Source organism: Panthera onca, chromosome D1, assembly GCF_046562875.1.
Source record: "Panthera onca isolate mPanOnc1 chromosome D1, mPanOnc1 haplotype 2, whole genome shotgun sequence".
In the NCBI taxonomy this organism is placed as follows: domain Eukaryota; kingdom Metazoa; phylum Chordata; class Mammalia; order Carnivora; family Felidae; genus Panthera; species Panthera onca.
In genome coordinates this window covers 24,804,402-24,948,580 of record NC_138348.1, presented here as the reverse complement: position 1 = coordinate 24,948,580, position 144,179 = coordinate 24,804,402, and the positions used below count along the sequence as shown (strand labels likewise).

General features: G+C 39.7%; 1 pseudogene; it reads right to left on the bottom strand.

The window, feature by feature from the left end:
* Window positions 1-100,030: 100,030 nt before the first annotated feature.
* LOC132662472 (peptidyl-prolyl cis-trans isomerase A pseudogene) lies at window positions 100,031-100,508 on the bottom strand (annotated as a pseudogene).
* Between the last annotated feature and the right edge of the window lie 43,671 nt (window positions 100,509-144,179).

Below are 144,179 nucleotides of genomic sequence, written 5' to 3'. Positions count from 1 at the left end.
AATTGGAAATTATTGTTGATATTATAAAACAACAACATCAGTCTTTATCTTTTTTTCACAGCTGTTTTAACAGCATCTAGAACACAGCTTAGCATGTAGTAGGTGCCCTAATAAATATTCATTGATTACAAGAATGAGCTGCTTATTACTGTGAACCTTTGGTGTTATCTTGTGTAGGGGCTTTACATACATTATCTCATTAATTCTTCCAAGAACTCCAAAAGACAGGCATTATCCTACCCACTTGAGAGATCATGAAAAGGGGACCCATGAAGCTTCAAGAAACTGCCCAAGTTCTCACAACCAACAATGGGCAGAACCACGATTCAGACTCGGTTCGGACTAACTCTGAAGCCTGTGTTCATTCTACAGTAGTGGCCCATTTGTAGCATTTTAACTCCCTGATAATCTCCAAATGACAGTTTAGCTGACTTCCTCTTGGTGTTTCAGATCTGTACCATTTTTGTACCAGAGGTGGTAGCAGGGAGAAGCTTTGGGGAGAAGGAACTAGGAGATAATAATAATCCTCATTGTAAAGGTCCCGTCGTAAAATGAAGAGATTAAAAAAAGAAAGGTGAATCATACATAGAGATAACAAAGATTTAATTCTGCTAAACAACTATAAAATATCCTCAGTGTTACTCTCTTGCAAGGAATAACTCAGATTCTCCCAGAAAAAAAATGAATTCCATATTTCTTCTGCATATAAGAAGAGGCCAAGCAGGCAATTGTTGATGTTCCTTATGAGCAAGCTAACAGCTTTGATACCCTCCCCTTTTTATCTCCTCTCCTATTATCCATGAGTCGGATCAGAACCAGAGCACTGGGGATATCTTTTTATTTTTTTTTCCTTTTACGATACTGTTGTTATTACATAGTTTATGGTTCCCCTTGTATCTGCCACGCAAGCTGGCATAATTCAGCCGCTGCATCACTTTTATTAATGTAAGGCCTTTCAAATTTGCTGTGAGTTCTCTAATGATTTGTCCACAATGGAACGCTTTTGAAAGAAAAGAAATTAATTTAAAAAGTTTTACTTTTTAAAAATGTGGCAACTATAAAAATTTCAGTTCCACATGTGGCTACGTTATATTTCTATTGGACATCACTGGCCTGGACCCTGCCTAAATCAGCAGCATTCTTGGACCTACCACCTGCAATAGACCACACACTGTTTCCTAAAGATGCAAAAGCCCTGGATTTTTTCTGCTTCTGTGCCTTTATTCATTTATTCATTTCATCTGCCCAGGTTGTGTGTCTTACCCACACACTGAAATCCCACCTCTCTTTAAGGCTTAGCTCAAATATGATCACCTTTGGGAATATTAAACATTTAAAAAAAATGTTTATTTATTTTTGAGAGACAGAGCAGGAGCGGGGGAGGAGCAGAGAGAGAAGGAGACACAGAATCTGAAGCAGGCTCCAGGTTCTGAGCTGTCAGCACAGCTGTGAGATCACAACCTGAGCTGAAGTCGGTCAGGTGCCCCGGGAATATTTTTTAATACCCCATCTTCAGGCTTTCTATGGTGCTTTGATGACAGTTCCACTTTGGAACCTCTATTTTATTTATTTATGTATTTATTTGTTTATTTACTTTTTTTTTGAGTTTATTTTGAGAGAGACAGAGATAGCGTGTGTGGGGGAGGGGTAGAAAGAGAGGGAGACACAGAATGTGAAGCAGGCTGTGGACTCTGAGCTGTCAGTGGAGAGCCCCACACAGGATTCAAACTCACCAACCGTGAGATCATGACCTGAGCCAAAGTCGGACGCTTAACTGACCGAGCCACCCAGACACACCATTGGAACCTCACTTTTAGGGCTAATGACCCCCTGGCATCCATGCTGATGCTGGTGTATTTGTTGTCCACACCAGACATTACTAATCTATCATAGCAACTCCTGCAGAATGTGTTCTTTGTATAAGAGTCCTCAGTACAGCAGTCTGGACAGCAACTACCACAGGATCAGAGTAGAGACATGGTTTGAAATGTTGAAGTGCATTAGTAGGCTGGATGCTCCAGAGGTCTAATATTAATTGTATGGAGTTTTCCTGTTCAAGCAGGATTCTCAGGGAGGGATCCAACATCATTACTCTCAAGAGAGAATATCTGGGAGGGATCATATATTTGCATAATATCTTTTCTTTTGATATTCTGTGTAACTGTTTTACAATAGCTTGCCATTTTCTGCATCTTTCCACAAGCCTGCCGATAATGTAAAATTTAGGCAGCCTGACTCCTTCCAAGCAGATTGGTTGCTGAGGAGTCTGTGAAGGACTGTTTTGGGATGTCCTGAGCAATGGAGGGTGTCTCATGATGACATGGGACTCAGGTAACCCAAACACAGGAGACCTCTCTTTTTTCACTTTGTTATGAGGGGTGTCGAAGCGATGGGGAGGTCTAGAGTCATGAAGAGACTACAGACAACAGAAGAGTGTTATGAAATCCCCTTTTTACAACAGGTTTGGGTATTACTTACTTCTTCCTAGGAGTGTTATGTGGTTAACACAATTTTCTAACTTTTTTGAGCTAACCATTGACTGTTACCCTTCTGGGACTTTAAGGTACAGTAGCTGCTGGGTGTCACTACCAGAATTTTGACTAATTCTTATTTATGCTAATCTCTTCTACAATATAGGAAACCTCATGGGGGCAGAGACTGTATATGTTGGCAATTGTAGGTGTTTTATTTATTTTTTTTTAAATTTTTTTAACGTTTATTTATTTTTGAGACAGAGGGAGACAGAGCATGAATGGGGGAGGGTCAGAGAGAGACAGACACAGAATCTGAAACAGGCTCCAGGCTCTGAGCTGTCAGCACAGAGCCCGACGCGGGGCTTGAACTCACGGACCGTAAGATCATGACCTGAGCCGAAGTCGGCCGCCCAACCGACTGAGCCACCCAGGTGCACCTGTAGGTGTTTTATTTTGTTCTTTTGTCTGTGTGTGGGAGAGGGAGAGAGAGGGAAGGAGAAGGAGGAGGTGGAGGAGGAGGAGAAGGAGAGGGAGGGAGATTTCAGATTAGTGACTGATAAAGACAAAGAAATGCTAGGTGCTGTGGCTCAATACCACCACCAAGAACCTCAATCCAGATGACAACATTATACAATTTGGTTTCAAGAAATGTAAAATCTAGTTGGTGCAGGGCGGCAAGCACAAGACAAATTACCAAAGAATTAAATAACAGGGTGATATAACAACAGAATGGATGTACTAGGAAGCAGTTGTGTTGCCAAACACATTACACAGACACTAAGTGTGGTGGTTCATCAGAGAGTTCTCTGAAGCTTAGCCAGTATTTGCCAGGTGGCTGGGCCCTGGATGAGAGGATACAGCACTGGGAAAGTGAAATAGAGCTGTATCATAAGGGGGTCTGGACACTGATTTTCTTAAGACAGATGCCCCATTGTTGTGCAGTGTCCCTTGTTGGGGGAAAATGGTGTACCTAGCCAGGCGGCTTAGGTGTGGCAAGGTCTGGACACAACTCAGTCACGTTTTCCCAATCACAAAGAGAAACAGAGTTATCAAACACCAGAGCGGCTGATCCTTGAACAGAAGTTCTGACTGATGGATATGCTGACCGCAGGCAGCCTCATTGCCGTTTTGTGACTCACTTTGTGTTTTCCTCCCACTGAGGTGGCTGGAGGCTAGCCATGCCTTTCTACCAGACCCTAGCTGTGTGGTTTTGGAGATGGACACTTGTTCTCCTTGGATCATCTCCAAGCACTCCAGGGCCTGCCGGTGTTCATTCTGGATGTCTCATCTCCTGGCAAGCAGTCCCTTCATCCATCAAAAAAAGCGGGGACAGCAGAGCACTCTGAGGATTTGCCTGCCAGTGTCTGTGTCAGTATTTGCCAGGGTTCACACTGTAGTCTGGCCATGCACATTAGTGAGGATGATCCAAACCCAAACTGGATAGCACTCAAGAGGATGATGATGAATCTCTCCTGTACCATTTCCACCTCTGCCTCCACCCCCTTCTTCCTAGAAATCTTGGAGTCAGAGGGTCTGGTTTATTCTTGGCAGCAATCACGGGGGTCCTTGTGTAGATGCAGCTGGCGGATCTAACTTGGCTTTGAGATCTGACAACCTGATCTCCACCATTATTCTTCTCTATCCTGCACCCTAGAGGCAGCTCTTTTTTGATGAAATTCAGGCCAGAGGCAGAGATCAGGTGACATTTCTGTTTCATATTGGAAAAAACTTATGTTATCTTTGACAAAGTGTTTTTGTTTGCCAGACTTAGGTATTAAGATGAACCTTAGTTTACTGTCACCAGCCTTGAAAGAAGAACAGCCTCTCTCGTCCAGAAAGCTTCCGTGATGCCAGCGCTTTTGCCAACATCTTTCCTTAAATACAGTCATTAGTGGTGTCCTATAAAATGGTGATGGCTACTAATAAGAGTCCTTTCTTCTGACCTAACATTTTATGCTTTCCAAAGCACTGTTATGTATATTATCATATTTGATTCTCGTGTTTTTTAAATACGTAGTTGTTATTCTCTTCTCACCCTCAATGCCAAAACACTTTCACACATATAGCATATCAATGTCTCAAAATTCTTAGGTTTTCATCACTTACCTTTGCCTTTTCCATATTCCTCTCGTCTGTGGGGTACTCAATCCTTTGGTTGGCTGTTTTTTTAAAAATGAATTCTACATTATCTAGTTCCCCAAATGATTTAAGTATCTTAATTTAAATGCATGAGAAGCAAGGTAAAAATAAATACAGAAAGCCCAAACTCCTCTAAACCAGTTGAAAAGAACTAGGTAGGGCTCTAGTTCCTTGCAGTTGGAAGGGATTTCTCTTTGGACAGAGTGATTGCCCCAGACTCTATAGAGAAGGAAAGAGAGCAACCTAAGAAGCAAGATAAGCTGTTAAAAACACAGCTGAGTTTTCTTGAAGGAATAGGGAAATAAATGAGGAAAGTAGACCAGAGGCATATCCTAATGCTGCAAGAAAAGTTGTGACATATGAAAATATTTCTGCTGCTATTAAAATGGTTACTTGTGGCCTATGCATTAGAAAGCCAAGCAAAGTCTAGGCTTTTGACAATAATGATGGCAGAGGTTTGGTTCTCACTGAGCTGTTAGGGGCACAGGCTTCTAGAACTATCTATGATGGCTTTGGTTTGGGAATCAGTTGAAGGTGATTCCCCAGCAGAAAAATAGTGTGGGGATGAGGAGACAGGTTTTATTGGCTCAAACAATTCCAGAGCCTTTGGCATAGGACTAAAAGCATCTGTTTTCAAGGCTAACTCACTTGACAGTGTTCGTTCTCAATTAGCACTGAGGTGCTTAGGACACAGGGTTCACCGAGGAAATAGAAATGAAATGAAGAAGACATATATCTACCGAATAAGAGAGTAATGGAAAATCTGGTGACTGGGACTGAAATGGTTACAAATTCTTAAATTTTACAGGAGGACATGAATATTTCAAATGTCATTCTCTGGGAGAACAGCATCCCCCCCTTGTGTGGTGACCAAAGGGTTATAATCAACATCTTAATGAGAGATTCCTGATACTTGAGTGTGGGGTCAAATGTAGAAATCTAAAAGTGACAGTAAACTACCTGGCATCCCAGTGAAGTTGAAACCAAAGGATCCTCATTCCCTGAGACACCCTCGAGACTCTATTCTGGTCTTTGTCAGCCGTAGCATGGGGTTAGATTGCTCCTAGTACTGGTTTAGGGAATGTCTGTTTACAACTGTGTTCGGGGCTTGGGATGACTTGTGTTGTAGTTAATGTGGGAGTGTAATTTGGACTCATGAGAACTTGAAATTGAGTAGATTCAATTTCAGAAGTTCTTATGAATACCATTCCACTGGAAGATACCTCAGGCTACCTTTGTTGAAGGAATTGCAACTATATCGGGACACTTTTGGATGAGATTAAGCAGAAAGACGTTTGAACTTTAAAGTCTTTGGTCTTTGGAATTACTATGGATTTTAATTTATAAGAAATGAAGAAGTTGGATTTTTAAATTTAAATTTCTTCCTGTAAATTTGATAATGGTCAGAGGTCATATTTAGCCCTTTGTTTGTTGATGTTGCTGATATTGGAGGATCTTTATATTGCCTTTTGATTTCTCAGTGACATTTGAGGAGCTATTTTGAATAGAGCAACTGCATAATTTGGGATGGGAATTTAACTTGGATGCATTATAGTCTTGGATTTAACTTAATTGGTATATTACTCAGCTATTGCTGTAATAATGCTTAACAAACTCTTCCAAACTCAGTGTCTTGCAACAATATGCATTTGTTTTTCTTATTCGTGGACCCACAGGTTAGCTGGGACATTTCTACTTCAGGCTGCTGTTTGGCTAGGTTTGGCTCCAGGTTGGGTTTAGTTTAATTTCATGTGTCTCTATAGTCTTCCTGAAGGAAGCAGCAGCCATATTCTTATTATCGGTGGCAGGTGCTAAAGAGAAAGAGCGAAACAAGCTATTAAGGCCTTAGTTCGATCTAAACACTGCTATTCCTCGACATTCCTTTGGGCAGTTCCAACATTAGTGGAGTGGAGAAATACACTCTGCCCACTGCTGGTCACTGCAGCGTCTTATGACAAGAGGCTATGAAGAATTGAGTGTAATGGTCTAATTTGCCACAGTAATATATTCTTATTTTGTTGCATTTGTCATTTCACTTTGTATCCATTCAGAAGTATGATCAAGAGTTTACCCAGCTTCCCTCAAAAATCTTCCCGTGGTTCCCACACTCTCAGGCTCATTAACTGTTTGTGTTAGGACTTAACCCTAAAATGACTGAACCAGAATCTCCTTGGATGGGCCTCAGGAATTTGTATTTTTTGTGCTCTTGGTAGATGCTTTCAACGTACTGTTAGAAATCCGTAATTAATTCCCTTAACTCAAGAACTTGGCTCCTGTTCAGTAATGGGTCCGTCTACTTATTTATCAACTACTTTTTAATTATTACCTGGCTGAAAACCATTTTTTTCTTTTGTGCTTGGAATTAGCTCTAGCTCTCACTGGGTGTTGTATGGAAACCAATTTGACAGTAAATTTCATATATTAAAAAAAAAAAAAAAAAAAAAAAAAGGAATTAGCTCTAGCTCTATTAGACCTCTCATAGTTCTTCTGTAATTTTCTGCCTATCAGTGTTTCTCCCCACCTCCAGAAAACCTTTCACCCAAGTGTACCTGCCTAAATTCTCCTCCAACCCAAACCATATATATCATAAACTTCATGTCAAAGGGTACTTTTTGAATTCGTGTTTTCTTAGTTTGCCTTCTTGTATTAAGGATCAGGTCCTGCCTTTCATTAAAGGTAGTTGTATATAGATTTCAACTGCCAGATTAAAAGCATCTTGGTGGCAAGAACATGTCTCATTTATCTTTGTGTCCTTTCGAGTTCCTTGTAGGTTACTTTTTCCCATTTGCAAAACTTACCTGTGGTTCCCTTTGAATGCTGTGCCCACCTGTGACTGTTTTCCCCACCAGCTCCCCATCCACCTTCTCTCTTTGATCTTGCTGATTTTGAGACCTTGTAGGTGGTGTCTTTAGGTTTGTGAGCTGTCCTTCATCTGTTCTCACTCTGTCCATACAAACCTCTCACTGGCCCTTTGATTTTCACTATTCCAGCTCCAATTTTGCCATTTTTGTCTCTTCTGGTTCTTCACTTCACTAAGTATATTGCAGCAGGGGATATAGATTTTTCTCTTTGAAGCCTCTGGCTTTAGTTTTCCCTTGAGAGCTTTCTCTATAATATTTTGAAAAACATGTCCTGCTGTTGTCTACCCCTTGGAAAAGGGGAGGCCTTCCTGCTCCAGTTTTGATCATTGGTTTTAATCAGATTTGAAAATGTCTTCTTAATACAACTGGGGAATTTTCTCATTGTGTATACTTTCATGCTAAATTCTCCAGCTCTTGAGTAAGTGATTCTTGCTATTTCCTTAGTGTGACCTGACAGGGGTTTCTCATTCACTTTACATTTTACTACTTTTTTCTTGCACATAAATCTTAGTGATTCTAAAGAGCCACATTCTTGTTTTGGTAAGTACGTTCAGGACTGTAGGGATTGTTAAGAAGGTGTCTCATACCCTATAGTGCTAGCCGAGGACTCCAGATACTTGATTTTCCAAGTTGACTTTTGGATCACTTCTAGCTTTGTCACTTTGCACTAAAATTGTGGTTTATAATCTCTTCCCCAAATGACAGTTCTTATTGTCAGTAGGGAAAGTATCATTCCCTGATATATATTTTATTTCTTCCCAGTTTTGCAAAACGATATGTTTGGGTGGGCACAGGTTTTCCCAAATTTTGTGTAATTGGTCTTTTGAACAAAACAAATGATATATCACAGAACTACAATTTTATTTTATTTTTTAAAGATATTTTTGTGTCTCTCATAGTCCCTTTGAAATATATTCAGTGTGGGAAAGCTTCCCTACCTCCTTGTGCCCTTGACTTTTATCCTGCTTGGGTAATAGAAAGTTCTCAAGTTGCTTAAGTTGCAAACAAGGCTCAAACACAGACATTAGAATGTCAACTGGAAGGTGTTAAATAAGGGAAGATTTTATGTAAAGTTTTCTGCCTTTTTGCATTTGGGGCTGCCTCAGGCTGGTAGCTGGCAGGGGGTATGGTTGGCTCTTTGCTGTGTTTCTACCTTGCACTTCTTTTTCCTCAGCTTGCCAGCTAGCTGCTAACCCCTTCCAAGGTCAGAGTGATGAGAGAGAACGGAAAAAGGATAGGAAAGGTAAGTAAAACCTTTCCAAGTGTAGGACTAGTCTGTCTTAGGTTGGTTTCTCACACATTGGTGTGGAGGCTACTTAAAGTTGATTCTTAGGGTGCCTAGGTGGCTCAGTCAGTTAAACGTGTGACTTCGGCTCAGGTCATGATCTCACAGTTCGTGAGTTTGAGCCCCATGTCGGGCTCTGCACTGCTACCAAAGATTCAGTGTCTGTCTGTCTGTCTGTCTCTCAAAATAAATAAATAAGTTTAAAAAATATAGTTGATTCTTTCTAGGCTGATTATGAAGCTTATTTCAGAGATTTTCATCATGGAGACCTTGCTCCATGGTTCTTTTGACTAAGGAACATACATTTCCTACCTCACCAGAGGGTCCTTCCACAGCCCCCAGAAATCCAGCATTTACTTCTGGCTTTCCAGTGGTTCGTCTGCCCTTTTAGGCAATCCTGTTGGACAAGATCAACCGAAGGCACCCTCAGGCTGGTGTCCTCTCAGGAGTCATGCTCTCTGGTGGTGCCAGCCGGTTCAGTCAGCCACCGGTATCACCACAGGCTGCTTCGATTTCTCAAGCCTGTGTTAGGCACCAGCTCTCTGCTTCCGACCTATAGGGAACACATCAAGCCCCTCGCTGTTTATCGCATGGTCAATTCAAGTGTGTGATAACATGTCTCTTTCTTAACATTTAACCACAGGTTTTTCTGAGAACAAGAACACTGATTTGTAAGGGCTGTAGGTCTCCATGATGTAAAGACACTGTCATCTCAGCCCAAATCAAACTACTACCAATGTGATAGCACTGAAGAGAGTTAGGAATAGCCGCTAACAGTTGGTTTATGAGAGCCTGTGAGAGCTGACTCTAGCACACCACTGGCTTAGTAATCAAGGCAGAGAGAATGTGCTGGGCAAGGGTCCTGCCTCCTCTGTTGTTTTGTAAGGTGCTTCAGCACCAGTTCTGCTTATCTTTCCCTTTGGGACCAGGCTTTGGGTGTTTCCTTTATATAGTCACAGCATCCATTGAGGTTGTCCCCTCCCCCTGCAAATACCCACAGGTTAATAAGCAGACAAGAAAACAAAGTGGTCTGTCCCTAAAGGTGGCTTCTGTGTCCCCTCCAGAGGTTTTGAGATGGCTTTAGATTTCGAAGTGGCATTCTTTGTTCTTTTCCTTTTTTGTTCTGTCCCATATGGGGTCCTGCATATCTTACCTTCCCCTTATCAAATCCCGGCTTGCTGTTCATCTCTGCTCCCCCAGTTTCTGCAGACTCTTGGCACTTTGAGCAATGACTGTGTTAGCTCACCCTCAGTCTACTCCATGATGGCAAAATGAAAAAACAAGAGGTCCTGTAGATGAGAGCCTTGCAGCTCTCCTCAAAAAGCATCTTCAGGTAAGAAGCCGTCAAACACCCTTTATCTCCTCCACTGAACAAAACTGCTGTTTAGGGGTATCTTCTTGAAATAATACTAAATCAAACAAGCAGGTACAACATAAATGGAGAGTCAGACACAGGACAATACAATCAGAAACATGAGTTATAGTGAGTGGTTCTTCAACTGTGTAAGACTGACAATTTTTATTCTTAAGAAAGTATCCTTTTTCTTCCCTTGAAAGCAGACAGAATGTCAAACACAAGTTGTAATTGGGCTATATGATTTACATACAGATTAATCCATTATTAGTCTAAGTGAGAATCTTTGACTAGGCAAGACAATATTTATCATCCCATCACTTTGCTCACATAATCCAAGCGACTTTGTAACTTTAATTGTATTGCACGTTCTGGAAATATTGCCCATGATTACAGCCTGTTTGAAATAATTAGGTGGTAATTAGCATTACAAGTTTCTGTTAAAAATGCTATCATTAGAGGGATTTGTAGATGAATTACCTGGCACTGGGGGTGAGGTTTTTTTGGCACACATACCTTTCTCCATAGAAGGGGCAGTGATGTTCCAAGGCATTCTTAGGGAGAGCCTGTATTAGTTTGAAGTCACTACTCTAACAGATAACCACAAATTTAGTAGCTTAAAACGACACAAATTAATTATCCCACTGTTTCTGTAGGAGAGAAATCTGGAGGACTTGATTAGGTCTGTGTATAGACTTGAAAGGCCAAAATCAAGGTCAACAAGCTGCCTGCCTTTCTGGTGGTGCTAAGAGGCTATTTCCTTGCTCGTTCAGGTTGTTGAAAGAATTCATTCCCTTTCAGTTGCAGGACTGAGCTCCCTGTTTCCTCACTGGCTGTCAGCTGAAGTCCACTCTCAGCTTTCTGAGGACTTCCGTGCGTTTTGCTTCATGCCCTCTCCATCTTCCACCTACAAATGGCAGCTTGAAACCCTCTAATGCTTTGAGTCTTGCCTGCCTTTTCTCATGTAGCATCTCTTTGACTTCAGCTGAGAAATCGCCTCTGCTTTCAAGAGCTCATGTGATTACATTACGCCCACATGGATAACCCTGGATAATCTCCCTATTTCAAGTTCTTTAACCATACTCGCATCTGTAAAGTCCCTTTTGCCACATATAAGGTAACATACACAGGTTCTGGGGATTAGGACAGGGATATCTGGTGGGAGGGGTGCATTGTCAGCCTCTCACAGAGCCTGAGCCACACGTGTATGTCACTGGGCATATTATTTCTTTTCAGAGATGGTAGCAGTATAGTGGTGATTTCTCTCTCCTGGGTGAGGACACCCACCGATAACTTTTGGAGTATTGACCGACTTCATCAGAAAAAGAAGGACAACTGAATGCTTTGATGTCTAGGATATATCAAGATGCTACAATAGGCAGAGAAAAGATAATTTCTGTTAAGTAACTTGTCAGTAATTTTGGGAGAGGGTGTTTCATAATGAGCTATTGATTTTTAAAATATTGGCTTATATGGTGATTGGACATTGATTTATCAAAGAAATGTATAATTGCATATTGTGTATCTCTTGCCAGTCAGATGTAAGTCCATGGAAACAAACACAATGCCTTTCTCATTCGCTATTGTATCTGTACAGCCAGGAAGAGAGCCTAGCATGGGGTTGCTCAATAACCACTTGGTATCTATTTATTGAAGAAAATACTTACCTGGCAACTACCTTGACAACACTTGGCAGTGAATGAGAGTTCAGCAGCGAAAAAGACCCGGTCCCTGACTGCCTGATGTCAGGTTTTAAAAGAGTAGTTGTAAATGAGGACAATACAAAAAAATTAAAAAAAATTTTTTTTTTAACATTTATTCTTTTTTGAGAGACAGATACAGAGTGCAAACAGGGATGGAGCAGAGAGAGAGGGAGACACAGAATCCAAAGCAGGCTCCAGGCTCTGAACTGTCAGCACAGAGCTCGATGCAGGGCTCGAACTCACGAACTGCGAAATCATGACCTGAGCTGAAGTCGGATGCTTAACTGACTGAGCTACCCAGGAGCCCTGAGGACAAAACAAAATCTTTTTTTTTAATGTTTATTTATTTTTGAAAGAGAGAGACAGAGAGAGAGACATAGCGTGAGTGGGGGAGTTGTGGAGAGAGAGGGAGACACAGAATCTGAAGCAGGCTCCAGGCTCTGAGCTATCAGCACAGAGCCTGACACGGGGCTTGAACTCATGAACAGTGAGATCATGACCCGAGCCAAAGTCAGATGCTTAGCTGATGGAGTCACTCAGGCACCCCAAAACAAAATCTTAAAAGTAGTACACATACCTCTTAGTCATTCTATTTTAACTTCAAGTATACAATTGTTCATTAATGCTTTGTTAGTGTTAAGACATTTTCTTTGAATAGGGTCGGCTGAGTGGAGTTCTACATCTTCCTTCTTGCATAAAACCATACCCCAAATGCATCTTCCATGAGTTGAGTTTTTTCTTCTCTTAAATGGAGTGAGGACTTAAGATCAAGGGTAGGCAAAGTATGGTCTAAGCCAAATCTGGCTGACCATCTGTTTTCATACGGTCTCAAGCTAAGCATGGTTTTACGTTTTTTGAATGGTTGAAAAAAATTAATAGAAGAATATGTTTGTAACATATAAAAATAATATGGAATGCAAATTTCAGTGTCCATAAATATGCTTTTATTCGAACATAGCCATGCTTGGTCATATACATATTGCCTATGACTGATTTTGTGCTATAGTGACAGAGTTGAATAGTTATGATGGAGATCATATAGCCTACAAAGCTTAAAATAGTTTTTTTCTGACTTTTTAGAGAAAAAGTTTCCTGACCACAGCTCAAGATATGTGAGAAGTAAATTGAGTGCAGAAAATTCTTAGTAGTTTCCACCCCCAATTATTTTCTTGGTGGTTTGTATATATGGGCAGTGCATATTAATGTAAGATAAGATTTTACCTATCAATAATTTTTTCATGACTCCACCTTATCAGAATTTTCCATACACTTGATTTATTTTTCATAGAACAGCTCTTTTTCTTATTTAATTAATTTTATCAACATACACTGTTAATTAAATTAGGAAATGATACTAACAGGTGCAAACCAGTTTAGAGATGTATATGTTTATCAAGTCACCATGATGTACACTTTAAATATCTTATAATTGTATATGTCAATATACCTTAATACAGCTGGAAAAAAAAACCCAGAAAGCTGTGTTGGAGATGAACACAGCTGACTCCTGGTGAGTGCTCATCTCTAATGGTGAGGGCAACAAGCAGTGAGCACTGTCCTGGAGGCAAGACTGCTAGCCTTCAGTTATAGACATAGTGAGGTTTTCTGTCCCTACATTTTATGGAGGAATGGAGAGGTCTGGTTAATAAGCAATCAGGTTTAGTGGAGGTCAGTGATGAGGTCTTCTGCTGTGTGTAAGATTTAGTCCAAATTAAACATAAATTTGCATTTTATAACTAGAACCATGGTTTCATAGATGTCATGTTGGTATCCCTCACTCAAGGTAACTTGCTTCTAGAATTTTGAATTCTCAGCATTACTAATGTGGGGAACTATTTCATGTTACTGAACCTCAAATCTCTAATTTAAGAGACTTTCTTGCTAGAGTTCTCAGAACTCTGATTTGACTTTCATAGAAATTCTGTCTTCTAGCCAAATCAAAGTGAAATACTTTACCCCACTCTGTGCAGAATGCGTCAATAATTGTTGTTTTCAGTGCTTTTCTCAGAGAGAATATTCCCCCTGTAATCTCTTAATTCAGCAGAGAGAAGACATAAAATCTCCTTAAAATTTTTTTAATATGCTCAGTGATACACTTCTGTGCTCCTTTAAACCAATATTTTTTCTCCTGAATTTTAATTTTAATTTATTAAAATGAGGACAATCATTGCAGTCTAACAGAGAATTAAAAAGTAACATTTCGGCCAGAAACAGGTGTTAAAAATAGCAGTGATTTGGGTTTGCTATCACTTTCAGTTTAGAAACTTTGTCTTTGCATATTTCAGTGGTTCCTTTAGCCCTGAAAAGTCACCACTTCAATGAACAACTGGCCCATTTTTATGTTATAAGGCCCTGGGAATCCAGAGGCAAAAGCAACCTCTATCCATCTTCTCTAATTTGCTTCAGTAGATGCAATATGAAAAAAGCATAGCATTAAGGAAGGATCTTTTCTCTTTTTTTCCTTTCCCTCTCAGGAGCAGAGTTAAAATGGAATACAGTCATTAAAAGGTTATCTAGTGTAACAAGCTCCCTGCCAAAGGCAGAGCAGAAGGCTCTATTCCTCTGTGAGTTGTTTTATGAAGTAGCTCATGGCTGACAATCAGTGAACTAAATCCTTTGACAAGGAGAGATTTACAAGGACTTGTCTACAGAGACGAAGTGTTTCTACAGACTTGAGCAGAACTGGGACCAGGGATTAGCAACCCTGCACATAAATACAGCTTGCGGCTTCAGGATTCTGCAGCTGGGAGCTTTGGGTAGCCACTCTGTGTAAATATGCCTATGGAATTGAGTTCTAAATACCGCTGAGTTCTGAATACTGACTGTACTACATACAGGATTCATGTGGCTTCCAAGATCTATGGATGGTTCAAAAAAGTATTCTCCAGACACACATTGCAACAGTGGGGTTCATCTTCTTGAGCTCTCGGGAAGCTACAGTGTTTATAAACCAATCTCATCCCCTGTCACTAAGGAAGGGGCTTCCCAATTTAAGTTTTCACCCCAATCTCTTTTCTTCTGGCTTCCAACTGTATATTGTCCTTTGCAGTAGGTGACTCTTGTTAGGTGTGAGGAGTGGTGATAACACCACATGGTGCAGTGTGCCCGTGGACATTTGCTATGGTCTAAATATTTGTGCACCCCCCCCCCCCCCAAATTTGTATATTGAAATTCTAACCCCAATGTGATGGTATTAGGAGGTGGGGGCCTTTGAGAGGTGCTTAGGTCTTGAGAGTGGAGCCCTCATGAATGGGATTAGTATTCTTACAAGAGACCATAGAAAGCTTTGTAGACCCCTCTGCCGCATGAGGATACAGTGAGAAGGGGGCCCTCAATGGACTGTGCTGGCACCCAATCTTGAACTTCTAGCGTCCAGAATTGTGAGGAATAAATTTCTATTGTTTATAAGCTGCCCAGTCTGTGGTATCTGTTACAGCAGCCCAAATGGACTAAGACAATGTTCAATTACACAACCTTGCTTTGACATGCGTTTGAATATTCAAGGATTAATTTTGTTAGGTCTAAATGGGAGAATTGATGATCAGAGATAAATTGTACCAGGGACTTAAGTGCATAGAATAACACAGCTTGAAAGGATCTTAAGGATCATACAGGCCATCTTTATTGTTTTTTTAGATGATAAAACTAAGACCTACAGAGGGTGACTGACTTGTCAGTGGCCACAGGGGTAGTTGAGTCCAGTATGGGGACTAGAACCTTCAGAGTATAATAGACTACACTGCTCATATGGTATCTGGATGTAGTGGTTAGAAGCATATGCTTTGGAGTCAGAGTTTTCTGGGCTTAAATCCCATCTCTGTATGAGCTGTACTATCACGGGAAATGTGTTGAATTTTTCTGTGCCTCAGTGTCCTCATCTGCAAATGGAGACAAGGGTACCACTTCATGGGGCTGGTTTGTTTATTGAATTAGTAAATACGTGTAAATCAAAGAAGAACAATGCCTGGGAAGTAGTAAACACTCATGAAATGTTAGCTGGTGCTACCATTAGTCCCCCTATCACTACTGCCCTACTACCCCAATACTACAATACATGACTGACTTCCCCCAACTCAATGTGATTTGCGAGCAAATTTTGAAAAAGACTTAAAGAGAAGAAATACACTCAGTTAAACATTTGCATCTGAACAATATATATGAGTATGTATATGTGTGTGTATTATGTAGGTGTTTAAATCTATTGTGTTTATCATTTGTGTAAAGCTATTAAATAAGCTCATGTCCTACTTCGTCCCTGAACTAAGTAGGAGCTGACTCGCGTTTCATCACTCTCAGGTTGCTGATTTGAATATATCAACAATCCATTTTGAATTTGCATATGACCTTGTAGGGGTTCCCGTCATGATATATATTACTGGGGCATGTCTGGGGGAAGCCACTTTTTTTCAGTAAGTTGAGTCATACAGCAGACTGAATTTTCATTTTGTTTATGTGTAATAGGTATGAAAAATGAATTTACATATATTAGTTACTCTCTGAATGTTTTTTCTTGGGAAGAATATGAAACTGGTTGAATGAAAACACTACTCTGCTGATTGTCCCTGCATAGGGACTGAATTAAAAGATGGGATGAAGAGAAGACTGATGGCTTATACCAGTCTTCCTTTGTTCTGAAGAACTTCAGCTCATGGTCCTGTAAAAAGTATCTATTGTGAGATTTTCCTCACTAGCTCTGTTAATGATCATAAAGAACTGGAAGCAACCTCATGAGCATTGATAAAAAAATGGAAAAACAAATTGCAGTCTATTTATACAGCAAGATACTATGTAGCAGTAAAAATGAATGAACTGTAGCAATATGAAACAATTAAATGAGTGTTGATAACCTAAAGATGAGTAAGACCACAGATTCCAGAAGTCATGCTTCTTATACACTTGATCTTAGCCAAAAGGCCGAGAAGCGATGGCATGCTTCTTATAATGTTTAGAAACAAAACTAAGCAATATACTATTTAAGAATATATCTGTATATGGTAAAACTCTCCCTGTACATATATACATTTACATATTCATTTCTAAGTAGTACATAAATGAATAAATATAAATAAAAGAAGACCACGTATTGCCCAGCAACAGTATTGTATTAGGATAAATCCAAGGCTATGTACCTGAGGTCCAAGGGAAAAAAAATATTTTCAAAAAGAATGATCTCATAGAGCCACTGTTTTGCAGGAAAGAAGACTCCAGCGTGCAGTGTGTACTGAGCAAAAACCACAGAGTGTGACCTGGGAGTGGGAAACTGTTATTTAAAAGTCCTTAAATGTTTTTTGTTTTATTTGATAACATCTGTCCTCTGTAGCCTTTTGCGCTCTGTGATTTCCAGCCAAGACATTGCTATTTGTATTTGAGTCCACGGGGTAAGACTAGGAGATAGTCTTTGTAGGACTTTGTTGAAAAGAAAGCCTGGGAGCATGTCCGTTCCCTCCAGTCCTGCTGAAGCCCAGAGTAGAATAGAAAAAAGGTAACAGATTCTGAGGTTCATTCTTCAGATTTACGGAAAAAGGCCAAGTTAAGCCTTGCTTCTACCGCTGGCTCTTCTTTCCTGTCTGCTGTTTGTTTCCTTGCTGCTGTGAGTGAGGACGGGTGAGGCCCAGAGCAAGAGAGAGGCCAAGAGAGGATACACCACTCAGCCCCGTGAGCCACCTTGGAGCAGCATGACATGTTTGAAGCATGTGTCTGGGTTTCTCTTCTTCCTAAATGCCCGGCCTTTGTTGACTTTCAAGTCTGAATCATAACAAGGAGCAAACTTGCGCATTGTAAAGTGCAAGGGTGAGCTTGCCAGAAAGGGCTGGAGCTCAGACACTGGTTTCTCTTTCTCCTTACTCTTCCGATGACAAGAAAGGCCTACTTGTCAGAGAAGCTTAGAGTTTTAAGCTGTTTCTGATGTTTTGACTTGGAACGTTCCAGCTAGCAAAATGTTCTTCAGTCCGACGTGGAGAAATTTGAATGACTTACCCCTGCCTGTCAGCAATGTTGAGTGAAAACTACCCTCTCAAGGGCCCAGGGGAAAATTAAGCCGGTGCTCCTCAGACATTTCTGCCTGAGTCCCCTTAGCAGCAAAGTACAGAAAACTTGTGCCTCCAGGGGTCCGGCATCGTAGTCCAAAGTGGCTGCTCCTGCTTCTAGAGCTTTGGGAAGCAGTATATTTTATCTTAACTAATGAGAGTTTCCCTTCCACTTTGTAATATACCTTTTCTTTTTTTTTAATGATGTGTAGTTGACACACAAGGCTCCATCAGTTTCAGATGTCCAACGTAGGGAAGCGACAAGTCTATACCATGCTGTGCTCACCACAAGTGTAGCTCCCGTCTGATGTCTTCGTACATCGCTGTTATAATACCCCGCTGTACCTTTCATCCCCATGGCTTACTCAGTTCATAACTAAACGGTATCATGCTCTCCCCTGCACCCATTGTGTGCATCTCCCTACCCATCTACCTGTTTGTTTTAATAGAAAAAAACTTTTTCCTGCCCAATTGTTCAAAAAACAAAGCTTCTGGAAGATGGTTATTCTGTGACTTCTGGTATTTCTGGAATGTGTCACTACATATCTCCAAGGGGAGGCATACTTCAGTCTGAAAAGTACAGTTAGGGTGTATAAGAAGGTAGTGGTGTTTTCTTATGCCAGGTGATTTCACAAAGATAGTTTTTTAAATTGAGTTAACTCAATTTAAATTGATTAATTCCTCAGTAATTATTTGACTAAGCTTAAGATCAAACCACAAATGTGTATGTCAGTAGTAAGTGGCTAATTATTACTTTGTCGTATGGTTGAGATACAAAACAAACTAAAACTGTTATAATATGTAGAAATTCTTAGCACATGATACTTTTCTTTGCAAAGTAGTCTTAAATTTATGTTTTTGGGGGTGGCACCTGGGTGGCTTGGTCAGTTAAGTGTTGGACTCTGGATGTTGGCTCAGGTCATGATCTCACTGTTCATGGGATCGAGTCTCTTGTTGGACTCTGTGCCCTCTGCCCTTCCCAACCTCCCCCCCCACCTCCCTCCCCCCACTCATGCTCTCTCTCTCTCTCTCAAATAAATAAACTTTTAAGAAAATTTATTTTTTTCAGAGAGGTAGAAATAAATAAAACAAGTATAAGCATTAAAGGAATAATTACAATAATATATAACTTGGATGTATTTGACTAAATTAATAATCTAAGAGTCTTACTAAAATTGACAGTCTACCTTCCTTCCACATTACTTCTCATTTTTTCTCTTTGTCCTTAGTATTATCTCAAAAGGTGGATTTCTATTCTCCTTTCTGTTTGCATGGAGCCCCTAAATTTGCATAACCGGCTGTCTGTCACCTCTCTTCTGAGCCCCAGAGTAGCATATTCAACTTAAATATCTTTAAGATGTTTGGGAAGTATCTGGAATATAACATGGCAAAAGCAGGACTCTGTTTCCTGTTTCAGCAAATGGCACCATAAAATTCCCAAATACCAAAGCCTCAAACCAGATAGCCTTTCTTTCTGGACAATACCCTGGCTTGTACTTTTTGCCTGCCCAGCCCCTCTCCTTCCCCCAGGAGCCAGAGTGAATTTTTTAATGTAAATCACATCATGTCACATGCTTGTGCATGTGTCCTCTGCTGGTGTCCATTACACTTGGGTATAACACGTATGTAGTGTGCTTTCCCTGGCCACGAGGCTGAGTGGGATAAACTCTGTGACTTTTTTTCTTATTCTTCCTCCCTACCCCTCTCCTCCTGTTCAGTGTGCTTCAATCCCTGATGGCTTTATTTCTGTTTCTGGGAGTCTGGTTTCTACCCTGGGGACTTTGCACTTACTGCCTGCTTTGTGTAGACTGAATGCTTCTGGATCTTCCCATGGCAAGCCCTTTGCATCACTTATGTCTCAGCTCACACGTCCTTCCTTAGGGAGACTCTTCCTGACCAAACTTGAAAAACCAGCACCATCTTCTCAGTCGCTCTTTTTTTTTTTAAGGTTTCTTTTTTTTTAAGTTTTTATTTATTTTGAGAAAGAGAGAGAAGGAGGGGAAGAGAGAGGGAGAGAGAGAATCCCACGTAGGCTCCGTGTCGTCAGGTCAGAGCCCAAAGCCAGGCTCAAATCCACAAACTCTGAGATCATGGCCTGAGCAGAGATCAAGAGTCAGATCCCCAACCATCTGAGCCACCCAGGCGCCCTTCCCCTCAGTCACTCTTAAAGTATTACCCAGTTCTATTCTCTTCTTAGTGTTTATCACCTTCCAAAAATCTCCTGTATTAATTTACTTGCAGACTACAATGTAAACGTCATCAGTGTAGGGACCTTTTCTTTGTTATTCAATATTGTATAAGCTGGCTTAGTAAATACTGAATGTTTGTAAGTGTCTGGACAACCTTCCATTGACTTCATGCGAGTCTCATAACAACTCTGTGAGGTGGACACTATTATTGTTTTCTTCCAAGGGCTGGTGCCTTAACTATTGGTGTGTGTTTAGGGACTTTTAGCAAGTCCTCAATAAATGTTTGTCTGAAGAGTGCAGAATTCTCATTTTACAGATAAGGAAGTCTGAAGGTTTATAGAAGCCAACTGATGTTCTCCATTGTTGTAAAGTATGTAAATGGCACAGTTGGGTCTCAAACATTTGTCTTCAGCCTCTTGGCTCCTAGTTATCTGCTATTTCCATTGTAACTTGTTGCTTCCTTAATGGAAGCAAGTTTCTCTGTTAAAAATACCCTAGGGACTCCTGGGTGGCTCATTCAGTTAAGCGTCCAACTTTGGCTCAGGTCATGATCTCACGGTTTGTGAGTTCAAACCCCACGTTGGGCTCTGTGCTGACAGCTCAGAGCCTGGAGGCTGCTTCAGATTCTGTGTCTCCCTCTCTCTCTTCCCCTCCCCCATTCATGCTTTGTCTCTCTTTGTCTCAAAAATAAATAAACATTAAAAAAAAAACCCTAGAAGAAAAATTTTGGATAGTGCAACTTTTCAGATGGTGCCTACTCCATCCTACAATAACTGATGGGACAGAGAATATTTAGTTAGGTGCTCAGAAATTGAATCAGTTAAAAAAATTTCTTTTGAAATGTTTACTTATTTGAGAGAGAGAGAGAGAGAGAGAAAGAAAAGAAAGAAAGAGAGAAAGAGAGAAAGAAAGAAAGAAAGAAAAAGAAAGAAAAAGAAAGAAGGAAAGAAAGAAAGAAAGAAAGAAAGAAAGAAAGAAAAGAAAGAAAAAGAAACTGTGAGCTGGGAAGGGGCACAAAGAGAGGGAGACACAGAATCTGAAGCAGGCTCCAGGCTCTGAGCTGTCAGCACAGAGCCTGATACAGGGCTTGAACTCACAAACCGTGAGATCAATACCTGAGCCGAAGTCGAACACTTAACCAACTGAGCCACCCAGGTGCCCTAGTGTGTGGTTTTTTTTTTTAAGGCATGTAATCAATATATTTTTCATTGAGCTCTTTGATTTCCTTATTGTTCAGGCAATGCTAGTATGGGCTTCATTCACGTCCTACTAGAAAACATTGACATAATAAGGTTGGAAATGTCATTTTAGCACATTTACTATTGTCTTTGCTTAGTGGTGTCTTTCTTGGTTCTCTCTGCCTAGCTAAGTGCTACTTATCCTTCATTCAGTAAATGGAAAGCTTTTTGAGCATAAGACTTTATCTTGGTAGTGATATTTAATGGAGATGGTCCAGCCACTCTTCGGCTTAACACTGTTCGGAGTCTAATTCAGGCTTTGTTGCTTGCTAATTTTGTGACCCCAGAAAAATACTCAAGTCTCAGTTTTCTCATCTATTAAATGAACATAGTAGTAGTATGTATTTCTGAGGATTGTCAGAAGAATTAAGTAATGCAGTGCATAAATAAGCCCTTAGCCTAGCATGTAGCATTTGATGAGCAGTCAAAGCAGCTAGCTGTTAATCCTTTATGCCTTTGTAGTTCTAGTACCGAAGGACAGAGCCTGGCAACGTAGTCATCTGAAAGTGTTGGCTGGATAAATCCAGAGGCCATGTTATCCTCTAGATCTTTAACACATTTTAAATAGGTTTATCCCTGTCATCAATTTCCTTAAAGTTATACAAGAATCACGAATTGTGCCTAATGCTTCTCCTAGCATTTGTCATACATTGCCTCACCAAACCCAATTTCTGCCCTAGAGCTATTTGACAGAATTTCCAATATAGCTGAATTCTTTCCACTGAAATTATTACAAACATGAAAAAGTGTATTGTTGAGAGAGTCTCTGCTTTCTGCTTGGATTTTAAATTGTTAAATTCTTACGGGATAAGGATGATGCCCCTCGCAAAAGCTGGTCTTTTCCTCTCAGGCCAAGTTATCCACTCTTACTCTCTCTCTCGAGCATCTACCTCTTGATCCCGGCATGCTGTGTTATCTTGTTTCCCTGTTGATGGAAACATATCATTTTTCAATATCGCCTTTAAGCTGAGAAATTCAAAGATACACATAGATTTTTGGAGTCAGGAGGATATATACCATCTGCTGCCTTCTTTTGGATTTGTTGCTGCTGAAGGGAAAGCCCAGCACGTTTTCTGTTTGCCAATTATAAGGGGAGTGATTGGGGAGTCTTTAGAAAAGAATGAAGTTATCATTTCGTGGGCATATGTTGTTCACACAGATAGAGAATCTGCATCTTTCAAGTTTCAGTATTGTGTTTGAATAAAGCAGAGATACTGAAGTGGCACTAATCTTGTCAGAAGAAAGCATGGCTTTGTTATCTAAGATGCTCATCTAAAAAAAAGACGAAAAAGGCATAGAGAATTTAAGAGAATAATCTGTAGTACAAATTCCTATGTTTTTAACCTGTGTATCAGTCAATGTCCTGTTGCCGTTTGTGTAGAGTTCTTTTTCTTTATAGTCACGTCACAGGCTCTGTGGAAAGAGAGCTTCTCATTTTAGTTGGATGATAGAGGAGAGTTGTGTCAAGCATTAGAAAAATGATACTGGGTAATCAAGTTTTTAAAAATGTGAACAGTGACATCAGGTAAACTAGAATACATCCACTCCTTGATCTTCCCAGAACCATATACTAGATTAATTGACTCATTTACCTGTGAGGCAAAGAGGAAATGAATTTATCAGAAGCTCTCTTCACTGACTTCTACTTGCTCTGCTGTCCACGTGAACTCAACTATTTCTCCACGAAACATTTCTGACTCACCAGATGTTGCTTACTGCTAGGTAGTGGGTCACTCTCTAGCCCCCCTCGCGTCCCCCATCCCAGGAATTGAGTGGAGTGTTTACCAAGACTTGGTTGTGCTTGGTTCCATACCTGTGTGTGCCATTGTACTGTATTATGAAGTTTAAGGTCCTGTAAACCAAATGTATGATTTGTAAGAAAGGGGTTCTTGTTTCTGTGGAAAACAAGCTGCATGATTTGAAAATCATTGATAAAATGAGTTGATAAAAAGAAAATTGCTGTTGAATTAGATGTCAAACCACTTTAAAGGATTAGAAAAAATAATAAAAATTTAGAAGGATGTCATGCTTGATTCTTTTGCAAGTGTTTTCAACCTCTTGCTTTACTTTAAAGAAATCACAGGGGCGCCTGGATGGCTCATTCAGTTAAGCGTCTGACTTCAGCTCAGGTCATGATCTCACAGTTGTGGGTTCAAGCCCTGTGTCGGGCTCTGTGCTGACAGCTCAGAGCCTAGAGCCTGCTTCGAATTCTGTGTCTCCCTCTCTCTGCCCCTCCCCTGCTCATGCCTCTGTCTCTCTCTCTTTCTCTCAAAAGTAAATAAACATTAAAAAAATTAAATCATAGCTGTAAGTCTTACGTGATTCATTGTTGTTGTGTGTTGTTCAAGAAAGAAGACAGAGTTCTGTAATCTATGCATCTGTATATTCAAAGGAGCACATTGAGCCTGAATAGAAAGATTGGAGAATGAATGTACATCTGTATGTTTTAAGGTAAAATAAAATGTCAAATGTATGTATATGTATTTTGAGGGTTTATTTTACCCTACTTTGCCAAATAATTGGCTATCTTTAGGCACCAACCAAGCCCAGTAAGAGGGTGTTTACTCATAAACCCCATGGGATTGAAGGTGGAAATGTAATAACAAAGAGAGATGTGAGTTGTCCAGGATCATGTGACTTCCGTTCCCAAGGCCTCAGTTTCATTTTCTCTGAAATCAAACTGTTGGACCGAACAAACCTGAGTTCTTTCTCATTCTCATATTTTATTTTTCTTCATTTCAAATTGGCCACTGACTGTTGGATGGCTGTGCTATTTCCTGTACTTCTGTCAGCCATACTTTTTTGAACATTGTATTGACCCTAGAATATTTATTTGACTTCCATCTTGATCTCTTGTTAAACATTCAAAAGACACTTGTCTGGAGGAGAAATCCAGATTTAGTTCAGTTTGGATTATACCCATATTGGATCATGCTGCTCCCTTCATTAAGATCCTTCAAGACCTCACCTTAAATGTAGGGAATTGTTCCCATTCCTTAGCATGCATCTGAATTCGCCCATCATCACATGCCTGCATGTAGTACCCATGCCTGATTCTGTGTACTTCTGTTACTATTGAATTGGCTGTTTTGTGCCTCTAAGACTTTGCTCATACTGTTTCCTCTGTCTAGAATGCTCATCCTCTCTTTTTTTCCATGTGAACTCCTTCATGTCTTCAAACACTGTCTTCAAAACATTTTCGTGCTGTCTCCTTCAGGAAGCCTTTACCTGATTCCCCCAGGTCAGGCAGTTGCTTCTTCTGTGTGTTCCTTGGAGATCGAGATCTACTTCCACCATTTAAAAACATTTTTTTAATGTTTATTTTTGAGAGAGAGAGAGACAGAGTATGAGCAGGGGAGGAGCAGAGAGAGGGAGACACAGAATCCGAAGCAGACTCCAGGCTCCGAGCTGTCAGCACAGAGCCTGACATGGGGCTCGAACTCATGGACCGTGATCGTGACCTGAGCCGAAGTTGGACACTCAACCAACTGAGCCACGCAGGTGCCCCAACTTCCGCCATTTTGATATTCCATTTCTTCTGCTAAACCATAAGTTCCTTGAAGAAAAGTACTGTCTTATTTATGTTTGGCCCAACACTTGCAGTTTCTAACATGAGGAAGTTGTTAAAAAATGTTTGGTCAAACACACTGTTGCAAACAATGGAAATTTGGAAGTGAATATAAAGGAAATATCCAGACTACCTAGCTCAAAACCTTCATTTTACGCATGAAGAAACTGAGGCCCAGAGCAGTTTACAACTTTGCCCAGTGTCTGTTATCAGCACTGGAAGCTACGACTTGTCCTGCTGTGCCTTGTCATTGGCTTCGCTCCCTTGGATTCCCCAAACTCAAGAGCATCTGGCTCACAAATTTACAGGGAAATTTATTTATTGAACAAGACATTAGAAACTGGCATCATGAGAGAGGGTATTGGAATGTTTTTACCCCAGCTCAGATTTCAAAAATGAATAGAGATGAAGGCCTGGTCAAGAAGCCTTGTCCCCAGTTATCTAAGTGAGCATCCTTCTGTCTACATTCCATTATAGCTACCACAAGCCATTATTGAGAGATACTTCTTGATGTTTTTCTTCAGGGTCTCATGCAGTGATCACCCTGTCTTCTTCTGGAGGCTTGAATCTTTGTGATATATGGCCAATTACCATTTGAATGCCTTCATGCAGATCAAAACTCTGCTGATATTGATTACCAGGTAACCTCAAGGTTACATCAAGCTCCAGGATTCTATCTTTGACTATCCAACTATACCCCAATTCTAAATGGAAAATTGTGAAATGTTTTAGTAGAAGGGAATGCAGGATAGCATTGGGCAGAGGATTAATCATTATAAAGGCACTGCTCAGAAGGAAATTAAAGAGGGAGAAGAATGATGGTCAAGGCAAGCTTTAAAAACCCAAGCCTTAAAGGTAAGTGTCACTTAAGCTTAGTGTCAATAAAGTTAGAGATAATGTATTATCCAGACTGGAACACTTGTGGGAATGGGAAAGAGGACTGTTGGTAGTGACACGAGTGCAAACCAGACTTCCCTGGTGAAATCAGGACATACGATTACCCCGAATAGTTTGCCTCATCCTTTTGTGGTTTACTCACTTCAAGAACATTCTCCCAGACAAGACAAGCCCAGCATTTGGGCTGAGATTGTCAGATGAGTTTCTGATGTAGTTTTAACCTGTTCTGCTCCAGCCTGGTCCTGATATTCCACTTCTTTAGATCTCTACTCCCTGGCTGCACACGGTTTCATTCTTCCACTTGTTACATGGTTTCTGACCCCAGCGATGTTCAAACTCTGTTTGATGTAATTCTAGATTTTACGTGCTCAATAAATGCCTTTAAGTTTTGGAAAATATATTGTAAACTTGTAAGTATTTGACTTGCCACAGCCAAGGAAAGGCTGGGAAGAAAAAACATTCAGAGAAAAATGGTGCTGTTTTAAATCACTACGTTTTGGAGTAACTTGTTTATGCAGCAACAGATAGCTAACACATTGTCCATTGCCCACCCTCCCCCACCAAGGTTAATTTCAGTCACAGCCCTGGTCCTTTTTCTTTTAACCTGGAGTGGTGGACAAGTTACCAAGGTTGCACAGTTAAGATCACTATGACTGAGATTTGGTCTTCTTACTTTTAGATACAGGTTTGTTTCTTTATGTCGCTATTTACTTGCAGATCTCCAGTAGTTTCATAGAATCCCTGCTCAAGTATTCAAAACTACTGATTGGAAATAAAACAAACTTTGGCCTTTCTCTTCTTGCCATGTGCTGCCTGTATCTGAGTCAGAGGACAACTTAAGATTTTTAATTTTTTGGTGAAATACCAGTGATGCTGTCTACATTTGGGAACTTACGCATTTCCTTTCAGTGAGCAGCACGGGGCACTTGCATGGAAGGACCTCAGTGTGAATTTGACTGTTACGCACTGCTCCACCAAAGTCCTGCTGAGAAAATTGGTATTCCAGTATTAGAGACAGTTGAACCATTTATTTTGCCAGATTCTCTAAGCTTTATTGTGGTATCAAAGCACACCATGAGTTAACCACCCACTGGAATTTATTACTCTGATTCTGTGTAGAACTGCCTTGACAAAACTACAATTTAAAATTATTCCCCAAAGTTTGAAATGAGGAGTGGTCATGAACCATATCAGCTTTTGTAAAATCATTGTCAGTGGCACCATTGGTTTGCTCTTGTTCCATGTTCTTTCCTTATGATAAATTCTTTTTAGTTCAAAGGTAGGAAAAATTTTTTAATATAATTTATTGTCAAATTGGTTTCCATACAACACCCAGTGCTCATCCCAACAAGTGCCCTCCTCCATGCCCATCACCCACTTTCCCCTCTGCCCCACCCACCAAAGGTAGGAAATTGATGTATTTCCCTGGTGCATTGGGCACGTGTCCTTTTTAATAAACAATAAGACAGGTGTAACATTTTGTTGCTTTGTCTGCTAGGAGACACAGCTATTTTATGATTGATTATATAGTAACTATCCTTAGCCTAAGTTTGCTGCTAAGCTTCTTTTTGGTATTACATTTTATTACTTGGAACTTTTAAAATTAATTTTCTTTGAGTCTTCTTTTTGTGGTTGCTTAATTAATTTTCTTTTAATATTTCTTGTGGCTTTATTGTTTTTATGCCTCTGCATTTTAAACTATGACATTTTTGGAAGTATGTGGTGAGATGTTTGAGAAACGATTTTACTAAATTAAACAAGGAATATTTATTTCATTTATTCCACCTGTATTGTGAAAATCTAGTTATAGAAGATAGAAATATTTTCCTTTGATGGTTTTATATATATACGTATATATATATATATGTATATATACGTATATATATATATGTATATATACATACAGAGAGAGAGAGAGAGAGAGAGAGAGAGAGAGAGAGGGGGGGGGGGAGGGAGAGCTCTGGAGCAGGGGAGAGACAGAGAGAGAGAAAGAGAGAGGGAGAATATTAGGAAGGCTCCACACTCAGTGTGGAGCCCCATGTGGGGTTTGATCCCATGACCCTAGGATCATGACCCGAACTGAAATCAAGACTCAGATTTTCAACTAACTGAGCCACCCAGGTGCCCTACCCCCTTTGATAATTTTAGAATAAAATCGGTAGGTATACCTTATTTGTCTTTATCCACGTTGTTGAATACAATTTTGTAGCTGGGACAAAGTCATGGGACAAAGCAGAACTGGAGTTGGAAGTGAGCAGAGTAAGGTGGTGGCCAGCTTGTACATGGAGCGGTGGTTTCTGAGGGGGAGCAAACTGAGGCCTGCCATGTGCAGTTTTGGACACTGTTGCTGCTGAGTGGGATCCAAGTGGTATTTTCAGTGAAGAAGCCCTGTTCTGTGGTTGGCGTTGTTCCTGGTTGAGAAGCTCCTTAGCCTGCCTCTCACTCTCTCAGCTATTCTACAAGCCACCTCGTATCCTTTAACAAATGCTTTCTTATTACCTACTTAACCTGTCACAACAGATTTTTATATTATGCAACTAAGGAGCCTGACCAACACAGATTTATGAACATACATGCCTCAGGGTCTACTCAAATGACAAAAATGGCTGACATGGGTCGGTATAAGCCTCAGGGAGCAGTGGGGCACATGGGAAGAGGAAAGTACATACCCTCCTATTAAGGCATTCAAATCCAACTTTTAAAAACAGTCTCTTCACCCAAACTAACTTGGTTGCATTCGCTCTCTGAATTTGGCTTGTGGGATTACCACGTGTGATGTTTGACACTCAGATTTAATGGAGTTATTTTTTATATTTATATTATTTATATAATTCCTTACTTGTCTTTTTTTTAACTTTGCATTTTCCACCTCTATATTTTGCCATCTTAGCAACATGACCTGTGACTTTGTGGGTGCTCTGGAGTTTCTCAGAGATTAGCTTGTACTGATTTTCCTTGTGGTGAGGCCCGTTATGATCCCAAGTAAGAAGGAAAGAATCATCTCCGATGTTGTTGGCCAATAACAGCAGCACTTTGCTCTGGCAAATCCTTGTCCCTATGTCACAGAGGATGGGCTCCCCGGAAAACTCTGTGTTCTAAGTGTATTTTAATGTCCCAAATACTTTCTGACTTGCAACTTCTTTTAAAACACAAAACTGGAAACCTAGCTAACATTTCTAATCCTAGGATACAGCAGGAATGGGGTTCTATTGCAAGTGATGCGCCTTAAAATTGCATCTGAAAGGGTGATTATTAGTGGCCCTGTTGGCCAGTTGTCAGAGTGACAGGTGTCTGGGATGATGCTCAGGAAAACTGTCATTTATTTCGTTCTTGCCATCAAGAGTAGGTTAGCTTTAGTCGTAGGTTTAGTCCTTTAAAGAGGAAGCTTCAGCACCAACTAGTCTTCTCTGTTTCATCCAGAGAGATGCAGTGCTTGAAGCCAACATTTTATTTGCGGTTTGAAACCGTATTTGGGTTGCATTCTGTCTTGTGATTCATATATACATTGCCTCCTTCCTTCTCATTGGAACGCTGCATCTACCGGCCTCATTATCTCTAATAGACCTTTTAGTTCTCTCAGGGTTATGTGGTTTCAAAGTATTACAGACTCATTCATGTCACTCTAATTTAAACATGATATTGTTATTACTGCATCTATTTTATAAACTACCTCTTGGCTTCCTTTTCTATGTATTGTGTGAACGAGAAGTGGAAGATAACATTCCAATAAACTTTGGAGCTAAAAAGTCTGGGTAATTGGATTTGACAAATGTTGAAACCTCAGATCTCAAATACTTACAACACTTTCTTTCCTGACACCAGCAATAATGGAAACGTCGTGGTGCTAATGAAGAGTTTCTACCACAGGCCCTTGAATGTGGTCCAAATAGTTGTCATCAGGCATAAACCATTTAGATTCTTAGTATTTCTTTATCCTTCAACTCAAGTTCCATTTTTTTCAGGATGACAAAGATGTATTTGTTCTAGACATAAGTCCTGGAATCTTTGAAAAAAGGCAAAAACAAGGGGAGGGGGGTAGAGAGAGTATGAGAATAAAATGAGAATATAATGGTTGTGTATAAGAAAGTCAATTCTGTGATTAATTTTCTTTAGCTCCCAAAGATGCAAGAGGAAAGATGACCATCAGGGGTATCGTTCTCGAACAGGGCAAGTGGTACTTTAAAGCTATAGATTCTCAGGGATGGAAGAAGGCTAGACATGGTTTTGTCTGATCCCCTTGATTTGCAGGCAAGGCAGTGTGGTTTAGAAAATGGTAGTGATGTACCATTAATGGTAGATTTGAGGTTTCAACATTTAAAAGGGTGTGATTATGAGGTAGGAAGTTGGCAGAGAAACAGATTCTCTATGAGAATAGAACTCCAAGCTTCTTGGAAGGGAATAGCAAAGAAGTGAAAGTAACTACCTTTAGTGAGGGACATTAATCACCAGTGGCAGAAATGTAGCAGAATAACATTTTTTTGAAATATCTCTAGATTTGTTTTCCTTCTTTTCCTTCCTTCCTTCCTTCCTTCCTTCCTTCCTTCCTTCCTTCCTTCCTTCCTTCCCTCCTTCCCTTCTTTTGTTACTCTTGTATTTACCCCCTGCAGCACTTTTACCATTAATTCTAAAGCATGGTTTCAACATGCGTAATTTTTCCCACAGGGCACATTTGGCAATATCTGAAGGCATTTTCTGTTGTCACAATTGGGGAGATTGGTATTGACATCTATTGGGTAGAGACCAGAGATGCTGCCATGCATAGGACATCTCTGACCAGCCAAAAATGAAAAGAATTTCTGTTCCAAAATGTCAGTAGGATTTCTCAACCTCGGTACTATTCAATCAGATGCTTACTGGAAAAGGTAGGAGTTTAGGGGATAGTTGGAAGGAAGGAGAAGATATGATACAGCTACTTATCAGTGTCTTATTGTGTCATGACACTGTCCATGAGATTCGTGTCTTCTGTGATGGAGAGTATGTCACTGCATAGGACATCCAGATACATTTCTGAATCTAGCAGGGCCCTAGCAGGAGACATATGCAACTCTCAAATGCCATATGAGACAAGTTTAATAAAGGACCTATTTACAAAGCTAGTAGCAAAGTTAACAGGAAAAAAAAAAAAAACAAGATTGGACAAGTGTCTTGAAGACAACAACTGAAGTGGGGAAGAGGAGGGTGTGGTTATTGAAACCCATTGATATCTCTAGCTGTGGGAGGAATCTTTGGTAGAGGAAGAAGTCCCTGCCAACCCATGGCCCAGTAGGGAGGAAACCAGGGATTACACACTCTGATCTTGGTCTTTTCCTACTCTCTGATCTCTTGCTGGTAATTCCTTTTAGTCAATTCAACTGGAAACCAGAAAGACTTGGTTAATAGAGTCCCTAGAAGTCAGCCTTCTGGAACATAGAACAGGGTAGAGAAGGGGCCTGTAGGGGAAAAAGGAGAACATCTAGAACAACTATGTTCATAGATGTGCGTTGGGTTTTATAACATGGAATCTGGGCTGTACTACATATGATATGTGTGCCCTTGAGCAGGTTACTTAACTTTTCTGTAAATTAGTTCCCTCTTCTGTATTTTGTTCTACCTCATGTAGTTGCTTTGAGGGTAAGGGGTGATAATGCATGTAAAGCATTCATAATGGTACCAGGCATATCATAAGCACTCAGCAAATGTTAGTGGTTAATTTTCCTGGTGATTTGTTCTCTAGCAGGACAGATAGCAGGGGCTGTGATTTGAGGATGCTGTAAAATAGCATTTGCTCTCCGTATTCAGGAGTATGCCTTGCTAGGGGAATCCTGAACACGAGTAGGAGAATTGGTTAAACTCTACACTGTTGTACCATTGATTTCACACTTAGTTAATTTCCCATAGAAGTCTGCTACCATCTTCTTTAAAGGATGCCTTTGAGAACTGCCCTTCTAAGAAAAACTAGTCACAATTAAAGCAAAACTGTATTGTTCCGTTGTAAATTAAATGACTAATTTTAGGATCTCATAGCTGTTTTAATGTTCAATCATTGGATTGGGTGACTTAAACTCATAATTGAGCCCTTCACTTAATTTAGAAACAAAAACTGGTCTCTGTTGTTGTTTGGTGCATGGATGCTATTGTGTGCTTCCTATATCTCCCCTGCCTCCTTTCAGGATGGAGGCACCTATTTCCCCAGGTGTTAGAAGGGTTGGTGGTTGACAGTTTTCAGTAACTGTCTCTCTGAGAATTGTCCCCTCCAACACACCCAAATATTGGTCAATACGATATACAAAGGCCTGATTGTCTTGCCTCCACTTGAGGCAATTTTAAGGGGTCATCCCAGCCCCCTAGTTCTCTTTGGGACCAGCAGAAGCTTTTTCTGTGACTGCAAAAAGTTTAATTGCACAATTATCCCCCACCCCCACCCTGCCCAGTTCTGCTTTCCTCCCTCCCTCCTAGGTGTTGTTCCCAACAATCTGCTCCGATAAACTTCCTTTCATGCAAATCTCCATGTTGCAGTCTCTTTCTAGACAAATTTTACTTGAAACATTGGGGATCAAGAGTTAATGTTTTACAGATCTTTCCTCTGACTGTTGTGCCATCTGGAATGCTCATTAAGTGCTTCTTGAGATGAACAATAGCACTTGAAAAGTTGACTCAATAGGACCCTCGGTTTAGGGTGATATGATTTTTACAAAAGTCACCATTTTAATCTCCAGAATTGATTTGGATGCCAGTTCATTTTCCCCCTTTACTGTTCCATGTGTGTTCCACCAAAGCCACAGTCTCCATCAGAGAGGATAGCTTTTCCAGATAGAAGAAGACTATGGTTTATTTCTATAGTGGTTGAGTTCCCACTGTAGCACTTCCATTCTAAAGACCAATCTGATTTGGAATTTTTAAAAATTTATTTATTTTTAGTTTTTAAAGTTTATCTAGTTTGAGAGAGAGAGAGAATGAGCAGAGGAGGGGGGTGGAGAGAGAGAGAGAGAGAGAGAGAGAGAGAGAATCTCAAGCAGGCTCTGTGCTATTAGCACGTGAAGCCTGATGTGGGGCTCAATCCCCCGAACCATGAGATCATTATCTGAGCTGAAACCAAGAATTGGATATTTGAGCCACCGAGGCAACCCTGTGTGGAATTTTTATTATGGAATTATATACTCCAGTTAACCAGTGCATAGGCAGTAAAGCTCCATTTGTACCTTGCACAGTGAATCCTTGAGTTTGTGGCACATTTTATAGGGTTCGTGTTCTGTCTTAGTCCATTTGGGTTGTTAAAATAGCAGTGTGTCGCTTATGCAAGCATTTATTTCTTACAAATCTAGAACCTGGAAAATCCAGGATTACGTTTAGCAGATTTGCTGATCAGTGAGGGCTTCCTGGTGCACCTTCTTTCTATGTCCTCACAGAGAGGAAATGGCAAGGGAGCTCTGTGGGGTCTCTTTTATAAGAACTAATCCCATTGATGAGGCCCCACCCTCATGACCTGCTCACCTCTCTAAGACCTTATCTCTCAATACCATCACATTGGACATTAGGACTTTAACATATAAATTTTGGTGGGGCACAAACGTCCAGACGATGGCAGGTTCCCACCAAAGAACTCCCATTTTAAAAACCAATTTGACTTGGAATTGTTATTATGGAATTATATATTCCAATTAACCAGCAAAGAGGCAGTAAAGCTCCATTTTGTACCCCGAGCAGTGAATCCTTGAGTTTGTGCCAGATTTTATAGTGTTAATGTATGCTTAGAGCTCCTTAGGCAGAAATGTCCACCAGAATGGGGCACACAATGATGGTAGTGCTGTTGCTTCATGCCCTGGTGTGACTCACTAAGGTTCTTACTCTATTTTAACCTTGCGTTAGGAGAGTTGGTTTGGCATATACTGTTATGATTAAGAGAAAATGTAGCTTCATTAGCAAAGTCCACCTTAAGATATAGCAATGCCTTGGTAGCTTGCAGATGTCCGAGGCATTGGGCTGACTTTGCTCAGCCAGGGGACACGCTTCAGTTTTGCCAGCTGGTTGCAGCAGGTGTGACAGCAATGGCATTGCCCACAGTGCAGGCTTTAGAGTATGAGCCATGAGCTCTCCTTTTAATGGCACTAACTTGATTGTACTCAGGGCTTTTATGAAGATCTGCCAGGCTTTTGGGGAAGGTTCTGTTCATGTGCAAGTAATGCAGTAATGCTTTTTCATATGGCTAAAAGCTGGTCACACTCTGGTATTTCCACCATGGCACCTGTGCCCCAATTCAAGCTCCTGCATCATAATCAAGTTCCATCACTTAGTTTTTAAATTTAAGGCCTACAGCTGCAACTAAGTTAGGAGACATTGTGGGAGATGCCATGGCAAAGTCTTATTTATAGTGGTATTTTCCTGGGAGCCCAGACTTCAGAAGGGAATTGTTCTATGGAGCCCTACCAGTATAGAGTCTCAGTGGGTTGGTCTAAGAATTAAATGAGTGAAGGAATTGAAAATACAAACTGTAAGTCATTAAGGGTAGTGTTAAAAGCCAAGTGCAAATAGCCCTACCTAGTAAGTGAGGAGTGAGCTCTGCCCCTTAGGCTGAAGTATGACACCTGTTAAGTACAGCAAACAAATATACAATCTCAATTCTGGATTAAGGCAACCTTACTGAAAAGGAGGGATCAGTGCAGTATCTAAAAACACTTAGGGCTTTTTATTCCCTTTCCAATTTTGCTTTAAATTTTTTTTTAAATATTTATATTTGAGAGAGACAGTGCATGAGTGGGGGAGGGGCAGAGAGGATAGAGACAGAATCTGAAGAGGCTCCAGGGTCTGAGCTGTCAGTACAGAGCCTGAGGTGGGGCTTGAACCGATAAGTGGTGAGATCATGACCTAAGCCGAAGTCGGATGCTCAGCTGACTGAGCCACCCAGGCGCCGCTCTAATTTTGTCTTCAGTTGATACGTTGCCTCCTTTAAGTCCTTGGTAAGATGTGCACAAACACTCACATTTTAGAGATGATTATAAAATGTTGGTTTTGAAATAGGCAACTGATTCTAACGGATCAGTTTTGAGAGAAATATTTACAAGAAGGGTTTGTGAAGGGAAAATAATACGATTCAGTTCCAAGTAAACGGGATCCAGGGAAACTTGAATTGTCCACATGGCTCTCAGAGGTAGAGATGCTTTCATAATCCTAGAGGGTTTGATGAGTCAATTTAAATCTATACAGTGTGACGAACATGGTCTGTTAGACCAGGGCAGAGATGGATGTTTCAGCCAGTAGGAAAGACGCATTCCTATTCAGAGTGAGCAGACCCAAAGGAGAACTCTATAGCAGTTGAAAAAGTTAAATGTTCATCTAAATATGGACATGAAACAATTTACATAAAAAGGATGAAGAAATACATTATGGGCATACCTGAAATAAAATGTAAATATCCAGTTATAACACCTCTGAGAGTCACATTTAAGGACTCTCTGGTCATCACTGACCAAAGGAGACAGGGAAGAGTGTGCTCTATTATGAGAGCTGATCCTCAGGCTGAATCAGGGCTTGAGGACCTGGACCAGTTTCAGGTGCTTACAGTGGAAGTAGCCTTTGGGGGACAAAGTGCCACGTCTAAAGGGAGAGTGATCATAATAGTTGGTAGTCTAAGTAAATAGTGAACAGTGAGCAGGAAGAGAGAGAGTGGGGCGTCCAAGGAAATTTAATGAGGCATTAACAGGAGGGTGGACCCTAGAGATGGTGAATTTAAGGTTGGGTGCTACTTGGAAGTCTACAAAGGCAGTTGCATTGAAAAGGCTGTTCAGGGCTGATGTCACAGGACAAGGCTTCCCAGGCAGACTCCGGTACGTTGGCAAGTACAAGCTAGTGCAACTCAGAGTTCTAGTTTTGGAAGATATCTTAGAGAACCATGCAAATTTTAAAAATAGAGACACGACACCAGAATATAAGGCTCAAATCCAGATAGAAAATAAACTGTGATTGGACGGTGGGGACATAATCACTCCCAAGATCATCAAGAGTCTATTTCTTACATACTCAGGCACCCTTTGAGCAAAGTTTCCATAGATATACTTGCTATTGATAGCAGCAGGCTGTCCTAACAATCAGCTGATTCCAGCAGAATGGCTTATCTAGTGGTTCCTAAGTCACCAGCTCGGTAACATAAGCAGATATAATCTGATTTTTTACTATATAATTCACTATTTAATCTTTTCCATTAGTCCTTGGGATTCCTGGAGACTCATTTACTTTGCATCTGTTTTCATTATTCTTGCAAGTAGTGAATCACTTTGCTCCATGAACAGCAGGTTCTCTTTCAAAATCAGATCAATATGTCTAACGGGTTTTAGAATGAGTACTTATGATCAATGTGCATTATTTATCACAGAATTGCCTGTGTACACTTTTTTCTTGAAATACTTTTTAAAAGGCAACACTCTAGGTATGCATGAGATAATATGCATAGTAATCAGCAAATTAGTAATTTATAAATTAAATATTAAATTGGACCTGAAATTAAAAGAAACTCTTTTGGGGCGCCTGGGTGGCTCAGTCGGTTTAGCGTCCGACTTTGGCTCAGGTCATGATCTCGCGGTTCGTGAGTTCAAGCCCCGCATCGGGCTCTGTGCTGACAGCTCAGAACCTGGAGCCTGTTTCAGATTCTGTGTCTCCCTCTGTCTCTCTGACCCTCCCCCGTTCATGCTCTGTCTCTCTCTGTCTCAAAAATAAATAAACGTTAAAAAAACATTAAAAAAAAAAAGAAACTCTTTTGGGGTACCTGAGTGACTCAGTAAGTTAAGCATCTGACTCTTGCTTTCAGCTCACGTCATGATCTCACAGTTCATGGGATCAAGCCCTGTGTCGGGCCCTGAGCTGACAGCTTGGAGCCTGCTTGGGATTCTCTCTCTCCCTCTCTCTCTCTGTGCCCTTCCCCCGCTTGCACTCTCTCTCTTAAACTAAATAAACATTAAAAATAAAACCTCACCTTCTTTCTCATCACTTATGAGGCTATCTTATTGTCTTAAATGACAATGATTTAAAATAGATCAGTGATAAGTATAAGTATAAGTATACTTATATACTTATACTATATACTTCTACTGTATTGTTTAATGATGTGTAATACTTGTCAGCAGAAATATATACATTTATACATGGCAGAAATCATAGAAATGAAAAGGAAAGTTAGAAATCATACAGGAAAGGCTATAGTTAATGACACTGTGCCTTAAATTTGTGCATGAGCTTCCTGGCTGTCAGGTCAAGAAGGGGAAGATCTCTTTCTCTATGCCGGACTTTTCCTGGCACTGAAGTTGAGATTGTATAGTGCAGTGGTTAAAAGAGTGGGCTTTGGACTCAGTAGAAGTTGTTTTGAATTCTAGCTGTCTCACTTATTAGCATGGATCCCTGGGTTAGTGATTTCAACTTTGTGAGTCTTAGAGTCTTCTTCAGAAAAATGCATACAGTGATACCTATTCCCTAGAGTGGCTGAGAAACTGAAAATAGGAAATGCACGTAAAAGGCCCAAGGTAATGCATACCACATGATAACTGCTTAATAACTGTCAGTCAAAAGTCCACAACACATGAGCCGATCCAGACCATTACATTCTCCTGCAGGTAAGGTACTAGTTGAGGAGAAAATGCACAGGATTTGTGAAGTAATGGTGAAAACTTCATAAACTCAAGAAGTATAATTCTCTTCTCCCTGAATTTTTGTAAAGGTAAGGTGAATCCAAAGTGGGTATTCAGGGCTAATGATAATTAATAACTGTTGTTAGCTTTGCTTTGTATATTTATTTCAACGCTGTATAGAGGTGAAAATATTTGCTATGTCCCACCTATTGATAAAGTGTCCTATTCTGAGAATAACACCTGAGCGTATTCATTACTGAAGAAAGATAAACTAACAAATGTTTACAGCTGAGCAGTTTAAAGAACTACTTAGAAGTTGGAGGCATGCTTACTGTTCAAGAAGCCAGAAGACTCCCCTTCCTTGCCATGGATGGACTGGACACTTGAATGGTGCACTCATTGAACATGTGGCTATTGTATTGTGTTGTCTGATGTCACCTCAGCATCACCACTCCCTCCTTACACAATCTTTACTGGACTGTAGAGATTTCAACAGCAGCATTTCCAGGCTCCTTTTGCTGAATGGTTCTGCCATTCTTTTGACTGTAATCCACCTGGTTGAAATTTAAGCTGACTTTTCTTAAGGCTGGAGTCTGGTGATAAAGACGAACCCTTTAATAACAACCATCTCCCCCACTGATTGTCTTGGGCTCACTTTTTCCCTTTTCATCCTCTTGGTTGCTCCCTTGTGGATTTTAAAGCAGCACACTGTGCTATGGGAAGAGTATTGCTAGTGCTTGCCAGCCTTACAATCTCTCTGTATAAAAGCTTTATTTCCTGACTCCATTTATTTCCTGACTTCCTGAGCCCATTTTCAGTCTTGGACTAAGTAGATGATGAGGGTAGAGGTTATGTTGTGGTGAAGGAGACTTTTCAGCTGAGTTGGCCAAAGCCAGCCAGCCACCCCTTAGTTTTACCTGTTTCCTGCCAGGATGTTGTACCTTTAACCTAAAGAGATTATCTCAGTTTATGAGTCAACTCAGTCAACTTGAATGAAGACTTCCATTCATTCAGCAGACATTTACCAATGTGGGGCTATGGTCCATGAACTCTGCTAGGCACTGGAGAGGGGTTGGTTATCCCAATGTGAATGAGCCACTCTCCCTGTCCTTAGGTTGTCTGAAGTCCAGATCAGTGCAGCAGGTGCTGTGATAGAGGGAAGCATAGAGGGCTGCGAAGCCCATGCAGGGAATCCAGCCCAGGTCTAACTTAGCATCAGAATCAGGGAGACTTGAATTTGAAATTGGATTCTGTCCCTTAATAGCAGTGTGATTTTTGAGAACATTTTTCAACCTTAAGTTTTCTTATCCACAGTGACTAGAAATGTAATTCTTAAGATTGTATTGAACATTACATGAGATAATTTGTACAAATGTTTACTATGGTGATCACTTCCAGTATTTAGTAAATATTTTATTATTTCCATAGGCTGGCCACATCTGTGATCTCTGCCTTCTGAGATGATGATTCACTCCCTTTTTCTGCTGGTATCCATTAACAACTGTGGGCTCAGCATTCAGAGTAATAGTGCCAGAGGCTCAGTGACACTCAGGACACCAACCCCTTTGTGCTGCTACTTTAGTTGACTTGCTTTTTCCATCTCGTTTTTTATAAAATTATGCCAAGCATCATTGCTAACATGGCTTCCCTTGCTTGGAATTCTCTTCTTAGTCCTCCCCATCTACTTAAATCCTATGTGCCTTTAAGTTTGCCTTAGGAAGCCTCTTTCTCCTGCCATAATCCACAGCTGTCTCCCACTCTTGGGGCTCCCGTGGTAGATCCTGTCAGCATATTCAGCTGATCCCACCACTTGGCAGCCATTTTATCACAATCCTGTGAAGGGACTTGACTTTATACGTGTTCTGTATTTCCACTATGCTTTGCAAAGAGTAGGTAGCTAATAAATACTTGTTGCTTGAGGAAAAATCCTATACACCTTCTGCCTCATTTTGCCCTGCATCATTTGGGAATAATTTTGGCTGCAATCCCTTAACAGTGGATTAACCCAAAGAACACTTGTTTACCAAGCAAGAAGTCTGGAGAGAGGCAGTCCTACTGTTCATTCTTTAGCTCCATGATGTTATGGTGTTGAGTCGGCATCTTGCAATTCTATTGGCTTATCATATTTCTCATGCTTACTAGATTTCTTCTGCAGCCCTGGAAATCTCTTCTGTACACAACTGTGTCCAGAGGACAAGGCAAGAGTATACCTGTGTATGTATATGTTACACACACACACACACACACACACACACACACACACACACATAGAAAAGGAAATTGAAATTTCATTGAGGGTCATTCTCCGTTCTTTTATCAGGGAAGAGAAAAGCTATCTCAGAAATCTCCTTATGTCTGTTAGCAAGAATGGGCTCCATGAAACCCTTGGCTGCAAGACAGGCTGATATACAAGTGCCTGCCCTTTTCTGTTTTTATGGGAGGAGGAAGACAAGGGGTAAGGGTCCTGGCAATGGCTTTAGGTAGCTAAATAACAGTGTCTTCCATGTGTTCGTGGCATAGAGTTGGTATAAATCAGTACTGCTGACATCATAACACTTTGGGTAAGAGCTCATGGGAAGAAGCACTTGGGAGGGAAACTAGAGACCTTCTGGGAGTGGAACATGCAGCAAACTTCATCCTTCCAGGGGGAGGCTTTGAAGTGTTAAGACTAAGTGAAATAAGATGCCATTGAGGTAATAATGCTAGTTAGGGAATGCAGGATTGAAGAGAAGGACTGGTTCTAGGAGAACCATGAAGGTATAGGGTTGGTATGAGTTTGAGAGTGTGGATCATGGTCAGAAGCATTCAAAACCAGATGCAGGAGCAAGAGTAGTTGATGTTGGAGTGTGGGGCTGGTGTAAGCAGATTGGAGATAGTAGGTGAAATGTTCCCTTGACTATTACCTTTGTTCGTTTTCACAAAAACTGACCCTGAGACAAGGATTTGGGTGCAAACAGTTTCTCTGAAGGGTGATCTCAGGAAGACTGGGGAAGAACTGAGAAGGGAGGGGAAAAACCAGTAAAGGTTATATCCATGAGCATGTTACCACTGTGGGCAATTGGGGCTCAATCCCACTGTGGATCCTCTAAGAGACCGTGTAACACACACCCCAGAATTGTCCCACCAATGAAGTGAGGAACTTGAAATATTTATCTGCCAATTTCCATCTCTCATTGATGGGAGCCAGTCCTGCAGGCATGAGCTCCTTGGCACTTCTGCCTATCTTGCCACATGGAGCTAAACATGGTCCCACAGCTAGGGGATCCCATTTGACAGTGAGTCCCAAGATGTCATTGGCAGGTATGTGAACTGATTACAGGTGGGATCTGGGATGTGCTGAGGTAATAGGTGCAGGGCACTAACAGCTTCTGCTACAAGGAGCATCCTCCTTGGAGGAGGCTGGACAAACCCCTAGCTCTATGGGAGTTTGGCTGATCTGAAAGGAAATAGGAGGTTCAAACCTCTCTATTGTAGGCACAGAACAAACACTTAAGCACCTCCTGAGGGTGGACGGAAATACAAACAGCTATTGTGTCCTGAATGACATTCTGAATGGATGGTGCTGTCTGCAAACACCTGTGGCTACATCTGGAACAGCTGGGTGGACTTGGAATGAAGTGAGTTGCAAAATTCTCCTTGAAGTGTAGGCATCCAAACTTTGTTTTAAGAGTGGTGCAGGACATTGATACATCGCTGGCCTGCCCATAGTTCCGTCTTAGTGAAACCAGCAAGCCTAGAGTCCTGCTTAAGGCATGATTTATGAGATCAGGAGTGGGTAAAAACCCCTACTTGGGTCAGCCACCCACGGCATGAGCTAGTGTGGAAAAAAAAGAGGAGCAATCAGATACTCTCCTGAAAATTTAAACTCAAAACTTGGAAAATCTGCTAGTTTAAGCCAATTTCTGCCAGGACTAAACTGAAGTGGAGGGAGAGACCTAATAATCCATATATGTTTATTTCCCAATAAATGAACATCCTTCATTTTTCAGCTATAACTCAGTGGGCCTCTGTTCCTTATAACTAAAACAGCATAGCATAAAATATATATGTATGGATTCATTTTCCATTTTAATAGTTGATCAAGGAGGTATTGGTTTCTTTACCTTGAATATCTTGACACATTTTTTTCACCAGAGGGATAAAAGAGATCAATTGATTTAAGTTAATGGTATTATAAAGTGAAAATGGTTTTTTTCTCTCTCTATGCCCTGAGGATATTCAAGATTGGTTTGTTCTCTTTTTGAACTCTTAGAAACTGCTCCATCCACTCACCCTTTCTCTGTTTTCAGTCTCCATAGGTATCAAGGCTCTGTATCATATGCAAATTCTTTTAGGTTGCTGTTTCTTGAGTTTTTCCAGGGCAGTCTTAATTTCCAACATTTTGTTCTGTTGTTCCCATATGCCATCAATGTCCCAGAAATGCCAATATTTTGACATTTAAACTACATCTCTCAGACAGCTTAATTCCCAGAAGTAGAAAAAGTCCTTTGTTAGACTTTATGTCCTGATTTTTGGCCTGGAAAATAAGGTCATCATAGCCTTATTCCACTATTCTTTCAGATCAGGTCTTGAAATTTGGAAGTTGTCATGACTTTTCCTTGAACATGTACCTCCCATGCAGACTTCATCATCAAAGCACCATATTATATAGAATAAGACATGGATTAGAATTTATTATGTTCATTCTCCCTTGGGATACTTATTTCTGGGCATTGGCACACCCAATGGAGTCTTCATTGAAGGAGAAGGTACAATATGGATACCAGTCCCATGGAGCCAGTTGACCTCCTACCCCGTCTCAGTTAGGATTGGTTGGGAGGAGAAATCTGAGTTAAGAGTGATATACCATTCTAAGGACTTGTAAAGACTTTATCTCTTCCAAAAGCTTTTTGTTTTTGCTATCTATGGTCCTTGGAGATTGAACAATTATTCTTATTAACAGAAAAAAAATGTACTTCAGTATGGTTGCTATGACCCTATGAAATTCACCGTACCTGTCAAAATATCATGTTCCAATTGACTTTCTCTCCCACTAGACTCCAAGGTTCATGAAAACAATGTAGTGCTTGTCTAGTTCATGGTCATCCTGCATGTCTGGATTGGTACTGATTCATTTAGCTGATCAGTATAGATGCAAAATTCATGCATGAATATGTTCTTAGACGGTTAGCATTCCTGGGAGTACTCTGGATGAATATAACTATTGAAAGGTACATAGAGACTTTTGGTTTTTATTGGTCTCTTGCTGTTTTTGAAGAGTTTCTGGCAGATGATGGCTGATTAAACAAAATTTATGGTCACAACCATTTTGCTGCCATAATGGTTCTCTTTAAAATTTTTCTGTAATCAGGATAGATGTTTACTTGTGGGCTGAAGTTGGTAGTCTAAAATTAACAGTAAGTAAATTAACTAATTAATTAGAATCATCAGATATCTTTAGTCATTTGAAACAATGGTTCATTTATCCCGTTTCTTACCAATTAGTGTCCTGAATGCTTGTTAACAAATACTAATGTATGTGTGGGTTCCACATTTTACTCATTTTGCTTTGGTTTCTGGGATCTAATCTTTAAGAAGGGAAAGATAATGACCCCATTTTCACTCAGATGGCTAACAGAATGCTGAAATGATAAATTAGAAACTAATCATCCAGAGAGATTCAGTATGATGATGATCATGATGTCTATAAAAATAATAGCTATTTTATTGAGAGATAAATATGTGTCTGACACCATTATAAGCTTTTTTCATGCAATAACTAATTTAGTCCTTGCACAACCTGTGTTACAGATGAGAAAAAGGAGGCACAGAGTCATTAATTTGCCCAAGGTCACATATAGAACTAGTCGATGGAAAAGCAGAGATTATGATGCTATAAAAACATAAGGATATGTTATGAATCAGAAGAATTAGTTGTCTTGCATTTTTAGGTAGGGGAAGAGGTTTGGGGATGGGGAATTGTTATTTCAAGAAAATTCACTTGTGATCGATGCAAGTTTCGTGAACTTCAAGATGATGGTACACTTTGTGATGGGATTTTCATGATTTGTGTTTGAAATTAGGTTGGTAATGAAAGGATGAATGGGCCTTTGGACAGAAAAGAGTCTAGATATCCTTTTAAGCATCAAATTCAGCCCAGTAGGAATATGGTAGAAACCAGGAAGCAGTGGCGGTTATCACCTCTTCGGTGCTTTCTCCTCTCTTCCCTGGTTCTGTCACTTCTCTGGAAAGGACTCTAGCTTACCTAGAAAGGAAAGGTAGATGTGTTCACAAGGTTGGAACTCCTGGTTAGTGAGTATTTATGTGAGAGCCACACCTCTGCCAGCATTATACATTGTTTTTATGTCTTTCTACCTTAGCTTTCCCCAAGCTCTGCCGTGGGACATTACTTACAAGATATGTGAATGGGTGTTAGGTTCAAAAAAGAGTTTCCTCGGTCAAATAAATTTGGGGAAATGGGGTCTAATGAAAGCAAACTCATTTCATGACACAGTGCTCAGGGTTCCGAAATACTTTGTGAATGTCCGCAAGGAGCTTAAAGTACTTGGCATTTCTCAAACTTCTTGGTGGCTTTTTTCCCCCTAGAGGAGCTTATTAGACTCAGTGGCCCACAGAATGAACACATTTTTAGAGATGGTTTTCTTTCTACATTGATGAAGTATAAGAAAGAAGAGAACTCAAATAGCTCATTAAGGCAGTGTGGTCCAATGGAAAGAGTTGAAAATCAAGAAATGTTAGGCTTTTATTTTAGTTCTGTTTCTAATTAGCTGTGAAGCTAGAAACATGGACATTCTACATCTTAATTTTTCTATTTGGAAAATCAAAGATGGAACAGGGTCATGGTGGGAGGGGTGGGGAAGAGAGGATGAGAAGAGATAGGGGAAGCTATTTAATTACAAAAGGAAACACAGTATCAAGTAGTGAAGGATTACCATTTTGTCCAGTGTTTTTATTCACTGGCTCATTCATTCATGCATTCCTTGATGATTTTTCTGTACTTACTGTGCACTGGAAATGAACAAGTATCCTGCCTGTCTCTGACCTCTTAATCTGGGCATGGGGAAGTGGAAAATAAATAAGGAACCAAACTGATAAACACATGACAACAAGCTGTGAAAAGTAAAAAGAAATGAACTGGGTTTCGTGATGGAGGATAGTAGAACTAATTCCTAGGATGTGTTCTCCAAAGACCCAGAGGGGAGCAGGCTTCCTGTTGGCCTCTGATGGGGGGGGATGACTAATCTCTCCACCCTCACATAAACCTTCATGGGGCTTCCCATTATGGTTTTAAAACAATGCAGCATTTCATTGGTGAGTCATAAAAGAAAAATGGGAAGCTGTGGTTATAATATATTTTGGATAGCTTGCTGCCCAGATGTGCCGTGAAATACTTCCAATTCCAGCAAATGTCCTGACACTCCATTACTATCCCCGTTTAGGTGGAGTCGAGAAGAGTCCATGTGCTGGGTGCCAAAGAATTCATGTCTCAACTCTGCCACTAAAGCACTAAGCCATCTGCGCAATTCACTCGACCTTCTTGACTTTATTTTTCTTCTTTTGAAAAATGAGGGAATAGGATATCTTGTCTCAAATGCCTTCTAGCTCTTAAACATCTAAGTCTCCTTTCACTCTTGTCTTTGGCATTTTGGATCTGATGCTGAGGCCGCATCCTTTTCTCCCAAAGTATCATTTGTGATTTAGCTCATTCCAGCAAGCTTATACGCTAAAAGGAACCAGCAACTCTCAGGCTCCTATATCACACAAATAGAAACATTAAGAAGTCATCCCCCATGCCAGCCGTTTGATGCTTGTGAAAGGCTAATTTAATACTAGGAAATTTAGGTAACTTCAGAATTGGAGGTGCCCATTTACTCACTGTCATGGGTCAGGCAGCTCAAGTTAATAACTACGCTAATTGAACACATGAATCAGGGAAAATGATGATTGGTTGCAAGCATGTGTGTGCTTAAAAAAGTGGGAATAATGAAAAACTAACACAAGACAAATTGAGCTGTAAGAAATTGGCAAATGGAAATTCCTGCCCAGAAAAAGAACAAGAAATATATTGAGGAGCCTTGAAGGTCCCTAGTGAGCTTCTCATTTTTCCCTGGCTGGGCTCTTTTTCTTTGCAGGTGTAATTCAGTATCGTAAATAAAATTGTGTCTGCTGGAGAGGCTCTGAAGGCCTAGGGAGAGAGGAAGATCTGCTGAGTGTACCTAGTCAGAAGGGAAAGATGACACTGACTCCTGGGAATTCTTTATTTTTAGACCTTGGTGCACGTATGTGTGTGTGTGTGTGTGTGTGTATCTGGACGGTGAGTGCACAGCTGTGCAAGTTGCTTTCCTTGGCTATACACTGCTGGCAGGGCGTCTGAGGCATCTGGCTCACTTCCCTTGTTTCCTGGTGGGTTATTGTTCTTTGTCTTTAATGGGGAGGATGTGGTAGGTGTGGAGATACACTGCCCAGACCCTCTTTCGGGGAAGGACTTGGTGCCCCAGTGTTGGGAGTGCTTGCTTCAATATCCTTCAGCTGTCAGCACTTTGGTGCCCTGGTGCAGAGGGTACCCAAGGCCAGTCCCTTCACCCAGGGTGGCCCACATCCGGGGAATATTTGAGGCAGGGTATAGTGTCCTGGCTTTCTCATCTCATCCCCTCTCTGAAGGGCATTCTGGCTCCTGAACACCCTGAGGGTTGGGAATGTATCATAGGGGTAGTAGCGCAGCCTGACTTCTCCCTCTGCTCAATCCTGCTTCCACCCTCCCTATTTTTGCAGGTGTTGATCCCATGGGCACTCCTCAATAAGCATCCACAAGTTCATCTTCGATTTAGAGTCCCTTCCTGGTATACCTGACCTGCAGCTGAAGACAATGGGAAATGCAAATCAGATCGTGTTTTTTTCTTCCTGGGATGCTGTCAAAACTCTTTTTAATGTTTATTTACTTATTTGGAGAGAGGGGGAGGGCACCATTGGGGGAGGGGCAGAGAGGGAAGGAGAGAGAGAATTCCAAATAGGCTCCTTGCTGCCAGAGCAGAGTCCAATGTGTGGCTCCATCTCATAAACCATGAGATCATGACCTGAGCCAAAATCAAGAGTTGAACGGTTAACCAACTGAGCCACTCAGGTACCCCTGAAGTCCAAACTCCTTAGCAAGGTTTAGAGGTCCTTCATGAACTGGGCCTTATGAGGCGTTCACCTTTTGAACTCCCATTTCCCATTGCTGCCAGACTGATACTGCACCCTACTTTGTGGTTCCTTGACTGTCCCAAGCATTCTCATGCTGATGCTTTATAAATTATGAGTGTGTATAATATATATTATTATTAATATAATATTAATATAATAATTATATAATATAAATTAAATTACATAATATAAATTAATACATTAATTATATATTATGTATATATAATATATATATATATATATATATATATATATATATATATATAAAGAGTTAAGCCTCTGATCTAGTGTCTACTCTGAACACTGACTACTTGGATTCTTACATCCTCCCTGAGTGGTAAAATATCAGAATTTGAAAGCAGATGAAGAAATTGGACTTGCTCGAGGTCACAGAGTAAGCCAAGGGTCCAAAACCCAGTTTCATCGCCTCCTAGTCCAGACTCTTCCTTTTTCCTTTGGATCTTATCTTCAGACTTGCTTCTGCATTTTAAGCATTAAAGGGCCATGGAGGAGCTTACATGTTGCTTCCTCATGTGGCTTTTGCTGATTCTGCAGTTAACTCAGGTGGCCCTTTTATGTGTTCCTGTGGCACCCTACACTTCCCCTTAATAGCACTTACATCATTTTAAGGATCTGCTGGATGGCTGTTTTCCTTAATAGACCTTAAGTTCCCTGAGTTCAGGGATTGGGTCTGTCCTGTTCACTATCCCATGTACCTAGTAAGTTTCTAGCATATAGGAAGTGGTCAGAAATATCTATGAGAATACAAGTAGCCAATACATATTTGACTGTCAGACTGAAGAGTGTATACTGTATCGTAATTCTTCTTGGGTCCCTCTAGTTGAGCTCATCAGGAAGGCCACATGGGGCTGAACGTTTATATCCTCAGACTCCAACAGTCTTCTTTCCTTCCCCTTGGGACATGAAGATTCCATTTTCTCAGGTACATTCTCAGTTCGATCCCTGAACTATTTCCTATGTAACCCCCCATGACCATTATTATCAGAGCCAATAACTGAAGGAAAGGAAGTTGGTCATCAAATGGCTTCACAGTTTCCTTTCAATCTTGAGATTCTGTGATTCTTCTCATTTATTCATTCTCAACAAATATTTATTGAGAATCTACCATGTTCCAGACATCATACTAGGTGCTAGAGGTACACTGGTTAAAAAACAAACACACAAACAAACCTCATGGAGTTTGTTTTAATGGGGGGTGGGTGGGAATATGACAATATACATAAATCAGATAGTGGTGTGTGCTATTGAGGTAAAGTGTGGCAAGGGATGAGGGTTCTAGGAGAATGGGGTGTTTTATTTTATAACACTGGGTGTCTGTAAGTGCTTGATGGATATCTCAAGTGATCCAGATCTGCCTGAGACACATCCCACACCAGGGAAGGATGAAAATCCTACCCATCACTTCTTCTCTGCACCCCCTCCATAGCCTTTGCTGTTTGCTCAAAAGGCATTTAATCCACTTGGGGTTGATCTGGTTTTGCTGGAGCTGAGGCTCCAGAGCTGGAAATAACTGAGGATGAAGCATTAATTTCTAGGGAAAACACCTCCAAAGGCTATTTTGGTGTCAAAGTGATTTATATGTTTCACTGATAGGTAAAAGTTCAGGAGTCCCAGGGACTTCACTCACCTTAATGCCATTAGAGCTATAAATACCCTTTAAAGACATAGACTGTTGGTATTGAAATATCAGCCAAATGATCTATACAGGCTGTGGAAATTTACTACTTCCCTTGAGAAGTGACTCTGCACATAGCCTTCTGAGCCTGTGGAGGCCTCTGAGGCTGCTCCTCTTATTCAAACTGTACGTTACCTACCAGGATCCTTCATAGTACCCTTGGCCATCTTGAAAGGAGGACAGACTCTACTAAACCATTATTTAGGAGGACAAGGAGGGCTATGCCTAGGGTACCTTCATTAATTTTCATTATTTGCTCCTGAATTTATTTTTTCCTATGAAAAAGCCATTAATGTGGTGTCAAGATCCATTTGTTCTAGGCATTTTCCTTATTGTGTTAATTTTGCATATCATTAGGATCAATTTTTCTAGTAGGTTCCCCCTTTCAAGGAGAAACTCACAAAAGCAACCATGCTGGCCAGCATAACATGACACCCCAGCTCCTGGGCTTATTATGTCTTTATATGTTCTGTGCTGCACTTTGGAGATTCACAAATCTGAGGTGATGGAAAATAATCCAGGAACATGTGTTCTTTAAGGGTCATGCAGCGTCTCTAGACCTGTGCTCAGGGTTTGAAGTGAAGCATTTAAAGTGATACACACATCTGTAACTGCAGTGTAACCCATGCTCTGCCCATTTTGGGGTTTAGGCATGCCTACAAATCAGGGATCTGGGATGGACAAGGTGAAGGCAAGAGAGTGGAACATGAGGACAGCTAATGGGGGTCTATTTGTATGAGGAACATCTGCAGTGAGAACTTAAGAGGAGAAATACCTGTGCATTTATACAGTCTTGGTTATTGGTGTTATGTATGTATGCGGGAGTATGTGGTTATGAGTAGAATGTGGTGCCGGTCCCTCAGATCTGTGCCCGGATCAGTCTTAAGGGACCTGTTGCTGAGCTGGGGGGAGAGAGGAAAAGCTGCAAGCTATTTCATTAATACTCTCTATACTTTATGTTGCACTCAATGGGAGGGTTCTGGCAGGACTGATTATCCTGCCCTATTATTCCACACACGACTTCTCAGTTTTGGCTGTTCCAGAGTGTGAGTGACGATGTCAGCTGAGTGACTAGTAACTAGATGTCAGAGGTGGGGTAGCAGTGTGCCCAGAAAAAGCTGCATGGTGCTGGCTGGATTTGCATGTGTACTTATAAATGGACCCCTGGAGATACTCATGGGGCTTAGGGGTCTTTGTCAGAGGCCAAAGTCCTGCATTATTAGATGAGGACAAGGACGGAAAAATATTATTATTACTGTTAACGTAATGTCACTTGGATTCACAGGCTGTGGAAGTGTGTGTGTGTGTGTGTGTGTGTGTGTGTGTGTTACATTATGCCAACTCAAGCATACTCAATTAGGACTCCGTATATCCTTGGAGAGTGGAGGCTCTTTCTCTGCCTCTCTGGCGCTTATTTGAAATATAGCTGGGCCAGCACGTCTGGGTGACTTCCCAGCTGGTTTCCCAGGGGGAAGAAAACAGCTCAGAGCACTTGTTAGTCCAAAGGTTTGAATGCACCAGAGGCAAGATAATTAAGGATCTCCAGGAGAGCACAGAGAAGAGTAATTGAGAGAAGCCAAGTGAAAAATAATGGGGGAAGAAAGGGAGACGAAGGGCCATAACTCACAAGGAGTTGGCTGGTCCTTGTTTGGATGATAGAAGGGCTGATTTGAAAGCTAGAAAGGATGGGATGAGTTGTAGGCAAAGGAAGTTTCATTTGAAAATTTTTCAGGATGTCTAAACTGAATGATCCAATAAACTGGGGCACAGAAAGTGAGTCATGTAACTCCTTAGGAATGAAAATTCTCCCAGTGGGTGAGCAGAGAACAGTAGGCTGAGGGTCTGGTTAGGAAAACACCTTTCTGGTCGCTGATACTTCTCATCCTGAACAGAACAAGGCTGGCTTTGGAAAGAAGAATGAAAGTACCATGAAGACAAGACTTGGGTCCTGCTGTGCCAGTGCCATCCAGAGATGTGAGCAGTTAAAGAAGGAGGTGGTATGGAGCTGGGAGATTGATATTCTTTGGCCAGGCAACATGGCTGGGGACAGGCAGTCCACAGGAGGTCTCTTTGCTAGGTACTTGGCTTCTGTTCTGCTTGTCAAGGGTGGCTTGTAGCTCTGAGTAGTCCAGGAGATTTCTCCTGTTTGTTCCTTCAGATTGAAGGCGTAGACAGAAAGGAAATGCAATTTTCTAGAAGCTCCAAACTGCTGCTGGATATGTGAGTGTTCTATATTAGGACAATACCTTTCTGATGTTGAATTGTTGGCATTGAGACTTCCCCATTCAGTCCAAGATGGTCCTGTGTTAGATAATAAAAATGAATTTAAGGGAAACCACATGATGACTCCTAGTCATTAAAATAGCTGTCATGTACTACCTCAGCACTGTCCGGACACCAATGAATATGATACCTCACTGTTATCTTTCCTTTGGCATTATGCCATGGGCATTTGTGGCCAGGCTTCCTGGTTTGTCTGAGACTGAGGGGTTTCCCAGGTTGTGGGACATTCAGTGCTAAAGCCAAGAGAGACCCTGGCAAATCGGGACCATTGATCACAGTTGTGTGGGAGAGCCTGATTAGCTACACCCTGTGCTCAGCTTTATTTCATGTGTCTCCTCTACCACCTCTGACCCAGACTCTATTTGCTTTGGTTTCCATTTTATCAATAAGAGTAACCAGGCAAAAAGAGGGTAGCTGACTTGTCCAGCAAAACATTAATGTCCGTTATCTTTGGGTAATGAAATTTCAAGTGAACTTTACTGTTTTCCTCTGTTCTACATATTGTTTGAATTTATGAAATGAGAACGCATTATGTAATAATAATAATAAACCCAATAAGCCTGTTTTCCTTGTGGAAAAGTAAGTAATTTACCAAAGTCATGTGTTTAATGAGCTGACTCTGGAACCTTGCTCTGATGGATTCCTAAGCCCAGGCTCTTTATGACCATGCAGGCAGGATTGGCTTAGAGGAGAGCCTCCCTTATTATAAAGTCCTTCTAGTTCTTTGGAAAGTTTCCATTCTCACGCCCGACTGACTTAGAACCATCCTATGCTAAATTCTCTATAATGAAGAATGTTATAATGAGTTTTCATTGTTTAACAGCTGCTCAGCTGGGCTGAGCATTCTCTTTTGTGGTGAGCAAATTTCTTTTCAACTACATGATGCCAGATATGAAAATCTTATTCTTAACATATTTAATTAGCACCCTGGGGCAAATACTGATAAAGTTCTTCTATTTCTCATGAATATGGGAGAGTAAATTGGGAGCCCAGTGGAGGGCTCCTAAATTTCTGTATTTTATCACCAAGGCTGTCCATCCCCTGCTGTCTGGAGCATCTGTCCACTTTCCGTTGCTGCCTCAGAAAGGAAGTATGATAAGGGGGGTTGGCCAGCTGACCCCACTGGTGGAGGAGGCTTTGAGCCCAGCGCAGTTCTCAAAATTATTTAGAAAACTACACTCTTTCGTACAGTTTTGTCCAGTCTGCCTTGAATGTTCCAAATTAATGGGACTCATGCTCATTCTAAAACAAATTTCTTTGCTCTTTCTCTGAAACATGTAAGAGGACTAGAGATTTCCTGGCAGTGTTTCTTCCATTTTGTCTTGTACTCATTCATAATTTCGTGGGAGACACTTCAAGACTCACAAGCCTGTGATCCAGGCTTCAGATTCAGACTGCCTGCATTTGGATGACAGAGCTGGCCCCCTTTAGCTGTGTGATGCGGGGTAATTCATGTCACACCGCCAAGTGTGAATGATCTTATCTATACAATGGGATAGCAATCATACCTACCTCACTGCATTCTTGTGAATATGAAGTAATGCATATATAACATCTACTGCAGTGTAAATGCTCAACACCTATCTCAGTCACGATTTAACCAGGACAGGCAGAGGTCATGGGCAGGTTTGATCGCACAGGCATGGGCCAAGGGTATGATGCATGGTTGTCAGAAAGACAGAATCACAAACAGGCTGGAACTTCATGGTGTGGTCTGATGCTATTGTCTTATAGGCAGGATTTCTTCTCTCTCTAGGGCAAGTCTGGGTCCTGCTTTTCATCCTTCCAACAGAGATAGCCAGGCTCACTCAGGATCATCTCCCTTACTTAGAGTCAAATGATCAGCAAGGTTTTTTTTTTTTTTTTAATTTTTTAATGTTTATTTATTTTTTGAGAGAGAGAGAGAGAGAATGAGAGAGAATGAGTGAGTAGGGAGAGGCTGAGAGAGGGAGACACAGAATCCGAAGTAGGCTTCAGGATCTGAGCTGTCAGCACAGAGCCTGATGCGGGGCTCAGACTCACAAACTATGAGATATAAGCCAAGCTGAAGTTGGACGCTTAACCGACTGAGCCACCCAGGTACCCCAAGGAAGTATTGATTGAGTAACTGAGGATTGTAGCCTGGTAAAGGAGACACGTATAAAGCTATCACCAACTGTTAGTTGTTGTTATCTGTATTAGTTTCCTGTGGCTGCTGTGACAAATTGCCCCAAGCTTGCTGGCTTAAAACAACAGAAATATATTCTTCCACTGTTCTGGAGTCCAGAAATCTGAAATCAGTATCCCTGGGCTGCAATTAAGGTGTCAGAAGGACCATGCTCCCTCTAGAGGCTCCTTGCTTCTTCCAGCTTTCAGTGACCACTGGCATTCCTTGGCTTGTGAGCATATCAGTCCAATCTCTGGCTCCATGGTCACATTTGTTTTTTTCTCCTCTGGGGGCATCAAATCTTCCTTTACTTTTCTCTTATAAGAACACCTGTGATTACATTTAGGGCCCACCCAAATAGTATAGGATAATCTCCCCATCCTAAGATACTTTAGTTATATCTGCAAAGACACTGTTTTTTGATATATGCTAATATCTATAGATTCCAAGGATTAGGACTCGATATCTTTGTGGACTATTATCCAGTGTGCTACACCACCCCCTTGTATGTTTAGAGGCTTGCTTTGTGCCAGGGGCTTTGCCAAACTGTGGGGAATAGTTATAATGTTAACTATATAATGTTAACTATAATAGTTAACTAAAATGGAATAGTTATAATGTGTATTAGAGAAACAGAACCATAAATATATAAAATAATAAATCAGCTCATGTGATTATGGAATCTGAAAAATCCTACAACCTGGCATCTGCAAGCTGGAAACCCAGGAGAGCCAGTGTTGTAGCCCCAGTTCAAATGCAAAGGCCCAAGGACTAGGGAAACTGATGGTGTTAGCCCTGGTCTAAGTCTGAGGGAAGGAGAAGACCAGTCAGTGTCCCTTCTTCCACATTTTTGTTCTATTCATGTTCCCAACAGATTGAATAATGCTCACCCACATTGAGAAGGGCAATTTACTTTTCTGAGTCTGCCAATTCAAATCCTAATCTTATTCATATACACCCCTTACAGACATTCTTGGCAATAATATTTAGCCAAATATCAGGGTGTTCTGTGGTCTAGTCAAGTTGACACACAAAATTAACCATCACATCATCCTGCTTTAAGGAGCTGACTGGTAATAAATGGAGAGTCTTCAGACACATGAGTACCCATAATACAAAGAGGAGAGTCAAAGTGCCTCAGGATAGTTACCCCAAAATGTGTTGCAGGATTTTAGAGGATGGTGGAGATCACTCTTGATTGTGAAGATCTGGAAAGGCTTCATGGGGGAGGGAGCATTTGAATGAGGCCTGAAAGGATAAAAGATTGTCAAGGCAGTCAAACTCAAACTTGAGCATGAATGAGAATTACTAAAACACAGATTCCTGAGCCTCCCCTCCCCTCCAGAGTTTCATATTCAGTAGCTCTGGAGTAGGGCCTGAGAATGTGCATTTTTAGCAAGCTCCCAGGTGATGCTAATGAGGCTGGTCCGGGGGCCATGCTTTGAGGACCACTATTCTAGACACGGAAGGACGATGGTGGAAGGAGAGAGTCCTCCTCCCTCCCTCAAATTACTTTAGGTCACAATTTATCTAAATTAGATGTCATTTTCTGAGAGGTGCTCCTTCTTTAAGAGGATATTTTTCATTTTTGCCCTGCTGTTTTCTTTCATGTTACTTTACCATCACCATCACGGGGTGGGGGTTGTCTATCTCTCTTGCTAGAATGTAAGTTCCATTAGGGTAGAAACTCTGTGTCTTCTGTTCATGGCACTTAGAACAGTGTTTAGCACATAATAGGTGCTCAATAAATAAATATTTGTTCAGTGAAAGAATGAATGATCTCCCAGGTTCCACAGAGTTGATAGTTCTTCAACTACCCTGACTTTGTCACTGCAACCCTAAACCAGTTACTTCTTCCTGAGCACAATTATTTAAATAGAATTAAATTGGTCAGGTTAGCTATTTGAGAGGAGTTTCATTTTTTCAACAAGATGTTCTGGTTGACACAGCCTGTGCAGAACTGAAGATAATTTGGAATTTCCTTAAGCAGTGGAAAAATGCCCATAAAGTAATTAGGATGGTTTAAATTCATTTAATTCTTAATATTTCCATTTTTGAATAAATATTTCATGCATTGCTCTTCTGGGAGGCAAAGAGCCAGGAAATTTCAGCAATAATATGTGTATAAAATTTCTTTTTTCCCTGCAGTGGCACATTTTGAAAGATATCTCAACAGGTTATGACAAGTAGAACAGGAAAATATTATTTTAATTTCCCTGGGTCAATTATTAGAATTACTGAAAAATATACTTAAATTGCACTTTATCAGTATGATCCCCTCTGAGGAGGAGGATAGGTAGCAAAGAACTGTACTGGTTTATCATAATTAAGTTTGTGCCCAAAATGCCAAAACAAATCAAATGCATTGGATACATCTGTCTTGTGGCTACCAGATACAACCCTGGAAAGGCGGGAGGTCAAAGCTGTGTAAATGTGACTTGCTACTATAAAGCAGGTTGTAAAATCTAAAGAAAATTGTCAGTAAAGTGCATTTTATGAGCTATGTTCCTAAGATTTCCCTTCAGAAACAGATGTCATATAATAAACAGTAATGGAAACTTTGTGTGGAAGAACATTTTGAATAATCAGGAATTTGTTTTAGTCATTGGGTCTGATGACACAGTGAGTGATGGACCCATCCTGGTTTGCTTGGGACTTTACCAGTTTTAGCACTGATAGTCTAAAATCCCTGAAAACTCCTCTGGGCTAGGCAAACCTGGACAACTGGTCACCTGAAGAACAGGCTGGCTCCCTTATTTGGTAATGACACCCAATTACTAGGGGCAGTAAACAGGTTGAATGGCTCTTTCCCCAAATTGATAAAGAAGTGATTCTTGCATGGGGTGGGTCAATCTCTAATGGGCTTTAGAGGCCAATTGACTGCAATCGTCTTATTACAAAACAAATAAACCCTGACTTAAAAGAAGCTAAGTGACAAATTACACTTACATAAAATAGTATTTACTCCTGTGATTTCGTATTCTATTTTAAATTTAAAACAAAGATTGGTGGGGGCACCTGGGTGGTTCAGTCGGTTAAGCAGCCGACTTCAGCTCCGGTCATGATCTCACCGTCCGTGGGTTCGAGCCCTGCGTGGGGTTCTGTGCTGACAGCTCAGAGCCTGGAGCCTGTTTCAGATTCTGTGTCTCCCTCTTTCTCTGATCCTCCCCTGTTCATGCTCTCTCTCTCTCTCTCTGTCTCAAAAATAAATAAATGTTAAAAAAAATAAAAAATAAAACAAAGATTGGTGAATGTGTTTTTAATCCTCCCAGTTCACAATCTTTGTTTTTTTTTTAAGATCATCAATATTTGAAAAATAATTCACCCCTGCCAAAGATGTATATAATTAATTGGTGTGAAAATCTCCTAACCTTGTACCAAGATCTTTTTCCTTTTGTTGGTAAAAGGACTATTTTAAGTCTGTGTGTGTGTGTGTGTGTGTGTGTGTGTGTGTGTGTGTGTGTGTGTGTGTATGAATGAGAGAAAAATGCTATATGATAGGATTTTTTTTCCAGATTTTATTATTTATTAGCTCTGGTAGTGATCCTCATTTGAAGCAAAGGTTAAACACTTTGTGTTCTGGAGGACATTTAAGCTGTGGCTCCCTTGTCTGTTCTCCCCATGGGTATGGATGATGTGTGGGCAGCGAGGAACCTCAGACTTGGTCTCACATCCACAGTCACAGGGCAGTAGAGCTGAGAGGTTTTCCATGGGGGAAGTGGAGGCAGCCAGCCCCGATGGAGGAGTGACGTTTACTTCCTCTTCTTCCTACCATCCTACCTAATGGCAAATAAGCATTAGATCTTGTGTCTGCTTCAGTAAGGATGAACTGATTCCTTGGACAGTCAAGTGTGTATGTACGAAGGGAATGTAAGCTGCCTACCTGATATTAATCTTCCCTTTTTTGCTTACAGATTCCTAATTTAGGTTGAAGCAGAAATATGAGTAGTTCAAAACACTCCATTTCAAAGCTTCTCTTACACATTGGGTGGCCATGCAGTACAGTTCTGACCAATGAGGTACAAGAAACAGAGTCCTTTGCTTTCCCATTACTCCTTCTTCCCACTGAAAAGAGGTTGTAATGCCTGGAGATGCAGCAGCTGTATTGTGACCACGAGATAACACACGTGATGAAAAGGCCAAGGAAATGTCACAGCATCAGCCTTGGCATTGTTAAGCTGGTGAACGAATGCGTACTTCCAGAATTTTTGTTAAATGAGATGACTAGGTTAAGCTTGTATGTAGCTCCAGTGGCAGGTTTTTCTGTTTCTTGCAAACAATTGCTTCCTAACTGGTCCAGGATAGCATGAAATGGTGGGGAGAATACTATAGTAGGAAGCCAGAAAAGTGTGTTCCAGGCTGCTTTTTCTGCTTCTTTTTTCCCCTTGGAAACTTCTGTTAAGATATCCCCATTAAATCAAGTCCTCAGTCCCCTCTTCTTGTGGTGTGGCACACAGTAGGACCTCTGTAAATTTGGCTCAATTTGCACATAGCATAAAGAGTACCTTACTGTTCTAATGCAGATGGAGGAGGTAGATGATTTTTGAGGTCTGCTTTAGGTTGAAGAGGTGTAATCCAATTCCAAATCATTTCTGAAGAGAATTAACTATTTCAAAGAAAATTGGAGTGTGTCTGTGTGTTGTACATGCGTGCATGTGTGATGTTTAGAGTTAAAAGTTTAAATACTTTGAAAAATGCAGGGGCACCTGGGTGGCTCAGTCAGTTGAGTGCCCAACTATTGATTTTGGCTCAGGTCATGATCCCAGGATAGTGGGATTGAGCCCTGCTTCAGGCTATGTGCTGAGTATGGAGCCTGTGTGAGATTCTCTCTCTCTCTGCTCCTCTCCTCGTGCTCTCTTGCTCTCTAAAAAAATGCGTGCCAAAAATTATTTTAAAAAATGCATATATATGTGTATATAAGCATATATTTAGGCCTATGACAGGTAATAGCAATAGTGAAGGTATTTTGATTAAATGTTTTTTTTAACATTTATTTATTTTTTGAGAGACAGAGTGTGGCAGGCGAGGGGCAGAGAGAGAGGGAGACACAGAATCTGAAGCAAGCTCCAGGCTCTGAGCTGTCAGCGCAGAGCCTGATGCGAGGCTCAAACCCACAAACTGTGAGATCATGACCTGAGCCAAAGTCGGAAGCTTAACCGACTGAGCCACCCAGGAGCCCTGGCATTTTTAGTTTAGAACACAGCTGATTTTCCTGCTGCTTATTATTGTGTTTCTCTGGCGAAGACCCTTGTCTTCTCTGACTGAATTGGGCTCAGCTACAGCAGTGCTGTAATGTATTCTGCCTTTGTACCCCAGACTTATGTTAAAATTGATTAATGTTGAAGAATTGCCTGAGCTTCATGGAGATCTACGATTATTGCAACCTAAGGTAGGAAGGGCTATGCTGTGTGACCAAGACAGAGGAGTCTATAACAGAATCTGTTCAGTTTTTCTATCTGGTAAACCGCACTTGTGAATGGACCCTGTTTCCTCAATCCACAGGCCTTGGGGCACCATGGAGCTGAAATGCATTGAATCCAAATGCTTGGGCTTTGTGTGTGATGTCACAGCCATTGCCTAGACAGAGACGCAAGTGGGGCTTTGTGACTTCTTAGAGGTCGTAAACCATCCACACCTGGGATGACCTTGATATCTTCCAGGACTCCAGACCTCTGTTCAGTATAATTGACTGCAACCAGTGGGAACTCTCAAGAGGGACAGTCTTTTCCTCTGTATTGATGGACCACTAAAGAAAGCAAGCTGCCAATCAAGATAATTATCAGCATGCTGCCAATAACCGAGTGAAACTTTGACGATATTCATCAGTGTAGTTGTTTTGCAATAGATGAAAAATCCCCATGTTGATTGCCCTAGTTGCTCTAGCTGAGAAACAGACTGACATGGATTATTTCTGTCTGGTTATCCCTACCAACTCTGCTCATAAATTATGTTCCTTCCCCTTCCTCCTCCAGGACTACCTCATCCTCCACTTCCTGTGACTCCCATTTCATGTATTTCTCATGGGGCTTCTAGCTACCTCTTCCTTGTGCTCCCCCTCACAGACTGGCTACACAGCTTATATATCTCTGAGTTCCTCTTTGGAGTTCTGGGTGGAACTTTTCTTGCAGTCAGTATCTGACGATAAGGTAACTGGGGTGGCAACAACACTTACCTTAGGGTCATCTTTGCCCTCTTGATAAAGTAAATGAGTGTGAAGAGTCTGTACAGTATTCTCTCACATTATAATACCTCTAGTGAGGACCATTACAAGAGAACGTAGAATTCAGGTCATTAGAGCTCATCTTCTTTTTTTTTTTTCCTCCAGTGATGCATCTTTGTCTAAAGGAGTCTAAATGTCTTGTCAAGTGTACACACCTTTAAAACTAAACTGTTACTGAGGTATGATGAGTATGTTTTTCCTTTATTTTTAATATTTTCTTTGTATTTGATATCATTCCATTCAGCATATTTCAAGAATGCTGGACCTGAACCTCTGTGAATCAAGTATGTTATATTATCCTGGGAGGCAATACTAACCAGAAATGAAAAGCACAGGCTTAAAAAATTCTATATGCCCTACTTCATTGCCTGGTACTGCCCCTTTCCAGTTGTCTGATCTAGAGTAAGATTCACAATCTGTCTGTAACATAGTTTTAGAATGGGGAAAATATGGGTGCCTGGCTGGCTCAGTAAGTAGAGCATGCAACTCTTGATCTCGGGGTTGTGAGTTCAAGCCCCACATTAGGTGTAGAGATTACTTAAAAAAGTAAAATCTTAAAAAAAATGGGGAAAATAGTTTCTATTTCCTGGGATAATTGTTATGAGTTAAAAGGAGATAATGTAGGAATGACAGTTAACATAAGCTTTGACATAGAGTAAGAACGTTATAAACGATGGGTATGTTGTGTGTGTGTGTTGGGGGGCTCCTTGAGACTGTAGAATCTGGAAATAAATTGGGGTCTAGGTTACATACTCATACATCTATGTAGCCTCATTAACCTTATACAATTATATTTATTTTTAGTTATCTATAAGCATGTTTATATATGTGTTTATTTTTATAAAAGTGTGAATATGAGTATAAGAACATTATTTGGCAGCTGGTAAGAAGTTGCTTTGCAGCATAAATTTCCAAATTTTCTTTAAATTGTTCTATATGTACTGAATCATTTTTATTTTCTCTAGTCCATCTTTTCTAACAAACGAATTTCATTTTTTTCAAAGTATAAATGTGCTCTGTGCCAAAACCTTCATTAACTCCATAGACCCTGCAGAGTAAGCCCTGTCTCCACAGCATGGCATGCTTCCCAGTTTGGCCCCATCTCATGATTTGAGTCTCCTCACCTTCCTTATAGCCCTCTGAATAGTTTCATGCCCCAATTTATCCTTGTTTAGTCCTCGAGCCCATCTTACTATTTATTATCTCCATGCCTTGACAGGAACCATTTCATTCATCCTCCTTCTCTTTTCATCCGGGATTTGGGAAACCTTGATCCCTCTTGAGATGCAGCTAAAATGTCATTCCTTTTCCCCAAAGTCACCCCCTAGGAGCTCTTATTTCTGTACCTTTATTATAGTATCTATTTCGTTGGATTGTAATGATTTGTCACAGGAATTTCTCCTCCACTAGATTGAACTCTAACTCCAGGGCCTAATGCAGAGCTGGGAACATGTAAGGATTCTGGGACATACTCTTGCTGAATGTTGGAATGAGTGTGTGTTAAGTGTAAAACACTGAACGTGATGTTTACATTAAAATAAAAACCAGCAACATGTTTTTTTGGTTTTTAACAGATAATCAAGATATAATTCACTTTTACCGTATTATTACATAAATATTTTAACATTTACTTTAAAAAGTATCTTGTAGACCTTAACAGTACTGTCAGTAGAACTTTATGTGAGATGGAGACATCTGTGCTGTCTGATAGGGTCTCCCTCCAGTAGTCACCCGTGGCTGTTGAGGACTTGGAGTGGCCAGTGACCGAGGAGGTAAATTTTTAATCTTATTTAGTTTTAATTAACTTAGATGTAAGTGAAAATAATCATATGTGGTTAATGCCTGTCCTATGGGATAGTAAAGGTTTACAGGACTTAGTGAAAAATTCTCAGGGTTCATGTGTAGGTTCAAGGGTTATTTTAAGGAGCCATAAATTCAGGAAGCAAATTGATATCAACTTGAGGTACCTGGAAGACAAAACATAATCCATCTGAGTTTACTAATTAATCACTTTATTTATGTGAAATGTTAACTCACTTTTAGAAATTAATCTATTATGCTTAGCTTCATTAAATATTATATAATAGAGAACAAATTAGGCAAGCAATATTTGCTTTCATTCCAATAAAATTAACTTCCTTTTCTCCCTCAGTATTTGTTAAAAAATGTTTTGGCTTCCTTTTTAAAAAAAAATGTTTATTTATATTTCAGAGAGAGAGAGAGTAAGAGAGCATGAATGGGGGAGGGGCAGAGAGTGAGGGAGAGAGAGAATTCCATGTAGGCTGTGCACTGTCAGCGCTGAGCCCCACGCAGGGCTCAATCCTGTGAACCATGAGGTCATGACCTGAGCCAAAATCAAGTCAGACGCTTAATCGACTAAGCCACCCATTTGCTCCCAAAATGTTTGGCTTCGAAGCACATGCTCATAGGTCATTACTTTTAGTTCTACAGAGAGCGACAGAAGACAGGTAAATTCCAGTAGCTGAAGGGTACTATCCAATAGTATAGAACTTCAAGGTACAATTTAGTAAAGCTTAGACTCAGTGTAATCATTTATTCCTTCGGCATACCATTTGAGCCTGTGAAGCAATAATTTCCTAAATTGCACCCTTGTGGCCTAAATGTTCATTCAGCTTCCAGAGACTTGTAGTCAAGGAGTAAGTTTTATAGTATGAAATCTGGGTCTGCTAATTTTATTTCCTTTAAATCTCTAGATTAAGAAATCACAGCTTTCAAAATCAAACCACAAATTAATAGATGGAGGAGTCAACTGTGAATCAAAGGACTGAATTGCATACTTGTGAAATTTTTTTCAGATGCTAAGAATCCTTTGACTCAGTTTCTAGGAACCTTGAAGCAAAGTTTTGTGATTAATTTTGGTATTAACTATCTCAGGAGGCTAGTTTTATCTACTTCTTTATTCATTTTAATTTCATTGGTCTACTTTAACTTTTATTGACCTGTTTTATAATGTGCTTGGTTTTGTAAGCTATATCTGGTAGTTGCAAATTTCCCCTCTCTACACACTCAGATGTGCAGAGCAAATGCATTTCTTTTCTGACTTTACTGACTAATAATATCCCAGATGAGCCCCACATTTTGGGCAAGATAAAGGCAATTTATTTAGTCCAATTCAGAAAATTTAACAGTCTCCTTAAATAAAAGTAGATTCTGAGGTCTTCATTTTTTTTTTTTTTTTTTTTTAGATTTTCATACCTTCTCTATTTTGCTTTTTTCCCCAGAAGCTACCAGGTGTGTAAGCGAGTGTAGCTTACATGGCCTCAAGGGGAGGTAACACTTGTTAAGTCTGGGGTCAAGTTATCTGTACCCCTTCCATAGGATGATAGCTGTGGAGTGGCAGCAGTTTCTGGACCAGAGAGAATCTGTCAAAGTCCTGAGTATGTTCTCCTTCCTTGTTCTCTTCTCAGCGTGAAGCAGTGGCTGGGGCAAATGGGTTGGCTTTGCAGACTTGCACTCTTCTGTGCTTGCTGTCTCAAGTCTGGACACGGATCTCAGTAGAGAGCTACCAGGCCCATCTGGCTTTCACAGCAAGATGCATTCTGTGATCTATGTACACCACTACCCAAAGTGATATTTCAAAATAGCATCTTTACTCTTTCACTGTATTTCTCAAACAGTACATCTTGAATTGGTGGGTGGAGTTTGGAAGAGGGATTGCCACTCAGATATTCCCAATGCACTAGTGTCTTTGTCAAGAACAGGAAGAACTAAAAAACTGGAATTTTGTATTTGTGGAAAGACTTCTAGGGAGGCAGAAAGATGAATTCTGCCTCAGTCCGTCCTTCCTTCCTTCCTTCCTTCCTTCCTTCCTTCCTTCCTTCCTTTCCTTCTCTTATTTTTTTTTTAGTTTTGGTTAAGGCCCAGTTTGGACTGTTTCCTGTGCTTTGGCTTGTGGAAGGACTGTATTCCCCTGTTGTGTTTCTCAGCCAGATCTCAGGGCCACTAGGAAGTGTCTCTGGCTTTGAGACAGTAAGCATTGACCCTTGTCAGGGGTCAGGACAGGACTGATCTGGAAATATGGGATTTGTCTGCATTCTTTTGCTGACGTCTCTGACTCTCTCTCTCTCTCCACCACCACATACAGATTTTGCTTGTGAATTTTAGAGTCAGACAGCAGCTTTACCAAGATAAATGAACTTTGTTAATGAGCAAAATAAAATGAAGCCCTCACTGTGTTGGTATCAGTCTCAGCTTGGGTGGAAGAGAAGGAAGCTTGACAAATTATTACAGATCCAAAGCCCAACAAGAGAAAAAGATCATTAAAGAAAGCTTTTATCTGAGATGCTTTATTCCTGGGAATTAGATGGCATTAAAACAGAACAGGCAGCCTCAGTAATGCCCAAATTTGTGAATGCTACTAAAGCATATACTTTACATGTTATTCTCACTAAAACTATTTCTGACGTTGAATGAAATCATGTTGTATATAAGAATCACATCAGCATGTATGACTCAAACTTAAACCTCTACAACACCACAGTTTACCACATATTATTTGTTTGTGAATACAGTGGTTGAATTAATGATTGTGTAATCCATGAATGGCAGAATTTGATGCATTTAAAGGACTCTGCATTATACTCTTTTTTTTTTTTTTAAGTATTAGTTTTAGGTGTACAACATAGTGATCCAACATTCATATGCATTACGAAATGATCACCGTGGTAAGCCTAGTTACCATCTGTCATCACACAAAGTTATTACAGTATTCTTGACTATATCCCCTTCTGCTGTACTTTATATCTCCAGTTTAGGATATCTTTGTTTGTTTTGCAGTTGATGAAGAAAGTGGTAGTGGGAAATGTCCTGTCAGATTGGTGCTGGTCTGGTACATCCTCCAGCTAGCTATGCTAAGCAATAATGTGCAGAGTGCAGAAAGAAAGTTATCTTGAGGTGCAATGTATGGTTATTTTAGAATAATACAGTCATCTGCTTTTAGTCTCAGGCAAATCAAACACTAGAGCTAAAACTGTATCATGATTTTCTGAACAGCCATATGTAATGCCAAGTGTCACTCTAGCTTAAAAATCTGCAACATGACACAATGGGAGAGATGAAGAATTATCCGTTTCAAATCTGTTTCCCCTCTGTCATTCCATCAAAGATCTAGATGATAATTAGTAACCATAAATTTACCTCAGGGAGTATTTATTGAATACTCGGGACTGAGAAGGATCCAAAAGCTTTCAACAAGGTCTTCACCTCATGGAATGTAATTGATAGGAAAGGACATCCTCACAAGAACAATCAAGGAATGATATAAGAGCTTAAAATCAAATGTCCAAGAAATTGGTAGAAACAATTTCTTTCAGAGTTCATTGTGAATGGAGGTTGCTGTGGGTTTAGGAAGTTTAAAGAAACTGGGTTGTAAAGAGTGAATAAGAGAGTAGAGGCCAGGTTGTGAGGACTAAATTCAGAGGGAGGTGAGACATAAGAGGTAGACGGCAGATACGAGACCACAGGGAGCTACTAAGTCAGGCTGGTGAAGAGAGTCTATGAGGTGGAGCTCTGATTTTGAGGCCAGACTGGGCCAGAGAGTGATGGTCAATTCTAAGAAGGTTGAAGAAAGGGAACTGAGGGGCGTGGCTTCCTTTTGCAGGTAGTCATGAACCACTGGAGAAAGTCAGTAGCCATGTACGTAGCCATTGTGGTCTTGGGACATGTGTGGGCATGGGTGTGTGGGGCAATGTTGTGCAAGTCTTCAGTTAGGAGCAAAGTGTGGGGAGCTCTATTGTAGGGGACGATACTGGGTTAAATTTCAAGAAAATGCTTTTTCAGGCCTCTGAGTGGGGATTCCTGTGGCTGGCAAAAGAGAGTTCGTAAAGTAGTTTACCCTCTATGGAGGATCTGCCTACAGTCAAGAGAAACCTTCACACATGACTTTGGTTCTTTGCCAAGGAACAGAATCTAAAGGCTCATTTGTATGAGGAGTGTTCTTGTGGCTACAACCTAACTAACTGACTAGTTCTCCTCTGGCTCTTCTTCCTGAGTTGCCATAATCTTGATGCTTTCTTTCCCTAGTCCAAGAAAGAGAAAAAAATATAGGAAAGGATAAGAATGGAGCCCTTCTTGGAACTTTAAAAAGTTGCCATACCAATATGCTTATGTACCTCTTTTATAATGTCATTTTCTGTTTTTAAACATAAAATAGCTACTTAATTCCAACTATACTCTTTGTAAGTCCCTTTAAAGATTAGAAGCTGCTTATCTACCTGTTTCTCCTTATCATCCTCATTATCTTATTAAATTCCCATCATTAGCGATTTCTGTTCTTTATTTTAGTTAGGCTTGTCTCCATACTAACTTACATGATGCCATAGCCATTCTTGTTTCCATGGACTCATTCTTGTATCCCTATCCTGGAAATAGCAAAGTTTTGGCTTGGATCCAAATTCTAGTCATTCTTTCCATCTCAATCCCCACCTGCTTCATAAATTTTTCTTTCTCAGTGTGAATCTGGAATGATCTTTATTATCTTTGGACCATTACAAGCCTTGAAAAACGTAGAGCATAGAATAGAAAGGACCAAACCATTAGAATGTTGAGGACTCCAGAACATACTGAGTTGTAACCTTTGTAATTGTACTTCCAGTTTTATTCTAAAAGGATCAAGAGTGTCCAGGCTTTGTTTAATATATTTCCAGTGGCAGGGAAATGTCAGCTCAATCCCTTTTGTTTTTTGTTTGTTTATTCAAAAAAATATTTCATGTGTTTTTTCTTTTTTAAAGTGTAACTAACATACAGTGTTATATTAGTTCCATGTGTACAATATAATATTCAACAATTCTATACATTACTCAGTGCTCATCAAGATAAGTGTGCTCTTGAACCCCTTTATCTAGTTCACCCCTCCTCCCACCCACCTCCCCTCTGGCAACCACCAGTTTATATTTGAAACTACCAGTTTCTGTATTTGAGTCTGTTTTTTGTTTCTTTTTTCTTAAGTTTTACATATGAATGAAATCACATGGTATTTCTCTTTCTCTGAATGATATTTACACTTAGCATTATACCCTTTACACTATCCGTTTTGTTGCAAATGGCAAGATTTCATTCTTTTAATGATCTATCTATCTATCTATCTATCATCTATTATCTCACATCTTCTTTATCCATTTATCTAACAATGGACACTTAAGTAGCTTCCAGATTTTGTTTATTGTAAATAATGCTGCAGTAAACATGGGGGTACACATATCTTTTCAAATTAGTGGTTTCATTTTGGGGGGGGGGCGGTAAATACCCAAAAATAGAATTGTAGAATTACTGGCTCATATTGTATTTCTATTTTTGATATTTTGAAGAACCTCCATTCTATTTTCCACAGTGGCTGCGCCAATTTGCATTCCCACCAACAGTGCATAAGGGCTCCTTTTTCTCTACATCCTCGTCAACACTTGTTACTTATTGTGGTTTTGATGTTAGCCATTCTGACATATGTAAGATGATATCTCATTGTGGTTTTTATTTGAATTTCCCTGATGATTAGTGATGTTGAACATCTTTTGTCTGTTGGTCACCTCCTGTGTCTTCATTTGGCAAAATGTCTATACATTTTTTAATCAAATTATTTGTTTTTTTGGTGTTGAATTGTGTAAGTTCTTTACATATTTTGGATATTAACTCTTTATCAGATATATTATTTGCAGTTCTCTTCTTCCATTTAATAGGTTGCCTTTTTGTTTTGTTGATGCTTTCCGTCATTGTGCAAAAGCTTTTAATTTTGGTGTATTTCAAGTAGTTAATTTTACTTTTGTTTCCCTAGCCTGAGGAAACATATCTAGAAAAATGTTTATATGGCCAATGTCAAAGAAGTTACTGCCTGTGTTTTCTTCTAGGAGTTTTATGGTTTCAAGCCTCATATTTACATCTTTAATCCATTTGAGTTTATTTTGTGTATGGTATAAGAAAGTGGTCCAGTTTCATTCTTTTGCATATACCTGTCCAGTTTTTCCAACACCATTTGTTGAAGAGGCTGTCTTTTCCTTGTTGTATATTCCTGTCTGCTTTGGAATAGATAATGGACCATATAAGCATGGCTTTATTTCTGAACTCTCTATTGTGTTCTTTTGATCTATGTGTCTATTTTTGTGCCAATACCATGCTGTTTTGTTTATTATCCCTTTGTGGTATATCTTGAAATCTGGGATTGTGATAGCTTTAGCCTTGTTCATCCTTTTCAAGATTATTTTGGCTCTTAGGTTTTTTTTTTTTTTTTTGGTAGTTTCATATAAATTTAAAAATTTTTCTAGTTCTAGTTCTGTTAAAAATATTGTTGGTATTTTGATAGGGCTTGCATTGAATCTATAGACTGTTTTGGATAGTATGGACATTTTAGCAATATTGATTCTTCTAGTCCATGAGCATGGAATATCTTTCCATTTATTTGTATTATCTTTAATTTCTTTCATCACTGTTTTATAGTTTTTGGAAATACAGGTCTTTTACCTCCTAGGTTAAGTGTATTCCTAGGTATTTTATTCTTTTTGGTGCACTTGTAAATGGGATTGTTTACTTAATTTATTTTTCTGCTACCTCATTATTAGTACATAGAAATGCAAGAGATTTCTGTACTAAATTCTTTACTAAATTCATTTATCAGTTCTAGTAGTTTTTTTGTCTGATCTTCAGAGTTTTATATTTATGTCATGTCATCTGTACATAGTGAAAGTTTTACCTCTTCCTTACCAGTTTGGATGCCCTCTTCCTTTTTCTTGTATAATTCCTGTGGCTAGGACTTCCAGTAGTGTGGAATAAAAGTGAAGAAAATGCACATCCTTGTCTTGTTTTTGATTTTTGGGGGAAAAACTAGTTTTTCACCAGTGACTATGATGTTAATTGTGGGTTTTTCATATATGGCCTTTTATTTGTTGACGTATATTCCCTCTAAACCCACTTTGTTGAGAGTATTTATTAGAATGAATGCTGTACTTTGTCAACAGCTTTTTCTCTATCTATTGAAATGATCATATGGTTTCTATCCTTTCTCTTGTTGATGTGATGTATCACATCAACTAATTTGCAAATATTGAGCCATCCTTGCATCCCTGGGAATAAATCCCACTTGATCGTGGTGGATGACTTTTAAAATGTATTGTTGGATTTGGTATGATAATAATTTGTTGAGGATTTTTGCATGTATGTTCATCAGAGATACTGGCCTGTACTTTTTTTTGGTGGTGTCTTTTTTTTTTTTTTTTTTTTTTGACTTGGTATCAGAGTAACTCTGGCCTTATAGAATAAATTTGGAAGTTTTCCTTCCCCTTCTATTTTTGAAATAGTTTGAGAAGAACAAATATTAACTCTTCTTTAAATGTTTAATAAAATTCACCTATAAAGACCTCTGGTCCTAGACCTTTGTTTGTTAGGAGTTTTTTGATTACTGATTCAGTTTCATTGTTACAATCAGTCTGTTCAAATTTTATATTTCTTCCTGATTCAGATTTGGAAGGTTATATGCTTCTAGGAATTTCTCTATTTTTTTTCTAGGTGGCCCAATTTGTTGCCATATAATTTTTCATAGTATTCTCATATGATCCTTTATATTTCTGAGGTGTTTGTTATTTCTCCTCTTTCATTTCTGATTTTATTTATTTGAGACCTCCCTCTTGTTTTGATGAGTCTGACCAAAACTTATCAATTTTGTTTATCTTTTCATAAAACCAGGTCTTGGTTTCATCAATGTGTTCTATTGTTTTTTAAATCTCCTGGGGCGCCTGGGTGGCTCAGTCGGTTAAGCGGCCGACTTCGGCTCAGGTCATGATCTCGCGGTCCGTGAGTTCAAGCCCCGCGTGGGGCTCTGTGCTGACAGCTCAGAGCCTGGAGCCTGTTTCAGATTCTGTGTCTCCCTCTCTCTGACCCTCCCCCATTCATGCTCTGTCTCTCTCTGTCTCAAAAATAAATAAACGTTAAAAAAAAATTTTAAATCTCTATTTCATTTATTTCTCTTTTAATCTTTATTATTTCCTTCCTTCTACTGGCTTTGGGATTTGTTTGTTACTCTTTTTTAGCTTGTTAAGGTTTGAAGGCAGGTTGTTCATTTGAGATTTTTCTTGTTTCTTTAAGTAGGCCTGTGTTGCCAGTATTGGTACTTATTGCCATTTTGTTACTTGTTTTGTGGTTGTTTTTGTAATCCACTCTGTTCCTTATTTTCTTTTCTTGCTCTCCTTCCTTATATTTTGATGGCTTTCTTTATTGTTATGCTTGGATTCCTTTCTATTTATTTTTTGTGTATTTATTATAGGTTTTTGATTTGTGGCTACCAGTAGGTTCATGTATAACATTTTATGCATATGGCAGCCTATATTAAGTTGTTGTTCACTTAAGTCTGAACTCATTTTTTAAAATATTTATTTATTTTTGAGAGAGAAAGAGAGAGAGAGAGAGAGAGTGCCCAAATGCTGGAGGGCAGAGAAAGAGGGAGACACAGAATCTGAAGCAGGCTCTAAGCTCTGAGCTGTCAGCACAGAGTCCTATGTGAGGCCTGAACTCACAAACTGTGAGATCATGACCTGAGCCAAAGTTGGACACTTAACCGACTGAGCCACCCAGGCACTCCCAAGTTTGAACTCATTCTAAAACCACTACACTTTTATGCGCTCCCCATGTTTGATGTATATGATGCCATACATCATATCTTTTTACTTTGTAAATCCCTTGACCAATTTTTTTTTCACTTTTCAAAACATTTTATTTTATGTATTTATTTATTTTTTAATTTTTTCAATATATGAAATTTATTGTCAAATTGGTTTCCATACAACACCCAGTGCTCATCCCAAAAGGTGCCCTCCTCAATACCCATCACCCACCTTCCCCTCCCTCCCACCCCCCATCAACCCTCAGTTTGTTCTCAGTTTTTAAGAGTCTCTTATGCTTTGGCTCTCTCCCCCTCTAACCTCTTTTTTTTTCCTTCCCCTCCCCCATGGGTTTCTGTTAAGTTTCTCAGGATCTACATAAGAGTGAAAACATATGATATCTGTCTTTCTCTGTATGGCTTATTTCACTTAGCATCACACTCTCCAGTTCCATCCACGTTGCTACAAAGGGCCATATTTCATTCTTTCTCATTGCCAAGTAGTACTCCATTGTGTATATAAACCACAATTTCTTTATCCATTCATCAGTTGATGGACATTTAGGCTCTTTCCATAATTTGGCTATTGTTGAGAGTGCTGCTATAAACATTGGGGTACAAGTGCCCCTATGCATCAGTACTCCTGTATCCCTTGGATAAATTCCTAGCAGTGCTATTGCTGGGTCATAGGGTAGTTGACCAATTTTTATAGATATTGATTTTACTACTTTTGTGCTTTAACCCCTGTACTGGTTTTTATAAGTGATTAACTTACTGCTTTTATTATATGCTTGCATTTACCTTGAAATTTTGTCTTTTCGATGGCCTTTCCTTTCCACTCAAAGAACTCCCTTTAACATTTCTTGTAAGGCTTGTTTAATGAGCTATTTTAACTTTTGTCTGGGAAACTCTATCTCTCCTTCTATTCTGAATGATTATCTTGCTGGAGGGAGAATTCTTGGTTGTAGGTTTTTTCCTTTCAGCATGAATATATCATGATATTCCCTTCCCAGCCCCAAATTTCTGCTGAAAAATCAGCTGATAGCCTTATGTATGTATGTATTGTATGTAACTGTTTTCTTTATTCTTGCTACTTTTAAAATTCTCTCTTTATCAGTACTTTTGCCATTTTAATTATTATATGTCTTGGTATGGATGTTTTTGGGGGGCTTACTATGCCCCAAATTAGGGAAGTTTCCAGTTGTTATTTCCTCATATATATTTACTGCCCCCTTCTCTCTCTCTTCTCTTTCTGGGATTCCTATAATGTGAATGTTATTATGCTTGATGATGTCACTGAGTTCCCTTAACCTATTCCCAGTTTTTATTATTCTCTTTCCCTTTTACTATTCAGTGTGGTTGCTTTCCATTACTCTGTCTTCCAGGTCATTGATCCGTTCTTTAGAATCCACTAATTTGCTATTGATTTCTTGTAGTGTATTTTTTATTTCGGTTATTGAATTCTTCAACTCTGCTGGTTCTTTTTATATTTTCTCTTTGTTGAAGGTCTCACTGATATCCACCACTATTTTCTCAAGTTAGTAAGTATCTTTATGATTATTACTTGGAATTCTTTATCAGACATATTACTTATCTCCATTTCATTTAGCTCTTTTGATGTGGTTTTCTCCTATTCTTTCATTTGGGACATATTCCTCTGTTCCCTCATTTTTTCTAACTCTCTGCTTTTATTCTATGAATTAGGAAAGACAGCTACATTTCCTGATCTTGAAAGTAGTAACCTTATGAAGAAGAGGTTCTCTGGTGCCCTGTAGTGCTATGTCCTCTGTTAACCATAACTAGGCACTTCAAGGGTGTCTCCTATGTTGGCTGCATACACCCTACTGTTGTGGCTGAGCCATATTTTCCTTTAGTCTAGTTAGCTGCAATAGCCAACTTTGCCTATTATGGGTGCACCAGGCAGGGTTTTGTCTCTGTGCTGTTAAGGGGCCAGTCTGGGGCCATCATGGGCTTGAAGTTGGGTGGTGTTAGCAGTCAGACCAGATGCCTGCCCTCAGCCTTTCTTCTAGGGCTGTAATCACAATGATCAGCAGGGCACTCGTAATAATGTTTAGCCTCTAGGGCTCCAGTTGAACTGCTGTGTGCCCTTCTTTTCAGGGCAGGAGTTACTTTGGAGTGGCAGTGGTTCCTTCCAGGGCTGCTTGCAGGGTATATTGGGGGCAGGAGCAACTTTGGAGATCATCTGCAGAGTTGGGCAGGTGAGATGGGGTAGAGACGCAGACAATGTTGGAGCAGGATGCCATGGTGCTAGCAAGATAGTTAGATAGTGTTCACATTGGTTCCTCCAAGTGTCCTGATATCTATGCTGTGGGTTGGTGGGGGGGAGCAAAATGGTGCCCACCAGTTCTTTTGTTCTTTGAGAAGTTTCCTACATATCCTTGCCCCTCCAGCAGACTGAGATTAGTAAATAAACATGAACTTCACATATACATGATGCACTTTTCAAATTGGTAGAGTTATTTGTTATACTGGCTTTTTTAAGTGTGGGGACTTAGTTTCCTGTTGCCCTCTACATTTCATAGAGCTAAGCCTGCCAATTTTTTGAAGTACCCAGAGATAAGTCCTACTGAATATAAAAATCGACAAAGTTAAATCCCATTGGATTTCAAAGTCAAATGTTATGGGGACATGATCCCTCCTCCTCTTTCCCATGTGTCGTCTTCTCTGTGATTAACCATGGAAAGTCTGTTCTGCCAGTCTTCAGGTCATTTCCTGAATTAGTTACACTGATGTGTCCATCAGTGTGTAACTGATGTATCTTGGTGTATCCATGCCGCAGGGTGAGCTCTGGATCCTACTACTTTGCCATCTTTTTAGATCTTAGCCCATTTACTTTTGCTTCAGAGGGGCTTCTTTTGTTTGACTTTTTTTTTATACTATAGAGGCAGGACAGAGAACTTTATTTCATGTTAAAAATTTTATTTTTTTTTTAAAGTTAACAATGTTACATTAGTTTCAGACATATAACACAGTGATTTCACAATTCTGTATGCAGAGAACATTTTTAAATGGCTTTGTATTGTGTGATAGATCACAAATTTATTGAGCAGCAACTGGCTTTCAGGCATGGTACTAAGTACTGGAAATTTTAAGGTGACAAAACACAGTCCCTTACTTGAAGGTGCTCATAGTATACTCTGAGAGTGAGCCTGGTCCATAATGTGTGATCAATAAATGTTTGTTGAAGAATAAAATAAAAATAGGTAAGAAAATCATGTATTATCACTGATTTTTAAGAATACAGTCTCTTGGGTTAGATTGACTGCCTTTGAATCTGGCTCTGACACTAGCTATTTACTAAACTTTGTCTCAGTTTCCTCATTATAGAATAGAACATTAGATTTGAATGAGATAGTATATAGAAAGTGCTGAATCCCTTGTCTGGCACATAGGCCCTCCATAAATAGATGAGCATGACAATGATTTATTGGATAGAGGCATTTGCAGAATGCTATGGGAACATAGAAGAGGGGCATTCCACTCAGACCAGTTCGTGGGAGGGTGGGGGGGACTGGCCAGTGAAGGTGTGTGAAAGGAAGTCCTCTGGGAAGCCTGAGCTATGCTGAGCTTGTAGGAAAATGTATACTAGTGATTGAAAGAAAACATTTTTGACCTTTAAAAACCTGAAGATGGTACAAGTGTTCTTAGGCTCAGTTAGAGATGTCATCAGTAATGTGACATTATTCTAAGAATTTCAGGGCAAGTATTACTTTCTGTGACAATAATTGATTGAAATAGTTTACCATGTGCTAGCTCTGCACTCAGTGTTTTTGTTAGGGATGTCTGAAAATATCTATAAGTAAGAAGGGTAAACAACTAAAAAACCACTGAGCAACACATTAAGTTTATTTATTTATTTATTTATTTATTTTGAGAGAGAGAGAGAGAGAGAGAGAGAATGAGCAGGTGAGGGGCACAGAGAGAGAGGGAGAGAGAGAATCCTAAGCAGGATCCTTGCTGTCAGTGCAGAGCCTGATGTAGGGCTTGATCTCACAAACTGCAAGATCATGACCTGAGCTGAAATCAAGAGTTGGATACTTAATTGAGCCACCCAGGCACCCCTAATTTTTTACTAGCACCTGGACTTATAAAAATGGTATTAAATGCAGAGTCTGTTTTTTTTTTTAATTTTTAAAGTTTTTATTTATTTGTGAGAGAGAGAGAGAGCGAGTGAGAGAGCATGAGTGGGGGAGGGGCAGAGAGAGAGGGAGACACAGAATCTGAAGCAGGCTCCGGGCTCTGAGCTGTCAGTGCAGTCACCCAACGTGGGGCTTGAACTCATGAACCAGGATATTGTGACGTGAGCTTAAGTTGGATGCTTATCTGACTGAGCCACCCAGGCACCCCAGAGTCGATTGTTTTTATGTATACTGATCTCCTTAGTTTGTTGGGGGAATAAATACCCTCACAAACAAATGTTAGAGGGCCAGATGGAGGGAATTCTATTTTGTATAATCACATGTGGAGTTTTGCTGTTGATTTTACTTTCAAGCAATGGGATAGAAATTGTTATTTCTGCATATTTCTGGGCAGAATAAATACTCACATTTCTGGATATCTTATTTGCAGCTATCAAACAAAGTGTTTTTTTTTTAAGAATAAATACTTTTATAGTTTTATCTCATAGCTTTTGGTAGTCAAGTGTCAGAGCAAAAGGTGTATCTGGCTGCATGAATTTATGTCCTATTAAAATCGATACCCAGCACTGGGTGGCTCAGTGGGTTAAGCGTTCAGTTCTGATTTCTCCTCAGGTCATGATCTCAGGGTTCATGAGTTTGAGCCCTGCATTGGGCTCTGCACTGGTGGCACAGAGCCTGCTTGGGATCCTCTGTCTCCCTCTCTCTACCCCTCCCTGGCTCATGCATACATGTACATTCATTTTCTCTCTCAAAAATGAATAAATAAACATTAAAAACAATTGATACTCAAACTCTTTAAAAGTATCTCAATGTGTAGTTTGATCTCAGTTTTAATAATGTATGCATATATACACCAATACTTATAATAGATGTAGATATACTTATAATCAGAGAAAAATTACACAAAGGTGTTAACAGTAGATCATCTAAGAGCTGTTCTACCATTAGGTAGAATAGGTGGACATTCATAATCTACATGCCTTTTAAAAATGTTAATTTATTTATTTTGAGAGAGAGAGAGAGAGAGAATGAGGGGGGAGGGGCAAAAAGAGAGGGAGAGAGAGAATCGCAAGTAGGCTTTGCACTGCCAGTGTAGAGCCCGACATGGGGCTTGAATTTACAAACTGTGAGATTATGATTTGAGCCAAAACCAAGAGTCAGACACTTAACCTACTGAGCCCCCCACGTGCCCCAGAATCTTAAGCAGGCTCCATGCTCTGTGTGGAGCCTGACATGAGGCCCAATCCCATGACCCTGGGATCATGACCTAAGCTGAAATCAAGAGTTAGATGCTCAACTGACTGAGCTACCCAGGTGCCCCTTATATGCTTTTGAATTATAGTAGCGAGGCTAGGCTACCTGCTGTAACAAATAGACTGAATAGAGTTGGTGGCTCAAAAGACATAGAAGTTTAGTTTTTCCTTGTGAAACCAATCTAAGGCAGTTCTTAGTGAGAAGGGTAGGAAGGAGCTCTGCTTCACATAGTCATTCAGATGTCCATGCAGCTAACAGAGTTTTCCCGATAATCATATCCAAGCCTCTGGGCATTGACAGCTGAGTGGTAGAAGTGAAATAAATATAGAAGATTTATGGTGGTGGCATATGTGTTTGACGAACCATTCCTGGACATGGCACTTTTATACACAATTTGCTATAACTCAGTCATGTGACCACATCTAACTGCAAGGATGGCTGGGAAAGAGAATCTATGTTCCCAGGAGGAAGACAAGACAGATTTTGGTGAACAGCTAGGTCCTACCATAATCAAGCTCTCTGGTCACCAAATATCCAGGTTCTCCCTTCTACTTACATGGAGAACACACTTATGCTCTTCCTTAAGGGAGATGGTACTGAGCTTTGTCTAAATGCTATATAAGATTCAAAGGCAAGGGTCCCAGGGTGATGTACAGTCTTCTCAATCATTTCCACATATGCTTCTTAATGGTCTGGGGACTTGCGTGTTAAGACGATAAGTCATCTTTTCCTTCTTTCAGTAACACACACACACACACACACACACACACAATCACACACACAATGATGAAGCTGGGACCAGATAACTATTTCTTATTCAGGAAAAGGAAGAATGGGAGTCACATAGCAATCACTGGTTCAAGGCAACAATGAAACCTTGCTGTGCAGACATTGTGAAGGCCTCCTTCCCTGGTAGTAGGGAAAGTTCCCTAAATAAATCCTGACTCTGTCCCCTTGGAGGAACTCCTTTGCCTACTGATTGACCCCAGTCTCTGAGCGCATCTTCCTTGTGCATTATCCTCCCTAGCCATATGTGAAGTGAACGTGAGGGACAGCTTTCTCAGCTTGCTTTCTGCCTGTGCCAAGATGGGCTCTAAGAGTTCTTTAGTGCTTGAATAGTCAAAAGCTTTTTTGTTGTTTTTTGTTTAGGCATAGGTTTCTTTGGTAGCATGATTTCCTCAAATATTTAAAATTTTTTTAATGTTTATTTTTGAGAGAGAGAGAAAGAGCAGGGAAGGGGCAGAGAGAGAGAGAGAGAGAGAGAGACATAGAATATGAAGTGGGCTCCAGGCTCCAAGCTGACAGCACAGAGCCTGATGAGGGGCTTGAACTCACAGACTGTGAGATCATAACCTGAGCCGAAGTCGGACACTTAACTGACTGAGCCACCCAGGCACCCCTGATTTCCTCAAATATTTAACAGGCTTCTGATCTATTTGTGTCTAGTAGCTTCCATAGGGGAGAAATGTGATCCCCAGAATTCTTTCCTAAGCCAAAACACACAAACCTTATCTGTTTCTTCACTTCCATAATCTAGCACTTATCTTCCTCAATTTAATGGTGACTTTCTGGCAGCCATTTGAAACTAAAAGCTTAGATGGAAAGGAAACAGACTTAATATTATTTGCCGCAATGTTAAGTACCTCTGTTTAGCTAATATGGACCCTTCAAGGCCCATTTTTAGTCTTATTTCCTATTGTTTGTGGTTTGGAAGCAGTTTTGCAAAGTTTGATTTTCTAGATTTTCTTCATTCTCTTTCATTTCTGCTTGCAAATCAACCAATTTTTTGAGCTCATCTCTTTCTTGTAAATCCTTCCTAAATACAAGTAATAGTCAACATACTCTAATATTTGTTTTGTAATCACTTCCTCAACAGCTAAAAGCATAGAAGGCACTGGGCCTGCCTTTCAAGGTAAAGGTGTTAGCAAATGTCTCATCAGTGCATATCGTGGGTCTCCATCTCTCGAGGAATCCCCTGGACTGCTCTATGTTTTCTCTTTTTAAAATTTTTTAACGTTTATTTATTTTTGAGAGAGAGAGAGAGAGAGAGAGAGAGAGAGCAAGCAGGGTAGGGAGAGAGAGAGGGAGACACAGAATCTGAAGCAGGTTCCAGGTTCTGAGCTGTCAGCACAGAGCCTGACACAGGGCTTGAATTCATGAACTGCAAGATCATGACCCCAGGTGAAGTTGGATGCTCAAGGGACTGAGCCACCCACGCAATCCTGCTCTATGTTTTCTTTACTCAAGTATTTTCCAAGTTCTCCCTCTGCTCCATTGAATAACTACCCAGTGGTAGTGCAGCTTTGTATAAAACACCCTCAGATAACTTAATTTTCTTACTTAAACCCTATAGTAATCCCAGGAAATAAGAGTGGATATTTTTATGATCAGGGATCCAATGCAGAAAGATGAAGTGACTTTGCCATACCTGTCATACCTGGTGAGAATTGGGGCCAAGCCTCAAGCCCAGGCCTTCTCTGGGTACACCCTGTCCATGCCACATTTCAACCCTGGCTGCACCTTTACATCACCAATTCCTTGGTTTCACTCAAGAACAAGTAAAAAAAACTAGCCACTATGTTTTTAAAACTCTGTAAGTCATTCTAATATGCAGTCAGCTTGAGACCGTCTGTCCAGTGCCAGGCTGCCAAAGGGACTAAACTCACTGAGGCCTGCATTATGGGGAGCTGGGGACATGTTCTTTTGCTTCATTTCCTGTTGTATGTGATAGAGAAAACCTTTGAGGTGAGATAAATGTTGGTAGTCTGGCAAAGACCAGGAAAGAATGTTAACTCTTGGTTCTTGTAACAACGCAAAGGAGTCAAGAAAAGGGAAAAGAGGGGGAAAAAAGCCAAGATACTTGTTTGAGCCTGAGAATTGATTCCAGTGGCTTAAGATTTCTTCCCAAAGGCTCTGGAACAGCCCAAGGCAAATCTGTAGGAAAGAGAAACGCCTCTCTCCTTGTATTGTTCTCCTTTCCCTGTCTGCTTTCACACCCTCTTCTACCACATTTCCTATGCTCCTATAGGCATGATCCTGGCAAGAGATGATGGTGGCTTGAGCCAGGGTGTATGGAAGAGGTGGTGAGATGTGGTTGAATTCTGGATATATTTTGAAGGTAGAGTCAGTGATTACTTTCTAATGAAATAGATGTGCAGTTTGAGAGAAAGGCATGGCGAGGGACTGGTAGCTTCTGGAAGGATGCAACTGGCATAAAATGGTACAGGGAATATAGTGGCAAGTGCAGTTTTCACGGAGAGGATGAGGAACTCATTTAGCACTGTGTTGAGTCTGAGCCTGTTAAATTTGAGAGTCTGTTAGACACTTTGGGGAAAATACTGTGGAAGCAGTTGGATATTGGATATGTGAGCTTAGATTTCAGAGTGAGGTATGAGCTAGAGATCTAAATTTGGATAAGTAGCTATGTCAAGAAATCATAGATGTAAAATAGCAAAGTGTGTGAACAAGGCTCTGAAGCATGGTTGCCTGGGCTGGACTCTTGGCAAATAATCTAACCTTTAGGCACTCAGTTTCCTCATCTGTGAAATGGGGATAATAATTATAGTGTCCAGGGAGTTGCTGTGAGAAGTTAGTAAATATATGTATATTGCACAGATAAAGACCTTGTTCTATGGAGTACTAAAAATGTTAGTTATTATTATTGTTGTTCCTGTTTTATTATGAGTTGCTTTTTGTTGTTATAATTGTTAATGCCTTTCATATTATTATTGCATTCAGTTATCATAAGAAACGTATAAGGTAGATATTATTATTTTCCTTAACAGAAATGGGGAAGCCAAGACCCACAGAGGATAAATCACTTGCCCAAGGAGACCCAGGCCTGTTTGACCCCAAAGACTGGGTACTTAATCATTTTTTATAAATAGTAAAATCTAGTCTTATCTATAGGTCAAGACAGGAGATTAGAGTCATTAGTTTATATAAATAGCCAAACTAGAAACTCAATGAGTTTAAGCTTGAAATAATCCTATGAACAAAGCAACAGGACAATTTGAAATGTCAATGTGACATTATGTTCCACAGTAGATTAATAAGATGTGACTGAAGGCCTTTCTTGTCGTGGCTGTAACAATCAGAAGCCACACTTCTCTCCCCTCTAATGTCAGGCGATGACAATAGGCAATCAGTAGGAACATCCTTCAAATACCATCTAAGTCTTTTTCATACACAAAGTTGATGTATTTGCAGTATTGAATTTTATTCATTTCTGTTGGAGGAAATGTGGCTTTAAACACTATTATATAATGACACGAGCAGTGTAAAAACAAAGTCGGTTTCCAATAATTAATTTGGTATTGGTAGAAAACTCTCATTCTCCTTTTTGTTGTTGTTGTTGTTCAGCTAAGGGTTCAGCCAGGTGTTTTGAATGCCTTTGAGGCATGGGCCAAAAGCTGTGAGGTCCCAGGAAGTATTTAAGGCATTTGATCACCCTTGTGATTACTCCTCGTATTTTGAAATCCTTTCATTTTGGCCATTTCTTTGGTTAGAGATTCTTGGTTGCCAGTCTGTCCATGGCTCTGGCCACCTTCTCCATTCAGTATCATTGCTACTTCTGAATCCTGTCTAGATCATCCTGATAACTCTGTCCTATGGATTATGGTCAGCTCCCTACTTACTATATTCTGGTACTTATCTAGCAACTGGCTTAATAATTAACACTCCTTTTCCCAAGTAGTCTAGAGTGAAAACATCCCCATGGATGAGGATGGTTAGTCCTTGTTGCCATAACTCTTATTCAAGGAGATGAGAGGGCTCTCAGCTAAGATTACAGATTTCCAAACCTGGTGAGTGCCCCTAGGATTTTGACAATATGGACCCTTCTGTGCTCAAAATGAAGGTTTAATATTTTCTTTTCTTGGGAGATGAGATTGAGAAGGGGCATCTTTTTTCTTTTTTTAACACTTATTTATTTTTGAGAGAGAGAGAAACAAAAAGTACGAGTGGGGAGGGGCAGAGAGAGAGGGAGACACAGAATCCGAAGCAGGCTCCAGGTCCTGAGCTGTCAGCAGTACAGAGCCTGACGTGGGGTTCAAACCCACAAACCACGAGATCATGACCAGAGCTGAAGTCGGACGCTTAACTGACTGAGCCACCCAGGCACCCCAAGAGAGGGGGCATCTTTAATTCAGGTGTGTGTGTGTGTGTGTGTGTGTGTGTGTGTGTGTGGAGACAGGTCTTCAGAGCATATGGACATTTGAAAGACCAGATCTCACAGACACCTAGACCTCATCTATCTGTATTTCTTTTTTTGCCTTATCACCTACATTCAAACTATCAGCCATTCTTGTTAGGTCTACCTGCAAAATATATCCATTATCTGTTTACTTTTCACCATCTCTTCTCCTGCTACCCTGGTCTGTGTATCCATATCTTGTAACCTGCAGTCTTGTGATAGCCTCAGAAGAAGTGTACATACTTCCCCTCTTGTGCTCCTGTAGGTTATTCTCTACAGAGAAATTAAATAAACTTGTAAATCATAAACCTTATCATTTGACTCCCCTTCTTTGAAATACTGGCTTCTCCTAAGGCCCTGTGTGGCCCATCTCACTGACCTTACCTAATACCTCCTTGGTCACCATATTGACCCACAAGACTTTGTTCTGCTTTTGAACAGAACAAGTTTGTTGTAGCCTCAGGGACTTTGTACTTGCTATTTCCTCTACCATGGAAGTTCTTTGTGATGGTCTTCCTAACCAGGGTCCTTTTAGTAAAAATCTTAGTTCAAAGAGAGGCCTATTTACTCCACCTAAAGTAGTTCTCTCCTGCCCCTCCATTATGTGTATTCATACAACAAATATTTATTTAATGCCTGCTATATTTCAGGCACTGTCTGAGACACCAGAAATAAAGTAGTGAGGAAGACAAATAGTTCCTGCCTTCATGTGTCTTATAGTCAAGTGTTCCATCTGGCTGTTTACTTTTTTTCATTGCATTTACATCTATCTGAATTACTGATTGGCTTTCTTGATTTAGTCTTTCTACCCCAATCCAAAAAAGATAGGGAAAGACAAATTGTTTTTGTCTTTTCAGAATCCCTGAGGTGATCTGTCTCAGGGAGGCTGAAATTAGAAGGCTTTAGAGACATCAAGGATCAAAGTTCGCACAGTTTTCTGACCTCCCTGGCTTCAAACATTTTTGAAACAAAAATTCAAGAATGATACTATCAAAGACAGTGCACAGATGTGTCCTTAATTTACATTGGAAACAGTATTGCCCATATCCCATTTTTTGGTGGCAGTAAATTTTGCTTCATTGGCTAGAATCTCTAGACACCAGCTTTGTCTAGATTTTGGTTTCTATGTGAGAATTGCAAAGTCATTCAGATTTTACCAAACCCAGTTTTCAGTCATTCAGATTACTCAGTGATTCAGAATTATTTAATAATTCAGTAATTCTGCCTCTGGAGGTTTTGATTATTAGGGTTAAGCATTATTAGGGATGACATTTTTAAAAACCACTCCAAGTGCTACGTTTTGTAAAATACTTTGTAGAGTGTAGTCTGATATTATAAGCCCTGATTCTTACTTTCAGCATCTGGGGTCCCAGAGAATCTGCAACTGCAGGACCTTCTGAATTTAGGTGGCTATGTATTTAGGTTTGCTTTGGATAGTCCTGGTGTATATCTGTTTTCCTGGCTCATTATTCACAGTGACACCTTTCACTGTCAGAAATGTCCCAATTTGGGTGATGTATTATATGGTAACTCTATGTGGATGGTATCACACTCAAGAAACTATTATGCACAACTTCTTCATTAGGGATTAAAAAGATAGTCTCATAAGAAAGGAATTAAGTGGGAATCTGCGTCCTGGCTCAGAGCTTCTGCCATGGAAATTTTTGGACTAATCCAAAGTATAATAAAGTCATCCCTCATATTTCAGGAATTTTTGTTTCTTTTTTCTCCTCATTACTAGTCCTCTGACAGACTTAAGTTGGAAATACATTTCTTTGTCTAGATCTGTGCTGTCCCGTACTACAGACAATGAATGCAACATATGACTATTTCAATCTTAATTCACATTAATAAATATCAACTCAAATAAAAAATCCAGTTTTCTTAGTCTCACTAGTCCCATTTCAAGCACTCACTAGCTATAAGTGGCCAGGGGCTGCTATGTTGGGCCATGAATTACAGAACATTCCATTATTGTGAAAAGTTTCTATTAGACTGAGCTGGTCTAGGTTGTATTTCCATAGATTTTGCCCACCTCGATTTGTGTCTAAGACTTTTCCAAGTTATGACTTGAGAAGGGTTAGAAAAGTAAAAATAATGTTGTTGGAAATTGTTTTAGAGATTATCTAACCCAATCTCTTGGTATAATTGATGTGTGAACAGCTTCAGAGAGATTAGGTAGTTGGCCAAGATCACTTGGCTAGATCTTAGACAAAGTTAGCTCGATTGAGTATTCAAACTAGTTATGTGATCTTAACTAATTGCTTAACTAATTGTCCATCTGCAAAATGGGAACAATTACAATAGCCCTTCCTCAGAGTGACAGTGAAGTAGCCTTGTAGCACGTGAAGATGCCAGCTGCCAAATAAGTACCACCTTGTGTCATTAAATCATACACTGGCTTTGCCAGGACCCTATGGATTGTTTAGTGTAATTCACTATGAATGCGATACAGAAATGGAGTAAAAACCAAGCTAAATCAAAATAATCGTCAGTATGATTAGGTCCAAAGATGAATTACACACACAGTCTATTTTGTCATCAAAATAAGTTCTCCTAATGAGATGTGCCCCATTTCACATGGTGTTGTAAAATGGCTACTACTTTGGGGGCTTTGAAGAGCCTTTAAGCGATGCTGTTCATAGTGCTTCATATTTATTTGACATCTTCAAAGGAAATCGTAAACCTGTTCCTGTCTGTCCATTTGGCCTGGTTACTAACACCCTGGCCTTCTTCAAAAGAAAGAGCAGTTCAATACTGCTTCCCTCTTGTGGAACACCCTCTCAGGTGGTGGATTCGCTGCTCTGGGAGAACGCTTTGATACATGTGTGTGGTGCATGAAAGAAGATGCACAGAACCCTTTTGTGTGATCACGGTTTGGACTTTGCTTCTTTTTGGTGGAATGTGTGAAGAAGAGGGCTGGAGAGAAGAGCAATGGATGGGTTCTGGGTATGAATTCAAAGCTCTCTTATTATGTATCAAACAAATAAAAATGGGTATTTTGGGAGACTTGTGAGCCTAGATTTTAAAATCTAAGATGTGGCAGAACTCTCATGGGATTGCCTCCAAGGCATAGGATTTAGAGTCAGAAATCTTTAGTAAGATCTGTTAGTGACAAATGTGTAGTGATGGGCATGTCATTCTTCCTCTCTTAGCCTTAGTCTTTATCAGTGGGGGATATTATTCCCGCTCTTCCTTTTCGTAGGGCTATTGGGAGAATTATGTGAGAAATAGATGTGAAAATACCTGTTGATTGCAATGCCATATGTAGAAACAGGTAGCATTTATTCTTCTTATTACTATTAGTATTATTAGTTGAACATACCTTTATTATTTGCATCTCAAGTGCCTGGAAGCACTCTGGTAACCAAGTTCTTGAGAGTGTGGCATGACCTTTTTGAACTGAGCAAGGAACATGAGTTGTCTTAGCTTGTTGAGAACCTTGATATCTAGAGATACCTCAGTTTTTTGAGAACCTCTTTGTCTTCTCTCTCCTTTTAGTCCTAAATATGGCTTAAGTTTTGTACCTTCACTAGGAAGCAATGAACTCATGCCTCTGAAAAATAAGCCATTACTAATTTTAAGGCACCCAAACAGGATTGGCTAGAGAATCTGGGAACTCTTTAGATCATCAGATGAGGGCTCAAGATTTCTTCAGTGGGAGATGACCAGAGTAAAAGCTCACTTGAAATAAGAGCCCATCTTTCAAAGAAGGCTGTAGACATATGGGCGACTTTTTGGTGAATTAACTAGGCAAACTCAGGGGTCACTCTGTGGGTATAAGAAGGACTTCATTTTTCTAACCGTTTGAAAGTCTCTGCTTGCTCTTGCCCTGAGATTTCAGAGGGTATTACACAATGTTACTGTCTCCAGAATCACTTTGAATTTTTTTTAATGTTTATTTATTTTTGAGACAGAGACAGAGCATGAATGGGGGAGGGGCAGATAGAGAGAGAGACACAGAATCCAGGCTCCAGGCTCTGAGCCATCAGCCCAGAGCCCGACGCGGGGCTTGAACTCACGGACCACGAGATCATGACCTGAGCTGAAGTCGGATGCTTAACTGACTGAGCCACCCAGGCGCCCCTCCAGAATCACTTTGTATGATTGCCCTGCTTGTGTCTTGTGCTGGCTGAGGTGGCCAGGGGGAGCTGAAATCCAGGCTCTTCTCCCATAGCACTATGTTCACCTAGAGGGGGTGGCCTTTTCAGTGTCAGACAAAGGCATTTTATGGCATAGTGGAGCTTATGGGAGGTCATATCCTCAATAAAGGAGGAGACAATATAAATTCATATCTACCATCCAGGAATGGGTAAAACATGAAGGCAGGCTTAGAAAAGAAATGTAGAGGCTCCTGGGTGGCTTAGTGGGTTAAGCATCCAACTTTGGCTCAGGTCATGATCTCGCAGTCTGAGTTCAAGCCTTGCGTCGGGCCCTGTGCCGACAGCTCAGAGCCTGGAGCCTGCTCCAAATTCTGTGTTTTCCTCTGTCCTTCCCCTCCTCCACTCACACTCTGTCTCTCTCTCTCTCAAAAATAAAATAAAAACATAAAAGGATTTTTTTTTTAAAGAGAAGATGTAAAAGAGCTTTGGTTAAAAATGGAGGTCTGAACACATGTGTTTATATCTACTTTCTCTTTAAGCCCCACTTAAAAATAAATATATGTATATTCGTGTATTATGTACCTACTATGCACCAAGTGGCACACTTGCTAACAGGGACAGTGAAAGATAATTATTATTATCCCTTTATGTAGGTGAAGAAACTGAGGCTCAGAGGCATGAAGTAAATAGTCTCTGGTTATGCAGCAGGGAGGCAGGATTCTCACCCAGTTGTTTGGTTCCAGAGCCCCCAGTCCATCTACTGATTATTGTGCTCTCTTTGTGTAGTTCAAGAAATGCATTTGGATCCATTTTCTCATTTGACACTACTCATATCCTGTTAGGTGGACTGGCAGGTATCAGTATCCCTATTGCTTAGACACATCCTCTGAGTGATATGGTGATTTGCCCAAGGTCGACCAGCTTGGGTGAGTGTCTGAGTCTCATGTATACACTTACCCTGCTACTGAAACTGTCAAGACACCAAAATAGATGGGAAATATTGCTGAAAGCTAACAGCACTCTGCCCTTAAAGCATGATTCCGCATGCAGCGGACACTCTTGTCCAGCCAGCACTCCTGCTGTAATGAGACATTTGTCCTGTATGTTTTGATGCAGTCTCAGTAGGTCTCGTATTGCTGTGTCACAGAATGGCATTTCATATGGCTTTCTGGAAAAATAGATGAGTGTTCAAATGGCAAAGGCATCTGATGGGGATAAAGAGACCAGTGATTAAAAACACATGCTGAGGTCCCTGGAAATGCCAGGGTCAGGAATTTCCGGGGTGCAGCGGGAATGTCAGCATCACAGCACGAATCTCTCAGCTGGCCTGCTGAGAAGAAAGTTACTTCTACCCAGCTGTGTAAATGACCATATTGGAAATATCAGAACACATGAAATTCTTTTTTTGGAGGGGGGCTATTTAAAAGACAGTACTAATAGCAGAATTGGAAATGCATTAGCTTTGTTGTACAAGGTCTGTGACAGCGTCTCTCCTTGGCACGAGAGCGGTCCCTAATGCACAGAGCAGGAGAGCAGTTGACAGGTTTATGATCTTCCCCGTAAAACAGTTATTGCCTGTTGATTCCTATACCATATATCACAGAGCTCATAAATTGATCTACAAATCCTATAATATCAAATGTCTGTTCTGATCAGCCCTTCAGTCTTTTTAATATTTATATGATTTCCTTTGACAGAGCTTGGTGCACTTTCTGGGTGTTGGAGCCTAGAGGAAGGATGGGGTGAGGTGGCTCGGAGAAACCTGTGAAGACCGACTGGCAGATTTAGATGCCACCGAGCAAACAGTTGGGTTATACCTGACAGACGTACTGTAACAAAATGTAACGCTGTCACTGTTTTGGTTCTGACAGCTTCCCAGGAGAAGATACTGAGTGCTAGCCACGTGCTATGCCAAAAGCTTTTCCGTGGTGATATGTGGATTGCATGGACCTGTGGACTGTGAACTTGTGTCCATTAAGGGCAAAAAAGAAATTTTTAAAAGCTATTAGCTTGTGTTGACCCACACGTAACCACATTGCCATGTACTTCACATTCTGATGCACAAGATCATGCAAGGCATGTGTCGAAAATTGGGCCAGGGGAAACTCTCAGGGACGTCTGGTGTAAAATCTTTTGAAGCCAGAGATTTGGAATTCTGTTGCAGACGTCAGTTTTCTGCACAGTGCATGTGTTTTATCATTCATTCATTCACTCATTCATCCTTTCATACAAAAAATTTACTGATAAATTTGTAATCAGAGGAAGCATATTTTATTAGTTTGTTAGGACGAATAAATGCCATTTGGCAAAGATACACTAATATGTAATATTCAGTATCCTGTCTGCTCAGAGTAGGAGGTAGAATAGTCTTTTCCTCTGAGAATGTTCTCGTGATGAGTACAAGAAACCTGGGATGCTAAGTGGTTGTAGGTGGTGAGCCTTCGCTCTGTTTTTCTCTTTCAAGGCCTGCTCTTTACTGGTACCTGGTGCTTCATGAAAAGGCTGCCTTCCACATGGTCCAGTCCTTAGGGATTGAGTGGAATACAATTTGTGACATAGTGTAGAAGGAGTTAGGGGGCAAAATGGTCCTGAGTATTGCTTAGTTATAGGGGCCCCATGCCAACATTGACTCAGTAGAATAGCAGTTTCTCTGGCCAGATATTTCAATTAGCTCAACGTGTTGCCTGAGGGTAATGCATAAGTGCATATGTTGCTAGATTACATGGTTTGGGATTAGCCTTTTGGCAAATCCGAGAGCAATGTCATGCCTCACACTTCTGGTGATTTTCATCTCAGGGAGCTCTGTAGAGCTTTCCTGCCAATAGGCCTTGATGATCGGGGATACCCTATAACTTCTCCTAAATATTTTGATGTTTCAATAACTTTGAACCTTGAGGAGGAGTCAAGGTTTTTGTTTTTTGTGTTTTCTGCTCTTATGCAAATTTCACACCCACTCCCCTCCCCCCCCAAGTAAACTTCAAATTTTGCATTTCAGTTTTTATGGCAGAAGGGTAAAAGCTCTATCAATCAACAGAGCTGGATTCTGCTATCAGAATAATGGACAGAGGATAATAAAATAAACCCTGCTTCACTAGGCATCCACCTATGTTTATTATGTATTGGACTTTTTATGAGGGCTCAGGGTTTTAAATTAAATAAAGTTTTATTAGAACAAAGCCAGGCCCATTCATTTACTATTACTTATGGCTGCTTTTGCCCTACAGAGATAGAGTGGAGTCAAAGCCCATATGTTGTGCAAAGCCTAAAATATTTATTATTTGGCCCTTCACAGAAAAAGCTTTTAGATCTCTGAGTAGAGACTGGGCATTCAGAAAGAAAAATGTATTGTTTCCGTTCTCAAGGGGGAAACAAAGTCACAAGAGCTAAAATGGAGCTAAGTACCCTGAGCGCTGGTGGTAGAGAGTGAGAGTATTAGCTCTGCCTGTGGTACCTGGGGAGGGTTCCCCAACTGAGGAGGTCACATTTAACCTGGGTCTTGAACTGAATTGCTTTCAACATGTGGGGAAAAGTGAAGAGGAGGGAGAAAGCATTTCAGGCTGTGGGAATGGCTTCTGCAAAGGCATGAATGTTCATAGTGTTCTGGGGAGACTCAGGGCAACTGGAATGTAGGTGGGAGGCCAGCAAACCTGGGTGCAGGCTGCAGGTTTGTTTTTAGTGCACCTGGTCCAGGACTAGAAGAGAGCCATGTGGCCAGCGTCGGCTCTGGGTGAGTGGAGGAGCGGTGTCAGCGGAGAAGTAACAAGATAGGAAATATCCTTCGGAAAGATTGCAACTGCTACTGCATTGGAAGCGGGCAAGAGCAGAGCCAGGAGGGCATTAAAAGGCTTACTTAAAATGTCTATCTCCTTGGGACCCCTGAGTGGCTCAGTCGGTTAAGTGTCTGACTCTTGATTTTGGCTCAGGTCATGATCTCATGCTTTGTGGGTTTGAGTCCCTCATCAGGCTCTGTGCTGAGAGCATGGAGCCTGCTGCAGATTCTCCGTCTCTTTCTGTCACTTCCCTGCTTGTGCTCTCTCTCTCTCTCAAAAATACGTAAACGTTAAAATTAAAAAAAATTTTTTTATTTGACATTTGTTGATTTTTGAGAGCCAAAGTGAGACAGAGCTTGAGCGGGGGAGAGGGAGAGAGAGAACGAGACACACAATCTGAAGCAGGCTCCAGGCTCTGAGCAAGCGTTCAGCACAGAGCCCAATGCGGGACTCAAACCCATGAACCGTGAGATCGTGACCTGAGCTGAAGTTGAATGGTCAACCGCCTGAGCCACCCAGGCGCCCCTAAAATTTTTTTTCAATTTTAAATGTTTACATCCTGTTTTGAGCAGCTGCAGCCCAGTTTTCTCCTTCAAATAAGTTCTCTGTCTCTATTATACTGATACCCACCCAGTTCTGGTTGTAAAGACTCTCATACCAGGACTGTTCAAAGCCTGAGCTCTCAAGCACTATTTTAATGGGTCTTTCTATTGAAATAAAATCTCAGCAAAAAGATGTCCTCTATGAAACTGTCTTATTTCCCGAGGCATGTTGTATTACTTCCCATTTAAATGTATTTTATTTTGCCTTGACTATGACTGGTTACACCTTTGCCTGCACCGTGCCAGGCACATGGTAGGTGCCCTATTTAGAGTGATGAATGAAGAATGGCAGAGTGCGGCTGAGCATGGAGGACTGGGGAGCCAAAGGGAGTGATGGAAGACTCAGGAGACACTGGCAACTGTGTCCCAAGAGATGGTCGGCCCCCACTGGGGAAGAGTCAAGGGTGTCACGGTCACAAGATGGTCGGCCCCCACTGGGGAAGAGTCAAGGTGTCAAGGTCACACTTTTCTTCGTTCTCTTGCTTGAGTGATCATCTCCTCCAAAACAGGCATTAGGGAAAGTCAGCTTAGCAACATGGGGATAATTAAAAGTCATTTTCAATATGAATGATGGACTTAAATTGGATTCAGTTTCTCTCTCTTTATTGTGGAAAATCTGCACAGTATTTTGTGTGTGTGTGTGTGTGTGTGTGTGTGTGTGTGTGTGATCACTAAATTTCTCGTGTTCATGTGGATGGACATCTGCATGGTAGGTAATTGTGCTAAAGTTGTGGTTGGGTGGATGCAGTTGGAAGGTTGTGCAATATAAGGGTACGGATTGCAAGGAGCAGGTGTAGCTTTGGTTATTACACACTAGCATCCAGTAGGTAGAACACGAAGCATTTTCATATTAGTTGGTAAATAGCTGCTGCTTCTTTCAAGTGTGCCTCCTGCCACATGATTGATCTTTCTGCTCATCCTTGGAATTTCCTGGATATTCCTGCACGCTGTCATCTACAGGGTTAATGCCTGGCACAGAGGACATCCCTGAATTGCTTCGGTGTTCTGTCTGATTGGTTGCTGTCAGAGCCACTCTGCACACCCCTAAAGTTCTGGCTCCAGAGCTCTCCCATAAAAGCCTCCCAGGACCACAGAATTCTATACCTTTTTCACCCACTACACACTCTTTCTTAGGTCCAGCTCTGGGGTAGATACTACTGGGGGCTGCCTTTGTGCCCACCAGTTGGCCTGTCTGGCTCCTGTCTCCTGGTTCCTCTCCTTTGGCTTATATATAATTAAATATATACTATAGTGTGTGTGTGTGTGTGTGTGTGTGTGTGTGTGTGTGTGTGTGTGTATGTATATATATATATGTATTATATAGTATAAATATATATATAGCTTCTTTATATATATATGTGTATATACACACACACACACATATATATGTGTGTATATATATATATATATTTTTTTTTTTTTTTTTTTGAGAGAGAGAGAGAGAGCATGCATGCAAGCATGAGTGAGGGAGGGGCAGAGAGAGAGGTAGAGAATCCCAAGCAGGCTCAGCACTGCCAGTGCAGAACCCCATGTGGGACTCGAACACACGAACCGTGAGATCATGACCTGAGCTGAAACCAAGAGGCAGACGTTTAACCGACTGAGCCACCCAGGTACCCCTCCTATCCCTTGGCTTCTGCTCCTGCATTTCCTTTATGCTAGATCAAGCATGGACCTTAGCAGGGAGATAGAGCCCTTGGCAGGGGTGCTTACGCCTTGGTAAGAAAATTCCACCTATACTGGATTCCAGGTGGTCCACTGCAGCAAAGTGTGCCCTACTCTGGAGGCACCATTGTGTTTCTGCTTGCAGGAACTGCAACATCCATGGGAGTTTGGATCTGAGAGCCTTGAAGAGACAGGAAGAATGGGGGTGAGGAAGGATGAAACAGTGGACATCACAGCAGTGACCAGACACAGTAGGCTTCCTTGCACATTGGGCACTTCTGAGATAAGAGAGAGGCGGGGATGACTGGAGTCAGGAGGGATGAATGGCATTTCCATTTAATGACCTAAATCTTTGAAAATCCATGGAGTACCCACCCATTGTGGGTACCTGTTATACATTCATTTTAATAAATGTGAAAGCTAATGTTCATATTGGGCTTTGCTCCCAGGCATCATGTATGGTAACTAATTTGCGTACTATAATAACGATCATCATCCCCATTTTACAGATGGGAACCTGAAGATATGCGTAACCAATGTGGTACAGTCAGGATTCAAACACACAAGCTGGAAGGCTTAGATTTGATCTAATCAGCTATGACAAGCCACCAAATGACTTCTGTTGTGATTTAGTTTATAGAATCATTGAGTACAGATGATATTTACCATAAGAACTAGCAGAAGATTGGAATATAATTGCTGTAACTTGAGCAGAAGCGGAGAGAGGTTTTGGCTCCATAAATAACACATTGCTATTGGTGAGAGAAGTTCATAATTTAAGACTGCACATGACCTAATGATCAATTTAGAAGAGTTTGCTTATGGGTTTTCTGTCATATTGTGACTCAGGGGCTCAGACTGGTGTCAGCTAGTGACAGTCCCACCCAACAAAGGGCAACACCCATAATTTATAATACTGGGAGAAATTATTAATTAGATAAACAGCATTTGTTACAACTTACATGACATGATAACTGGTTCCATAAGTATATACAGTTTAGTTTTTTAAAATGCTTTATTTATTTTTGAGAGGGAGCTTGAGCAGGGGAGGGGCAGAGAGACAGGGGGACAGAGGATCTGACGTGGACTCCATGCTGACACACGTGAGCCTGATGTAGGGCTAAAACTCATGAGCCATGAGATCGTGACATGAGCTGAAGTCAGATGCTCAGCCAACTGAGCCACCCAGGTACCCCTATAGTTTAGTTTTATTTAGAGACAAAATAGGAACAGAGGTTTTCATTTTTGATTTATATATTTATTTTTCTACACAGGTTGTTAGATACATTAAATGCAACTTGATATTGTAGTTACATAGTGAAATAAATCAAATAGTTAGGGAGACTAATGGATGTGAAAAATGCATCATAAACTGTAACATGCCCATAAATTATAATGGAAAGCATTAATATATTATTTTACACTTGCACATATATTTTTAAAAAGCAAGGCTAAAAGGGGTTTAGAAATATGCTCTTGATTTAGCACTGGGGCTGGGAGTCAATACTTCTCCTTTATAAAATAAATGAATGTATGTGGTAGCTCAATTGTGGGTAGAAATGTGCTTCAATTAAGGCAGTATAACACAGTGATAATAGTGTGCATTTTGAAGTCGAGTCTAATCTATGCAAAACTTGGCAATCTATGTAACCTTTCTGAGCTTGTTTTCATTCTTGTAAAATGTGGATAAAATTTTTACAACCTTAAGAATTAGGAATATAACGCTCCTGTATCAGTGTCCTCAATATATTGATAAATATTATGAATTTATTTCTGACATCTACCATTTCTTCTTTATGATCTCAAGAATTTGGTCTCTGGTTCTCCATTTAACTTGTAATCCTAAATGCAAGGAAGTTCTATTTTAAATTAAAACTCATTTTTTTAATTACAAAAGCAATATGTAGTCATGTAGAAGACTTGAGGAGCACAGAGAAACAAAGAAGAACAAAATTAACACTTATTTCTTTCATCCCTAGAGACAATCATTAATTTTCCCAGTCTGCTTATGCGTAAATATACCTTCTTAAATCGATTCCATATTCTGTTTTTTAACCTGCTCCCCCCCGAATTTATAGTGAACATTTTCCCTGTGTCATTAAATATGATACCACATTTAAATGACTATATATTGTGTGAATATAAAAAGCTGAGGAGTTTTTGATTTGCAAACCAAATCCCCAATTTTTTTTTTGGCTTTGTTTTGTTGTTTTCTGTGTTTTGGTGGGGCTGGGGAGGTGGGAGAAGGTATGAATTGTTTTGAAGGTGTGTTTCTCCTATTTGTTTTCCTTAATCATGGTTCACTAGTTTGAAAGACATGACTCAATCCATACCTTGTGCATGACAATGACAGGATTTAGTAGCATAACCCTCTCAGGGAACTCATTGCTTGCCAAGACCTAGAACTAGAAGATTTACTGATGCTAGAGAATTTGCTATCAACAGGAGTCACGGGAAAGGCATAGAGTTCCTGTCTGACTTTCAGTTATTCTGTGCAGGAGTGCCTGCCTTCCACTCTGCACCAACCACCTCTGGTTGCCTGAAATTTGCAAACCAGCAAGTGACAAATGCTTTTTGGAAAGGTATGATTGCATTCAAATTGAAAATGGAGGAAGTTGATCAAAGGAGAAAGAAAGAAAGGCATTAAAAATTAATCATCCCAGGGCCATAAAGTCAGCTGTAAACCCTTAGCAATAAAAAATTAAATAAAGAAGTTAATGTTTTAAGCAGAGATTTAAATTTTCCAGGGGCGGGGGAAGCTTTATAGCTGCAGCCGATCAGGTAGCCGGCAAGATTTACAGGGGAAGCCCAAGCATCTCGTCCCACCAGAGGCTCCAGAAAGCATAAAACAGCCATCAAATAAAACATCATTTATATTATTTAGTATCATTGTGAAAAACCTTGGCCATAAAAGGAAATGACACTTTTGACCAACTGAGGATATTACTCTATTCAGTACAGATTAAAATGGCAAAAAGTGCAGGAATGCTAAAAAAAACCACATCACTGTGTGAAAAGCCCAGAGGAAATATTACAGAAATATACTATATTAGGGAGTTGTATGACTCCAAGTAATAATATTTATCTATCTGTCTTTCTAATCCAAATATCAAAGCCTAAGCCTATACCTGGAATCACGCATTTATTGGCGGGTTGTCTCTGGGACGGCTTAATGAATGGTCAGGTCCTCAGACTCTAAACAGAAAGTTGAACCAGATTTATTACAGTTTCTGACCAAAATTGGCATGCATTTTAGGGTTTTCCTGACAAACTTAAAAAATTGGGCCTGGAATGATACAGGTATAAAGACATTATAACACAGTGGTTAAGAGAATGGTTTTGGCAGCAAAGAGACCCCTTCTTGAATCTTGGCTGTGCCACTTGCAGTGAAACCTTGGGGAAATCGCTTCTCTTCTTTGAGTCTTAGTTACCCCATCTCTAGAATGGGAATGGAAATAATGGTATTCACAGGGTGCTGGATATGAGAATTAAGTATTAGGTACTAGATATTAAGCATTTAGCATTGGTCTGTGTACTTAGTAAACCTTCAGTAAATGCAGCTTCTTATACTATTTTGTTCTGGTAGATAATCATGTGGAGGTCAGACAGATGTGTGGGAATGATTGGAAGACAGCCTGGAAGGCTTGTCATTCCACAGCCTTGGAACTCTGGGTGAGTGCTGTCTTATGGCCTGTAGGTATTCTGGTTTCTTCCGGTGGATTCCCAAAGGTTTTAGGGGTCTCTTCATGGCATTTTTGGTTCCTTTTTGCCCAGCATACAGGGTCTGTGGGTGTGGGGCGTGATGTTTATTTATGTCTGCCAACTTGTGTCCAGATTTCGGCCAGCTTTAGGTGACAACATATTCACCGGGATAATTCAAGAAGGGCCTTATTCCAGCTCAACTTCCCCGGGTTTACCCACAGAAATATATTATTAATGCTTAGCAACTCTAGGAGAGAATGTTCCAGCTGTTGAGAGGAATTAACACTTATTTAGCTACTTTTTTAAAGCTCATTAAAGTTTATGGTGCTCTTTGTTTATGTACTGATGCTGTTTCTATGCTACACTGTCAGTCTTCACTTACAAGAAGCAGTGGGGAGGTGGAAGGATGTGGACTTCAGATTATTAATATGTCAGATGAGAATAATAAAATAATCTTTTGCAGTTATTATAGTTCTTTTATTCCCGGTGTTCTTTCAAATGAATGAAGTCCACTTGCTTTTCCTATAGGAAGCTGGCACTGTGCACATGCATGAGACTTGCCCTCTGCCTGCATTCTTCCTTCAGTCTTTCTGACTTTCATGTCACTGTCATCCATCCAGTTACCCAATGGACTCCCATTCCATATGTCTCCTGTAAACACGTGGTCAGCAAGTCTTACTACTTCTGGTTCCTGAAATACACCTACCTTCCATTACTGCTACCACTGCCTTAGTTTAGGTTGTTGGCATCTCTTGATGCATTTTAACGGCCTCCATACTGGTCTCTCTGTTCAATCTTGACCCCCTCTAACTAATAATTTCCCAGATATTTACAGTCTTCTTTCTTCTTTTGTAAATGTTTATTTTTGTGAGAGAGAAAGATAGACAGCAAGTGGGGGATGGACAGAGAGAGAGAGAGATAGAGAGAAAGAGAGAGAATTCCAAATAGGCTCCGTGCTGTGAGCACAGAGCCCATTGTGGGGCTCAAACCCATGAACCATGATATCATGACCTGAGCTGAAATCAAGCGTCGGATGCTTAATCGACTGAGCCATCCAGGCGCCCTTTTACAATCTTCTTTCTAAAAGATCAATGTGATTCTGTCATTCTTTGCCTGAAAACCATTCAGTTGAGTCCAATTAGGCACCTATCTCCTTGGCATACTTCCCTCCCCTTCCTTCTTTCTTGTAACTGGCCTGTGCTAGAATTATACAGAATTAGCTGCAGGTTCCAATCGGTCAGGCTTTTTCATGCCTTCATTCACTCTACCTGAAGTTTGCCCCTTCCGGTCCATCGTCTGTTGAAAACTGATGGAGATTGCTCATATGACACCTTTTCTAGCACCCACTCTGTGATTTTATCCTTATTCTTCTACTTTTCCCCTCATCATCACCTGATCATTCTGTGTTTCCAAGACAATGAATACGTTCTGAGATTATAACACTTATGGACTGCACGATGCTGATTATAAACTCATTTATCCCACTGTACTCTGGACTCCTTGAACATAAGAACGGTCTCTCTTTGTGTTTGTTGCTAGGCACTTAGACATTGCATGTAGTAAGTAGATACTAAATGATAATGGTTGAATAATTGGATGTATGGATGGATAAGTGAATGGGTACTTCTGTTAATTTTCTGACTCCCTGCTGCTCTGTGCACTCTGGAATCCTCCACTGCAATTTCAGATCTAGGCCTGTTTTCAAAGGCAGCCCCCTCATTATTCATAACATTTTCCTCCCTTGTTAAAATCCCTTTCTTTCTCTGCACCGATTTTAAGAGAGAAGCATTTGAATGTAAACCATTTTATTCTAAATTGTGAATGACTCACTATCTCCACATTTCTATTTTTTTTATCTAAAAAATTTTTTTTTACATTTATTTATTTTTGAGAAACAGAGTGAGAGAAAGCGTGAGCGGGGGAGGGGCAGAGAGAGAAGGAGACACAGAATCTGAAGCAGGCTCCAGGCTCTGAGCAAGCGGTCAGCACAGAGCCTGATGCGGGGCTCGAACCCATGATATGTGAGATCATGACCTGAGCTGAAGTCGGACGCTCAACCGACTGAGCCACCCAGGCGCCCCCACATTTACTATTTTTAAAATTATTTTTTATGCCTACTTATAGTTTTAAAGACAAGGTATAAATTCCTAGCTACGATTCCAACAAAGATATTAGGCCAAAGGATATAGCTTTGCCCTGTCAAATTACCCTTTTACTTTGAGTCTATAGGCCAACCTGGTTTCACAAAGAAGAGCTTCCCTTTTATAAAATAAACAGATGATATTTATTATAACAATAATAACTACCTTTCCATGAGTGCTTGGCTGTTGATCGTCCACTATTTTAAATCCTTTATATATGTAATCTCATTTAGTCCTTAACAGTAGCCCTGAAAGATCAGCCTCATTTTCCCCATATTGTAGTTGAGGAAACAGAGGTATGGAGAAGCACACGATTTGCCTTAGCTCCCACAATTAGTAAGTAGAAAACTGGGATTTGAACCTGAGCTTTCCTGTGCCACCCAACCTATGCCCACAGTGAGTCCCCATGCCAGGTGAACACAGTGACTTTTCAGAGAAACACATTCAAGCAAACAGATTCAGGAAGAGATGGGGACAATCTATCAATTCTAGATGGAATGGTAAGAACGATGAATAGTGAGGCACTCTTCAAAAAAACTCCTTAAGTAAAACATAAAGAGAAGAAAATTGAACTAAAAAAGTTAAACTCAGAAAGTAACTTGCTCAAGTTGTTCAGTTAATAAATAATAAAAAGGGGATTTAATAAGAGTTCCAAGAATGAATACGCTTATTTTATCAGTTTGATTGAAAAAAAAACCCTGAGGCTCGGTGGAGTGTTCATTTTAATGAGGGCCTTGATATTTTTATATTTTGTGTCTATTATTAGAGCCATCAGATGAAGAAGTCTGCAGTTTCAGGGGTCTTTTTACTTTGGGCCGTGAAGTCTACCTTGCTATTCCCTGGTGTTTGTATTTCAGAATGTGTTTATATTTCTTTTTAGAAGAGAAATTCTAAGTGCTAATTCAATTGATTGCCCATGAGTGAGACACTGGGGCCTGGTGATGTGCATTTGTTCCAGTTCTCGAAACATCCCTTATTGGTCTTGATAGATGGCTCATTCCTCACAGGCTCCATTACTTCTGACTCACCCAAATGCCTTTTCTTGCTTTTCAGGGTTGCAATAGCTTTAAGGAATGAGGTCAATATTTCAAAGGCATAATTAATTTAGTATGCTTCCTCTTTCATTAGGAAGCTCATTTTCTCTTGAGCCTCTCTTTCTCAGCATATTTGCAAAGCCCTCTCATTCTCCCTTAATTCCCTTTGTGAGCAAAAGGAATTCACTTTTCCTTCCTTCCTTCCTTCTCCCTCCCTTCCATCTTTAGCTTTGTATTCTCATTCCTTAACATTATTTAACCTGACAGATGGCATGAATTCTTTCTACAATTTTTATTCTATCTTCAGTGGCAATGTATTTCTTTGCAGGGACCTGTGGGTCAGACTCACTGTGGTTCCAGCTACCTGGCCCAGCGGGAATGTCCACAGGGTGAGCTATAGACCAAGTTACACGTTAGTGGGACAGCAATGCCTGTGATAAGCACAGGAGAAAAGTGACCAGCAAGGTGAATAGCTTAAAATTTTTAATGATGGTAAAATACACATAAGATTTGTCATTTTATCCATTTTTAAGTGTGCAGTTCAGTAGTGTTAAATGTATAAACTATTGTGTAAACACTCTCCAGAATTTTTTTCATCTTGCAAAACTGAAACTCTTTGCCCATTAAATAGCAACCCCCACTTTCCTCTCTCTAGGCCCTGGAAACAACCATTCTACCTACTGTCTGTGAATTTGACGTCTCTAGGTACTTCATGTAAGTAGGATCATACAGTATTTGCCTTTTTGTGGCTGGTTCATTTAACTTATCACAATGTCCTCAAGATTCATGTTTGTTGTAGTATGTATCAGAATTTTCTTCCTCTTTAAGAATGAATAATATTTCGATTGTGTGTGTGTGTGTGTGTGTGTGTCTATACACTCAGAAGTATAATTCTTGGATCATATAGTAATTCTATTTTTAACTTTTTGAAGCATTTTCATGTTGATTTTATAGTGGCCACACCATTTTACATTCCCATAATGCATATGAGTTGTGCACAAGAATTCCAATTTCTCCATAACTTCACCAACACTTGTCATTTTGCTTTGTTTTGGTTTTTATAGTAACCATCCTAGTGGGAGTGAGGTTGCATAGCTTACTTTTAAGGTGTTTGGGAAAAATGGAAGTTTAGTTTGTTATAAGAATTTCTCTCTAAGATGTCAGTCTGCAGGAGGAAAGATAGTACCTAACACCAAGCAGTAGTTCTTGGTATCAGGTGGGAAAAGTGGTCTTAGATCAAAAGATTCTGATATAATATTAAGGAAATGAATTCAGGACTCCATGTTGAAAGAAGGGGCTGAGAGAAACTTGTGAAAAGTTGGCTTTACCCAAACACTATTTAAATTCACGGCTAGATCTCAATGCCCGGACCCAAAAGAACCGTGCAGAAATCTAAGTAGGCAGGTTGGGGCATCAGCAGGGAGGTTGCCACCAGATGGTTCTCACAGACACTGGGGGTTGTGTTCACCTTGAGTTTCAAATTAAGTATTGAAAAACTGAGTTCACTTAAAATAAGCCAGTTTGGTAGGAGCTGAGTTGATTTTCTTGAACTGGGGAGAAGTTTTCCCCTGATGTGGAAAGGAGGGTCATTGCAGTGTTGGTTCCATTTATGAAAGCCAACATCCAGTGCTCCCTGGGTCTCTGGTCCCACTGACCTATGGTTGTGAGGGAAAATTGGAGTCATGGAAATGAAATTTAGTGAGACAAAGCATATCCCAATTAGAAAAGAAAGGTTTAAAGACTGATTGAATGGGTGAAACAAGAAAGATCCCACTGGGTCAAAGTACAATGGATAGCCAGTTCCTTGCTATGTCTTTCTTAAATACATGACTCAAGCTTACGCACAATGTTCTAGCTTGTTAAGGAGGACTTGAGCAGAGTAAATAGAGTGTGATGATATAACTTTTCTGGCGGGAATGATTTGTAGATCTTTGTAGGTCTTTAATTTTCTCCTGTTCGCAAAATTAGCTCCACAGAGGCATAAAGCTAATAAATGCCCATTTTAGGTCAGCTAGTCATTTTCTAGGTAATATACATGTGTTACTGCTCTTAATATGATCCTCAAAACAACTCTATCCGGAGTGTCTTATTAATCCTATTATGTCTATGAAGAATCAGTGGCTCACAAGAGTTTAATAGATTTTTTAAGAATTCAAAGCTAAATGGTGACACTGGGGTTTGATTCAAGGGTTATGTTGATAATCGTCCCTGACAGCAAGCCACTGCTTCTACATTATGCTGATTAGAATATGCACTATACATGCGATGTGGGTCACATATTCTCCTCACCCTGACCTTGACTTCTCCACTGTAACATACCTGGCCATTGCTTCCAACTCCCTTGTCCTTGCTGCAATGCCAGTGTTTTAAGAGAATGAGCTTCACTCATATCATAGGAAAAGCCTCTGAGTTACTGACTCTTGTGTTGATAATTAAACCCTCTTCCCCCAAATCCTTGGAGAAATAGCCTCACTAAAACCAATCTGAGGGGGTACCTGGGTGGTTCAGTTGGTTGAGCATCCAACTTCGGCTCAGGTCATGATCTCACAGTTCATGAGTTCGAGTCCTGCATTGGGCTTGATGCTGTCAGCATGGAGCCCACTTCTGATCCTCTGTTCCCCTCTCTCCCTACCCCTCTGCTGCTGGTGCTCACTCTCATTTTCGCAAATAAACATTAAAAAAAAACCAATCTGAGGACTATAACTTATTACTCTTACCATATAGTTACCCATTTTATTTATTTATTTTGTTGTTGTTTAGTTTTTATTTCATAATCATAAACTTGACTCTGCAATTCAGCTAGACTTGGAGAAGAGTAAAGAAAATAATCTTTTTTTTTTTTTTTTGAGAGCACAAAGATTATAGGATATTTTGAGCAGGTAGGGGTAAAAGGTTGCTCTCCTAAGCTACAGAAGGAATGGTCTGGTAGTTAAGATAAAACACAAGTGAAATTTATTAGATTTGTCCACAGTCAGCAGTGGTGCTTTTCTTCCTGGTTTTGCCATTCCTGGACCCAGAGCGTTCCATGGCTTCCACGGTATTCCTGCCCTCTTTCACCTTGCCAAAGACCACATGCTTGCCATCCAAGCAACCACTGTGTTGACAGTGCAGATGAAAAAGTGGGAACCATTTGTGTTGGGTTTAGCATGTGCCATGGATGAGAGGCCAGGACCCGTGTACTTCCAGATGAAATTCTCATCATCAGATTTCTCCCCATGTTTGGGCTTGCTGTCAGTGCCATTATGGCATGTGAAGTCACCACTCTGGTGCGTAAATCCCAGAAAAATCCTGTGAAAGCAGGCAACTTTATAACCAAATCCTTTCTCTCTGGTGTTCAGAGCACGAAAGTGTTCTGCTGTCTTTGGAACTTTGTCTACAAACAGAAGGAGAGCCAGCCCAAGGTCTTGCCATCTATAGTGATGTCAAAGAACATGGTGGGGTTGACCGTGGCTGGGTGGTGTGGGTGGCTCTGGGGTGGCAACAACTGTAAGGCCTATAGTTATCTATTTTAATCCTCATAAAAACCTATAGGACCAGGCCCTAATATCCCCATTCTGTAGATGATGCTGTAGAGATGCAGAGGTTAAGAATTTGCCCAAGGTCACTTCACTAGGTGGTATATACAGGAACTGTATGGCATAAATGCCACTCGGTGCCAACTGTTTTGAGCCTCAAGTTTTTATTTTTGCACCATAAAGAGCTTCGTTACATTTTTAAATTAAGGGACCCGTTGAGTGGATTTTTATTCAGTAACCCCTTTACTTGATCCCCAGTTTGTAGATTAAAGCAATTGAAGATGAGAGCAGCCACGTGGAAGTAGAGAGGTAGAGTTGGGATTTGCATCTAGGTTTGATTGTCTGCACAACCCTTCATGGTGCACCCAGGCAGGGAATCTTGGGTATGAATTATATCTATTCAAGGGCTTTTAAAGATACATTAATTACTGAATTCTCCCATTTTGCATGGGAAACCTCTGGGACAGTCTAAATGCTGGTCTTTGGTCCAGACATTCTCCCTCCTCCCCTCCAGGGTAACTCTTGGCTCTAGAGTACAAGATGAGACTGGTGATAAGAAGGTGTATAGATTTCACATATTGTAACCCACGGCAGTATCTACTAGATATGATTAGGCTTTTGAGTCCCATCTGGGTTTGAATCCAACTTTCTTTTTCAACCTCATCTGTTAAGTGTCTGTCTCATAGTAGCGCTGGGAAGATCATATAAAGTAATGTGTGTAAAGTGCTTAGCATGATCTCTGACATGAAGAAAGGGCTCAATGTACCACAGCTGTAGTAAGAACTACCTTTGACTTGACTTGGGCTGAGAGGTGTGATTTTTCTGAATTGGAGACACTGCTCAGCAGGACTAAGTTACATTTAATTCACTGACATGATGTTTGTATTCTTTGGCCATAAGCATTTATATATCTGCAAGGGGGCTATGAATACTCACGGGTTTATCTGAGACATTACTGACTCTTCCCAAACATGTTTCTTTCTCTTGCCTTTTTTATATTCTTCTCTTTGTTACCTTTTCCTCTCTCTCGGTCAAAGGATGCACATAATTTTAACTCTCAGCACAAATAAGCCAGATATGGGGAAAGAGGTGGGAGAGAAAAGCATTTAACTAGAATGCTTAAATAAGTGGAAAAGAGCAATAAGGAGATAAGATTGATTTCCTTCTTTGCTTTTATGAACAGTGTTTTAAGACATAGCTCTATAAAATTGCAAAACCAAAATCTGGAAATAGGCAGAAGAAACCACATACCATGACCCCTCACCATTCTAGTGCATTTAATCCAACACCTTCCAGTCTTTTTCCCAATGCACTTATTTGAAATGCACATATAAGACAGAGGATAAACATCCTTGTACTTTTCCTTTTAACATGTTGCTGTAAAGCCATAAAATGACATGGGTGGAACTTAAATGAATATTGCTAAGTGAAAGAAGCTAATCTGGAAAGGTGACATACTGCATGATTCCAACTCTATGACGTTCTGGAAGAGGCAGAACTCTGGAGGCAGTAAAATGATTAGTGGTTACCGGTGGCTTGGGGATAGGGAGAGAGGAATGAATAGTTGAAGCACAGAAGATTTATAGGGCAGAGGAATTATTCTGGGTCATATTCTAATGGATACGTGACATTATCCATTTGTCAAGAACCATAGAACTGTACTGTACAGAGAGTGAACACTAATGTATACTATACAATTTAGTTAATGATAACACATCAATACTGGTTCATCAATTGTATAAAATGCACAACACAAATGCAGATGTTAGTAATAGGGGAAACTGTATTGAGAAAGTTGTATATGGGAATTTTCTGTACCTTCTGCTCAATATTGCTATAAACCTAAAACTACTCTAAAAACAAAGACTATAAAAAATAGATATATTAGAATTTAAAATTTTGAACATCTGTTATGTCCTTCAAAATAGTCTTCTCAGATGTTATGTGCATGTTTTAATAATTCTGTCTTTGCTCAAAACATGTTGTAAGCCCTTGTTGAAAACTTTATACAGAGATGAGGTGGGTGATCAAGATGGAGATCCCATTTTTAAATTGCATTTGCGTAATCATCAGGAAATTGGGAAGAAACGAGACCTTTTCTTACATGACCCACACATTGGATCTGAAGGTCTTCTCCGTAGAGCAAACGCATCCTGGCAGGAATATGTGTGTAGCCTCCCAAGACAGCTCTTTGAAAGAGAACGGTCCTTGTTTGGATTATGAAGGCTTGCATGCAAGGAATTAAAAATGAAATCACCACATTAACATCTTGATGTTTTTCTTCCATGGGACAGTGGACATTGGTGACTTTTGACTACCATATTGCAGTGGACGTAGACCTTTAATCAAATCCTAGTTCTACCATATGCCAGCTGCAGAATCCGGGACAAGTTTGAATGCTAGTTTGTTTCTCCTCAAAATGGGAACTATTTTCTTGGAGGGTTTATGTGGAGTTTCATGGAGAATGCAAACTGTGCCTGGAATGTGTGACTCAACACCATCAGTCATGGTAAATATTATTAGCAGTAGTATTGTTTTTATCAAGACAGCATGTGATTTCAATATTCTCTTGTGAGGCTGGTCTTAAAAAACTAGGGTTAGATTTATAGAAAGAAAAATACTTTGCAGCAGAAACTGTGCATGTCAGTAAGTTATTACCTGACATATTAACACCTATTATTTTTAACCTATTTTCTTTTTTGTAGCAGTTAAGTTACAACATTCATGACTTACCATTGAAATTTTTGAGTTTACAGAAGTTCCTATAATGTCACTTTTGCTAATGGCATGCCGATATACTTTTAAGTGTGAAAGGAACTTGTATGTTGAAGCCAGTGTGTTGAGAATTGCCCATAACCTGCAGCCCATGTTAGCAATGCTGAGATCTGTAACCTGGAACAGCCATGGATGTATAACGTGAATGTGATTTGTCAGCTGTTTTTGACAGAATCGCTGTTTTTGGCTTAGTCCATGTGCCAGCTTATTATTCCTATTACCCTTCAAAGTCAGACTCAGCTGCTACTCTAATTCCTGGGGGCAACATCTGGAGTCCGGTTTGTTTTTCCAGAGTATCATTTTGCCTCAGCCTACACATTTCCAAGCAAATGTTAATATATCAAACAGGACTGATGAAGGATTCTGCTAATTGCCGAAACCCTTGGTTGATACTTTAGGAATAAGTACAAGAAATATCCAAATAAAACCTAGGAAAGGATAGAAATTAATTTTAGTAACAATATAATGCCAGTTCCAAGCCTGGCTCTTACAACTAACCATCAAGTTAATTTAATTCCTCAAACCCCATTGCTCCAACAAAATGTTGTTTAAATTAATTCATTCTTTCATTAGGCTGCCTAAGAGCACCGTGGAGTGATGAGAAATTACTGAGATGGCATTCGTGTTTCAAAAGCCCCTCAGTTTCACTTCATTTTCCATCCTGACATGGGACTAATGTTCTGCATTTGCATGCTAAAATAGTATTTTTAATTGTAAAAGTGGTGTTGTTAAATTACCTTCAAATGAGTTTATTTTAAACGGTTCATTAAAGTTTTTGAAATCATTCCCTGCATGATTGCATCTCTTCTCTGCTTTGATGTATTACATCTCTCACCAAAAACACTGGCGCTGAGAGAAAAACCTTTTCTTGCAAGACTCGCATCTCACGATCTGGCCAGTTTTGAAGTGAGAACAGCAAAAGCCTCATGCTATTGCAGAGTGGCTGAGGGCATCAGCTCCCGCACCTCAGCTGAGAGGCTCGGGTGAGGGGTGAAGGCAGGTGGCTGTGTTCTGCAATAATGAAAGGTCAAAGCCACAGAGGTTTCAGAAGGCTTGTGTCAATTCAGAAGATGAAAAGCAGCTCCCTCTGGATAGCTAGTTTGGTTCTGAGATTTAAATATATCTCACAGATTCTGTGTGTCCCCTTTCATTTTAACTCCCCCCCTCTCTCCCCCGATGCCACATTTCCTCTTCATTATTTCTCCTCTCTCAGTGTCTTTTAAGCCTCAACAATTACTTTCTCAAAGAAGGTTTCTTTGGGAAACAAATAGCATGATTTTCCTGAGATTGTCATTTGTATATCTGTGAGAGTTCCTTTGTCATATTATTCATTTACAATAGGTTTAGGGGAGTGTAAAGTTGCAATAGGTTAATGGAATAGATTTGAGTGTGACTTTTTTGTTATTGTTATGAGGTCCTAATTTCCCATTCAGACCCACTGCTTTCTGCAGTGGTGGAAGCACCCGTCAGAAACCATTGAGCAAGAAGGCTCTGCCCATGGAGTTAGATAACAAGGAGAGAAAGTGTGGAGAGCTACTAGCTGTGTTATATGCTCTAGTATATAAAGTCAGCACTTTGAAACTTGTCGATCAGTGGATGGCCTTGAAGGTATCTCTTTATCTCTTATCATCCTTCCTTTATTTTAAATGTTTTTTAAAGTTTATTTATTTTGAGGTGGGGGAGGGGCGGAGAGAAGGCGAGAGAGAATCACAAGTAGCCCGGAGTCCGATGCAAGTCTCGATTTCAAGAACCCTGAGATCATGACCTGAGCCAAAACCAAGAGTCGGATGCATAACTGACTGAGCCACCCAGACGCCTCTCATCCTTACTTGTTAAATAAAATCCAAACTCTGCTTAATGACCCAAACCATCCTAACCTTGCGTGGAAGCAGCATTTCATTTTCTGTTTGGACAGAATTCTGGCTTTCCCCCTTCACGTCTTTTATCGAACATGCTGTCTTTCTGATTATGTTTAAAATACCACAGTACTATTACATGTTAAAAATTTGTTCTAGCTTTTTAAATAACGGTAATAGCCCAGTTATCCAATTATCAATTGCTGGAGCCAATGTCAAGAGCAGAACTCCTGTTTCCTCAAGTAAGCCACAATTCCTAGACCTTGCCCTTCAATCTTTGACCTATGTTAACTTTTCCTTGAACTTGAATCGCACACAGTGCATCAGCATGCACTTGTTGAGCACCTACTATGTGCAAGATACTGTAGTAAGAATCGTGAGGAATACAAAATTATACAAATGGAGAGGAAATGAAAGCTAATAATAATTTTCTCCATGTTAGTTACTGGTCTATGTATTTTCACCTGAATTATCTCATGACAGCCTTCTAGGATAGAAAAGATCATCTTCATTTTATAGACACAGAGTCTGTAATTCTAATTTTAGTAGTCAAGGAATTGACAGTCTAGTGGGGGAAATAAGGCACACACACATGATAAAATAAAAATATAAAGAATACATAACGGATATCAAATGAGTATTTCCCATGTAACTACCATAGTTGTTGAAAAGAGAGGTCATGAATTTGGGTTGGGCTTAGTAGGAACATCTTTGATACTATGGTGGGGAAGGAAATGCATTCATGCTGTAAGCATTTTTGTAGTGCTCGCCATAGAAAGATTTTGTAGTCTGAGGGTATGGACTGATATACAAACAGGAGCATCAAGGAGGGAGTGACTATGTGACTTGACATAGGTTTTAAATGAAAGGGGACATTTAATAAATATAAAGTGTTGGCCATAGCTCTTTGAGCTTTGAAAACTACTTATTCAAGTAGTTTTTACATTTTTCTTCACTTCTGGTGGTGCTTTTGTTCACTTCATAAAATTCATGACCACATAGGAGAGTTTACATTTTTGATGTTTCTCCTCCTATAAGCTCTTGCTTTTACTCTAACATTGGATTAAAACAATCTATTTCATTTTTCAGGATTCAGGGCAGTTGGTTTTGCAAATCTCAATGTGGCTAATAGTATCAAAATATTCTAGATTTCAAATTCACTTCCACATTACTTCTCCCACCTGTTTTCTCATGGGCATGTTTTTAGTATTGACAAAAACAGTACAGGCTAAAAATTGATATTTGAGTCTTGACTTATAAGCTGAATGTCTTTGTTTTGGATGATGATAACTTGGAATTTTAGTTCAAGCTATGATAAGGGGCTCCATTGCTTTATTAGAAATGAAGTCTTTTGTTGAAACTATTAATTGAAATGATGCAGAAAATCAACTCTAGGTTCCAGACAGTTCAGTATTTTGTTGCTGACCAAGGAGTATATTGAGGAAAATCTTATCTGTTTCCTGTGACATCAAAGGTTAGGATTTTTCTCTGAATATTTCCAATTTCCTTAAAAACTTGTTGATAGTGCTACCAAAGAGAAGTTTAGAAAGCTATATTTATGTGTCATGGCATAAGGAACTTGATAGATGTAATTAAGATTACTAGTCATCTGACCTTAAAATAGCGCTTTTTCTTGGATAATCTTGGCTAGCCAAACATAATCTCATGAAACCTTGGAAACAAATATTTCTCAGGATAGTAGCAGAAGTGGAAGTCAGAAATTTGAAATATGAGAATTCAATATGTTGTTGTTGCCTTGTACCTGTAAGGGCCCATGTGTGTAAGGAACTGAAGTCTGTCTAAAACCTGAGTGAGCTTTTTTAGAGCCTTGAGATGAGAGCCCAGCTTAATGGACACCTTGTCTTCAGCTTTGTGAGGTCCTGAGCTGAGGACCCAGTTGATCCACACTGTGCCCAGACTTCAGGCCCACAAAACTGAGAGATAATAAATAGATGTTATTAAAGCCATTAACTTTGTGGTTATTAGTTAATGCAGCAATAGAAAACTGATATACTCAGCAAGGCCTCAAAGGCATATACAGAGAGCCTCTGTCTCTGGCTTTATCTTGCTCCACTTCTCTTAACTGCTACACTTGCTACTTTTCAACAATGCTGACTAACTATAGTGCATTGAATTGTGGTCTCCAAAATATATGTCCATGTCGTAGCCAACAGAACCCATGAATATGACCTAATTTGGGAAAAAAGGTCTTTACAGATAAAATGAAGGATCTCAAGATGAGGGTCATACTGGATTAACCAGGTAGACCTCAAATCCAATGACAAGTGTCCTTATTAGAGACAGAAGAGGAGAAGACCATGTAAAGATGGGAGCAATGACTGGCGTTACAGTGTCCCAAGCCAAGGGACATCTGAAACCGCTATAAAGAGTAATATGCAAGAAAGGAGTCTCCTGTCCAGCCTCCTTAAAGAACATAGCCCTGCCAACACCTTGACTTAGGACTTCTGGCTTCCAGAACTGTGAGAGAATAAGTTTCTGTTGATTTAAGCCACTTGCTTTGGGGTAATTTAATATAGCAGCCCTAGGAAACCAATATACAGACTTTTCACCTTCTTAAGCATATTGCAACCCTTCCTTTCTCTGGTCCTTCTCAGAGTTTTCGAATTCAAGTGTCACTCCATGTAGTTCTCCCCCCAACTCTTTCCATTTGCCTGGTTGACTTCTTCTCATGCTTAAGGTCTTAGCTAAGTTGAAACTTCCTTAGAAAATCTATTCCTGACCACTCCTCTCTACCACTCTGTTAATGGTTTAGGCTTCTTTGTTACATACTATAGTAGCAACATATTCTTGCCTATACTTATTTGCATAATTATTTGTTCCATGTTTTTTTTTTTCTTTCTGCTGGACTGTCTGCCATAGGACGGTCCTCATTTCCATGTTGCTCACCCAAGTACAGTACCTGTTACAGAGCAGATGGGCTATACATATTTGTTTCATGAATAAATGAATATTCCTCTGGCACATTCTCTGGGAATATCAAAGGGATCAATGCCATGCAAAAGTCAATGGAAAAACAATTTAAATGTTTCTCTTCATGACACCCAACTCTAATGCTGTTTCTCAAAGTGCCAACCTTCTATTTATGTTCAAACTCAAGAATTAAGCAGTGGTGCGGACTGGTGAAGATAAAAAGAGAATAGTTAAGACTCAGAGCTTCTGTTCCTAACCTTCTCCTTAAATGCCTTTCAGATTTGTTTCTAAAGAGCAGCAACTGAGAGGAGGAACATGATGCTTATCTGATGCCCACATAATTGTTTATTTCTGAGCAGACAGCCTATGCTGTAAACAAGTTTTTTTTTTCTTTTCATTTGTTTCCCCTTTTTGTTTAAGTGAAAGTAATTATGTTTGCATTAGATTAAGCACTGGCTTGTTCTGGTGCTGAAACAATGGAGATTTGTTTTTCTTCCCCATCTCCCATTCACTGGGTCATTCTGACAGTAGCACTGAGGAGTGAAGCCACAGTCCTATTGCAGAATTGGAGCTGTGTCCTGAGAGACACTTGCCCTCTGCAGAAAGGAAGGGGGGGGGGGCAGGTGGCAAGGGAAATTGAAAATATGATTGAAATATGATGAAAATATGAAAACTATTGTAAGAATGATTTTGGTTTTGCTTTCTTTCATGGGAGGTCACATGAGGAGCCAACTTCTTTTAACAGTCACTTAATGAAGCAGAAAAATAATTAAATCACTTGTGACCTCAATCATTCATATCTGCTTTTTGTGTGTTTTATGGCCAGTGGGCCCCCAAGGTTTTCCCTAGATGCCTAAGTTCTTAAATTTTGGGGGTAGACTCTTGGACAGAATTGCCATGAGATACTGTGCAGTAATTAGAGAAGCCTGGGGAGCTTCTGCAGGTGGACCTGGGAGAGGTAAAGACTGGGGAAGGGGTGCTGAATCTCCTAGTCTCCCTGAATTCTCTGAAGAGTGAGGACAATGAGCTTCTGGATCAACAGTGACCAAGTGGGAGCCAGTTAGCTCTGAAATCAGAGTTCTAACGATAATTGGAGTCTCTCCCTCTCACTATGGAAGGTACACATCTCATTTTCCTCACAGAGCTCACAGACACATATTTTTCAGCTGCTTGGCCTGGTCAGAATGACTAGGTTTCTTAGTACAGGAAGCCTTCTTTCAGCTCAGGATTTTATTTGAAACTTTCTAAAGTTTTTTTTTTTTTTTTTTTTTGGTCATTCTCTCATTCCTGGTCTTGTCTGCATCTGGGAGGCTATGTGGGGAGACGTGGAGGCTATAGAGGCTCAGAGAAGCTTGAGATAGGTGTGTTGGCTGTGGGAATATCAGCATGTTACTTGTCACGTCAGGCTGTAGTTTCTTCTAATATTAAATGGGTGGGATAATGTTCACCTCTGGGGCTTGCTGTGAAGAGAAAGGTGAGATAATGTAGGAAGAACATCAGCACAGTTTCTGGATAATCTTTCAAGATTGGCCAGAACATTCCCCACACTGTGTCTTTAGTGGACTATGCCAGTAGCTAAGACAGCACCACTATTTCTATTTACTTAGGATGTTACAGTTTAATCCTCTGCTTTACCATATAACATATTTTATCCTCAGACTTGTTTTTAAATTTTTTTTCTTTAACATTTTTTTATTATTGAGAGACACAGAGAATGAGCAGGGGAGGGGAAGAGAGAGGGGGAGACACAGAATCCGAAGCAGGCTCCAGGCTCTGAGCTGTCCGCACAGAGCCCGACGCGGGGCTCGAACTCACAGACGGCGAGATTGTGACCTGAGCCGAAGTCGGTTGCCCAACCAACTGAGCCACCCAGGTGCCCCAGACTTGTTTATTTAAGGTAGGAACATAGTTTTTTTCTTTCTTGGTAACTTGGACTTTTATCATTCAAAATATCTACCCCAGTGAGACCTACCTTAGGCCACACGGTCCCCTGTTATCACATTTTCTCATTAGCAGGGATTTTAATAAGAAGAGAAAGAACTTAAAAATAATATTTTTTGAGCACTTACTATGGGCAGACAGTCTACAAATGAAAAAAGTTGGTAACTTTTTACCACACACACACTTATTACAATATTATTGATTATAGTTTTTATGCTGTGCTTTAAATCTCTGAAAAACACATTCTCTTTTAATGAAACCACTTCTCTCTATGTTTTGAAGGATAAAAGAGTGAATTCTTAAAGTGGGACAGAGTAGGATCTGTGCCTCCTTAATGCTTATGAGCACTAGAAAACTACCCCTTTCCATTCAGAAAAGAGACTTCTCGATTGCTCAAAGAACTCATCTTCTCTCCCTGAAATGATGAATTCTTACCCCTTGAAGAGTGGTTAGAACGGTCACAGAGAGGACAACCTGTGTGAGGGCTTGGTGTGTTGATTGGCACATCTCCACTGGCTTTGGGTTCTTCATGACAAAGCTCAGAGCTATATGGGTTGTGGGCATTGTTCCTGGACCCTTGAGAAAAATCCCCAGTTTCTCTTCTTATATAATCTCAGTAGGCCACTTTTTAGTAAATTATTGTGTGTCCCTTAGTCACATGATACATTCAGAAACAAGGGTTTGGTATGCAGAGTTTGAGTAATGGGCTAAAATGAGACCATTTCTCTTTGCCTGACAGCATCTCATTAACCACTCAAACCCATACTCAGCCATTGTTCACACTCCTTCTGAGAGGGTAATAGCAAGACATTGAATTATGAAGGGAATCTGGGGTTCCCCCAAAGCCATAGCAGATTGACATGTAGTTTCTAAAACTGCCTTTTGTTCAGTGCAATTTGACATAATTTGGTTAGGCTTTGTGTATTTTCCCTCTCACTGGGTAAAAGTGAAACTCAGTATTGCTTCATAACATCTGCTATTATGGGAATAATTTTTTGGATTACTTAGAAAAATCTTCCACTAATCGCCATGCCGATGCCTCATTGTTTTTGTAACTTTATTTATTCTAAAGCTGACTGAAGAAATGTAGATAAGCACTGTGGCACAGCTCCTGGGGGACCATAGTACAGAGCTGTGCACAATAGCATCTCTGTCTTAAGCACTGATAATCCAGTTTACCAAACCAGACATTCCTGTAAAAGAAACCTAATGTTATAGGACAGAGCCTGTAAGCTGCGTGAGAGGGACACTTTGAATGATTCACTTTGAATGATACCCCACAGTCTGCAACATTGTACGTAGTAAATATATATGCATTCAATGAATGAATAAGTGAATGGTACGGTAGGCAAACGAAAGCTGTAATATGTCATAAAAGAAAAATTATGGGCTTTGGAGCAAAGGGGAGAATTCTGGCTTTACCTGTTTATTGTGTGATTTGGGGCTAGTCACTGATTCTGTGTTCTCATTTGAAAAATGGATATACTAAGCATTTCCTCTTTTGTTTGTGATGAGTTAGTGAGAAAATGCTTGAAAAAACCCAGGATGAGTAAATGTGTATATATCTACATATGTACCTACGTATGTAATTATTTCTTCCTTTGTTTGTTCTAAAAAAGGATTTACAGTAACATAAAGAAACATCGAAGTTACTAGGATTACATATAAAAGTAGAGGAGGAAATGTTAGTAAAAGGAAATTAAAGATGGAGAAAAATGTAAGTATAATCAAGGCTGAATATACATAAATTGCAGGGTATATATATTTCTACACTATCTAGAAAAGAACCACAAATTTGGCTCTGAGCTTTGAAGTAAATAAGGAAAAGAAGTTAATATGGTAAGATACATAATTCACATTGTTAATCAAATTAAAAAAAACAACAACAACAAAACACCTTTTCAGAAGACTGGTCCTGAGTTAAAAGAAAAGTTTTCTGTGAACTACATTCTCCATAAACAGACCTCACTGGGTTATTTCTTTTAGTGCATATCACTGTGGAACTGTGGAATCCAGTAAACAGTATGCCTTAAAATGGGAAGGAGGACATAAAAACCTGCTATATAAAACATTGATTTCTCATGGTAATATTTATTCCTAGGATAAGTTTAATTTATCCACTGTTATTTCATTTTAGAAGCACCATATAAAAACAAATCAAAGATAGAAGTGACCAAAAGGATAGCCAATCAAAAAAGCTTGGCTGCAGAGATTATAAATAGGGATATTTTGGAGTTGGATTTTTGGAGGAAAAAAAATTGCTTACTCAATTGCAATTATGATGATTATGGTTTAAAGTTATTTTTAATAATTCACTTTTTATTTGGCATTTTTGTCATATATTGTACTTCTACATAAGTTATAAACTCCACGAAATGTTGCTATTATCATTGCCTGAAGCAGTCAATGATCTTTTATATTTCCCTATATTTACATTTTTGGGTGTTGTTCATTCTTTGTTAGTTTTCCATGCTTTCTTCTGGAATCATTTTCCATTTGGATCAAGGAAATTCCTTTATTTTTACAGTAAAATTGTGTTCCAGTGAATTCTTTCATGACTATCCGAGAATATCTTTCTTTTGCTTTCATTCATAAGGGATATTTTTTACCAAGTATAGAATTCTAGTGCTGGCAGTTTTTCTTTTAGCACTTAAAAAAAAAAAAGATTACAATTTCTTATGGCAGACATAGTTTCTGTTGAGAAATCAGCTGCTATTTTCATTGTTGTTTCCCTGAAGAAAATGTTTCTTTGCTCCCCTCTAGTTGATTTTAAGATTTTTCTCTTCATTTATGTTTTCCTTTTGCTTTTGGGTTTCCAACTTCTATGCCTAGGTGTGATTTTCTTTGTATTTATTCTGCTTCAAATTCACTGACCTTCTTAATATCTAAGTTCCGTTAACTCCAAAGTAAAATTTGTGAGTCTGCATGCTATCTCTTGAGCTTTGGCTGTGCTCAGATCATATTCTAGTTGTGCCTAAATGTATTCAGTGATACCTTTTTAAGTTATAGCCATGTATCTCTTCAGAGGAAATATCTATTGATTCTATTACCTTTCTCAGCCAGCCATCGTCTGCTTCTTACACCTGACTGAACTGAATGCACAAGCAGAGTCACATTTAATAGAAAACCTTTTAGTGACCATTCCTCACCCAGTTTTCATGGGAACAAAGGCCAGTCCAATAATAGGTTAATTTTTAGTTTGATTACATTTAAAGTTTCTCATTTTATAAGAATCATTCTATCCTGGCATTATCGACTTACCTATTTTTTTCCCTATTTTTTTTTGCCAAGACTATAGCTGATAGGTGTTGATGGGTTAGTCACTTACCAGATACCAGTTAATGTCAAAAGAAACATTACTTAAATATTAAGAGAAACATTACTTAATTATTGCAGGCTTGAATACGAAGTAGATTGGACTATTTATACAAAGTCTAGAAGTTATACAATACAGGTCTGGGTTAAAACATTCCATGAAAGCTTTGATAGCTTTAAGACAGTGTCTACAAAATTATGGCTTGCTCTACATAGAATTTTCATGATAAATCCCTCTTTTAGAAACTAACTCTTGAATGTTTTCCTTATACAAAGACAAAAAAGAGGATAAAGATTCAGAAATATATTTTCCATTTACTTGCAATTTCTTGGATGCTGTAATCGAGCTATATTTACAGGGGATTTGTATCGCTGAATTGTTGATTCCTTCATGGAGGGCATACAGTTCTTAAGCCAGAATCATTACCATTTGGAATGCTGTGTGGTATAAATTGGAGAAGCCCTGAACTTCAAATAGAGTAATCTAAGTTCTAGGAACCATTTAGTCTTTGAGCAGTTGGATGAAGTTGGGTAAATCACTTCATTTGTAAAAGGATGGAATTGAGTTAAATGATTTTTAGCTTGATTATTTCTAATTATAGGACTAATTATATTGCCTGTCTTAAAGGCAGGCAAATTTTGTGCCCCATCCATTTTCAAGAAATGTTCAGATTTTTTACTTTGGTTGTTGATGTATAGGTGCCATTGTGGAAAAATTTATGAGCATCTAAATCTGTCATATTAACTTTTTTTTCAGGAGGACAAGAAATAAGACTGACTCCTTTCTGTGCTTTCTAAGTTTAGAAGCAATTAAGAGAAGAGCTAATTGTAGAACAGGGATAAACCAAGGAGGCTATTTGAGTGTTATGGAAATTTTAGGAGGAAAGAATTTGAAGAAGGGAGTGATAAACTGCCAAATGTTTTAGAGAGAGAGAGGAAGTTGATGAACAGAAAGCAGAAAACAGCATTAGTGAGCAGTGAGAAGTCAATGTCATTTTTGAGTAGAGGCCCGTTTTCAAGGGATAAAGAAGGGAGTGGGTGATGCATGGGAAGTGGAGTTCACATTCTTCCTTTGAGAAACTTGGAGTCATAAAACAAGAGACTGTTATCCTAGGAGGAAAACAGTGCTGAAAAAAAGAATGCTTTATGATTAGAGAGAGCTAATGAAACTTGCACATGATGGCTGTTACTTTTTTTTTCTATGCTGTATAATTTTCTTTTGCAGGATCACCTCGTTTATAGCCTCTGTCCATGTAGTGTATCAGTAGCTAATTCACACTTCTCTCTTCCCTGGTACTCCAAGATTTCCATGTGACTCAGACCTAGTCAAAAAAGCATTCTATCTTTTGGTCAAAGGATTTGGTTCAGGGAGAAGCACATGACTCCAGACAGGAGATTAAGAAGTCTCTCTGGGGACTTTTTCCTGCAGTCATTAGGAAAGAGGAAATTTTTTCCCTCTATGTACAAAGGATAATGAGAATGTTTGAAAATGAAAGACCCAGAAGTAAAGATTACAAACACTTATAGAGGATACACACACACACACACACAGAGAAGAGGCATTGGAGAGAGACAGAGACAGAGAGAGAGAGACTAAGGTTGACTGTCAACACTCTTTGAGCTTTTAGATCTAACTCTAAGTGTAACTCTGAATTTTAACCAATCATAGTAAAAAGGTATACAAAGGAAAAATCCGGAGAGAAGAATGAAAGACTTGAGTCTGGCAAAAGCAGTGTCTACTGATGAAATCGAGTCTCAGAGGGAGCTCTAGGAGATGAAGTGGAGGGGTTTGCCTTCAGTACCTCTCAGATGCCGAAGAAAGGAGAAAAGGATAACACTGGAGATACAGAGAAATGTTGATATGGGGAGAAGCAGAGTTGAAGAGATTGATATTAAACAGCTAAGATCACTTTTATACAATAGGAAAAAGTTACCAATCATTTTTCACATAATCAACTTGTTACATTGATTTTTTTCATAAGTGGTTATAAGAAGTTGCTTTCAAAAAGATGTTATGTTACTGATTGATTTCTATAGGTGATTGACTATAAATTGCATAGGGATATATGAAAAGCAGTAGAAGATACGGATAACCCTTGAAATGTCTCTCTCTCTCTCTCTCTCTCTCTCTCTCACTCTCTCTCTCTCTCTCACACACACACACACACACACACACACACACACCTGCGGACATAGGTGCACTACCTTTGAATATTGTTATTTGTGAATGCAGCTGTGAATAAGCCCAAGCACTGGAAGTGGATCTCTGCCTTGATGTCCTAACCAGCCAACTCCTGGTATACTTTATGAACATAGTCCTGTTTGCTCTCTGTGGTATTCCTGTTTCCTTCCTTTTTTCCTTATTCCTTCCTTGTGAATATTTATAATGTGCTAGCTATAGGGATTACACTTTTCAATAAGAAAGATATAGTCTCTGCCATCACAGTGGTAAAAAAAAATGATGAAAGGATTAAGAAGGACCAAATATTTCAAGAGCCTGGAGTCTTGTATCTATTTTTAACAACTGCAGAAGTTTTTATAAGAACATTATTTATTGATAAGTTGTCAAAACAGAATCAGCTGTGCTTATTTTTATTGAAATTGAAAAGTTGATTATGTCCGACAAGCTTGACAATTTATGTGGACAAGTCTTTGGAGAAAAGTCAGTTTTTAAAAATAGTGTGTTCAGCTAGGCTACATCTAGTTTTATTTAATTGAATATCAATAAATATATTTTAGCATGTGCCATTTCTTTGCTATCTTCTCCCCATTTGACAGGTGTTTCTTAAGCAAAAGTCTTATTATTTTGTGACAGATAAAGGGAATTAAATTATTTTTTTTAATATATGAAGTTTATTGTCCAATTGGTTTCCATATAACACCAGTGCTCATCCCAAAAGGTGCCCTCCTCAATACCCATCACCCACCTTCCCCTCCCTCCCACTCCCCATCAACCCTCAGTTTGTTCTCAGTTTTTAAGAGTCTCTTATGCTTTGGCTCTCTCCCACTCTAACCTCTTTATTTTTTTTATTTCCCCTCCCCCATTGGTTTCTGTTAAGTTTCTCAGGATCCACATAAGCGTGAAACCATATGGTATCTGTCTTTCTCTGTATGGCTTATTTCACTTAGCATAACACTCTCCAGTTCCACCCATGTTGCTACAAAGGGCCATATTTCATTCTTTCTCATTGCCACGTAGTACTCCATTCTGTATATAAACCACAATTTTTTTATCCATTCATCAGTTGATGGACATTTAGGCTCTTTCCATAATTTGGCTATTGTTGAGAGTGCTGCTATAAACATTGGGGTACAAGTGCCCCTATGCATCAGTACTCCTGTATCCCTTGGGTAAATTCCTAGCAGTGCTACTGCTGGGTCATAGGGTAGGTCTATTTTTAATTTTTTGTGGAACCTCCACACTGTTTTCCAGAGCGGCTGCACCAGTTTGCATTCCCACCAACAGTGCCAGAGGGTTCCCGTTTCTCCACATCCTCTCCAGCATCTATAGTCTCCTGATTTGTTCATTTTGGCCACTCTGACTGGCGTGAGGTGATATCTGAGTGTGGTTTTGATTTGTATTTCCCTGATAAGGAGCAACGTTGAGCATCTTTTCATATGCCTGTTGGCCATCCGGATGTCTTCTTTAGAGAAGTGTCTATTCATGTTTTCTGCCCATTTCTTCACTGGGCTATTTGTTTTTCGGGTGTGGAGTTTGGCGAGCTCTTTACAGATTTTGGATACTAGCCCGATATGTCATTTGCAATAATCTTTTCCCGTTCCATTGGTAGCCTTTTAGTTTTGTTGATTGTTTCCTTTGCTGTTCAGAAGCTTTTTATCTTCATAAGGTCCCAGTAGTTCATTTTTGCTTTTAATTCCCTTGCCTTTGGGGATGTGTCAAGTAAGAAATTGCTACGGCTGAGGTCAGAGAGGTCTTTTCCTGCTTTCTCCTCTAGGGTTTTGATGGTTTCCTGTCTCACATTCAGGTCCTTTATCCATTTTGAGTTTATTTTTGTGAATGGTGTGAGAAAGTGGTCTAGTTTCAACCTTCTGCATGTTGCTGTCCAGTTCTCCCAGCACCATTTGTTAAAGAGACTGTCTTTTTTTCCATTGGATGTTCTTTCCTGCTTTGTCAAAGATTAGTTGGCCATACATTTGTGGGTCTAGTTCTGGGGTTTCTATTCTATTCCATTGGTCTGTGTCTGTTTTTGTGCCAATACCATGCTGTCTTGATGATGACAGCTTTGTAGTAGAGGCTAAAGTCTGGGATTGTGATGCCTCCTGCTTTGGTCTTCTTCTTCAAAATTACTTTGGCTATTCGGGGCCTTTTGTGGTTCCATATGAATTTTAGGATTGCTTGTTCTAGTTTCGAGAAGAATGCTGGTGCAATTTTGATTGGGATTGCATTGAATGTGTAGATAGCTTTGGGTAGTATTGACATTTTGACAATATTTATTCTTCCAACCCATGAGCACAGAGTGTTTTTCCATTTCTTTATATCTTCTTCAATTTCCTTCATAAGATTTCTATAGTTTTCAGCATACAGATCTTTTACATCTTTAGTTAGATTTATTCCTAGGTATTTTATGCTTCTTGGTGCAATTGTGAATGGGATCAGTTTCTTTATTTGTCTTTCTGTTGCTTCATTATTAGTGTATAAGAATGCAACTGATTTCTGTACATTGATTTTGTGTCCTGCAACTTTGCTAAATTCATGTATGAGTTCTAGCAGACTTCTGGTGGAGTCTGTCGGATTTTCCATGTATAATATCATGTCATCTGCAAAAAGAGAAAGCTTAACTTCATCTTTGCCAATTTTGATGCCTTTGATTTCCTTTTGTTGTCTCTTTGCTGATGCTAGAACTTCCAACACTATGTTAAACAACAGCGGTGAAAGTGGACATCCCTGTTGTGTTCCTGATCTCAGGGAGAAAGCTCTCAGTTTTTCCCCATTGAGGATGCTGTTGGCTGTGGGCTTTTCATAAATGGCTTTTATGATCTTTAAGTATGTTCCTTCTATCCCGACTTTCTCGAGGGTTTTTCTTAAGAAAGGGTGCTGGATTTTGTCAAAGGCCTTTTCTGCATTGATTGACAGGATCATACGGTTCTTATCTTTTCTTTTATTAATGTGATGTATCACGTTGATTGATTTGCGAATGTTGAACCAGCCCTGCAACCCAGGAATGAATCTCACTTGATCATGGTGAATAATTCTTTTTATAAGCTGTTGAATTCGATTTGCTAGTATCTTATTGAGAATTTTTGCATCCATATTCATCAGGGATATTGGCCTGTAGTTCTCTTTTTTTACTGGGTCTCTGTCTGGTTTAGGAATCAAAGTAATACTGGCTTCATAGAATGAGTCTGGAAGTTTTCCTTCCCTTTCTATTTCTTGGAATAGCTTGAGAAGGATAGGTATTATCTCTGCTTTAAACATCTGGTAGAACTCCTCTGGGAAGCCATCTGGTCCTGGACTCTTATTTGTTGGGAGATTTTTGATGACTGATTCAATTTCTTCGCTGGTTATGCGTCTGTTCAAGCTTTCTATTTCCTCCTGATTGAGTTTTGGAAGCGTGTGGGTGTTTAGGAATTTGTCCATTTCTTCCAGGTTGTCCAGTTTGTTGGCATATAATTTTTCATATTATTCCCTGATAATTGCTTGTATCTCTGGGGGATTGGTTGTAATAATTCCATTTTCATTCATGATTTTATCTATTTGGGTCATCTCCCTTTTCTTTTGGAGAAGCCTGGCTAGAGGTTTATCAGTTTTATTTTTTCAAAAAACCAACTCTTGGTTTCGTTGATCTGCTCTATAGTTATTTTAGTTTCTATATTGTTTATTTCTGTCTGATCATTATTATTTCTCTTCTTCTGCTGGATTTAGGCTGTCTTTGCTGTTCTGCTTCTATTTCCTTTAGGTGTGCTGTTAGATTTTGTATTTGGGATTTTTCTTGTTTCTTGAGATAGGCCTGGATTGCAATGTATTTTCCTCTCAGGACTGCCTTTGCTGCATCCCAAAGCGTTTGGATTGTTGTGTTTTCATTTTCATTTGTTTCCATACATTTTTCAATTCGTCTCTAATTGCCTGGTTGACCCATTCATTCTTTAGTAGGGTGTTCTTTAACCTCCATGTTTTTGGAGGTTTTCCAGACTTTTTCCTGTGGTTGATTTCAAGCTTCATAGCATTGTGGTCTGAAAGTATGCATGGTATGATTTCAATTCTTGTATACTTATGAAGGGCTCTTTTGTGACCCAGTATGTGATCTGTCTTGGAGAATGTTCCATGTACACTCGAGAAGAAAGTATATTCTGTTGTTTTGGGATGCAGAGTTCTAAATATATCTGTCAAGTCCAACTGATCCAATGTATCATTCGGGGCCCTTGTTTCCTTATTGACCGTGTGTCTAGATGATCTACCCATTTCTGTAAGTGGAGTGTTAAAGTCCCCTGCAATTACCACATTCTTATCAATAAGGTTGCTTATGTTTGTGAGTAATTGTTTTATATACTTGGGGGCTCCCGTATTCGGCGCATAGACATTTATAATTGTTAGCTCTTCCTGATGGATAGACCCTGTGATTATTATATAATGCCCTTCTTCATCTCTTGTTACAGCCTTTAATTCAAAGTCTAGTTTGTCTGATATAAGTATGGCTACTCCAGCTTTCTTTTGACTCCCAGTGGCATGATAAATAGTTCTCCATCCCCTCACTCTCAATCTGAAGGTGTCCTCAGGTCTAAAATGAGTCTCTTGTAGACAGCAAATAGATGGGTCTTGTTTTTTTTATCCATTCTGATACCCTATGTCTTTTGGTTGGTGCATTTAGTCCATTTACATTCAGTGTTATTATAGAAAGATATGGGTTTAGAGTCATTGTGATGTCTGTAGTTTTCATGCTTGTAGCGATGTCTCTGGTACTTTGTCTCACAGGATCCCCCTTAGGATCTCTTGTAGGGCTGGTTTAGTGGTGATGAATTCCTTCAGTTTTTGTTTGTTTGGGAAGACCTTTATCTCTCCTTCTATTCTAAATGACAGACTTGCTGGATAAAGGATTCTTGGCTGCATATTTTTTTCTGTTCATCACATTGAAGATCTCCTGCCATTCCTTTCTGGCCTGCCAAGTTTCAGTAGAGAGATCGGTCACGAGTCTTATAGGTCTCCCTTTATATGTTAGAGCACGTTTATCTCTAGCTGCTTTCAGAATTTTCTCTATATCCTTGTATTTTGCCAGTTTCACTATGATATGTCGTGCAGAAGTTCGATTCAAGTTACGTCTGAAGGGAGTTCTGTGCCTCTTGGATTTCAATGCCTTTTTCCTCCCCAGATCCGGGAAGTTCTCAGCTATTATTTCTTCAAGTATACCTTCAGCACCTTTCCCTCTCTCTTCCTCCTCTGGAATACCAATTATGCATAGATTATTTCTCTTTAATGCATCTCTTAGTTCTCTAATTTTCCCCTCATACTCCTGGATTTTTTTATCTCTCTTTTTCTCAGCTTCTTCTTTTTCCATAATTTTATCTTCTAGTTCACCTATTCTCTCCTCTGCCTCTTCAATCTGAGCCGTAGTTGTCTCCATTTTATTTTGCAGCTCATTGATAGCATTTTTTAGCTCCTCCTGGCTGTTCCTTAGTCCCTTGATCTCTGTAGCAATAGATTCTCTGCTGTCCTTTATACTGTTTTCAAGCCCAGCAATTAATTTTATGACTATTATTCTAAATTCACTTTCTGTTATATTGTTTATATCATTTTTGATTAGTTCATTAGCTGTTGTTATTTCCTGGACTTTTTTCTGAGGGGAATTCTTCCATTTTGTCATTTTGGATAGTCCCTGGAGTGGTGACGAACTGCAGGGCACTTCCCCTGTGGTGTCTTGAATAACTTGTGTTGGTGGGCGGGGCCACAGTCAGATCTGATGTCTGCCCCCTGCCCACCGCTGGGGCCACAGTCAGACTGGTTGTGCCTTCTCTTCCCCTCTCCTAGGGGCAGGATTCACTGTGGGGTGGCGTGGCCTGTCTGGTCTCCTTGCACACTGCCAGGCTTGTGGTGCTGGGGATCTGGCATATTAGCTGGGGTCGATCGGCAAGGTGGACAGGGGCGGGAGGGGCAGGCTCAGCTCGCTTTTCCTTCGGAGATCTGCTTTGGGAGGGGCCCTGCGGCACTGGGAGGGAGTCAGACCCACCGGAGGGATGGATCCTCAGAAGCTCAGCGTTGGGTGTTTGTGAGGTGCAAGCAAGTTCCCTGGCAGGAACCGGTTCCCTTTGGGATTTTGTCTGGGGGATGGGCGAGGGAGATGGCGCTGGCGAGCACCTTTGTTCCCCACCAAGCTGAGCTCTGTTGTCCAGGGCTCAACAACTCTCCCTCCCGTTGCCCTCCAGCCCTCCCGTTCTCTGAGCAGAGCTGTTAGCTTGTAACCTTCCAGATGTCAAGTCCCGCCTGCTGTCGGAACACACTCCGTCGGGCCCCTCCGCTTTTGCAAGCCAGACTCGGGGACTCTGCTCGGCCAGCAGGCCACCCCTCCGCCCGGCTTCCTCCCGCCAGTCCGTGGAACGTGCACCGCCTCTCTCTCTGCCCTTCCTACCCTCTTCCATGGGCCTCTCATCTGCACTTGGCTCTGGAGACTCCGTTCTACTAGTCTTCTGATGATTTTATGGGTTATTTAGGCAGGTGTGGGTGGAATCTAAGTGATCCGCAGGACCCGCGGTGAGCCCAGTGCCCTCCTACGCCGCCATCTTCCCAGGATCCTTCAGTAGTGTACTCGGGAATTAAATTATTTGCAATGATTTCCTTATCTTCTTTATCTTCTGGCACAAGGGAACTATTGACTGTATGAGGGGAGTTGGAAGGGGCATTGGTCCCTATAAAAGTTACACAAACTAATTCACCATACTATAAACTAGTCATCAGAATGTAATAGAGAATTCAGAAGGAAAATCTCTTATGTCCATTTCCCAATCATGTTAAATTTCATAGAGTTTGAATTTCAACAATGGCTGGAACAACAGATTATACAAGCATTGTCTGATATATATAATTTAGCGCTGCTTATATAATGTCTAAAACTGGTCCATTCAGAACTTTGCTTCAGTTTAAGGAAAGCTCTTCTGTCTCTTAATGACCTCTCAATCCCAATGATTGGTTGGCTATATTGTTTATTTCCTCCACGGGTGATTTTTCAAATCACAGTCATACTCAAGGCTTCTATATCTTACCGCCATTTACATATCATTAAATTCACTTCTTATAGTTTTACTAGTTGAAGAAAACATATTTGGCATGGAGTTCACCTTCTTCCTCATCTGCAATTTTATTTATATTTCTGTCTTAGAAAACAGGGATAGGAAAAAAGAGAACTGGATCAAATATTTTGTAAATCATATCAAATCTCTGTGAGTTCAGCAATGAATGTCTTTACTCATAAGCTAATTCCCATCTCCAAATAATCACTGGCTTTACTGTATCAATACAAAGCCAGCCTTGCTCAATAGAAATAACACTTGAATTTCAGGGGAAAAGAAAGTTGGGTTTAGTTTAAGCTATTACAATTATAATATGCACAGCTTTGAGTTGTCACTTAACCTTTCTGAACCTTGTAATTTTATAAAACAGGAACACTAATATGAACATATTCCATACAGATCACCTTTAGAATCAAATGAGATCAATTCTGTGCAAGTGTTTGTAATTTTACAGGGGTAAATTCCTATACCATTAGTTTTGCATAGCTGTCATTTTAGATCTCAAGGGAAACATCCCTAGAGGGATATTTCTCAGTATAGGAATAAGTAAGCATCAGTATTCCATTAGAAAGAAAAGGTCTAACCAAGTGCAGCCCATCATTTTGTCCATCAATGATATGATGACTTTAACAGCTACGGTGATATCATGCATTGTACACATTCTTATTATAGGTCCATTATTAACCACAGGAAGTACTATAATTCAAAATGATGCAGAGCGAACTATTCAGAAGAACAAGTGGTTTTATAAACCTTTCTATTGTTTTCTTTATTTCTCAATCAGAAAACTGATATTTTTCAATAGAGAAAAGTCCTGACTGACTCCATGTTTATCTGACAGTTGTTTATCTACCAAAGAAAGCTAAATCTCTCTTTTCCCAGCTAATATAATTAAAATTCTGTCTTACCTTGAGTTATCGGTCAAGAGTTTTATGATCCTTTGATAATAATTTTTAAAAGTATTTTTTACACTTATTTATTTTTGGGAGACAGAGAGAGACAGAGCACAACTAGGGGGAGGGCAGAGGGAGAGGGAGACACAGAATCCGCAGCAGGTTTCATGCTCTGAGCTGTCAGCACAGAGCCCGATGTGGGGCTCGAACTCACAAACCGTGAGATCATGACCTGAGACCAAGTTGGAAACTTAATCGACCGAGCCACCCAGGCACCCCTGAGAGTAATTTTTTTTTTTTTAAATTATGTATGTATGTATTTTTGTATTTAAAGTAAGCTCTGTGCCCAACATGGAGCTTGAACTCATGACCTCAAGATCAAGAATCACATGCTCTACTGATTGAGCCAGCCAGGCACCCCAACGCTTTGATAGTAATTTAATTTTTATTTTCTGGTATGTAAAATTTAAATGGCCTCATTTCTTCAAAAATGCAATCTTGATCACTTCTCGGCCTTTTGGCTAAGATCAAGTGTAAAAATGCAATCTTGAAAATAAATTGTATGAGTATTGAAAAATAAAAAATAGGGACTTAAAATCTTGTGTTGAAATAGTAGTAAGTCTGAAAGAACAGAAGTTGTAAGAAAGTTGGTATCAGAATACTCTTCTAAAGCTGCTCATGATGGGATATGAGTTGACAGATAAGCTTGAAAGGTAATATAATCTATCTCTATGGGGTTCCACTGGGTATCACACAGCCTCAAAAAATCTCAAGTTCCATTGAGTTGACTAGTCTAATTTTGCTCTATGTTACTACAGTTCTCTAGAGTGGAAGTAGGTGGGGTTGAATGTAGAGTGCTGAAGAAGAAGGCCTTGCACGTAATAAACGTGCATTAAATTCCACTTTCAGGATGCAACCCTAACAGTTTTATGCTTTTCTAGGCACAACTGTGTTCTTATGTAAAAATGGACAGGAAGCTTATGTGATAGGCTTCACTTTAAGAAATTTTAACAAAAAAGCTAGATTTAAAAAGACTATATTAAGTGTTGGCAATGAAGTAAAACACGTGACACTTTCATATACTGCTGGTGAGAGTGTGAATTGCTACAACCACTTTCAAAATTCTTTGCCAATATCTAATCAAGTTTAACATTAATAGATTCTATAACCAAACACTCCATTTCTAGAGATATACCTAACAGAAATGTTTACATGTGTGCATGGAAATATATGCATAAGAATACTCATATTAGGAGCACCTTGGTGGCTCAGTCGGTTGAGCATCTGACTCAGTTTTGGCTCAGGTCATGATCTGTCGGTGTGTGAGTTCGAGCCCCACATTGGGCTCTGTGCTGACAGTGCAGAGCATGCTTGGGATTCTCACTCTTTATCTCTCTCACCTTCTCTCCCTCTCTCTCTGCCCCTCCCCTGCTTACACATGCATGTTCTCTCTCTGTCAAAATAAACTTAAAAAAAGAATATTCATATTAATATTATTATTAATGGCACCAAACTATTGACCCAAATCTGCTTTAGCAGAAGAATGGATACATAAATTATGATATATTCATCTGATGACATATAATGTACAATAATGTATAGTGATCCATGATAATGATGTATAATGTAGCTACATGCTATAAAAAATTATGAATGAGTCCATTTATATTTCATAAGCAGGCAGAGATGCTTATCTATAATGATTAAAGTCAGAAAGTGATTGCTTTTTGAGAAGAGGGAAGAGTTAGTGTTAGGGATGAAAAGGGAAATTTTGGGGTGCTGGTAATGTTTTCTCTTTTGCTCTATGTGGCAATCGCATAAGCATGTTAACTTTGTAAAAATTCATTCAATGGTACAATTATATTTGGCCACATTTCTATATGTATACTATACTTCGAGATAAATGTTAAAATAAAAAATGATGTTGTCAAGAATCAACCAAAGCATCAATCAAATGTGAGAGTAAAGATCTTTTGCAAAAATCACACAGCATTAAAAAAAATTTTTTTTAATGTTTATTCTTGAGAGAGAGAGAGAGAGAGAGAGAGAGAGAGAGAGATGGAGCATGAGTAGGGGAGGAGCAGAGAGAAAGGGAGATACAAAATCTGAAGCAGGCTCCAGGCTCTGAGCTGTCAGCACAGAGCCCGACGCAGGGCTCAAACTCACGAGCTTCCTAGATCATGACCTGAGCTGAAGTAGGATGCTTAACCGACCCCAGGTGCCCCCAAAATCACACAGCATTTTTTTTAACATTTATTTATTTTTGGGACAGAGAGAGACAGAGCATGAACAGGGGAGGGGCAGTGAGAGAGGGAGACACAGAATCAGAAGCAGGCTCCAGGCTCTGAGCCATCAGCCCAGAGCCCGACGCGGGGCTCGAACTCACGGACTGCGAGATTGTGACCTGAGCTGAAGTCGGATGCTTAACTGACTGAGCCACCCAGGCGCCCCACACACAGCATTTTTAAAACTTTACTGAGATATAATAGACATGTAACATTGTGTAAGTTTAAGGTGTACAATGTGATGATTTGATACACATATATATTGCAAAATGACTACCACAGTAGGGTTCGTTAACACCTCTATCACCTCACGTAATTACTATTTTTGTGTGTGCATTTGGTGAAAACATTTAAGATCTGTTCTCTTAGTAACTTTAAAGTATATGATACAGGATTGTTAACTATAGTCACCATGCTGCATATTAAATCACCACAACTTATTTACCTTATAATTGGAAGTTTATACCCTTGATTAACATCTTCCTATTTCTCTCACTCCTGACTCTTGGCAACCATGATTCTACTCTATATTTCTGAGAGTAGATACATGTAAAAAAAGAACATATAAATGAGATCATATAGTATTTGTCTTTCTGTGTCTGACTTCTTTTACTTAACATAATGCTCTTAAGGTTTATCCATGTTGTCACAAATGACACAATGTCCTTCTTTCTCATGGATGTATAATATATACGTATAATATACGTATAATATATATACGTATAATATATAACGAATATATATATATATACGTATAATATATAGCAAATATATATATATGCTAAGGAATATTATACATGTATATATATACACATATATAAATATATATATGCACACACATATACCACATACCACATCTTCTTTGTTCATTCATCTGAGGAGGAAGACTTAGATTGTTTCTACGTCTTGGCTATAATGAATAATGCTGCAATGAGTGTGGGAGTATAAATATCACTTTGAAATACTTATTTCATTTCCGTTGGATATATTTCCAAAAATGAGCTTGCTGTATTATATGGTAGTTCTAGTTTTAATTTCTGAGGAACTTCTGTACTGTTTTTCATAGTGATTGTACCGATTTGCTTTCTTACTAACAACAAACACAGCATTTTTAAGGAAACTACTTGTGTTTATATCCTGGAGAAATGAAGGTGTAAACCATGAATCATGCACATTTAGGATCCAGGAAGAAAGAGTGGTTTGAGGGAATAATAAAGGGAAGTTCAGCCTGACAATCATGCTTAGAGAATAAGAGTCCTTTGCAGAGAAAGAGACCAGAAGACTCCAGGAGGGTATTTAGGAGATTTGATATTATCCCAGAGAAATGGAAAAACTTAAGAATTCAATAAGGGTAAATAATGCAAGAAAACCTTAAAGACCAGTAGAAAGATCAGGATAAAAGGCTACGTAAAAAAGAAAATATAACTAGAGAACATTGCTTGGCCCTGACACAAATGGTACTTACATGGTCATAATAATATAAGCCCTGTTTATTATTGTCCAGATCTTGAGACTTAAATTTGGTTGCAGAACAGAAATGTGAAAATAAAATTCCGAAGACAAAAGCTTGGAGGCAGAAGTGTGTATGAGGAGTGGAAAGACAGGTGGGAACATGGGCACTGTGTCTTAAAGAGTATTGTGACAAAAGGTTCCGGCTATTGGCAAATTGGTCGGGGCTGAAATGTTGGAGTGCATTATTTCAAGCCAGAAAATGGAACCAATTAAAAAAAAAAAAACAAAAATATATTAGGAGGGGAATGGGAAAATGGTCTGAGTTAAATCTTTATCATTTCATAGTGTCAAACAATAATGTTGCACAATAATTAACCAAGAAATAGTAAAGTGAGCAAGTCATTGAGTGATGCAAAGCCCTCAAGGAAAACTGAAAAAAAAAAGCAATTCGGAGTTAAAAGTGGTTATTTCTGGAAGTAGGACTTAGGAGTGGAGGTGGGTATAAGATAGGGGACTACTTATTTTCCCTACAAGCCCTAATGTACTATTTGATTTTTAAAATGAAGTGTAAGTATTCTGAAAAATGTAATTAAGTAAATTTTAATGGTTCCTCCAATGTCAATGTTTCTGTTTATAAAATTTTGTTTATAATTTGTCAAGATTACGTCTATGTAAAAATCTATTTTCTATTTTTGGCGTAATTAATTACCATAAACATAGTGGTTTAAAAAAGCACAACTCTAGGGGCACCTGGGAGGCTCAGTTGGTTGAGCATCTGACTCTTGATTTTGGCTCAGGTCATGATCTTATGGTTCGTGGGATTGAGCCCCACCTCGGACTTTTCACTGACAGTGTAGCACCTGCTTGAGATTCAGGCTCTCCCTCTCTCTCTGACCCTCCCCTGCTCATGGTCTCAGTCTCTCTCTCTCTCTCTCTCTCTCTCTCTTTCTCTCTCTCTCAAAATGAATAAATAAATAAACTTAAAAAAAAAACACAAAAAAATCCCACACCCACAACTTTATTATCGTAGAGGTCTGTGCTTTAGAAGTCTGACTCAGTGGGCTCATATCAAGGTGGTAGCAGGGCTATGTTCCTGTCTGAAGGCTCTAAAAGAGAACCCATTTCTTTGACTTTTCCAGCTTTTTGAGGGTTCCCGCATTTCTTGGCTCATGGTACCCTCAATTCATCTTCAGAGCCATCAATATCAAATCTTTCTGACTCTTTTTCCATCATCAGCTCTGTCTCTCTCTTTCTTTCTTTCTCTGTTTGTCTGTCTCTGATTGACCAGGGAAAATTCTTTGATTTTAAGGACTCATGTAATTGGGTCCATTTGGATAATCCAGGATAATTCTTTTTATCCCAACATTCATTACTTTAATCAATTTGTAAAATCCTTTTTTTTTTTTTTTTTTTTTTTTTTAGCCATTTAGGGTAACATATTCATAGATTCTGGGAATTAGGGCATGGACATCTTTCACACCATTATTCTTTCCCACAAAACAATTTAAAACTCAACTGTACCAAAAGTTACCCACAACTCCACCATACTAGTATATCTGGGGGAAAAAATGAAAGCTTGTAATTATAAAATTAAGATGATGAAAATAAAGCCAACCTCATGCTAAAACTCTTCCTGTTCTTCCCTCAGAAGATAGAGGTCTGTATATGTTTCTCAAGAGGTTTTGCTTTGTTCCTATTGGAGATATTTTAGCAGATCAGGATGAACACATGTATTTGATGTGAGAAGGCATAAAGTGGTCAGATCTGATGGAGTGAGATTTAAGAGTAGAAATAGAGTTTGAGAAGAGGTTTCTGCCTATGGGATTTATGTGTCCTCACCTGCATGTAGCACTCCAGATGCCATGGGTTGCTTTGGATACTGTGCACACTATACACTTAGAGAGTGCCCTGGAAAAGGAACCTGATAGGATCTCTGAGGTTGAACCACTGTGAGTATCCTTGAACCCACCCAGAGTTGAATGTCCAATTAATCCTAGGACTGGCACTGAGAAGTAGCTACAGGCCACAGAGAATGATCAGCAAAAATGTTATGTCCTTGGGCTGAGAATTCAGACCCTCTCCTAGTTCTCTGTTTTGTGCTCTTAGGATTCTTGTTAAAGCATAGAAACTCCAAATGAATTGGTGGAGGGCTCAGAAGATGTCTCTCCTGATAGAAACCACTGTTTCAGGGTAGGGAAATGGATTTTGGATGTAATTTTGCATTACTGCTCCAGAACATACTAGATCTGTAGCACTGAGTATTTTTTTTTTTCATCTATAACTCTCAAACTTCTCTGTAAAATGAGAATTGCAAATGGTTTCTCCAAGGCTGTTGTGATGTTTAATGGGATAGCATATAAGATTCCTTTTCTTATTGCTTTGTTCATGACATGTCTAAATGGTATTTGACCAATTTTGGCTGAGTTATAACTCACATTATCTAACACAATGAATACATATGTCCCTATGTGTATGAAGAAAACTAATATATTTTTTAAATCTATTATATCTCAGGAGTTTTGTGAGATGTGGATAGAATACAAAATGAATAAGATTCGTTATCTTTTCTCAAGTTACTTAAACTTTAGTTGAAGATACAGGATGTAAACAAGTAAAATAGTACAATATCCAAATATCAATATGAGACACACTATACAAAGGGTAACTTATAATCTTAGGAGGCATACATGCTGTAGACTGTCACCACTATTATCAGTAGGACTAAGAATAATGACTCATAGGGAAAAGGAAGAAGGCCCCAAAGTGGACTTTACAGGGATATTGAAGACAATTCTGTTTAAATAATTTGAATTACTAAATCTTCTAAATAATTATTTAAGCCAAGGAAACAACTTTTATTTTAAACCATTGATTCTTACACAATAAAAGCTTAATTAGTCAAACTGTTTAAGCAATGATGTTCTAACTGGATTATCTGGCCCACTGAGGGTTAAGTAATCATTTACACTTCAGCGCTTGCTGAAATTCCTTTTAAAATGGTCACGTTCATTTTCCTGCCTTAAACAATAGAACATTGTTTTAAAAAAGTAATGGATTCTGATGGCAGGATGTTATAGGACATCATGGAATTGCAAAAAGTTTGAATATTGAGATGGACAATCAATGATCCTAAAATACTTTAAGAACACTTTTTGGCAGTTGCTAACTTCATACACAAGATTTTTTGTCTTGTTTTTGTTTTTTGCTTCATTGTCTTGGGGATATCTTTGTGATTAGACTTTTTCTGAAAGCAGAGTCAGCAAAATATTCCAGTACACTGAAAGCCACAGTTACCTGGATTCCAGTAAATCAGGATATTTCTCCATCTGTTAGGTGAGATACTGATGGAAAAGGGTTCTGCTATATTTGGCACCAAACTGCCAGCTTGGATTTAGAGATGAAAGTTTAAAAAATGCAATATAGGAGCCCCAGCTCTCAGTGCCAACTGCACGGATCAATATCATTTGTACACCACAGTGAGAGCATTTGTTAAGAAATCTCCCTGCCTCTGAGTCCCAGGGAGAGAATAAAGCTTCATACTTTGGGTTTACATGGCAGTTTTCTCTATGGATAGTAGCGAGCCCTTGTGAAGTCTAAGTGCAACTTGGGGATGCGAGGCTTGCTCCTACCCCCTCTCTGAATTTATAGATACTGACTGATTGACTTTGGAGCTAAGGAGCTTTTTTGAAAAATCATTTCCTTGGGGCCAACACCTGTTAATGCAGACCTATGCAGGCAGGACTGATTGACTGAAGGGCACCTGAAGAAAGCCAAGTTGCTATGGTATACTGGGGGGGCAGTGGGAGAGAATCAAACCTGAGTGATAGATAATAAGCCCCGGGGCCTGAGGGTTGGAGGAAGAGTGGTACTGGGGAAAGTATGGTGCCTATAACTCAGGTATTTATACCCTTTGATGGCGAAGGTTGTATATGTTGAATATATAGAAACAAAAATTAATGTATAAGTGCTCCCAACCTTATCCTCCTTATGACTCTCTAAGTGTGATAGTGATTGTTTAACTTATTTCTGCTTTTATTAGATTTACTCTTGAGATGTGTGATTTAGAATCTTGAGAATAGATAGAAATTCTCTAGTTGGCTAGAACTTCAGGGGAAATGATACATGGCAAGGTGAAGGTTGTGTTTAAGATGGGCAGCTTTAAAGGAGAACTAGAGAAAGAACTGGAAGATATGGGGCATGGAAAAGCAATGTTAAGGGCAGAAAGGGGTCCAGTTTTTGTGTGACTGAAAGCTTATACAACTATTGGGATCCTCTTTGAGAGAAAGAGTGTGAAATTATGTAAAAAAAGAATTAGGTATGAAAGTGAATATTTATTTAGAAAGAGAAAATAAATCAAATGAATTGCAAATGTTAATGAGCTTTCAAATATCACAAACACCATTAAATATATAATAATTTTATTAATTATTGTACACAGTAATGTGAATATGTAAAATCCTTAACCTCCAATATGACAGTATTTGGAGATGGACCCTTTGGGAGGTAATTCCAGTTAGATTAGGTCATTAGGGTGGGATCTGAGAAGAAGAGACACCAGAGAGCTCATTGTCAATCTGTCTTTAGCATGTGAACAAAGAATAGGTCACATGAGCACACAGTGAGATAGCAACCACCTACAAGCTAAGAGGAAAAGGCCTCTGAATGGAGGCTGGCTTGCCAGACCCTTAATCTTAAGCTTCCCAGACTCCAGCACCGTAAGAAATAAATGTCTGTTGTTTAAGTCACTTAGTCTATGGTATTTTGCTATGGCGGCATAAGCAGACTAAGACATTTTTATAGTAGCATTTTTCTCTCTATATATATTTTTGACTGCATACATTGAACATTTCTTCATGTGAAAATATACGATTTTTGTAATATTTTCAGCCTTACCATGGTTGATTAAAAAGTGTATTTATTCTCAATAGTTTTGATGCATAATATACATGACTTACCTCATAGATACACTCATTGTTTTATAGGTTTGTGCCCTAAAGGAATTCTGATAAATTCTATTTTCTGTTTACCACTAAAAAGGCAAAAAAAAAAAAAAGTATGGTATTTTTATAATAATAAGTGCCGCATTGTTAAATATTTTCCAGAACAGAAAGATTACTTTGTTTCTTATGCTTACAATTTTACATTTTTGGTGATTGGAAGAATTTTCTACAAACTAGGTTCAGGGTCTCCCATTTCAAACCTGGTTTCTCCTCCACTATCTACACAATTCTGGTCCTGTGTTTATGACAGTGGGTGAGTACTCCTGAAAGCTATTCCCAGTGGGGAAAGCTAGAGATAACTGTAAGCCACATAAGCGTGTTCCACTCAAACTACAAGTGTCTGATATGAAACTCTTCCTTAGATACCCAAAGTTGCCCCCAAATGCCAAAGATTCTCCTAGTTACTCCCTTGCTACCTGACATGACAGCAGGCATGGCAAAAGGGGAGTCAGACTGTGAAGAGACAATCTTAAAGTCTTTTCACTTAAATATATTACTTTTCCAAATTTTACAGGAACATATGGGATTACACTTCTAGAGTCTTTCCTTCCCTAGTTGATCTTTTGCTTAGTTGTCTTGTCTACCATTGAAAGTGGGTTTTGAACTCTTCAGCTATGTCCATTGAATTGTCTGTTTGTATCTTCAATTTCTGTCAGTTTTTGCTCTGTGTATTTTGGGTCTCATTGTTAGGTGCATATATGGTGTTGTATTTTCTTGGTAGATTACTCTTTCATCATTATCATTCTAAAATATTCTTCTTTATCTTTAATAATATTTTGTTTTAAATCTATTTTGTGTGATATTAGTGTAGCCACTCCAGTTTAGATCTTTTCCAAGGGAAGTGGTAATTGTCAGTTTGATATTGCCTAAGGTGCAATATCATTTTTTTTAACATTTATCTATTTTTGAGAGGGAGAGCGAGAGGAACAGAATGTGAGTGGGGAGGGCCAGAGAGAGAAAGAAAGACACAGAATCTGAAACAGGCTGCAGGCTCTGAGCTGTCAGCACAGAGTCCAACGTGGGGCTCAAACCCACGAATTGCGAGATCATGACCTGAACCAAAGTCAGACGCTTAACCAACTGAGCCACCCAGGCGTCCCTCATTTTTATTTCTATATCAAAAATTCATCATATGTGAGGAAGCAGAAAACACCATTAATATTAGAAAAATCAATATCGTATCATTAGGAATAACCTTCATTTTTTATTCTTATTTGAGTTTTGGTCAGTGGAGATATGCTATTTGGATAATTGTGTGATGCAATAATTGTTTGGATGAAATGTATGAAAAAAATAAAGTTCTACTTTGGAGGGGTGCCTGGGTGGCTCAGTCGGTTGAGCGTCCGACTTTGGCTCAGGTCATGATCTCGCAGTTCGTGAGTTCAAGCCCCGCGTCAGGCTCTGTGATGACAGCTCAGAGCCTGGAGCCTGCTTCAGATTCTGTGTCTCCCTCTCTCTCTGCACCTTCCCCACTTATGCTCTGTTTCTCTCTGTCTCTCAAAAATGAATAAACATTAAAAAAAAATTTAAAGTTGTACTTTGGAATTCTTCTTTCTAGTTTAGGGTGAGGGAGGAGGCAATGTGGGTTAGTATTTTTCTTTATCTGGAGTTCAACTCCACTGACATAACCAGAGCTTGTTTGTATGAGAACAACTTCTGTAAAGTTTCATCATCATCTAGACAAACTAGACAAGCAAGTCCCAAGCTAGACATCTTGGACTTATCCACAATTCTTCTTGTTTTCCCATATTTCACATCAGGACAGATGTGTCTTTAGCTAAGAAGTCTTGCCTCATTTATCACTGTTTCTGAGATTCTCCTTACCTTTCTACAGAAGTCAGTAGCCTCTATACTCCCTCTGTATCCTCAAAACAGTTTTTATACTCATATTATAGCAATTCTTCCATTGTACTGTGATTCCCTTCTTTGTATCTGACTTCCCAATGACAATAGATGGTGAATTCTAAGGGTAAGGACTATTTGTTAATCTTTGTGTCTTCCACACCTGGTATATGGTATGTGGAACATGCCTAATATATGTGTAGACCTCTTGAAAACTTGAATATGAGCATCCGATGTATTTAACCAGCTAGTACTAGAGAGTTTATTTAGAGACTAAAAAAGTAAAAAGTAGAAGTAGAAGATGTTTATGATTATGAATGTCACCTTAAAACTTAGGGGGAAATGGATGAGCGTAATATATGAAATAATTATGCATTTAATATTTAATCATTGAGATACTCTATATTCATTAAGACAGTAATTGGCATATGTTCCCTTTGGCTTTTATATACTGCTAGCTGAAATTATAGATATTAACATATACCTAGGTTTTATTTGAAATGACTGTACACCAAATACAGTTGGCTCAGTCGGTTAAGCATCAGACTTCGTCTCAGGTCATGATCTCGCCGGTTCGTGAGTTCGAGCCCCACATGGGGCCCTGGGCTGACAGCTCAGAACCTGGAACCTGCTTCTGATTCTGTGTCTCCCTCTCTCTCTCTCTCTCTGCCCCTCCCCAGCTCGTGCTCTGTCTCTCTCTGTCTCAAAAATAAACACTAAAAAAATAAATAAATAAATAAAGCAGTGCTTCATTAAAAAAAAAAAAAACAAACACCTACATTCACATGAACAACACCATGAGAGCCCATTAATAACTGCAGGTTTTTAACAAACTATTTGTTTGAAATTGGCTTATATTTAATCTAGTAGGAGAAAAAATCCCTCCAAGCTAGGATCTTCTCTATCTCCAGAGTTGTTATGTTTGTCAGGTTTCCAGGATTGTTGATTTGATAGGTCAAAATTATTGATTTTTAAAACTTAAAAAAGGTTTTAGATTTAATTCCAGTTACTTAACATACAGTGTTATGTTAGTTTCAGGTGTATAATATAGTGATTGAACAATTCTATATAGTACCCTGTGCTTATCACGATAAGTATACTCCTTAATCCTCATCTGTTGATGTTTTTAAAAGACGATTTTTTTCTACCAAACTGCTGAGAGTATTCTCAAGCCTGAGACATACATAGAACCTTAAAGTCTTGAATTTGAATGGGATATTCTAAATCAACATAGCCTAACTTTCATATTTTACAGATGAAGAAATTGAAATCCTAGGAATGGAAATGGTTTTTCAAAGGGCAAGAACCTACATTTCTTAAGTTCTAGCCAGTACTCTTTTCCCCTTATAATTCAGCTTCTTACAAAGCATTTAATAAACGTATTCAACACAATACCTACCAAATCCCAGCTGTCTGTTTTGCAGACACTGCTGTGTTCGCTGATCCTAAAATTTTTACGGAAATGCAAAGGATCCACAATAGCCAAACAGTCTTGAAGAAGAACAAAGAGGACTCACACTTCCCAATCTCAGAACTTACTATAGAGCTACAGTAATTAACTGACAGTGTTATACTGGTATAAGGATAGACACAAATAGCAATGGAATAGAACTGAGAGTCCAGAAATTAATTCTTATATTTATGCTCAATTGATTTTCAAGAGTGTCAAGATGGTTCAGTGGGGAAAATAATAGTCCTCCTAACAATCAGTGCTGGGACAACTGCATATCTACATACAAAAGAATCAGTTTGAACCTCTACCTCACACGACATACAAAATTTAAGTCAAAATGGATCATAGACCTAAATGTAAGAGCTAAAACTATGAAGCTCTTCGATGAAAACATAAAATAAATGTTAATGACTTTGGGTTAGACAGTGGTTTTTCAAATATGCCCCAAACAGAAACAACAAAAAAACCCAGATAAAATGAAGATCATGAAAATGGAAAACTTTGTGCTTCAAAGATCACCATCAGAAAAGTGGAAAAATAATCCACAAAATAGAAGAAAATATTTGTAAGCCATATATCTGATGTGGACTTATATCAAGAATAGACAAAAAAAAAAAATCTTACAACTCAGCAATTAAAAGACAACACAATTTAAAAATGGGCAGAGGATTTGAATAAACATTTCTCCGAAGAATTTATCTGAGTGGCTAATAAGCACATGAAAAAATGCTCAACATCATTAGTCATCAGGGAAATACAAATACAAAACCATATGCCCCAGAAATTCCACTCATAAGTAAATACTCAAAAGTGAAAATCTATGTCTACGCAAAAACTTGTACCAAAATGTTCATTGTAGCATTATTCAGAGTAGCTAACATGTATAAACGACCCAAATGTTCATCAACGGATAAATGGATGAACAAGATATAATAATCCATACAATGGGATGTTATTTCATAATGAAAAGGAATGAAGCATGCTACATGCTACAACCAGATCAACCTTGAGAACACTATGCTAAGTTAAAGAACTCAGTCATAAAAAACTACATCTTGTGTGATTCTATTTATACCAAAAGTCCTGGGTAGGAAAATCCATAAAGATAAAAACTAGATTATTAGTTGCCACTGATGGGGGGCGGGAGGCAGAAAGCAAAGTGACTGCTGGTGAAAACAACATTTATTTTTGGTGTGATACAAATGTCCTAAAATTAGATAGTGGTGATGGTTGCATTATCTGTAAATATGCTAAAAACCAGTGCATATTACACTTAAAATGGTAAGTTTTATGCTATGTGAATTATAGCTTAATAAAGCTGTTATAAATGCAACTTCTGTGAGGCAAGGACTGTTAGTAACTCCATTTTATAAATTAAAAAGTTGCCTTGGTGAATTTTGGCACTTGCCTAAAAGTTGCATTGAAAATGACTTTAGAGGCTGGGATTTGGGTCCAGGTAATCTGAATCCATGTCCTTCTGCTTTATGGGCACTCATGGGCTACATTATTGCTATAATGGAATCATGGTTCTTCGTGTTGCTAGGATATGTATAGTGAGTGATGTAGTATACTCAAGAACTCAGAATCAGCTAATGTATCCTACATGGCGTGAGTGAGTTGATCTCTCATGCATTTGTATAGACAAGTCAGTTTAGCAAGAAACACATCTAAGTTCACATGAATAATGCCCATTTAGGTGATTTAATCTTTTTCCCTCAAGCTGGCATTATGTGGATAGACACAGCCTAAAAAGTATTCGGTTACACATTTAAATACATACATGATTAAATATACCAACTTGAGTCCCTAAAGTAGATTTTTTTGTGCTTTATAGCCAAAGAATGGATTTTGCCGATCCATGAATGATTTGATATCATTTGCTCATGACCGAATAGAATTGGCCATTTGTCTAAATTTGCACTCCTCATAGATTTGCTAGTTGGAGATATTTCTTTATATCCCTTCTGTTATTTTTTCTATTTCTTATACTCTTTCCAAAAGAATCACTTCATACATCCTTATTGCCCTCTGGTATTTCAAATATGACCTTGCCCATTAGCTGGGTATGTGGTACTCTCAGCTCTCCAGCATACAGACAGAGGCTAGGAAGGAAGCAAAAAAAAAAAAAAAAAAAGTCTTTCAGTGTTTGTGCATTGACATCCTTGCAAAAGACTAAAAGCCCTTTCTAGAGTCTTACTCTTGTACAATAACTTTGGTTATCCAGTTTTTCTAGTTCACGTAAAATCAGAACCAGTGAGCTAGAAATTTTAGGGAGACTGAAAGAGGGACACACCTTGATGCAGAAGGATGGGACAGCTGAGAAAATATAAATTCTGGCAGAGATCCTAAATCCTGCCTCTGATGCCCTAGTTGCTAAGTGTCTGTATAACCTAAGTCGAATACAGGGCCACCTTGCGGGACTTGCTTGGTGACTATAAAACAAGTTCATTCAGCAGCAGCAGCAGTGTCCATCTGGGGAGCATATAGGATTGAGGAGGTGTGGCCTTGACAGAGAGGATTCCCTGGGGACGAATATCACTGCCTGTGTGTTTCCCTACCCAGTGGAGGAGGAAAGGGAGAGGCTTCTCCTTTACCTTCAACTAAATGAGAGAGGCTTCAGAACTTGCTCTTTGTCACTCGAGTAGAGACTTTAATATCTGTGGTGATGGAGATGTCCCTCTGCCATTACGGTGGTCACTAGCCACATCTGTGTACCAAGGACTTGAAATACAGCTAGTGAAACTTAAGAGATGTATTTTTAATTCTATTTGATTTCTGTTTATCTATATTTAATTTAAATAGCCACATATGGCTATGAGATAGTTTATGGCACAGCACAATTCTAGTGTATTCCTTATGAATATAATAGTTAATGCTTATTGGTAATTTGCTGTGTACCAAATACTGCATTGAGTATTCTAGTACCATTTTGATCCTACCAACAGCCACTTGATATATCTTGATTTTATCCATGAGAAAACCAAGGCACGCAGAGGTTAAGTAAGGGACTGATTTAGGGTAGAACTAGAGGATTTGATTCTATAACTTTTGCTTTTAACTGCTGCCCTATGTTTTGTAGACATGCCCCTTTAATCTTTCCTGCACCATGTTCATAGCTTTTATTAATGAGAAACAGTAGCAGGGATCCTCTCTGGAGACTTCATTTATAGCTTTTGTACTCTATCTTCTTTCAGTTATACAAACTTCTAATCTTTCTCAACTACTTTTGTATATATACATGTGTATATTTTTATACGGCACCTCTGAGGCAGAATAATTCCATTTGTCTTATTTTGTAATCATCTTCGTTGAATAGTAAGTGGATTCTTTGAAGATGAAAAGATTTTTATCCTTGAAATATATGTTTGGGAGGTCCCTAAGTGCCCTCGTATGTTTGATATTCAGAAACCTTAGAACGTATTATCACCTCTACCTCAGAAAAACCTCATTTGGTCCATAATGAGAGTGAGGCTTGGGGGCTTTTTGACAAGGTTTTCTATGCAGAACGTGCTTTCCTTTTTGAAATGTGAGCAAGCCATGGAGTTCCATTTGTACTTTTTATTTTCCAAATGGGATAATTATATAAGATGAAAGATTTGTGCCTTAATATTTTTATTCCAGGTGCATGGGGAGACTTTATGGATTCTAGCAGAATATCCAGTGACTGCAAAAAGAGGATTCACAGGCAGTCTGGAGCATAATGTTATAGGATGGTAGCCATTACCTGGCAAAAATGAATTTGCACCATGTGCAAAGCTCTGTATGCATAGTATCTTCTTAATACTCTCTACTTAAATATCATTAATCCATTCACAGGTGAGGAAATGGAGCTGTAAACACAATGAAGTCATTTATCTAGGTTCATTTTGTAGGATCACATATATAGAATCAATGTCTAAACTTGGGTTAGTTTGATTCCAAAGCCGTCTCCAGGAAGAGAAGTATGTTTGAGCAGCCAGTTTCAACTATGGCTGCTCATCGGAACTTCTAAAAATCCCAGTGCCCAGGCTGCACACCAGACCAGTTAAATCAGAATCTCAGGGGGGTAGGACCCAGACATCCATACTGTAAAGCTCTCCATGTGACGTCAGTGTGCATCGAAGGTGGAGAGCCACGCTGAAATAGCCATGCAACTGATTCTGTTATGCTTCCTGTCAGGCAACATTGCAATGCCCTGTAAGAGTCAACAGTGGGTGGATAGAAGACCTGCGGCATTTTCCTAAGGCGTTTATACATTATTTGGAAGAAATAATTTGAATAGTATCAGTTATTCATACCAGAAAACCAAATTTAATTTTTATTTTGAGCCCCACCTCCATCTCTTTGGGATTAGGAAACAGTTGAGTCACTTGTAGGTAACCAAGTCATGTTAGTCAAATCAGGATTTACATTTGGTCAATTTAGGATTTAAATTATTCATCTATCTCTCTATCTAATCTACCTACCTTCTTTTTCTCCCCCAGAAAGAGACTCTTGCAGCATGGAGACGAAGGAGAAACTATCTGGCCTGTGGCCATCCTCTCTCCTCCATCAGGGCTGGCTATGGCTTATCTCCCTGGTATTTGGATGTTAGCCTGTAATCCTGTGTGTGGTTCTCATATTTGGGGTCCATGCTATATTTGATGGTGTTTTCTCTCACCATGACTGTAGGATCCCATCAGGTCCGCCAGTCCATCCCACCCCTACTGGACTCTTTGAGACATGGAAAATTGAAATGCTCTCTCACGCAGGTGGTACTCTGGAGCCAGTGTATACCAGCTCACAAGGGCTATCTGTGTGAATCTTCCCATCTTGTGTTCAGTAACATCACCTTGGTAGCTTGAAATTAGCCTTGGGGCGTCCTTATGCCATTTTAAAACTCCATGTATTAGTTTTCCGTTGATTCTGTAACACATTATTGCAAGCATGGTAGCTCGAAACAACAGAAATTTATTCTCTGCTTTGATCTCTCTCACTTTCTTTCATCTGGATAATCCAGGATGATCTCAAGGTCCTTGGCTTAATCATATCTACAAAGTTCCTTTTGCCATCTAAGGTAACATCTTCACAGCTTCTGGGGATTAGGATCGTGGACATCTGTGAGGAGTCATTGTTCTGCCTGCTCTACTCTAAAAAAGATATTTTTATTTTCAAGAGAGCTAGTTGTTAAATATTTACCTGCGCACACTCCCCATGACCCTCTAATGCCTCGGTAGACTTGTGGGGAAGACCCTACTGCTTCTTATGGCACTCCCGTTTGGATTTCAGTGCTTCCATACCTTCTGCTCTTTAGGGACATCTCTAAGGTTTCTGCCTCTGGAAAGTGCGGCATAGCTACCATGTATCCCCCAAGCTTATCTGGGTGTCTGTGAAGACCCAGGCTGAGACTGCAGGGCGCAGTAATACCATCCTGCTGTTTAAACTGTCACTTCTTTCTAGTTTCTCTCCTCCCTCAGCCATTGCACGCTACCTTGTTTGGGATGGGAAAACATCCTTTTATGTCATTATACATTCATCCTAAAACTGTGTTTATCAAATAAACTTTATATATCTCCTGGGTCTTAGTTCTTCATAGCTGAAGGCAAGATTTTAGAATTTAACAAACCGTTTCTCTCTCCAAAAGCTGGTTTCTCACAAATCAAAAGCGCCTTTCTTTTAAGATTCCATTTATTTCCAAGTTTCAGAATCCTATTTTGAACCTCAAAGCCAATAAGTGCTGTTTTGCTATCCTTCTAAAGCAATGACAGCCACTGAATAATAAATGGGTAGTAGGTCTCCGGGCAATTAGAATATAATACAGCATTTTAAAAATCTTTTGACATAGCTAACAATGTGGTACACCACGTATCAAAATGCCAAGCAGGTGGTACAGATAATACATTACTGTAGAAGTTTAGGGGATGGAAAGGTTGGTGGGAGATGTAGAGTTAAGGGAACTGTCATGGTATCAGAAAAACTGAGCTAGCCAGGGTGGGTGGTTTGAGTTCAAGTTGGAAAAAATAAGATGGATGTCATGTCAGGCAGGGGCAGGCATGCACAAGGGAGCAAGAGTCCTTTAGTGTGCCTGAAGAGGGCATTGAAGAGGGAAGGTCCCAGGGAGACGGGATAGCTGGAGGCTTTGAATGGCAGGCTGAAGAGCTGGGACCGCATTTCCAGTCCCTGGGAAATCTAGTCTGCAGATGTGCCATGAGCTGTGAGTCTCCCGAGGGGGAGTGTGTGGCTGCGGCTTATCCTCCTGAACCTGAATCTCGTCCGAGCTCCAGAGCAGCAGAAGGGTGCTGTCGTAGAGCTGCCCCGACACGCAACCATGTATCACAGATACCTCCGAGCCTTCCCCTGTGAAGCATGTATGCTACCACCTTTACCTCGTAGGACAAGAAATGGACCGTCACGCGTCTTGAAATTCTTTTATAAGCAGTTTATTCTTGGTGTCTGTTATTTAGTTCTCATCTCATCTTGGGGATGCTTTGGGGGCATGTACGCGTGAGCGTGCGCATGGGGTGTGTGTGGTGCATCTGCGTGAGATGTCCTTGTGTGTGGTGTGGTGTGTTCCCACTGTATGTATGTACGACGTGTGGGGTGTGTGAGGTGCGTGCAACTACATGCAAAGTGTGTGCACATGGCAGGTGATGAGTGTGTGGTGTGTGGGATATGTGTGAGATTTGTGGGCTATGTGCGTATGGTGAGTGGGGTATGTGTGATGGGGGTGTGCGTGTGCATGGAGTGAGATAGGTGTACGTGGTGTGGTCTGTGCCCAGTGTAAGCGTGGATCGTGTGTGGTATATATGTGGGGAGTGGAGTGTGTGGGTATACCCACACCTGTGAACTTGTGCTGTGATATTTCAGAGCCCTGGCTGTGGAGATGGAACGCCTGAATTGGTGACTAGATCCCCCCCATGGGCAAAGTTACTACACTTCTTGGCATGTAGTTTCCTTATCTATATAACGAGAGAGTAATAAGGGGCGCATGGGTGGCTCAGTTGGTTAAACGTCTGGCTCTTGATTTTGGCTCAGGTCACGATCTCACGGTCCTGAGATTGAGCCCCTGCACTGTGAAGCCTGGAGCCTGCTTGGGATTCTCTTTCTCTTTCTCCTTCTCCCTCTGCCCCTTCCCCACTTGCTTCCGTGCATGCTCTCTCTCTCAGAATAAATAAGCATTAAAAAAATAAATAAAAGGAGAGTAATAAGATTGCCAACCTCCAAGAGGTATTGTGTGCTACTACCCATAAGACGCTTGGAGTGATGCCTACCGTGTACATGACACTCAGTAAACATTAGCGGCTGTTTGGTCACAGGTTTTCAGGTGCTGGTTAAAGGCCTTCCTGCCCTTTCTGCTGGCGGACGGGCCCTTTGAAGTAGCAAGCACTGACAGTTGATTATAGAACTGTTAGATCCAGCCTCACAGAGGAGATTTTTGTTCTTAATGTCCTCGCTCATCTCCAGCATCGGGGCTCATCTTTGCATTCACTGTAGATTCTGACAACACCACAGTCCTGAGCTGCTTGTTTTTCCAGAAACTTGCCTGGGCTGATGAAGAATACCGGCAGCACTCCAGCATGCTCTGCTCATAAGCAAAGCAAATATTTGACAAGTACAGTAGGTGGTCGGCTATCAAATATTAACCACACCACCGCCACAACTCATTAATAGTAGCATATGTTTGGTGAGATGCAGTATGTTAGCTGCCTGTGTGACCTTTTAGTTTGAACAGAGAAAAATGCCCATGAAAACACCCTGCGCTTCCATCTCAGAAGAGGGGGGACGCCTCTGGCTGCTGGTTCAAAGACTGACATTCATTGTGAGTAGCAAGGAGCCAGGGGTTGAGGAAAATTCATTTTTTTTTTTTTTACCAGAAACCAGAGAGGTTTCTAGGGCATGGGCAATGAGAGCCCACTTGAAGGCATTTTATAAATGTCAGGACCATCCTGTCCAGGTATCAGAGAGTAGGAAATTAATGGTAGTTTGATAATAAAATTAAGACTGTCAAATTTTTGTACCTGGACAATTGCAAAGCAGTATTATATTTTATACAGTTAAATATATGTGTAAATATATGTGAACTCTGAAATAGTTCAGGCACATGGCAGGTTAGTTGTTGAGTAAATAAGTAAAAAAAAAGAAAAGAAAAGAAAAAAGAAAAACAGAAAGAAAATCACTTACCCATCCAGGGACAGGGTTTGGTAAAGTACAATACAGCACCTTCATATAGTGGAGAACAGTAGAACCATTAAAAGTGATAAGGCAAATTTAAATCTTTACTTATTAACATGGAAACAGATACATTATGTATTTGGTGAAAAAATCAGATTGCAAAGCAGTTTATGTGTTTATCTTTTATGTGTGTGTTTATACTTCTATATGTGTATGCATGGTTATACATATATGTTTGTATAGAAAAATCTGTAGCACATACATCAGTGATAATCTCTTCGGGGGGGGCAATGGGAGATTTTTATTTCTTACTTTTGCCTTTTTGTATTGTCTAAAAAACTTAAATAGAAGCACAAATTGCTTTAAACATCAGAAAAGTAAAGATAATTTTCTTTAAAAATAGATTTTCTTTTTTTTTTTCTTTTGTTTTGAGCTTCTAAAACCTTTCTTCAAAGCCTGCGTCCCGGCGCTAATTTGTT